At 35.4% G+C, this 104,838-nt stretch overlaps 3 protein-coding genes and 1 pseudogene across 4 annotated transcripts; 3 read left to right on the forward strand and 1 right to left on the reverse strand.

Annotated features, from left to right (window-relative positions):
* Nucleotides 1–5,565: 5,565 nt before the first annotated feature.
* On the reverse strand, nt 5,566–40,378 carry LOC121407536 (exocyst complex component 2-like). Its single transcript, XM_041598669.1, has 28 exons — nt 40,306–40,378; nt 38,519–38,664; nt 37,135–37,305; nt 36,516–36,651; nt 35,708–35,748; nt 35,131–35,200; nt 34,069–34,196; nt 33,276–33,464; nt 31,773–31,918; nt 31,045–31,126; nt 30,406–30,508; nt 29,504–29,616; nt 26,696–26,770; nt 26,393–26,431; nt 25,729–25,856; nt 25,303–25,353; nt 24,929–25,101; nt 23,762–23,883; nt 22,751–22,821; nt 20,842–20,925; nt 19,638–19,697; nt 17,304–17,368; nt 16,464–16,533; nt 15,629–15,745; nt 14,858–14,999; nt 7,114–7,357; nt 6,668–6,727; nt 5,566–5,794 (listed from the first exon to the last, which is right to left on the reverse strand). The coding sequence occupies exons 2-28, from the start codon at nt 38,640–38,642 to the stop codon at nt 5,719–5,721; spliced, it is 2,880 nt and encodes a 959-aa protein (XP_041454603.1). The 5' UTR covers nt 38,643–38,664; nt 40,306–40,378; the 3' UTR covers nt 5,566–5,718.
* A 2,650-nt stretch (nt 40,379–43,028) lies between these two features.
* LOC121409404 (tumor necrosis factor ligand superfamily member 6-like) lies at nt 43,029–44,865 on the forward strand. Its single transcript, XM_041601341.1, has 3 exons — nt 43,029–43,111; nt 43,697–43,938; nt 44,566–44,865. The coding sequence occupies exons 2-3, from the start codon at nt 43,713–43,715 to the stop codon at nt 44,826–44,828; spliced, it is 489 nt and encodes a 162-aa protein (XP_041457275.1). The 5' UTR covers nt 43,029–43,111; nt 43,697–43,712; the 3' UTR covers nt 44,829–44,865.
* A 9,644-nt stretch (nt 44,866–54,509) lies between these two features.
* On the forward strand, nt 54,510–73,959 carry LOC121407537 (annotated as a pseudogene).
* Nucleotides 73,960–81,484: 7,525 nt separating this feature from the next.
* LOC121407538 (soluble scavenger receptor cysteine-rich domain-containing protein SSC5D-like) lies at nt 81,485–95,099 on the forward strand. Of its 2 annotated transcripts, XM_041598670.1 has the most exons (8): nt 81,485–81,890; nt 82,893–82,900; nt 85,600–85,699; nt 88,558–88,670; nt 89,771–89,993; nt 91,275–91,384; nt 92,270–92,471; nt 94,217–95,099. In XM_041598670.1, the coding sequence occupies exons 3-8, from the start codon at nt 85,624–85,626 to the stop codon at nt 94,912–94,914; spliced, it is 1,422 nt and encodes a 473-aa protein (XP_041454604.1). In that variant the 5' UTR covers nt 81,485–81,890; nt 82,893–82,900; nt 85,600–85,623; the 3' UTR covers nt 94,915–95,099. The 2 variants fall into 2 exon arrangements, with proteins under 2 accessions (XP_041454604.1, XP_041454605.1); XM_041598671.1 differs by lacking the exons at nt 81,485–81,890; nt 82,893–82,900 and having other exon boundaries at nt 85,566–85,699.
* Nucleotides 95,100–104,838: the final 9,739 nt, after the last annotated feature.

Consider the following 104,838-nt stretch of genomic DNA (forward strand, 5'->3'; position numbering starts at 1 on the left):
TTTTTTTTTTTCAAGACATAGAAACTGTGTCACTTGAGAAAGATAAGCTGTAAGAATACTTAAGAGCAAATATGTATACTATATAAGTAGGATGGTTCATTTTGTAAACCAGAAGGCAGGCCCAAAAGAGGTCAAGGTTAACTGAATTATTTTTGTGATGCTTCTACGCACTGACTTCATTGCAACTCGCATAATAATGTGAAGCTCACATGTATTTGTTATGTAATATGATGAAGGGGTTATTAACCCTCTTTAAACTGTCTCTTTCAACTTTATTTCTCTAATTACTTTTTCTTCCAGATTATTACATGTAGATGCGAATTTGTTTGAATAGATTTGTTGTTGGTATCACACGTTAAGAAATGAATGGTGAATTCAATTTTGATGAGATATTTTGTATAATATGTATGTACAAGCATTGACTTAATCTGATTTCTACATTGCTCCGTGAAGATATTTAAGTAATATATATTTAAAGCTAATAAATGATATTGATCCAGTATAATTAAAGATATTTATATTTTCCTTCTAATTATTATTCTTCTTTTCTCCCTGTGATTTTGATTTCAAATTTAATTACTAAACAGTACATGTACATGTAAAATGATAAAAGTTGGATTTGAAGGAATTTAATTGTAAAAATAATGAAAAGTTTGGGAGAAAAGTGAAAACTAGTTGATTTATGAAATTTGTACATAGTGTAAATCATATAGTGTTACAGTCGACTCTGAGAGATAATATCAATAGTGTGTCTGTGAGTGAAAAATCTTTATTCTATCATTTATTTTATCATGTGCAACTTTGATGATGGGCCTTTCTAAGAGATGTGAACACATTTAAAATGTGTCACTTATGGCATTGCCAACAATTATTCACATGCATGTATTTTGTCAAAAAGTGCATATATGTGAATATTATTATATACATTGTGTAGTGTAATACAGTACACAATGAATGGACAAAATACACAATGGATCGAATTGCTTAGATGGGGATAATTATAAAAATGAAAAATAAATAAATAAAAAAAATGCTTTCTTTCATTGGAATTCGTTACTGAGAGCTCTGCGAAGATTTTTGCAAGCAATAAATATAAATAAAACATCCTTGTGATACATTTCATTAAAAAGTGTATTATAGTCACTGATCATTGATATGTCACCTAGGAAACATTAATACTTGAAAAAATATCATGTTTTGTACATGTATGTTCACTTGTTCCTAGCCATTTAAAGTATATTAGATATGTTGTGAATGTATAAATATTGAGAGAACCCCAACATTCATGCTTGTGTAATCTCTGTTGGGCAAGCCAATGGCCAGTTAATGACTGATGTACATGTATATCTTCTTTCTAACAATTCAACAAGCAAAGTGATATTGAAATATCAGAAGACATTTGAAAACTGTCATTGCTTCTCAATGTTTCAAACAGGATGATTTTCCCATGCTTGCATAAGAACATGAATTCCATGTTAAATGAGTGTAACATATTGCCCTTGTTGTACTTCCAATTGCTCAAATTTTTGTGTAACTTTCATGCTAAAAGAAAACTCTCAAGTGCCTTATTTTCCAAAGTCTTATTACATATTCTGTAAAGGAGCACAAGTTTGTCGCATCAGTTCAAAATTTGTTATTATTTTGAAATGCCGGTAGCTTTGATAGTTTTCTTGAGCTTGAAATGGTCTTATGTGCATATGAAAAGATTGTAGGTTCTTCACTGATATGAACTTTAAAAAAAAAATTCTGAAGGTATAATGCAGATTTTCTGTGTTTTTTCTCTTCATGATAATAATGGTTAGGGAATTCATGATGTGTTTCTTGATGACAGGATTGAAATCAAATACATGTAGACAGTGATCTACAGTATATTACTTGTATGCTTTACCTGTGGGGATATGAACGTGTTTGTTTTGGGGGTCATTTTCTTAAGAATGATAAATCAATAGTTTTCTGAATGATTAGGATACATCTATGTTGTCACCCTGGACGTCATCAAGGCCATTCGTGCACATTCACCCCTCCATGGAAATAGTCCTTACATGGCTAGAATGAGAGGATGTATAACATTTTACTATCAAAATATATTTCATATTTCACCTGGGGAGCATTTCATGGACATTTGGTGTCCGACCACTAGTCGGATCGGACAACTTTCCTTGAATTTGATTGGCTGAGAAGCACTATTACTATGGTAACTGTCAGATTAAACAAACTTGTTGGATAAAATGTCTGACTAATCCTTTCATGTAATGCTCCCAGCTGGCCATTCTTGCTTTGGACGTGGAGTGTCATAATGTAAAAATACACGTTTATAAATGCCTCGCATTAATACCAAGGTACACGTTCATGTACATGTACATTGATAGTTACGTATTTCAACTTTGACCTGTAATGAGTGCTCAGTATTGTTGAACCAGAGCCCTGTTCATGTACATGCTGTCAATTGAAAAGAAAGATGTAAAGCAAAATCAAAGGTTATTTTCTCTTAATTTTTTTGTTGTGTTATCATGCATACAAGCCATACATGTACCATTACCAATGTTCAGTGATTTGTAAGAGAACATATCTTTTCATCAAGCCATGCATGTAAACATATCTGCCATAACCTGGTAAATTGCATTCGCAGGGAGTAAGTGATATTTGTAGTGACACTATACTTTCAGTGAATTATGAGACTTCTTGTCCTGCTAGCGTATATTGCTTCAATTTTCTTTTTGTTTGCTTATTGTTTGACCCACAGCATTTACTAGCTATCTGTGGTGAACTATTACTTGTATTATGTTTCATTTAGCAAGCTATTGTGGTTGTCATTTGTTCTAATATTCATTTTTCTACAGAAAAAAAATCTTTGCCAGACTTGCTACGGTATGAGTGAGTTAATCAGGAAAATGTGAACTACAAGTTTGTTTCCTAATCTCAATTTCATTATCAGTTTGTTCTTTAAGATTTTGTTGATAAGACTTATAGTCTTAAGTTTTGAACAAAGGTATGAATACTCATGAATGAGATTATCATGTGGATTTCTAAAGTACAGTCAGAATGTACTTGTAATCATATTTGTCTTGAATAAAAGCTTTGAAGACAAAATGAATTAATGGTTTCTGATTTTCTTATGTACAATTTACCCCCTCCCCCATTCAAGATGACATCAATAAAAACAGCTCAAATAGAATTTCGAGGCAACATAATATTTATTTTCGTTTAATAGGCAACATAATATATTTTTAATTTAATAAAACAAATATTGCACATGGATAGATAGTATCTCATTTTCCCTACATGATAATAATGCATATAAACTTTGAAATTAGCCAAGTATATTGGGTTCTATTTACAAGCATTCCACTTTTATTTAGAATCTTTTTGAAGGAAATATTTTATATTTCCGCTTTCATCTAAACCACCTGATGTAAGGATGGACTTGCCAATGAAGTTGAACTTTGAAGAATCATGTAAAATAACAATGTATTGAGTTAGAGAATAAAACCCTTAGAACAAGTTTAATAGTTTGCATGAAAACAGAAAAAATCAAAGATACAAATATTGAGCATTTGAATGTGGACAAGCAAATGGGAGGCTGAATGTTAAACACATTCATACCGGTGCACACCTACCGTCCAAAATGTACCGTTGCACGGGTCAGGAAAACGTGACGTCACTAAAAATATTTTAACGCATTGCATGCGCTTATCAAATGCATGTACAGTACAATGTAGGGCTTACTGGCTGATTGCACATTGCTTTCAACATTTTCTTTATTTTCATAGATAAACGTAGGAAAAAATCAATAATTGTTTGTATTTTCGCTAACTTCCGAGGCGTTGTACAACACAAATAGTGGATGATCTTATTCATGCAATGGTGCAACATTTCACATTCGGTGAAAGGAAAGACACTATTCAACTCCGCTAATGCCTCGTTGAATAGAGCATCTTTCTTTCACCAGGATTATGCAAAATCTCACACCATTGCACTCATGCCTATTCGCTATTTGTATACCATCATAAGAATGTGTACAAAGAAAATATTTTCTTTTTAATCAGTGACATTACAAATCTTATCTCTTTTGTCTGTCCAATGGTTTTAAAAAATTGATCTTTGTCTGTTTTCATGTATGCTAAATTGATCCAAGGATTTCAATCTCCTTTAAGCATGAAAACAAATAATAATAATATTAATACAGGGCTATCAGAGGTTGTACTACTCTATTGGTTCCATCGTGTAGTCATGAATCCATATGTAGATTAACAACCTAATAAAGGGATAGTCTGGGCTGAAAGTATCTATAGCTTAATAAATTGAGTAGAATTCACTGAGCAAAATGCTGAACATTTCATCAAAATCGGATAACAAATATTAACAAAGTTATTGAATTTTAAAGTTAAGCAATATTTTGTGAAAACAGTCATGAATATTCCTTAGGTGGGCTGATGATGTCGCATCTCCACTTGTTCTTTTGTATTTTTTATATGAAATTAGGTTTATTCAATTTTTTCCTCCAAGAACTAGAAAAATTGGATTGACAACTAATTTAGTGCATTAGATATTTATTGCTGCAACTTATTTCATTATAAGGGACAAATATTCACACAAGTGTGAAATAATGAAAAAATTATGATTTTATGTAATAACATAAGAAAACAGAAAGTGGAGATGTGACATCATCAGCCAACCTAATGAATATTCATGACGATTGTTTTCACAAAATATTGCTGAACTTCAAACTTCAATAACTTTACTATTTGTTATCTGATTTCGATGAAATTTTTGGCATTTTGCTAAGTGAATTCAACTCTATGTATTAAGATATATTTTCAGCCCGGACCATCCCTTTGATAGCCATGAGCCATGGCAACATTAAATTGACAGATTTGCAGTCTGTTGATCGTGACAGAGACAACGGTGCGAATACATGTACGTATTGTTCCTCACTGACAATCAACATGCTTTTCATCCCATATATACATTCACATACAGGAAAAAATAATTCATAAAATATCATCAGTATTTTTAAAATCTTCATTTTAAGAGCCATAAAAAAAACTTGCAAAAAGGGAGAATTTGAATCTATACTCCAATACACCATAAATTTACTCAGGGGTATATCAGGAAAAAAAAGTCTATGCAACATGATTACTATCCAATTTCTAGTATACAGTAAAATTGAACCAACTTTTGAAAAGAGAATGACATATCCAACTTTTACGAAATTTGTCTCTATGCATTCCTGAACACAGACAGATTTTTGCTCAAGTGCACAACACAATGACACTTGAAAAAGACAATAATATTACACAGACATTGCCTACCTAGAGGTAGAATATAACATCTCCTTTCCCTGATGGAGTTATATTTTCCCCAAGGGATTATATATTGCCTGAAGCACACAGAGCTAAGGGCAAATATTGTCCTAAGGGGGAAATATAGCCGGGGGGGGAGGTGGAATGTTATCTACCGGGAATTGAATAGATAGGACAGACCAGGAAAAGTCTGTTATATTATTTGATCAGAGACTTCATTTTCTTTAAGATAACCTCACACTTCTTGCTGTTCAGCACCTACGTAATATAACAAAATACATAAATTGTGGCTTCGATTTTCATTCCTCTTCAAGACAACATGACAACGGACCTCCTAATGAAGCTGGACTGGATCTCAGTATGACCTGACCGTTTGATTATCCTTTGAAGAGGGGCCACCTTGCTTCCATGACGATTAGGAGTCTGTCGTGAAACAGGTCAAGAGGAATTGAAGGTCACGCTGGAAGCTGGCCTGAAGTTCTTGGAGAAGTCTGGTGATGAAAGAAAGAGAATACCAGTGAAGAACAAGAATAAAAACGACGACAACCACATTACTAAATAACAGGATTTATGTTATAAGAATACGATTTCTGTTGTGTGAATCATCTATTGTTATAAAAGAATTGAGATTAGGTCAGACTTGAAGATGAATAACAGGGGCCTGTTTTCATAAAACTTGTTTATATCACCCAATATGCAAAAACAGTTTAAAGCTACTGAAATCATTCAATTTTATTGGCTTATCGCAAACTTGTTATTGAGATTGTGCATTTGATAACAAGCCTTTATGAAATGCGCCACATGAAAGAAGACAAGGACCTATGGAAAAATAATCAATTCAATAAATTTACTTTTACAGGTTATCAACTACGAGATGATCTGTTCATTCTTTCATGCATCTTTTACTCGCAATCTCCATGAAGGATTTACATCAATAAAATTGATACAGCATATCATACAAAGATCTGGTCCAGTGTTCAGTTGAAAGTACTGATTTTGTACGTATTTTACTTTGCTAAGCAAATGCTTAAACTTGTATTCAGATCACATCTATGTATTTTATATCATCAAGCAAAATTTAAGTAGAAAACTTACTAATAACCATTGTGACCCCTTTAAGTTTGAGCCAGATAACGCGCAATGTATGCATCAATCAATGCGCAGAATGTATGCACTCTGCATATCAGTTTGTAAACTACACGCAAGCCATGTAGGCGGCTGACTTAGATTTAAGCCACAAAATGCAACTGACTACCAAAGATGGTTAAGTATTTTACTTCAGCAGAAGACTTAGTACAATACTTATAATAAGAATCGACCTGAAGACTGGTCATGGGTAATATTTTGATCACAGTTTTACTCACCTCTTGTGGGACTCTGTCCTGATTTGTGGTACAACTGACAACGCCTCTTTGAAGGATGCACTGGAATAGAAAAAAAATACAAACAAACAAGATTAATACATAATTGCATAATATGCTAACCACAATCAATATAATAATTATGAACAGTAATTTTCTAAATGTAGAGTGGTGTGTACAGCACTTTGTTGCCAAAGAGAAAATGTGCAATGATCTGAACAAGTCTGAGTTTACAGTTTGGTGAAAGAGAGCATCTTGCTTCCATTACTAAATAATTGATATTTCATCTGAAAAAATAATTCAAGACAAATTGCTGACTGCTAAATGATCAATGTTATGACAATACTTTTCCTTGGAGTATTATTTCTATATGTCAGTCACACCCATTTTGAATTGCGACATGCATCCATTCGAAGTTCACATTTTGAAAACTGTTACCATAAACTGACCTTGTTCCTGCATTCCTGTATGGCGACATGGCCTCTTCTAGCATACCAATATCTAGCCTTGCCTGAACAGCACCATTACTACAGAACGACCCAGTAACGCAGCTCATGATGCGTGACATCTCTTCCGCTACGGCTTCTAAGACACGCCCCATCACGCGAAGCATGAAGGCAGGAGCTATGGCATTGATCTCAGCGTGAATGGCTACAGCATTCATCAGTGCTTCCTTCACGTACGGACTTGCTCCTACATGTACATCATACAAGAATAAGAACACAGATTTTAATCAACAATGACTTGTATAGTGCTCAATACAATAGATTGACTCAAGAACTGCCTTTACTGAGTCTATAAGGGTGTAACTCCAGAAAAAAAAAGAAAAAAAAGAATTAGAGAGAGAAGGAAAAAAGGAATGGAAAAAAATATATCATAAGCTACTGAAAATGAACAAAAGCTGTGGTAAAAATAGTCAATCCTGACTGGTTGCCAACCAAGGAAAGAAGAAGAAGAATTGACCTCTTTATACAGACCAAGACCTCATCTTTGCTCAAAAAAACACTAATATATAATAATAATATTCCGCATTTATATAGCGCTTAATACATCGGATCAACGTCTCTAAGCGCTTTACAGACATATAGAAATGCATTGCAGATGTACTGGCAATGTACTATATGTACATGTATCATTTATTACCTCCATCATTAGATTCAGTGTATCATTTCATTAAGTGCGTTTTCAATTACAATTCTGAAATTCCATGACAAATTCATCATCACATCAGGAAATCAAACAGTTTTAATCTGGTTGCTTATAACACAGGTTTGTTGTCACTGATAAGTCTTGTGAAAGGATGCTCAAGATTACACCCCCCCCCCCTGACACACACACCCGCACACCCTCCCTCATTTTCCCCTCCTCTCTCTCTCTCTCCCTCTCCCTAGCCTACAAGACACTGTTAGTTTTGCAAAGTGCATAATGTAGAGTCTGACGTGGTAAGTCTAGATTCTGCTGCGGAAAATTTCGTGATAACCCCGTTTCATGTGCTTGTCAAATATCAGAAGCAAAATATGGAATGATTTACAGTTTCACCCAACCTCTCCCCGATAAACCCCCTTCTAGATATGGAATTTGGGTTTGGTATAACTCTTTCTGGTTCAGAATGATGTAAAGATAAGGATTAGGGTTTATATAGTTTTGGAGGTTAGTTCTATGTTTGGTTTAACATGCAGATTTTCCATTAGAGAAATTGTCGCCAAGCATGTCATGGTACATATTTAACAGTTCCTCTTGTGTGCATCGAACTAATGAGGGCAAAACATAAACTGAAATTTTTTATGGACTCACGCCCCTCCCCCCAACAAAATAAAATTATTAAAATAGCATTTTAAGGATTGTGAGAATTCATAAAAATACCCTATTCAGAATCTTACTTTAAAATAATTGATGCCAGTGCATTGAAATAAAATCATCTTGTTCACATAGAAAACAAAGGGGAAAATTTAAATTTCAGTAGTATTTGGAAAAAAAAAGATTCCTTGAATGATATTCAGTGTATTGGAAATCTTATTTCAAAAAATCAGAGAGAACACTGTCAGTTTCCGAAGTATGTGTTACTTGAGATTACCTTATTAGGATGAGTTTCATTCTAGTATTCATTTGAATTTCTAGATAACAAGTTTCACCAGCTAATGATTTACATTGCGTACTCTTCAAACCTCGTACCCTTGATTACTCTATCCATGAATATCATGATTCAACTAGAAAATATAATGTTGTGACTCGTTAAGTTTCTTCTTAGCTTTGGCCCCCTCCTGGATCCAATTATATTTGAAGGTATGTTGATCATTTTGACTAATCCTTTCAAAAGTGCATCAAATATGCATGATTGTGAAATAACAAGTGTGTGGATCACTTCTGCTCCTAGTATTCATGTTTTTTTTCATTCATTCATGTTTTTTTTCATTCATTCATTTTTTTTTCAAGAAAAAAGTTATGACCATCATGCCTATATACACCATATTAATCGTCACTACTATTATTATGATGATCTTCATCTTTTATCCTCCTCATCATCATGATAATTATCACATAAGAGATTTTACTGTAAATTATTGAAGGATGCTATTGTACAGGTCATCCGGATCCCCCATCTGAAATATACAGGGGGAGGATTTGTGTCTAAAAATATCTTCATCAAAATTATGCAATCTGTATGTAATTCATTAAGGTTAAAGGAACAATTATAATTCTTCTTTATTATCACAATTACATGATACAAAAAATATCTTTATCTCAATTTTCATTGATTTACCACAACTTAGAAACAATTAGTATTATCAGTATTTTTTTCTGTGGACTCACCAAAACTTTAAACAGCTGTAAAGACTGATATCAATAGGAATTTATTGTAGGAATCTACTGATTTAAAACTGAAAGTAGGCTTTAACAACCAGTAGGGCCTATTAGTGAGAATTATTGACCACAAGGTCTGTGCACTCCACACGAGATCTTAAATTGGGAGCTCCGTAGGTTTCGGTCACATGAATGAATTCTGTCCAATGACATTCTCATATTTTCTGAATGAATACTCAATATACACCTAAAACTTTCAAATAAAACAAGCTTTTCCTCCAATCCTGGTACCATTTTTACTTTGGAACGACAAGCAATCAAATAGGTCATCCAACTGATCACTACTGAACTCGATATTCTTTGCTCATTTTGGTAAGTTTTGACAGTAGTTTTATTAATTAATTCATTAGTAGCTCATTTTCTAATTCATTCATTCATGTTCATCTCCCTAATATTCACCGAAGCATTCAGATTCATTGGCGATACTATGACTGGTATGGTATTTACGTACTACTTTCACAAAATGTATATTAATACGGCAATGAATTTTGGTGTCCATGAAACTGCCCTTGACCTTTTATCTAGTTATCTTTCAAATTCACCAAATATATAACTGCGATTTGTCAAAATAAAGAACAATAATTATGTGTGGAACACCACAAGGGCCATATCATCTCTTCATTCTCTTTAGGCATATTCACACCACCTCAAAAATAAGAATACCAGGTATTTTCTGATCAGGAACTTTGCCCTGATCTACCCCGATCAGAAAATACCGGGTAAGTCTGCCAATGTGAAAGCAGAATTAATGCCAAAAGAAAATACAAGCTACAGTTATTTGTCAAAGTTACAAAAACTTTCATAGCGATTTTTTCGAAGGTCGCCAGTTTTCTTGCAGTGTGAAAGCAAATTACAAGAACTTTCTCAACCCAGGGAGTAGCTGGACACAGGCACCATATGGGGTGGCTGACATTAAGCTGACATTATTAAGGGAGATTTATGTTCACAATTACAACAAGTGCTTTATCAAGTCAATATAACAATAAATTATTTAACTTTAAACTTTATTTAAATTAAATAATTTAACTTGGTCTAATAAATAAGATAATGATGCTGGTGTACCCTTGTCCCGTTCTAATTTTAATTTCATGATTAATGACAGCATTATAAACATATCCCTTCACAATTTGAAAACTTATCAACAATTACAAGCCATAACAATGAAATGAAAACAAATAGCCCATTGCCTTTTTTAATCAATAATATGAAAGGAAAATCTAAAAACTGTCTTTTTACTTTGATCATCATACCACTTTATATACACCAAGGACTAGCGTCCTCTCCCCAACTTCCAAGTCGACTGTTGTTAATGTATCAAAAATTATTGTATGACATGCACCCTGTGCAACTTCTATATCATATATTTAATTCTTACGAAACTATTTTGGCACTGTTTTCTTAATTCAATAGTATTGAATTTTAAATAGTTATAAATATAATTGAGGTATTTGAGTTGGTAATTACATTATTTGAGGAAGTTAAGTTGACCAAGCAATTGAGTTTAGCTAATGTAATAAAGTTAAGTAGTTACGTTACGTAATGTAAAGCACTGAAAGTAAATTAAGGTATTGAAGTTGGTAATTAAGTTATTCAAGGTAATTAAGTTAGCTAAGTAATTGAGTTTATTAACATACTTAATTATGTTAAGTAGTTAGGATTTGTAATGTAAAGCATTCACAGATATTTTTTAATAGGTACTAAATTAATATTGAAATTATAATCATTTCACGTTCAATTGTCAATATTTGCACCATGTGAGTATTTCAATAAAAGACCACTTTCAACTTATTCAAATCCAGTTGTTTTGACTAAATATTTTGTTTCCAATTTGTTTAGACACTACCTCAAAAACATTTGATGGCAATTTAAAAATAATTTTAGAACCTTTTGAATTACACTTAAACAATTATAATTGATTAGGATTACAGGTGTCTTTAATTCTGATGTGCATGTACATCACATTGTACCAACTAAAAGGAAACAATGTGTGGATATTTATCCAAATATTTCTACTCATTTTAATCAGAATTTCTGGATGTGATGGGGGGACATGTTTATGAATTTACAAATAATCTTTCATATTTTATGTACACATATTCTGGTTTGAGAAGGATGGGTCTTTGGATCAATGAAAAGGTTGGAAGTATTGTTGTTTAAATGTATTTTCTGGATCATTTGCCAAAACATGAATGTTCCTGTATGAGGAGTGTGGTATGAATGTGAGTGTTTTCTAAAGTAATTGTCCAATGGCAAAAATAATGCATAGTTCCAGTCAATGTTAGCAGATCCTGCCTTTTTTTCTGTTCCCAACAGGGCAATGGTTTGAATAATCAATTCCATTGTTCCAGTTGAATGATGTGTTGTGGTGTGGTGGGTTTGATGATCAATGACTGTAGCTGTGTGTTGAATTTGACTGCTTGCTCCTCCCATGACTCCAACCTACTTTTTGTCACCTGCTTAAATCCTGTTACTTTTGTTTTTTAAATAAAGATGCTTTAAAATGCATCCTACCACCACAAATTTTCAGTCTTTACTTTTTACTTACCTTTTCCTATGCATGTTCACAGTCTATACTGAGTTGCATAATATTACTGTTATTATTTCAAGTTTGATGTTTTTATAACTAGTGCGCTATAAATGTAGACCTGTAAATTGTACACAATTCAGGCTATTGGTTACGAAGTGCAACATCGATAAAACCTTTTAAATCCATTCAATGATGAATTTGGTATCAAATGGAAGGATTCAAGTTCCACAATATTAGTGGTATTTTGAAAGTATAGAGGTACATTTAGACCAAAAGCTTCAGTGTCTGTAAAAGGTTGTTCCACTGAACTATTTTGGCTACATTCACTGGGAATTATAGTAAAATGTCAGAAATTGATAAATAAATCCCCAGAAAGAAAGTTATTGCTGTCTAGGGTACAATGAGACTTCAAAAAACACAAAAACACCACAAACAGGCTTTTTCTCACTCCAATTTGAAATACACAATGTAGCTTTATATCTTGCCCAAGTGGTGGAAAAATGACCATTAATGTTCAAATCATTTACTGCATTAAGCGTAACAAGTTCTCAAGTGGAGATAACTCAATGAAATGTTGACAAGATGTCCATGTGTTGAAGTTTTTATATACATTTCAATACACAACAGCATAATTGGCTACACTGTTTAATAGCAACATAACAAATATTGATACAGTTTGAATTCGGCTAAGCTAAAAAAAAATCAAGAAACGTTGTAAATGTAACTTGTCTAACAGTGCCATTTTAAAAAATTAAATTTCATAGAAGAACATGTCCTTTTTTTACTTTGTGATATTAAAAAAATATGTATATACAGTGCGTATCAAAAAAAAGTTTACACTTTGAAAAAGCCCTGGGAATTAAAAAATATACAACATGTGGGTAATTTTTTCACATATAATTATGGGTTTGGGTCTCATCTATCCAATGAAAGTAAAAGTTTTGACAGAATGTTACACTTGAGTGAGCGCTGTCCATTTTTGTAAAGCTCGCAGAAATCTGTTTGCGCAGAAACGCTTGTTTTCACGCTGTGTCAAGGGGAAAGGGCGAAATCAAACTAAACCTGCGAAGCATTTCTCATAAATTTCCCGAGCACTTTTAGCCAATTTAAATAAAATGGATACATTCAAGCATTTTGTAACAATTTTGCCGCCCAAATTTGAAATTTCAACACAACCTTTACCCCTTTTGTGCCAGCTAGATCTGAGGACATAACTGAATCTGAACAAAATTTTATATCAGACATCTCCAGCATTTTTTTACTAAGTTTTTATCATTTAAAGTTGGTTTACATTTCATTTTTCATTTAATACTTGTTTCTCCACACTTTTCCCAAGCTTGGCAATGATTAACAAAATGAAAATCAAGCCTAAGCCATTTCATGTAAATCACAGCTCAGTGTAAAGCAAATATCGTCACGATGGACTCGGTGTGTGGGGGAGTGGGGTGGGGCGCAATGCACTCTTCGAACTGTTTTGGGCAAGGAAACAAGTTTAAAAAGGTAAAAGATATCTTCAAATCAATTTTACTAGCTAATTTCCACGTGTTCTTCATGATTAAGGTCTACTTTTATTCGCATAACTATTTCAAAGTTCTGCGCAAATCATTTTTCACCAACTTTTCAAAAGTAAGTGGTGCTCACTCAAGCGGAAATATTTTTCGACAGTTATATCGCCACTTGCTTAAATGGATCTGTACCAATGCTAAAATGTGGAAACATCGTCAGGATATTACAAATATATGATTTTACACGATTTTTTTCTGAGTTAACTTTTTTTGATACGCACTGTATAGGGTACTTATCTAAATTCAAGACTGAGGGTCACAGTTCCTATAATAATAATATGTCCATTTATATAGCGCAGTTACTATGTGCATATACTCAACTGCGCTTTGATACTTGGTATCATATTATTACCCCGACTGTAGCTAAAAAGCAATATTAATAGGCGCTAAAGCGTTCAAGGAATGAATCCTACCGGGTACCCATTCACCTCACCTGGGTCGAGTGCAGCACAATGTGGATAAATTTCTTGCCGAAGGAAATTACGCCATGGCTGGGATTCGAACCCACGACCCTCTGTTTCAAAGCCCGAAGACTAATCCACTGGGCCACAACGCTCCACATTGACATTAGTTGAACCCTGCCTATAGGTAATTTTAGCCTTTGAGAGTTGAGGGTTTTGTGTTTAATTGGGAATGTTATATGCATGAGCATTCCATACTCCCTGTTGAGTTATCACAGTGAGCACAATTACATTCTTCTCGGCACTTGGTGGAGAGTGCAAATACAGATTTAAAATATTGATTTGGGCAATGGCAGGATAAGAATGCCTTTGGTTTCTTAATATGGGCAGTGTAAGTTACATACTACTGATATTGTATCATTTCATTTACTGATAGCAAACTTGTCATATATTTATATTTTTTGATGAACTTTTATGAAACAGAATGCTGAATATTGATACACCATAAGATCTTTATTTTGAAGGGAAAAAAAGAAGTCACACTGGTCACAATACTTTTAACCTTTTCCTAAATCGATGATATCATCTATTCATGGTCGAATGTTGAAAGATAAGATTTACTCTTTAAGATATGAACAATATTCATAGCTTTCAGCAAATAGAAGTCCAGGGAAATATTATTTGGTTCATAAAAGATTAATTGGAATATTCTAAAGAGTATCAGCCTCATCGACAGAATATAGTTGATGTTTATGTTTTCTTCATTCCCTGCATAAGGCCGTAAGAGCAGTTTTCATAGGTGTTAGTAGATTTGACTCGTAGGTTTTAGTAAACATACCTATAGGTTCAGGGCAGTTGCCCCAGTCATAGTTGCCAGCATAGACCCCTACTTCCAGAGCTCCAACCAATGGATCTATCTTCTGCTCACAGTAAGCTTCGAAGATCTTCTCGTCAAGTTCAGCATAGGCTTCTTGGGACATCTACAGAAGGTGTGTTTGAGCAATACATATTGCGTTGAAACATTTTATTTTGTTCATCATACTACTCTAGACTTGTATCAACCTTGGCATTTGTGAACAAATAAATGGAGAGTCCCATTGGTTCTTTATACTGAAGAATTTTTTTTTGAAGTCTTACAGACACCATCATGAATGAACTCAAGTTTACATACACAGGTTTAATAAAACAAGATTTGAATACTCGGAATTACTGAACTTATGAATTCTGCGTTCCCGATTCACAAAATATGTAGACGACAGATTGTGATGGTACTGTTAAAATCTACTGAAAATAACATATGACTGTCTGAAAGTATATTTGTCACAGAGTTCTATCATTCGCCATTGGGAAAAAATAAAATCAAACACAAATGGTAGAGTTGAGTGTCTAATTGACACCAAAGTTGACTCAATATCAAAAGCTTTAAACTTGACTCAATGCACCTTGGCCCTCATCTAAATTACGTATATCAGTTTATTGTTATGGTAACAGGGCTCAGCAGTAATTCAACATCAAGGTTTCCATGGTAGTTATGATAATGGTAAGGTTACCATAGTTGGAAGTCTTTATGAAACAAGCCCCGGGTTCTAATTTACAGCAAATTACTTACATTTTCTATCTCATGTGTGCTAGGATAGCCAAGTCTCTTGAACTGCTCAATCAGATTAGGAATGACATGTTGAGAAACGTGACTACAGTTACTCAGTACAATTACCAAACACTGTTCCTGTATTAAGAAAAACAATGAAAAACAGACATCAAAATAATCACCATGATATCAACATAAAAAAGTTACTATATAAAAAAAATTTGGGAAAGAGTTGGATTAATAAAAAAAGGTGTTTATTAAATTTGCAGACACAATAATACTATGAATGATCATAAAGCAAAGTTTGATAGTTAAAGAAATCTTTTCATGTCCAAGGGCAATAGAATTGTTTTTGAGTGGATGACCTACATTCAGATTTAAGCTGCATTTCAACACTTTTTTACCTTAACATCATGGTTTTCAAAGACATTCATTTCAAACCAGAGTAGCATATAATTAAATCTTTCACCATCATAATGCAAACACAAAACAATGAACAAAAAAAAGATGTGTATTAGGGGGATTTCGGCAAAACCAGACAAAAACTTGATGAAACGCAGCTGAGATCTGAATCGTGATTCTATCACGGGCATTCTTTAAATGGATGTGCATTGCACACTCTCCTTGGTTAACCTTTACTTTCCAAGAAAACAGTGCAATTAGTTGTGTTTGCATTTGCATCATCGATTTGTGATTTTCGTTTATGATTCTATTCCAAGAAATTTTATTAAGTGCATCCCCCCCAAAAAAAAAAGGATTCCAGTGACGAGGTACAACACAAGGGCCCTCACCAAACTCTTCTCTGTTCTACATTCTTTGTGGAATCATGAGTAGACATACATAGATCAAATCTTACCATGGATGGGATACTGTCCTCAGGAGACTGGAATAGAGATTCAGGAGTTCTCATTGCTGCCTCAGATAATCTAGAAAAAAAAAATCAAGTATGATATGAATCTTTGAAGTTAATCCACACAGTACACTACAAGTCAAGCACAGAACAATAGATTTGGTTCACTGAACCTATTGTTCTCTGCTCTTTTTAGTGTAATATAGTGTACAACAAATTCTGTCTTTCACCTACATCAATGTTTTTTTAACTTATTGAGGGCTGCCAATTCAAGAAAAATATGATTTGTGAAAAAGATGTAACAAAGTCTCTGGGGCCGTTGCAGAAAGAGTTGCAATCAAACGCAACTCTAAAAATCATGCGCAACTTGATTTTCAACCAATCAACAGCGCGTATTTTGGACTTGCGATTGATTTTTTGACTTGCGTTTAAACGCAACTCTTTCTGCAACGGGCCCCTGTTTCCTCTTTTCCTTCCAAGTCCCCTGGGATAGGCTTCTCTGACATTAATTACAATTTTTCATTCTAAACATGAATTAGACTCTACTGGTAAATGTATGTATACTATCTACTGGTGGGACCTCAAGAGTGGCTATTCATTAGCAAATTACAAATGCTTTTGTCTAACCTCTTGATAAATTAACTCAACCATGTCTCAATATGAAACAAAGAAGTTTCCTGCCTCCCTAATTCATGTTTACCCTCAACCATTTATTCAAGCATGCATTTTTTTTTCATAATGTCATCATAAGTTCTCTCCTCTTTGCTCTCTTCAGACATGTATATACCTAAGAAATTTCTAAATTTGAGATATTTATTCTTTTGTTTTAGTCATTTACAGGTTTACCTTAATTTCTGCATATCTCCATCATCTCCCAGAAAAGCTAACTGTTCAAGACATGATGCAAATGCCTACAATAGTTCAAAGAAAAAAACAAGTTAAAAAATAACATTGTTTAACATTAAATTATACATTTATATATGATAAATGAATAATAATAATTAAATATGTGATGGAAGTTGTCTGAATACTTGAAATGAAGGGTCAATGAAAATGTGATATAAAAGGCTTAAAATGGAATTTCCATAACACCAAATGCCATGGCATAATCTAATTGACAAAATAATACTTAAAAAAAAAACGTTAAAAAAGGATGACCAAATTCAAATGGTATTATTTGAGCACTCTTAAAAATGCAGGGCGCGAGAAACCCGCTTGCCCGGGGCAAGTGAAAATGACGTGCGGGCAAGCACTTCTCAAAGTCAATTGCCCGATCGGGCAAGTGGTTGTTGCGTCTTTTTTTTCTGTACTGTACCTCGTTTTTCCATAAATCATCCAAAATCCACACTCAAAATCATGTATAAGCCTTAAAAAATAGCGAATAGCGCAGTTTCAAATTCCGAAATTGCGTTATTTTTTCTGTACCACGTATTTCCATACACATGGTACCAGGTATGAAAAAAATCAACGCAATGGCCGGGAAACAGTTGAATGTAGTATAGGGGTCCATTATGACTACCACCATGTGCAATTTCTAATGCACATTTTCCCCCTTCCGATATCACGATTCTGTGATAAAAGAATTAGAATTACACAGGAAATAAATCACAGAGTCGAGTGACCTCGCGTTGGTGAGTTGTCATTCGGCTTTGCTTTTCAAAACGGCCTATTATTAATATCCAAAATAACTTGCCGTATTTGTTAATTATAACTTAAAATTCATTTGTTTCCCTTTTTGAGGGGATTAGGTAAATATCAGACAATAAATCATCAAACAAAGCTCCATCTATTTTACAAGGCCGGCGGGAGGCTCACGCACGTGCGCATACTAGCTAGCCAGTCTGAGCTCTGTCTCTCTGCCAGAGCTCTGGGGGACAATTCGCTCAGTAAAGGCCTCAAATATGGTGATTTTCTGTTTCAGACAGTTTACATTTCGGGTATATTATTCAAAACTTCCAATAAAGTTTGATGATTTCTTCATTGTCATGTATATTTAAGTTATTAATGAATACATTCTCACCGAATTTAGACTCCCCCATAGAGAAATGCAATTTTCGTAGAAGTCTGCGTTTTCAAAGAACTTCAGGAAAAGTTAGGGTATGTGGGCCTTTATTACATGGTCACGTACAGGTTATTGTACTGGAATAGGCGAAGTAGAAATTAGATATTGAATTCATTTATATCAAAGTTCAACTCACAGTCACACCCACACAAACACACGCACACACCCACACACACCCAAGATTCTAAGCATATAGTGAAAAAAATTACTTAAAAATCATACAATATTAAACAATGTTAGTAATAATTCATTAATAAGTGAACAGGTATTCCTCAAAATAGAAAAAAAAAGTAGCATGTGAAAACATGTAGATAAAAATTATTGACCGAGTGCAACATCATAAAATGATGAAGTAAAGACTTGATGGTTTCCAACTAATTAACAGCTGAACAATAAAGAGCTGAACAATTTTCACTGGCTTTCTTTATAGTTTCCAACTACGGTAAATGAAAGCAATTCTAAGGAAATATGGTAAGCAGGTAGCCATTTCGTGGATTTAAAGATGCAAAATATGAAATATTAGCAACTTTTGTTGAAGGGTTTTTTAAAACCTTAAATGCCCATAAAATATCGATTTTTTTTCTCCAAAATAAACGTTAAGACTCAGGCCTACGTTGCTGAAAATATCCTTTTCAATGTGTGTTCTTTTATTCTGAACATGATTCTCAATTGTTATTTTGTATACCTTAATAAAAATAAGAGTAGTGCCATCATAATGAAAAAATTATTAAAAAAATTGGGCAAGCAGTTTTTTCTATCGGGCAAGCAAATTTTTTCATCACTTGCCCAACAGGGCAAGTGACAAAAAAAATTTTTGTAGAGGCCTGAAATGTATAATCATTTGGTGCAAGACACAATAGTTCTTGAATAAAAGCAATTTAATTTAACTGAGGACACTGCAATTGGCCCAAATATCATTTTTTCCTTGTTTGATAAAACTCTATTGTATTATTTCAGTCAACTGCTCATAACAGTTGTAATAGGTATGAATAAACAGGGAAAGTACATGCATTTGTAAGGTTCGATGTACCTTTAATTTGCTCCAGAAATTTATCAAACAATTTAACAATGATCATATTCAAGAGCTAAATAACAAGATTTGAGAAGAAACCTCTTACCATGAGCATATCAGAAGATAAATCAACAGTCTGTCTCTCTACATGTCTGTTATCAAAGATCTGGAGAAACAAGTGAAAAAATGGAAAGATTCTCCAACAATTATCATACATCTTTGCACAGACTACACTTTTGCATTACCAAACTACAAAATGATTTGTTTGTCGATAAACTGAAGATACAATATTTGAAGAAAATGACATTAGATACAAGTAAAATTCAATACACGATATAAGAGGAAGTTGCTCCCGTAAGACATCACAAGTTTATAACTTAAAATTCTAATAGATCTTTTAAAATATTTGATGAATTTTCCTTAAACCTTTACAAATATTTCAATTATTTTTTCAATAAACTTTTTGTCAGCATGAACTTCTCCCTTACTCAACCTGCAACTTTGCATATCATTCACTAAAAATGCAAATGAAATAATTTTTTCAAGATACATATTTTCATCTCAATAGAAAAAGATCAAACAGTATTTGAATACTGTTATCTCATGCCATCCTCTTAGAAGGGTATGTTAAGAGGGGGGAAAATTACTCAATGGTTGGGGGTAATTTAACCCCAAAATGCTCAAAAGGGCCATGAAAACCAAAAATAAATAGCCCATCCCCATTAACTAAATGTTAAAGCTTATGGAATGTTGCAGCAAGATGTGGAAAGTAGCCCCCAAAAGGATACACAAAAAAATGTTGGCTAATGCATAACCATCATGTTCCCTTATTCTGACCTCTCTTCATAAAAACATGGCAATTAATACACTGCAACTGTTTGAAACACCTTTTGGCACTTCATACACTGCAACTATCAAGTATTTCCTTTTTAAAAAAGGCTTAGCAATTTTAATTTTAACGGAATAGAGAATAGAAAAACAGTGGGCGCGTCGTGGTCTGGTGATTCTGACTCTTGCCTTTCAAACAGAGGGACGTGGGTTCGAATCCTAGCCATGGGGTGTTTTCCTTCAGCAAGAACTTTATCCACACTGTGCTGCACTCGACCCAGGTGAGGTGAATAGGTTCCCGGCAGGATTAATTCCTTGAATACTTGAGCGCCTAGGCAGCCAAGCTAAGGCCGGGGTAATAATAGCAGGGCCCGCTGGGAGAACAGTTTTCGGAACTGAAGTGGCTACCCTGGGTAAATATACCTCTATTATTATCATTATTATTATTATTAATAATAATGATGTTCATCCTGCATACAAACCTTCTTTTCACTGGAGCTATTACAGCTGATCACTTCCTTGAGATGTTGTAATGTGTCTACTACTATACTCTCAAATAGAGTAGGCTGAAAGATAAAATAAGATCATCACATTTAATTCATTTCTATTCTTATCTCCTTCTGAGACTCTGTTTGACATGGTTGATAACATTAATAGGTCCAATACAATCTTAAAATGAGGTATCCAAATGCTCAAAAAGCGAAATTTCCACCAAAAAACACATCATGATACTTGATACAAGAGGAGAGCAGACTACTCAGTAAGCAACAAAAAACTTGAACTAAGGGAAGAGAAAATAAAAGAGTAAAATATAGGCATCTCAGAGCTGCCAACCAGAACAAGAACATTTCAGTACTTTAAAAGCTGAAAATCAGTATTTTAGTGGGAAAATAAAGAAATACTATGAGATAATACACAAAGCTGAAACTTTAGAAATCAGTATTTTGCATGAAGCCATCAGTATTCTTCTCATTTTTCAGTACTAAATACAAACAAGTGGAATGCCTCTGGCCGTCTCACCTGCATCACGCGATTTAACATAGCAGCAGTGCTGACTTTGAAAACTACTATAACTCGCACAAGATGTTCAGTGATACTTGGTTACTCTTATTTCCACGTTTTATGAACTAGACCAATATACTTTACAGAGATAGGATGGTAATTCAACAAATACCCCCAATGTGGCCAAAGTTCATTGACCTCACATGACCTTTGACCTTGATCATGTGACCTGAAACTTGCACAGGATATTCAGTGATACTTGATTACTCTTATGTCCAAGTTTCAAAATTCAGATCAATAAACTTGCGAAGTTATGATGGTAATTCAACAAATACCCCCATTATGGCCAAAGTTCATTGACCTTTGACCTTGGTCATGTGACCTAAAATGCGCACAGGATGTTCAGTGATACTTGATTTCTCTTATGTCCAAGTTTTATGAACTAGACCAACATACTTTTAAAGTTATGATGGTAATTCAACAAATACCCCAATTCGGCCAAAGTTCATTGACCCTAAATGACCTTTGACCTTGATCATGTGACCTGAAACTTGCACAGGATGTTCAGTGATACTTGATTACTATTATGTCCAAGTTTCATGAATCAGATCCAAAAACTTTTAAAGTTTTGATTGTAATTCAACAGATACCCCCAAATCGGCCAAAGTTCATTGACCCTAAATGACCTTTGACCTGTGACGTGAAACTCATGCAGGATGTTTGGTGATACTTGATTAACCTTATGTTCAAGTTTAATGAACTAGGTCCATATATTTTCTAAGTTATGATGACATTTCAAAAACTTAACCTCAGGTTAAGATTTTGATGTTGATTCCCCCAACATGGTCTAAGTTCATTGACCCTAAATGACCTTTGACCTTGGTCATGTGACATGAAACTCTAATAGGATGTTCAGTAATACTTGATTAACCTTATGGCCAAGTTTCATGAACTAGGTCCATATACTTGATGTTGACGCCGCCGCCGTCGCAGTTGCCGCCGTCGGAAAAGCGGGGCCTATAGTCTCACTCTGCTTCGCAGGTGAGACAAAAATCTGTACTACTTGGCAGCTCTGCCATCTGTTACTGAATGTTAAAAGCAGACTATCAAAAGCTTGTTAAAAGAATCAGAGTTGGGTCAAATGTCTAAAATACTTTTGAAATATGTTTTTACTAGTCTGCATTCTACTCAGATAACTTTTAAATTAAGTTCTTATAACATATTGCAATCTCAAATAAAATGAATAGAGCCTATATAAATGCTCAATAATTCAAATGGTAACTACATAGCAATCACGGGCTTGCTCCATAAAGATTCATGCACACTTGACTAGAAGCTCACTACGCTGCAATGTAAGATTTTAGGATGATTATAACATATTAAACTTACCAAAGTTGTGATGCCTCCATGTTCATCCATCTGTAGCACCCAGGTCTCACGGCCGTGAAGAGCTTTGATATCTAAGAGACGGCACACAAATACAGTAGGTCATACAACCAGTCATGTTATCATTGTCATCACCGTTCCACACATTCAGTGCATCATCTACACTCCATACACTATTTCACAAGCACATACGTGCCAATCCTATTACATTCATGATCGCATTCTATTGGTTACACAATTAATATGTGGGTGGAAAGTGGCATAGCTAGATAAGTGCCTTTATGAACAAACCACTACATCACTAATCCTAACTTCATACTTAGAATCATCTGTAAATATCTAGAAGGAAAAAAAATTAAGACAATTAAATAGGAAGGATTTGGTTGATGTTTGAAGGTTTGCGTGGTGGTTGGTGAGTCCTATGAGGACTAAGAAATGAGGATAGAGGTAGAAGTGAAATGGAAAGGTGAGAAAGTGGAAGGGTGGAAGACATACAGTCAATTTGTCTGAAAACCAGCTCTGTAACACCACTCACTGACTCGAGCAAGACGTCCCTCATTTCTCCAACTACAAAAGCCTCTAAACTAGTCTGGCTTGCTGTGGATTACACTTACTTCAAGAATGAATTCTCTACTTTCCAACCTTCCACTTTCTTGCCTCTCTATTTCACTTTTACCTCTTTTTACTTTTATTAGTCCTTCCAGGACTAACCACATGGTTTCCGTACGTCACTTCTATGATTGGTTAAGGATTTGTTTATGATTTGGAATCATCTACGAGTCAACGAAGCAATCAAATGTATATCTTAAGAACAGTCAACAAAGTTTTTTGAAGTGTTCTTATATTCATTGGCTTTCTCGATTCCCCGATATTAATTTGATTCCCCCCAAACTTTGCTGATATTGTCAATGATTGCATGGGAGCTGGATATGAAGAAAGGCTTAAATTTTGTTTGAACGTGCAGGGCATCGGTTAATTCTGACACCTAAGCAGGAATATGACAAATCTCCTTACCTTCTGTGGCCTCTTTGAAGAGAGTGACCATACAGTGGACTCTAAGTTCAGCCAGTAATGAGTGCAGGACTTCAAGAAGTGAGGTTGGTACTTCAAGATTCACCAAGGTACTAAGAACTGACCTGTAGGATTTAAACAGAAAGAGAGCAACCAAACAATGAACCTTAAAAGAAAAGCTAGTAATGAGTGCAGGGCTTAAAGATGTAATGTCAGAACTTCCGAGATTCATCAATGTACTTAGAACTGACCTGTAGGATGGAAAAGAGAGAAATAGAACAATGAACCCTCCGATAATCCAGTAATGGAGCGTTGTGGCCCAGTGGATTAGTCTCCGGACTGTGAAACAGAGGGTCGTGGGTTCAAATCCCAGCCATGGCGTAGTTTCCTTCAGCAAGAAATTTATCCACATTGTGCTGCACTCAACCCAGGTGAATGGGTACCTGGCAGGAATTTATTCCTTGAAATGCCCCAGCGCTGTAACAGGCTGCAGGGCTAAAGCCAGGGTAATAATATCCAAGTCCTTTGGAAGCGCATAGAGATGTTATTTATAATGTGTTATGCGCTATACAAGAACTGTCTATTATTATTATCAATAATGAATGCATTTCTAGAAGTGATTCATCAAGCAACTTAGAAAAGACCTGTGGGATTGAAAGAGAAATAGAATGACCAAACAATGTACCCTAAGATCAGCTAGTAATGAGTGCAGGATTCTGGGAAATTGGTTCTTCAAGCTTCATCAACATTCTTAGGAGGGACCTTTAAGATTTAAGTAACCATAGAGTTAACTCTCAGATCAGCTGGTAATGATTAAGGACTTCCATGGGGTAAGAGTCATACTCCGATTGAAAGAGAAATAACAAGACACAAACTCAACCTACTGTGAGTTACTGATAAATAATTTGGTAAAAAGAAGCACTTCAAAAACTAATCTAAAATAGTTGATCTCATAACAACTGAAAATTCATGATCAAATTTACATTTTGGAACATTAAAAAGTGACCAAACATGGTGAAACCTCATTATCTTTCAAGGCAATTCTATATAAACATTAATTTAAACAAATCAAGTCATACTGCACAGTTTTCATCATGAAACGTGGTAAGCTTTGCAATGACACACTGCATTCTTGAACTGAAAAAAAAATGCTAGAGTGAAATACCTTACCTGATGGATCGAACACACTGAGGAAGCCATGCACCTGCTCCTACTTCATTCTTGCTATCACCCCACTCTCCTAGTTTAGCTCTCTCTTTCTCATTCTTCTTCTCAAGTGATTCCGGAAGGAATGCCGCCCTCACAAGGTCCGCAAAGTAAGTAGTGATCTTCGTCATCATGGCCTGAAAGAAATGATGAACGACATATATTTAACTTGAAACTACTTGTTCATCATATTTAAAGAACTAATAAACTTCATCATTTTCAAACTAACCCCTCACATAAAATTCAGGGATGAATCAATGGATGGTCCAAATATCTACAATAAATTGATGTGAATCGTGTTAATTTTTTTAAAAGACAGAAATATAATTTATACTCACAGTGAATGAAGCTTCCTTCGATGAGTCCACAGTCATAGATTTGCCTCCAGCCTGTTATGTCAAATGAATAAATAAACATAAAATAACACTGTCACCAGAACAGAGTAAGATAGAAACCAAATTACACTTATATGGCAGTCTGGAATCAAAACTTATAACAATATTTTCTTAAACTGCATACATACACTTACCGGGTACATTATTTTAGTGTTCTAGAATAAAGTAGCATAATGATTCTAAGACAAGAAACAGCATTCAATTATTTACATAATAATAATAATAATAAGCCCTGCTATTTTTACCCCAGCTTGTACTTCTATAATCTACTTATGGTATGGTTACAATCAATATCATTTTACTTTCATAAGAAAATGAATCTATTTATTTTGGATGAAAATGACTGAACAAGTCCATGCTAGCAAGTACCTCTGATACAACAGATGCATTGAAATAGGATTGACCAAGCCTCCAGAGATTGGGGAAGGTTGATAGAAGGTTATCAGCTAGCTCTTCTAAGAACAGCACTTGCTGTGGGGGTGAAAACTTGCCATCCACTGAAAAATAAAAACAATTATACCTTAAATCAACTGAGACATGGACAGTGTTTGTTTCATCTGCCTTCTAATAAAAAATATCAAATAATTGGTACAGATGTTCTGCAGTTGAAACCTCCACTTTCAACCCCAAATATTGGTTCAAAAGCATTGTTAATTTCAGAAGCTAAAGAAAACTCTGTTGCACAGACCTTTTCTCTTTGCACTGTCACTTAAAAAATAAACAATTTTGGCCACTGCTTAAAGACAAGTTACACGGTGTTGAGATGCTATACCCATGTACCATAAATTTGGTCTATAAACGTGTGCAAGCATTCAAGATAAAATTAATAAAATTTTGCAGCGTTACCCTCGTGCATCTCAGAATGATTTTGTGAAGCATCATGGAGGGCATGATGTGTTAGTGTTTAAAAAAGTATCTTTTTAAACAAGTAAAGACAAATGCTGATATCAGCCACAGTCACACAACACTAGTTAAGCAATAACAATAAGTAAATATGAAAAGATAGTTAACATACAAAGTGAGGTTCACTTACTGTTTGCATCAGATGTAAATTTGACTTGAATACCAGACCCTGAAGAAGAAAAAACAAAATACAGTAAAAAAAAAAAACATGACTTGGTGTGATATAGGCAAATGTATGTGTTAATTCCAGATCTCGAATTATCATCCTTCCATTGCCAATTTTTTTTAATGACACAGCAAAACAAAGTTATCTTGTAATAATCATGATTTGGTTTATGAAAGTATTCAGTATAATTATCTTATACCTGATTTTGGTGTTTCAATTGTTTTTTTGTTTAAATTCTACTCTGTAATCTCAAATTGATTGTCTTACCAGAAAAGTTTCTCCGATGACCTCTGACCTTAGAGGCATGACTCGGTGGCTCAAGAATCTCACATCCTTTTTGATCTGAAATATAAGATGAAAACAGATATTTCTTTCCAGTTACACTTATGCTGTGACACTCATTCAATTGTGTAAAAAAGTTATATTGGAATGGAGATTTGTGTAAAAAAATAAAACTTTTTGAAAATTTTGATGATTATTTTCCTACAGTATAACTTTCATGGTGAATAATGATTTTGACAAGAAAAACTGTCAGTGATGAGAAAGGAAGGAATAGGGGCAAGGACAGAGCAAGGCACAGGTCTAGCCATAATGTGAATAAAGAGAGACAGTCAGCTTTACTCACTTGGACTGAAAAGAAGCTAGAACACTTTAAAGCTCATATACGCTGTATAATATAAAGGATGAAAAAGTAGAGCACCCTTGGCAGTCGAACCTGCATAATGTAGTTCAATATTGCAGCTGTGCCGACTACATGCAATTACTGAAATATTTTCTACGATTTATTCACCATCTTTACCCATCAATATAAATCATTTATGTTGTTTTTACTGAAAGACAAGCCTCGGCAGCACAGCAAATGGCATTTAATTGTGCAGGTGCATTCTATCCTGAGAAATCCAACACCAGCGCTGCCAACCCGGACAAGAACATTTGATTTTTTTTAAGCTGAAAATCAGTATTTTGGTGAGGAAATCAGTATTTTCTGAGAAATACCTCAGAACAACACATGAAACTGAAACTTTAGAAATCAGAATTTTGCATGAAATTATCAGTGTTCTCATTTTTCACTACCAATTAGTGAAAATCAGTACTAGTTGGTAGCTTTGGAAAAAATGATGCAGTCAATACAATGCAGAGCTGCCAAATAGTACAATTTTGTTGTATTCGTACGATTTTTCACTTAAAATACGACACTAGGATTTTCCAAATAAAATATGATTTTACAAAAATATAGCTATGGGCATCCGTGTATTATATGTGTGTATCTCTCATTGGCATTTTGGTACATGATTGCGTACGAACGTGCTCGTTGCTGGAGTGTATTTGAGTGTACGGTTGGCATGTTATGACGGAGATAGAGAGAGCATGTGTATTATGTTATACTGACTGGCATATCATATACCGTTCTCGCTATACATACCTTAAATGTGTGTGTGTGCACAACAGGCAAGTACGATGTGCCCAGCGCTAGCGCAGCCATGGCCAAGCCAGGTACTCAGGTGTGTGCGCGTGCATGCATATGCATGTACTAGCTGCACTCTACCATCTTTGGTGCGAATCTAAATTCACTAGCGCATTGGCGATATCGCTTCGACCCCATACTTGTCTTCTTGAGCACCGTCGTTGTGCATTGTCTGTGATCATTGTGTTGAATAAATTCTGTAATATACATCATGACATTGAAAGGATCTAGATTATCATGGAGACAAACATTTCTATCCGAATATACGACTAGGTGGCCACGCATAGTGGCCAGCAAGAACAGTTACACCACTCGATGTACGGCATGTGCATGTGAGTTCTTAATATTGCATAGCGGTGCGAAGGACATCACCTTGCATCCAGTGGGCAGTTGCGCTATGCTCATCTAGTTAAAGTCATGATGCTGATTCTGTCTATCTTCCACAGTAATGCATCTGACGAAAGGCTTTTCAGTATGGCAAGAAAGAATAAGACAGAGTTTAGGTCCATTCTGAGTACTGCAACATTAAGTGATATTCTAACTCAAAAGGCAACATGCCAATGTAATGGACAAAACTGCTTTGAAATGAAATTCAGCATAATCTATTAAGTAAGTGCAAAGGAGCAGTGACATCAGCAGCTGCATCAGGGTCCCACATGTAAATGAGGTAAACTATCAGTCATGCATGTAATTACGTTACTAAATGAAGATCCTATGACTTTAGCCCCCTAATGCTATTCATACCTGTCGTATACATTATACACATGTTAAAATTACAGTGAGCACAACAAAATAATGAGATGTATAGTAGGAAAGTACACAACGGGTATGAATATGATTTTTTTGTCTAAAAATATGATTTTTGGTCAAGTGTGGTTGGCAGCACTGGCAATGGTGTCCATGTACAATTATCACCCAAATTGATGTAAATATAAAAAGGTTCACATGAAAAGAATGGCTTCCTAAGCTATTTCAATATTATATGTAAATGCTTCGTTCTAGTGAATTTGGTAATTCCATTCACCATTGATCGATGAATAGGCTACAATAGTAAAAGCTAGAAAGCTTAACGAGCGATAGTTGATTACCATTATGTCCAAATTTCATGAAATAGACCCTACACTTGATAAAGTTATGATGACACTTCAAACACTTAACCCTGGTTAAGATTTTATGTTGCTGACGGTGCTGCTGTCATCAGAAAATCACCACCGATGTTTTGCTTCTGCTATACAAGCAAGAGAAAATGCATGAAATGGGAGGGTTTCAGAGCCTGAAATCAGGCAACTGCCTATGCCTGAAGACGGTTATATCTGGGCATCGTCTAACAAAGAGTTACGATTGATCTGATCAAGTATTTGCAAATCCATCAATGTCATAATTCTTTCTTTCAGAAATTTGCAAAATGTCCTTTGAAAACAGAGAAGCATACTGAAATGTCAAGAAAACAGTGAATATATGAATATACAATATATCATATCTAAAAGTCATTTTGAACAAACATGTATTTAAGATGATGACATTGCTGGCTTTCCATAGTTGTGATGATCAGAATAATCGCAATCCATGTAAGACTGAACATTCACTCAGGAACACTCAGGCATGCTCACCTATCTGGATATGTTGATCCTTGCATCCTGCTAGTATATCTTGGATCCACTTGTGTTCATTGACAATACACTCCCAGGCTGGATCTCCTGGACCACCTAGCTCTACTAGGTACCTGACAAGACAATCATATGGCAAAGTCACAGAACTTCAAGAATATGCAACTTACAGGAATTGTTTGAAATGCAGAATGAAACAAACTTTCCATCAACGTTAAGCCAGCAATTAAGTCATATCAGGGAATAATTTTGATTTACAAATTTGAATAGCATTTTTGGTCATGAATATTAAGCTTTCAACTTAGTAATGTACAGTCCTATGTAAAATATGCTATACAAAAGACTTTATGCATAGCAGTTTTTCAAAAAATGTGGAGCAAATTGCGATGCGAGACCAGGATAATTATTCCTGCATATGTTACAATAACAGCAATCAAAGATATATAAATCCTAGGCTTTTTTTCAAGGGGAATTTAGAGAAGTATCAGAAATCTGAAAATTGAAATCTGCAGCATTTTTGTATAAACTTGGAAAAACAAAGAACTAGCTATTGACTTGATTACATCATCTGATTTGGAGTATGTTGATGGCTTTGGACACAATGAACATGGTTCGAGTTTTATACATGCATATAGGCAATTAAATGTGGTCCACACATAATATATACACCCAAGCCATTCATTTAACTGGGCGTTGTGGCATGTGCCAGTAATCCGAGGGGGAAGTTCCAAATTGATGCAGAGGTTTACGGCCTGATCAAATCTTTCAGGTGATGACATTTAAGGCCATCCTAAACATAAATATTCACATCTGGTTGACACAAATTAAGAATATTACAGGAACATCAAATTTTCAAACTTCAAAAAGTTGTGCTATTCACAATACAGAAAGAAAGACAATATTACCTGATGAGCCTCTTTTGTTCGTCTAAAGGTGTTGGAAGTTCCATGAGTTTTTCATGCAGCTGGACCTGTAATTCACGTATCCTATTCTCAACTTCATCATACACTGTCAAACAAAGGGTAAACATTTCATTGAAGATGACTTATACATCATTGCAAAGTATTTTTTCAAGGATAAAATGGTATGTTGCTATAGGTTTGATTAATTGGCATGACATCCTTTGTTATATTGATGCATGTAGGGTAGTCTAGTAATTTCAATACTGAATAGGTATGAGATTTTGAACAATTCTAATTACAATGGTGGTAAGTTAGTTACTAATACTTTTAACTCTTCATGTATTGGATGTATCGTAAACCTGTTCATATGTTACTGATGATTTTATGCATGACTCAAAATGGACATAAATACAATACTGTAAGCACAAGATAAATAATTTCAACAATGCAGAGGCCAATTATCATAAGCAAAAGAATGCTTAATCAACTTATTAATGGGTGATGAAAATAGTAGATCTTTTAAAAAGTTGTATATAAGCATATAATAGCATCAGCACAGAATATACTCCATAATGTGGCTTGTGTATGAACAATATTTGAGCTCTATAATATACATAATCATTTCATGACCATGATACCCACCTTTCTTGAAAGTTGATACCTGTGTATTAGAGAATAGCTGTCGAGCTCTCTCATAATCATTGATAACTACTTCATAGTCTCCCTGCATTACATACAAAAAATGTCAAACCGAATAGGGTTATCAAGATGAAATTAAAGGAAATATTTTCGAATTGGTATAACTTGTCTTCTCAAGGAATCAACACAGGAACACCTACGCACATATCAGTTAAGTTCTAATAGGAACTGGATACAGTTTTTAATAAAAACTGAGTTAATGGTACAGGGACATTGTTTTTTAACCATTTTAAGAAAGAAGTATCTGCCTAGATTTAAAAAAGAAATTATGAAACAAATTAACCTTTCAACATCACTTACGATAAAGGCCTAGTAAAAAGTCTAGCAAACAAATGTTTTTATTCTTCTGTTTAGAAAATTGATTGCTTTAAATGAATTCTAAATAAGCCATTACTCTATATTATAGCATGAATTACCAAATAGTGGCCGGGGCTCCGTAAACAAAGGTTTGTAATGAATTGCAAATATGAAAGAATCACACTGATTGGTCCCTGGTCAGTATTTTAAACAAAATGTGCATGTAACGTTGATATTGATTGGTCAGTTCATTTAGCGATTGATCGCTAATCTTTGTGTTACAGAGCCCTGGTATTGACAAGCTAAGGTATTCATACTAGAAAGTGGAATTAATATCATGTATATGTCAACTATCGTTGATTAATCATTCCTACCTTCTTTATGTTTCTCTCAATTGTGATTGGAAGATGAAAGAGAAACTTGAATCTATTGAGAACGTTGAGGGCATTCCTGGTGGAGTCTGCTCTGTCTTTACGATGTAACACACTCTGAAATATCTTCTGAGCGTTCTCATTGCCCTCTGAATAGGAAAAAGGAAAGAAATAATTCATTTGCATAATTATGTACTCTCATTTCATGAGAATACGTAATTACAGTGAGAAGTACAATAAACATATGAGATGTACTATAAACAGAAGAGCAATCAGAACAATAGAGCCTAGGAATCACAAATGTGACCAGCCACCCCAAAATGTCCCAAAAAATGAATTTTGATAGTTTTTTATCGAGTTTGAAACAGCAAATCCTAAGCTTTGAAATAATATATAACATGTCAAAATTCATCAGGAATAACCCACACATGTACGTGATTGCATGCAGAAGAAACTAAGTGAGAGCTTCTAAGGAGAACACAACGTTTTAAATTTGGAGCTCACTCAAGCATGAGATGTGCACACTGTGTAATCTTGGTGAAACTTTCAAGCAAATCACAAAAATCTGTCTCAAAGAAGCTCTTGTATCTTAAATCTTGAGATTCTAACAGTGTGAAGAAGAATTACTCTTTCAGATAAGCTATTTATTTTAATTTTCACCTCTTGAAGACCAAATTACTATTTTAGCTATTTACAGAAAACCTTTCCTGGTAACTTATTGACTTATTGTTGTGGGGATGGCTGGTCACAAATATGTAGTTGTGTTAAATGGATTTAAAAAATTGCAGTTTTTCACATTCCACTTAAAAACATGCAATCAACAAGGTATTTCTATTTAATTAATATACATATCAAGTATCAACATTTCTTAATTTCATTGTGTAATCCAATTAGAATCCATATGTTATGATCACCAGCAGAAAATCATCAATAGTTTTCAGGGTTCCCAGCTTTTCAAGAAAAAAAATTCCCTGATTTTCCTTAACTTAAAAAGTTCCCTGATAACAATTTAAACCCATTCCCAGTTTCGCATGTTTTCTACGTTGTTGCAGTGAATTACATTTTCAGTATAAAAACTATAATGTAAAATAAATTAGTACCACCATAACCAGTCATTCAATGGATGTTGTTTTGATATGCAACAAAATATAACAGAGTCTGACTGACTACAGTGCTTTCGACTTTTGGGCCAATCAAAATTCCCTGCTTTCCCCCATTTGAGGCATTTTTCCCTGATTTTTCCCTGATTTTTCCCTGACTAGAAAAAAGTAAAATAATTTTCACTGATTTCCCTGATGGGCTGGAAACCCTGGTTTTACATCACAAAAGTTTTACAAAACAGGTCTTAATCCATTCAAATTGGATCATTTGGATTACAATGGCCAATAACTATTTTTTTTTAGAACAATTCATACATTTTCAAAACCACCTATTTTAATTTGAGCCATGAGGCTATCAATCTTTTTGAGGTAAATAGCGAAAAAGCTTTAGCACAAACAAACTCACTGATAAGCAAGTCCTCAATCTTCTGCAGAGTGACAGTCTTATCTTGGCCTCCATCTCCCTCTCCGTTCATCTCCATCTCATCTTCTTCCTTCCCTTCATCTCCTCCGTCTACCTCGATAGATTCCTCCCCGGGGGATGCTTTCAACCGATCGCCGATGTTCTCATGCCTACACAGGTCTCCATGAATAGCTGATTTAGAAGGAAATAGTACAATAGAGAAAAAAAATAACAATTTGACAGTACAGTATCGACATCTTGAATACTCTTTCACTTTCTTTAAAATAATTTTCAGTTTCTAATAAGTGCAGAAAATGGGATGATTTAATGGTACAAACCACAAGAACAATGTGCTGTTAAACATCATTACCGATCAATATTAAGTCTTCATTTAATTGTACAAACTTATCAAATGGAAAAAATGAGAGTTAACTTTGTAATTATTGTATCCAACTGCATTTTTAATCTTTGACTTGTCATATTAGGAGTACACTGTCTTGTGATTGTTTTGCACTGTGCAAAATTGTGCCCATGGCCCAGTGCATACGTCAAAAATGTGATATAAGTGAATTGTGTACCCTATTTATGACTGCAATGTAAGCTGAAATAGGTTGAAAGACAGTAATTTACAGAATACAACCTACACTCAGGAATTTATTCAACCAAGGTCCTTTGCAACTTTAATACGAAAAGCAAGGAAAAGATAAACAAAAACATTTTTTGTGTGTGCATCAGATAAAATACAAAGATTACTAAAAAAAATACATGTATGAGTTTAGGAAATAACATTTCTTACTTGCTAGAATGTCCTGACAATTCATGAAGGTACCCAGGTTTGATTTAATGAATGTCTGTGGTCCTTCGGTCTTCAGACCAGATGACTGTCTCTTCAAATGCTCCAAACCTTTCTTAAGATCTACAAAGCTACAGAGAAACAAGCAAAAATAATCATGATGTAGGCTAAACTGCACTCTGAAACTGTCATTCTATATTAGGAAAATACCTATCAATGTGACCAGAGTTAAACCAAGAGGCAATTACATCACAAAACCAGGGCCCAGTCTTATGAAGACTTGTGATCGATCCGATTAACCATAACTATGGAAAGCCAGCGACGTCAACATCTAAATCCATGTTTATTCAAAATATTTTCTAGAAATGCTGTATGTATTCAAACATCTATCGTTTTCTTGAAAATTCGGTGTGCTTTTCTTTGTTTACAAAGGACATTGTGCAAATTTCCTGTACAAAAAGTCATGACATTGATGGATATCCACATAGCTGAGGTTGATCAGATCAATCGCAACTCTTTGTAAGATGGGGCCAAGATAGCACTTTGTTTTCATTATCTTTGACCAGGGAAAAAATTAATAATTTATTTTCCGGGGCTATTTTTGAGCTCACTAGCCCAAATATCCTAATTTGTGTTAAAGTTTACATTGGACCCTATATGAATTTCAGGGGCTCCATTTTAGTTTTCCAGGGCTCTTTAGGGCATTTCGGGGGCAAAATCGCCCCGAGCCCCCGTGTATTTTTTCCCCTGTCTTTGACAGGAATGGTGGATGAGGAAGGAGGTATTAGAGCGATGAGGAAAATATTGAAGAAATTAGTTTCTGTACTTGTCCATTTGGTTTTCAAAGTCCAAAATTTTTTAAATAGTAAGATCCTAATGACGTCTGAATTTATCAGTCAAAATTATATGATGAATTGAAGTTGATCAATTCTAAATAATTTCAAACATTTTACATTCACATATACTATCACTTAAAATTGTAATTTTCATACTTTGGTATTCTTGCGATATTGCATTTGGAATTATATATCTGTTATACACACAGTAATTTATTTCAATACGTACCTGGTACTACTGTGACTTTCAATGAGAAATAGGGCAGGTTCAAAATTCCGGTGTGCTAAGTTGCTACTCCCTGTATTAATACAATTTAGTTTTTAAGAGAGACAAAAATTTATTTAGAATAAAAGCTTAGACTTAAGCCAGTAAGCTTTCTGTTCTGTCACAAACAACTGAAATATCTTTCATGTTTATCAAAAATTAAATGGTCAAAACAGAATCATACAACTACAATAAAAAAAGCAACGGAACGTTTACTGAATGTCTATATGTCGTAAACCTTCATTAGATATTTCCTTGTAACCAGAAAACCAAAAGCCTGAGGAATTTTCCATCTCTACTAGTGTTTGAACTTCTAGTAAGATAAGTATATATGAACTCAATATAACATGTACAAATGAAACATCACCTATTCTACTTAATAATCAAATTTGAAGTGACCATCACTGCCTCAAATTCATATCTTTTCGTTTATAAACTAAAGACTTAAAGAACGATTCAAGCCATTACTTATACATATGGGTTTGTTTTTAGGGTGAATTACATTGTCGATACGTCATCAGTTAAAAAATAAATAACATACCTTTAGGAAACATTTGGTGAGCTTCTTCATCAGAAAGTTGCCTGGTTCAAATAATTCAAACAACATGCATCAGTGTCAGTTATGAATAGATACTAAAGTGAAAACATCAATGTGCAAATGTGATCATCATGCCACACTTAATAAAAACTGTAAAGAACTTCAGGGATACCCAATCACTAGATTACCACTCTACCCCTACAAATGTTCCATCAAAAATAGAAATTCATATATGCATATGATCAAAAGGTGAAATAGTTTCTAAAAGCACACCAATGAACAAAAGGTAGAAAATTACAGGTATATCAGTATACATTACTTTAATGAGTAGAAAAATATCATTCACGTATCAAACAGTCACATTGGATCTAATACCTAGGTACTATTATATGGGAAAATTCAATTGGTTAAATGAAATACATAATCCAACAACTATCAAATATTTTTCTCTCTGCTATATAACTTTCATATGTACATACTGTTAGTTTTTGTTAAATTGTTAGGTAAATTGTAGGCATTGTTTATATATTTATTACAGAGTATATTTAGCAGACACACGATTGTTTATTCTTAACTAACAAGTTAAGAAACACATGTTTATTTTGCCTAAACTACAAGGGGCCAGACTTGACTAGCATTCATGTTATTTTCTGGTTCCTATTATCCTTGCTTTTCTATGAATTCATAACTGATTGGCTGCAAAATAGTTATTATCATTGCATTGGATAATTCATTCATTCATTCATTTATCCATCCATCCATCTGATATTAGTTCTCTCTGGCAGATTGAAAGATTGAAGAGTATGCTTACGGAGTGTGTTCCATGGGTAGACCCAGAGGATCTTCTCTTCCCGATTGAAGGGGTGATGACGGTCGACTGATGCTGTTTAATCTTCTCTCAAACAATGATGATTCATCAACCCAAATGGCTGAATCTTGAAGGGGATCTAAAGAAGGAACAGAGTCAGGAAAAACAGAATTACCATAAGTAAACACCAAAAGCCAATTATCATCCTTCTTTAACTTTTCTGTTCAATTCCTTCTGAAGAAATCAACAAAGAGCCAGCTAAATATACAAACTTGACCCATTCCCCAAAACCAAAAACATCTCGCCATTATAAGAGCCCAAGTATCTCAGTAGGACCAATTTTGATGGCAGTTTGTCATACAATTCCATATTTAATTTTTCTTTCTACTATTCAGGTGGGTGTTTCATAAAGCTGTTTGTAAGTTAGAGCGACTTTAAGAACAACTGGTGAACATTTCTTATGCACTAAGTACTCACCAATGAACATATCATTTACCACAAGAAAGGATCACCTGTCGTTCTTAAAGTCGCTCTTAACATACGAAACGGCCCCTGCTCAGACAAAGCATAGTCTGTCATTAGATGAATATGACAATGGTTAAATTTCCAATCTCTGACTTACTTGGTAAGAATTGGAGTCCTCTGAACTTGACCGTGGAAGTGCCGATACCTCCGGACTTGGTGGATACTATGACATCACCAGGGCCTTTACAATTGGTTGTTCTACAGATAATCTTACTGGGTGAGATCCATTCCGCTAGGAGTGTGATGTTGACTCCACATACTATGATACCTGAAAAAGATCACACCAAATGAATACATAAACTGAAAATGAAATCTCCATTATCACTGAACTATATATTCAGGTAATTAATGTGGTCCTGAACAATAAGCTGTCCCAACATTTGATTTTCTACATGTAATTCTATGAGATTCACTACACTAAAAAAATAACATTGACTCAGCAAACAGTACACAGGCAGACACATTAACATGAGAAAGGCTGAACAACAATACTAGTCCCCTGAAGTAATGTCTTAATTCACTTAACACTCATATACTAATTTTGTAACTAATCATACACCAGAGGTGACTGAATGGAAGATTCAACTATAAATTAAAACTTAAATCATTTATACATAAATGCTAATTGAGACAACAATCTCAAACAGCATCCATTAAAATGACCACCCAAATATATGTTTAATAAGAAAAATATGTGCCAAATAATAATAATAATATAGAATTACAGAGCACAGACATACTATTAAAAAAAATATTCTGGTAAAAATGTTTAAATGCTGAGATATTTGCAAAATATGCATGGCAATCCAACCAGATTTAATTTTTTTTCCAAGCAATAAAAATACACTGTCCCACACGTGCTTATCTGTGTTATCAATCTCCAGTGTAATAATTTTTCACCTTAGATTTTGCAGAGTTAGGTTTACATAACTGATCCTGGTGGGTGTTTCATAACGCTGATCGCAAGTTTAAGAGCGATTTTAAGAAGGACTGGTGGAACAACTTACTTAAGCGCAATATAATCACCAACAAACATTTATTGGTGAATATAATTTACCACAAAAAAGGTTCATCAGTCTATCTTAAGGTCACTCTTAACTTACGAACCACCTTATGTAACAGCCCCCTGATCTAGATCTACAATGATATGGTGAAAATTAACTTTCATTTGAAAGGCTTTCTCATGAAAACTTTTGTTTGCTGCAAATATATTCCTTCAGCTTTGAACACATGTTTACAATCACAACTAAACTTTATATTAAAAAATACATTGCTAAACACTCATACAAAGTTTTTTAACAAAGACATTCTCCTAAAAAAGCATGCTTAAAACAATTGCAGAGTTGGTGGTGATGCTTAATGAACAATTGAGAATTTTGTTGGGGAAATGCTGTACCGGTACTTCTAAAACAAGCCCCAATCAAAACGTTCTATTATCCCTGATCCAAGTCAGGGCAAATATAATGAAGAAATGAACTCACTGAAGACGTCCTTTTCATTGATCCCTAGGTTTTCACCTCTGATGGTGAGTTTGGTTCCTGGTGGGCCCTCCTTGGGGGATAGTCCTGTCACCTTAGGAGGGTCTCGAAATTTCCTAGACTGCATCCTTCTCACTGCCTACAGCAAACTGTATAAAGAAAAGCACATATTCTTCTTCTAAAGCAGCAGCGCTTAAGTTCACTATTTGTCTGTGGCTTACTGGTGGGCTGTGAATGCTCTCAGGTGGAGACTGTTCATATTTATCGGCTGATGCAAGTATTTTACGATTCATGATATTTATCGACCGATGCAAATATATTTTTTTCATTTAAGTTGGCACTGCTCGATATTGTTGCATACGTGTCTTTGCAGCTAGGCTATGAGATAACAAAGACGGCAAGATAGCAACAAAGATGGCAAGATGGCAACAATAATAGACTGTAAGTAAATGCTTCTCTACTTAAAATATTTTTCAATTGTTTCTGTTTAATTTGATCAAAATATTAGTGCCAAATGCTTACATAATGTATTTTAGCCATTACATAAGTTTTGGCTCAAAACCTTAAAGAAAACGACTATTTTGTAGCAACATTATTGTCATGATTGTTGCCCAATTCATCGGTATGTGTAAAGCAATGGCATACCGTCCCAGGCTCTGTGGAGAGTAAGCCTACCGGTATGTCAGTAAATGACTTTTTTTTCTCCAGGAATCTCCAGGCACCCCCCCCCCCGGCGAAATACAGTTGTTCATGATCGTGATATTCTGAAAAGTTCTCTCCTTCTACCCCCATCTCGATCGGCCATTTTGTTACGATTCATAACAAAAATGGCCGATCAAGACGGGGGTAGGAGATAACTTTTCGTTTTTTTGAGGTTCCAGTTTGTGCCCAGATGTCAGGAAACTGCCACTCGTTAGACCTTCATCCATATAATCGTGGTAAGTGCTTGATTTCTGTTTTAACTATTTATTCAGAGAATTATTTTGACCATACTTCACGTTTGTCAGGTGAGTATGCCTTACACGTAAGGTGATGCCCAGATGTCAGGAAACTGCCACTCGTTAGACCTTCATCCATATAATCAGGGTAAGTGCTTGATTTCTGTTTTAACTATTTATTCGGAGAATTATTTTGACCATACTTCACGTTTGTCAGGTGAGTATGCCTTACATGTAAGGTCCTGGGCTCCCTGGGTTAGATATTATTATGCTATAACATTAACAAACAATCACTGGTGGGGAAATTCTCTCAAAGACAAAATCAAACAAAAAATTTAAATAAAAACTCAGACTAGGCCGGTGCGAAAGTCGAAACTGCATTTGCTGGCAGAAATCAAATTAACAAATAAAAAGAAAAACAAGGCAAGGGATTGTTACACAGTGAATATTTGGGGCTAGTAAATTAAAGTTATATTTATAATTCATCACAGGTGGAGGTATAAATTAAAGGTCATCAGATCATGGACTTACTAGGTCCAGTGGCAATCTATAGTCATTCCTATTATATAGACTACGTAATTTCTTACGCACACATGCCAATACAAGATATCACGATTCCATGGTACATGTATTCGAATAGCACATACACGATATCACTAACGCGACTTAAGGCAACTACCGCTATCTGTGCGAGTCTCGCTTCGCAGAGTCGAACTCGACAAAGGAGACAAAAAACCTGTCAATGACTGTTGTCCATGAGCATGGATACATGAAATTCATTAAGAAAGAGTACTAAAAGACTATACAAACAATAGAGACTATGTAATGTAGGCCATCGACAAAATCACTTACAATATGAATTATGATTGTCCGCCTTTCAACTGAACTCGCCCCTTTCCCCGGAAGTACCGGTACCGTACAAATTATGTTTGTTTTGTTTAGCTCTAATTTGGTCCGATCCGAGCGAGCAGCGCAGGGGGGGGGGGTCGATAGCAAAATGATGTCCAAAGGCCTGTAAGTAGTTAGAACATTACATGCCATGTATACGTACATGCATATACTAATGTGTACATTATATAAAACCAGATCAGTTAATTGCCTATCATGAATTTGTTCGAAGGATTTGTAATAATTGATAAAAATCAGATGTACAGCAAATGCGTGCGCGCGAGGCGAGCGAGCAAATTTTCAGATATATGTAGTTGGAATAATGATGACCGAAATCGTATTTCATGGGATGTGTAATTATGGTCGAAATGCAGCAAGTGGGCGTATATTGGCGTGCATTTAAAATTGCTATAGTCGTTTAAAGTGATGCGCATACAGTATAAAATATGATAAAAGTAAATTATCAATAAATATGGAGAAGAAAGGAAAGAAAAATATAATTTGCTCACTGATTAAAGATGAGATGAGCATGATTTGGGGAATCATTACTATTGGGAATAAGGGTGCCTAAGACATGATTTTAGATCATCACAGCTAGACCACAGAATAAACTTCCAAAAAGGTGGTAATAGCACAGTGGTGCAAATATAAAGAAATAAATTGCGGAAAGGAACGATTTTGAATAATATTTAAGATTACATTGGGAGGTGATGCAATATTTGAAATATGTATTAGATTGTTATGGAATTAATGTGATATAAACGGATAAAATCGTAAAAAGTGTGTGGGAAATATGTCTGTCCCTTTTCTTGCCTCTGTGTTTATCTCCCTCTCACGTGAGTATCCCCCATTCCCCCCCCCCCCCCCCGGATTTACGCCCGTGCGTGGATGTGATAGGCCTAATGAAACTGAAAATCCATTGTTTCACAGGAGTTTTAAAACACTTTCTGATTTTAGTCTTGATGCTAAGAGGGGATGCCGTGGAGCCAGACGAAGTCTCAGCTAAGTGGAGCATATCCCTGATGACAGAAATAGAACGATTTTTCGGTCTAGCTTAATGATGAAAAATTATTAACTTAAAAAAAGACCTCGAACAAATTTTGCAACATTCACCATCGAATATTTTTGAAGAGCCAAAAGGGTAATTATTTCCCAAAACTGTGTACAAAAATATAAAGAAAAAAAATAACCATCTGATTGTGATTTTTATTGCACCTAGCTCCCCCCCCCCTTCCGCGGCCCCCAGTGGGGGATCCAGGACTTTCCAGATAAGAAGGGGCACATTTTCCCTCGGGAAATTTTACAAGCAATTAAAACCAAAACAAAACAAACAAGGTTTTCGATCACTAGACCAGGTTGCATTTTGTCCCACCGTAAAATTTGACAAGAAAAGTCACCTCTTGCGTATGACCGCCATATTCCCATAAAAAATATTTGCTGTCACTGTCTCTCAAAGGGGGGGGGAGGGGTGGGGGCATACGTACTATGAACGACATAATTTACATTGAAAATATTAGGCTATGGTCGACTAGCTGTCAAAAAGGGGGCACGGGCCAGAAGTGCATCCGGATCCACCATTGGCGACCCCTGATTTCTTGATCCCATGCAAGGGGTGAGAATAATAGGCCTACGAATATTACATAATATTTTCATATTGCCTTTAAAAAATCAGTCCCAGCCTCCAGCCCTCGACCCCCCCCCCCCCGGCACCTTCTCTTCCAATGAATCCGCTACTGGGACAGTCAAGAAGAAGTGGGGCAAAAACAACTAAAACTGTAGATTCAACTTCCTTTTTAGGGATAATTGCGATATAAAGGTAAATGCTTTAACTTGACGTAAATTTACCGTATGTGTAAAATATTGCACAAATCATTTTTGCGTTTTGTATTGTTACTCGGTTATATTTTGACTATAGTTTTTACGCAAAAAGAGAGGTATAGTATGAGCACGTATAGAATTAATCGTAGGTTCGGAATATGGCATTCATCGTGCTTCACTCGATCCATGTGAGGTATTTTTCTATTACTGTTTGTTTTTATAATAGCCTTATATAATTCGGTCGCTTGCAAATTACAAGTATTTGTAATCGTAGCAGGTTCTACATAATCATGTTTTTATCGAATATCGCAATGAAAAACTTCATTTAAATCCAAAGTATGAAGGTAGTATTTTAATCTACAGGGTGGCCTCATCGGTAATTGAGACATTACGTGGGGGACCTCCATAACATAAAAACTTGTATGTACAAATACTACACAAAAATCAATTCCAAGACCTGCTAGTAAAACTTAATTTTTAGCGTGCTCGCTAACAGATAGTTTCATTGTCAATTGAACCAGAATTCTTTAGAGATTTCTAAAAAAATATATGAAACCCAAACACAATACAAATCTGTCAATCGTTCTCTCTTTGAAAGTGCTGCTGCCTGTCTCGATCCCCCCCCCCCTATAAAATCCTAACGCCACCTCTCAGCATAAACAGAACATGGGTTTGAATCCACAATATTAACAAATTGATTATTTTTCTCTCCACTCTTGCCACACTGGGGATTATAAGAGCATATTAAGAGCTTAACTAGAGCTGTACTGGCTTATTAGCGGTTTACGTATAATCCAGTCCTCAATAACTATATTATGTTTTTAGAAAGACAACATATTCATTTCCTTTATCTTTTGCAGTATCATCATGATCATTATTAATCAATACACTTTAGACGCAGTATAACAAAAGGAGTCCATCTATACCATTTTCTTTAGGAAGCATCAAAGTGGTGAGTACTTATGTTCCCTTTTATTCTTTTAATGACTGATGTGAATTTTCTGTTGAAAAATATATGGTTTTAGGTGAGTTTGTCTTCTAAATAGTTATGTTAGGTTAAAGAGACTTATCGAAATTTCACCCAACGTGAGCATCCTTAGCCGGTGAACTAAATTTTACGCATTAATTGCCTGTATTCTCATTAAAATATGCATGACATCATTATATTGACTGGTAAATTTCATTTGATTTCACTGCATGGGGCTGCACCTATCTCAGGACAAAATAATCATTATAGTGTTTTTTACTTCGTGGCGTTATGAACTTGCATGCCACTTAGGTAAAAAAAAAAAAAAAAAAAAAATGAAATAAACAAACTAACAGCCAGTGTGCCGGTATACTGTTATTCGGGTTTATTTCAAGTTCAGTATGGCCACAAATTATGCCGTCGAGTATACAAAGGAAATTCAAAGTAATATTCTAAAAAGCTCAAAATAACAGATAGTCTGGCTGATGAGTTCTGTTCTATTATATTAGTGAATCTCTTAAATAAAATACTTTAATTGGACACATCTTATTTTCTCTGAAAATATTGGAGGGCATACAGGAAAATCATGTGGAGATGGATGCATCAGATGCCCCCATATTTCCATTGGAATCTACAAGACCCACCACTGCCACAACAAGCAACGCCAATGATAACATCAACGACAACATCACAACCTGCACTGTCTGCACAACCATCAGCTCCTCCGACTCCTCTTCTACCACCGCAACCCCCACCACCTCCCCCGCCACCGATTCCTTTGAAATTAGCAGCTGCAGATGGAGGTGACTCGGGTGAGAGTATTTTGATGTTTGAGGATTACCAGAAAATAATTCCCCACATTGCTCGTTTATTTCACATAATATAGGATCAAATAGGTATTTAATGATTTATATTGGTTAATGCATACAGATAGAGTTTCTCATCCCGGGATAAAAAAAGGCAAAGTTAATCAATTTGACATTTTCTTTTATACCACAGTGATTATCAAGATAATTATAGTGGATTGGCATTTTAAACAACACAATAATGATGATGGAGATGGCGATTGCTTCATGCTGATGATGCTAGTATAATGATGGTAGTCGTGATGGTGAAAATTGCGATGGTTCCAATGCTAAGAAGTGGTGGGTTTTCATGGCGGTGTAGTGAAGATGGTGTAGGGCTATAGATGATGATGATGATGATGATGATGGAGGTCCAATGATGATAATGATGATGGTGATGATGACGATGATGCCTATATGATAATGATGACGATGTTGACGAGGTGATGATGATGATGATGATAGATGATGTCGAGGATGATGATGATGACCTTCATGATAATGATGATGATCGCTGATATTCGATGACGATAATTAAAGGCCTATAGTGTTCAATCATATCAATTGAGTCAAAATAATAATTTCATTCGACAGAGGAGACGACTAGCATCTTCCAGCGACTGGAATTCATCATCTCGATATCTGTGATCTCTGCTGTGATCATCATCCTGGTCGTCATCGCTGTTATCCTTGCCGTCGTGGTACGGCGACGGAAGCTTGAGGCGGAGAGGCGCACCAAGAGACTGCAGATGAAGCGAGCTTCGTCTGCCCATCGTTCTTTTCACATGACATGTCTACACAATGATATGTACAGATTCAAACCAGATCCTGAAGAAATCAAATCCAATACAATATGATCTTTTATTCTGTTTTATTAATTTACTCATTAAAATTCTAGAATAGCCTTCTAAAGAATTCTCTTTCTTGAGAAAAAAAAACACAATTCAGATGATCAGATCGCATTTAAGAGTATAAAGTAAACCTTGTATCCTGAATTCACTGTTTAATTTAGATTTAAACGATTTATTAATTTGGCCTAAAAATGTATTTATGATTATGTTTCCACACGTAGTATACTTTGCGGGATAAAAACCTTGATTACTGAAAAAAATGAGTGATTTACATATAAGCGGAGTGTGAGCGAAATGCTTAACATTTTATCAAAATTTGATAGCAAATAACGAAATTATTGAACTTTTTATGTTTTAGCAATATTTTGTGAAAACAGTTATGTGCACGTCGTTATGAGTATTCATTAGTTTGGCTGATGATGTCACATCCCCCTTTACTTTTTTTCTCATATTATTTCATGAAATCATAACTTTCATTTTTCTACACTTCTCGCTTATAATGAAATAAGTTGTAGCAATGAATATCTAATGCATTAAATCAACTGTCAATTCCTTTTTTAGTTCTTGCAAAAACTTGCATAAACATAATTTCACATAATGAATAACAATAAATACAAAAAATGATACATTTCCTGTGAACGCAAATAATGCTTCAAATTTTTTCATTGTTGTCTATTTTCGTCTGTCATGAATTTTGATGAAAAATAAGAAAAATATATATATATCCTTTTTTGTTAGGGCAGCAGAGCCACATAATTTTTTTTTTACATGACCCCATGGAAAGAACATTTTTGGAGATGATGAATTGCAAGGAACTTCGGATTTGTTTATTGAATGTATCGTTTGTAAGGAAGTCATACATGGTTGGCGGAACGTATTTTCGTTTGGGGGCAACCCCCCTAAAAAAGAAAAGCTAGGGCACTTGTGTCAAAATGAGCATTTTGATGCAAACAGATATTTTCACCATGAGATTATCATCTGCGTGAAGCATGCAGCTGTGTTTTGTAATGATTAAGTTGAGCAAAGCCTTTTGAGGTTACTTCGCATTGATAAGATATATATTTAGCCTTTATTTTTCCGCTAGCGAGCGGCTCGCTCGCGAGTGGTTAAAAAAAAATCAATTCTGAAGTTGTGAAACTCGCTTTTTTTTCATTTATGTCAAATTATTGTTAACAAAGTGCATCCTTGCGAGATATTGCGAGCGCGAATCGCGAGTTCAAACTTCTGGACATTTCATGTAATAAAACCTGAAAATTAAACATTCCGAGCAGTTTTTCTATTATCTTGGATGATGACTTGTGTATATAACTAAAGAATTGATGCGAGCTGAAATTTTTTACATACTGACTAGAAAAGAAAGCTGGTTACGGTAAAGACTGCAATTAGTGGCTAATGAATAGGACTCTTATCTCACCAATCGAATAATGCGCGAGCTGAAATTTGTGATATAACAACCTGAAAACTGGACATTCAACATTTGTGTAACCAAAAACAGAATTGGCACTTAAAAACGGGTTCCCTCAGGTGAAAGGGACACAGTACACGTTCGTGAGGGGGAATTATATTGTGTAAAAAGGACACTTTTTCAGTGCTTCAAAAGTGTGGGGGCACTTTTTCTTGCTTTCTTGCTTTACACTGGCGTAAATCCCCGGGGGGATATATCCCCCCACTTTTCGAGGAGGGGGGATGGCCTGTACAAACATCTCCCCACCTTTTACGAAAGAAATGAAAAAAATCACAAAAGATAATATTGTTTTATTGGTGAAGATTCTTCCTGAAATACCGCTTTACAAATAAAACAATATTATTGAATCATAAAATGCAAATAAAGAGCCAGTTCACCATTTTCAAACGAAATATACTTATGTCCTTATTATAACATTGAAGAGAAACCCCCGTTTCCTCCAATTTATCAATGTTGGGGTCTTTGGGAAGGGATTAAGATGGAATGTCAAAAATTTTAAAAGTAATCTCTAATAAAACCATTAAACCATCATGGGGTGAAAAACATAATAATAATTATTGGAGGGGTATTTGCCATATGGACATACAGTGGCGTAACTACGGGGAGCATGGGGGGCACGTCCCCCCCAAATCGTCTGACAAAAAAAAGGGGGGGGGAGGAGAAAAGAGGGAGAAAGGAAGAGAAACGTAGTGGAAAAGAAAAAAAAATTATTATAATGTTATATTATAATCATGTTATGTTTCATTACATAAGAAACATTTTTATCATAATTTTATGAAACATAATTTGCCCAGGGCCTACGACTTCATTGTTCCTGGTGCTTGCATTGTCTGTTTAACGAGATATATAATCATGTTGTACTAAAACTTCCCGTTTTCAAGTCAATATAAACCAAATATATCAGTTCAGTTCAATCTATCTATTTTCTCAGCATAAAAATTTGATATATATACAATATGTACAGGAATGACAAATAGTATCAGAGAAAATTGGAAACTACAGAAAAGTTTATAAAAACTTGTGAGTAGTAGTTCCCAGTACATTGTATGACATTAATATTGAATAAAAAATGCACACACAGCATCAACAAACACCAGCAAACACACAGGGAGGGTGGGGCGGTAAATGTATGAGATTTCAGCAAGGAGAAAGGAAACAAATTATTTTGCATATACATTCATTTATATATATTTCCTAGCACTTGAGTTATCATTGTTTTACGTAGTGACATATTCTTCTTTTTCATAACTCAAAAAGTGATTGCCAAATGTGAAAGTTTTATATATATATGAAACATTTCTTGTCCGTGATTACGTTCGCATTAGTGGATTGGTGAGATATGTCTGCTCTTCATGAATTCCTAAAATCAGTCCTTAAAATGTCCCTTCTTCTGATCTGAATATAAAAAAAATTTCAGCTCGTGCTTCGCACTCGCATCATTTGGTTTATGAAATATGTATGGTCCTAGTTAATTCCTACAAAGAAACATGAGAATGCCCCACTTCAGGTGTGAAATATTTGAATTTTCAGCTCGCGCTTCGCGCTCGCAATATTTGATTAGTGAGATGCGTACGATAATCATGATTGCAATGACTAAAAAAAAGTGTTTCATGCGTTCAGATGTAATTCTCATAGGCGGATCCAGGGGGGGGCCCGAGGGGCCCGGGCCCCCCCTATTGGCGGAGCAAAAAAAAAAAAAGGGAAAAAGAAAAGGAAGGGAAAAGAGAGGAGAAGAGAAGAAATGCAAACATAAGAGGAGGAACATGATTGAATAAAATAACATGAGGGGAAGACTTTGAAAATAATTTTTTTGAAAAATTTATTTGTTAGGATATAAAATTTTCGCTCGCGCTTCGCGCTCTTATTGTCTTTTAGGGGATCTGCATATATTGCTCAATATGGAGCTTGAAATATCAAACTTTGAAGTCAATATACAAAACATATTTCAGCTGGGAAATTGAACTTTCATTATTTTGTTTGATTTACAAATTGATTTTAAAAAAGTGCTCTGTAAAAATGTCTGTGTTATGGTCTGAATATTATCATTTTCTGCTTGCGCTGCGCGCTTGCAAAATTTGATTTGTCAGGTACCTATTATTTTTCTGTATTCCATAAAAATCTCAAAAAGTTCCCTATTCAGGTCAGATTGTCAAAACGTATCAGCTAGCGCTGCACGCTAGCATTTTGATTAGTGAGTTATGTATATCCCAATATTAATTCTAAATCAAACTACTTTGATGACAGTTTATCAAAAATTTCGGCTCGCGATTTCCGCTCGCATTGATAGATATCGTGCATTTTATGCATAATTACAAAAGTGCTTTAAATGTCCAGTTTTCAGGCCATAATATTAACAGATTTCGCGCTCTCAGGCTTAGGAAGAGAAATAGGAAGATAGTCATCATTTTCTTATGATAACATAATGCCCTTATAGAATGTCCCGGTCCTATGTAAAAACTCAAAGTAATAATAATAAAATACATCAGCTCTTTTTTAACTGTCATCCAACACGATTCACAATTTTCCCACAAATTGTTTGCAATACAGAGCTTAAATTGACCCTTTGTTAGATCGGAATATCATATGTTTTTAGCTCGCGCTTTGCGCTCGCTTTATTGATTTTCATGATAAGAAGGATACTTAGAATACCCAAATTCTTGGTCGAAATCTAAAGCACACGTTAATTCATATACGCAGATTGTTCTCTATTTAAATCATTATCCAGTTTCAGATCACAATATCAAAAAGTGTTTGCTCGCGGATAAATAACTTATCCTTTTCATGATTTTCAAAACATGAATAGAGTGTCCAGAATTTTTCCGCTCGCGCTTCGTGCTCGCATTAATAAAGTTTAGTTTATATACTTAGAGTCCTTCCAAGATTACAAAAAGTGCTTAGCATTTCCATTATTCAGGTAAAAAAGGTCAAAATTTTTCAGCTCGCGCTTCGCGCTCGCAATATTTGAATGTTGAAATATGTAACGTCTTCATGGCTAAATGCAAGCAGTCCATAACAGGTACAATTTCGAGCAGTTCAAAACGTATACAAAAATTTTCTGCTCGCGCTCTGAGCTCGCATTATTAATGTAAGGAAGATCCCCACTTATCCTTTTCATGATTTACAAAACTAATTGAATAGAGTGTCTTGTTCAGTAGGTCTCAATCTCGAAATTTTTTGCTCACGCTTCGTGCTTGCATGTTTAATTATATACCTATTCTGTTAAACAAAAAGTGCTAAGAATTTTCATTCCTTAGGTAAAAATGTCAAAAAATTTCGGCTCGCGCTTCGCGCTCGCATTATTTGATTTTTAAAAATGTGTAACGTCTTGACGGCTAATTGCAAGCAAGTATTTAATAGTACCTTTTCCATCACTTCATTTCTGCTCACTCTTTACGTTCGTAGTAATTATTAACTTGCATACACATTTTTTTTTTCAGGAAGACAAACATTTCCCAGAATGTTCAAAATTTTAGGAAAAAGTACATAAGATTTCCAAAAAATTTAGCTCGCGTAATAAGGGTTATGGTATTACTCATTTATGTTTAATAAGAATAAAGCTAAAAAGTGACCATTAGGACTACCCCTTCAAAGAAACAAAAAATCCCGGCAAAAATCATATTCGAGCGGCCGATCGGGGAAATATGGCTGAAAAAAATTCCGGGCCCCCCCTATTGGCGAAGGCTGGATCCGCCCCTGCATGTTTATAAAATCAGCAAGCGCTTGGCACTCGCATTAGATGACTTTGGTGAGATATGCATACTCTTAATGGATTCCTAAAATATATTTCTTAAAATCTCGCTGTTTGGGGTCAAAATATAAGAAAACTTCAGCTCGCGCTTCGCACTCGCAATGTTAAGCGATACAGGTACCTATCATGATTACACAAATTTGATTATAATGTCCCTTTTTAGGTGTGAATATAAAAAAAATCAGCTCGCGCTTCGCGCTCGCATTATTTGATCAGTGAGATACATATCCGTTTAATGACATTGTCCTTAAAATGTCTCTCTAGATCAGTATAACTGGCAACTGAGCGCGCTTACTCAGTGATTCAAAAATTTTGCTGGTGCCCCCCATGATCTAAAAACATGATTGCAAAACTGAAAAAAAACCAAAATATTTCAGTCATCCCCCCACCCATCAACACGGATTTACGCCAGTGTTGCTTTACATCCCTCAAATTTTCACTCTCCCTGTTTTGCTACCCTCAACATGATAAAAGAATATCATTTTCAAATTAACAATATCATCATATATAGGCCGCCATCGAGGTTGCGAATCGAGCGAGGGGAGGGGAGGGGGAATACGTGCTTTAATTACGAAACTAGATAGTTTTTTTAATCGATGTTACTGTTTTGGTGGATTTCTTAAAAAAAATCTGCTATCATTATCATTCTTGTTATTATTATTATTATTATTATTATCTTCATCATTTACTATCATCATTCGGCGCCATAGCTGTGCCGAGGGGGGAGGACAGATTTTCTTTGACCCTCAGGTCTACAGTACAAATAAATGAAATTGATGGGGGCCGCAGGCCGTGGACCACGACTATAGGCTCCACGTAAAGGTTACTGAGAAAAAATGATTAGAGAGTGAGATATGCATGAGACAGAGAGAGATGGAAGGACGTCGGAAGGGCAGGAGGAGGGGAGGAAGGGAATGGGGAATCGAGTGTAAGAGGGATGGGTCGGGGACAGCGGGAGAAAGCGAGAGCGAGAGGGGGGGGGTATCCTCGAGCTACATGTACATTGATTATAGGGTGTCAAAAACGACCACGACTCTAGGCTCCACGTAAAGGTTACTGAGAAAAAATGATTAGAGAGTGAGATATGCATGAGACAGAGAGAGATGGAAGGACGTCGGAAGGGCAGGAGGAGGGGAGGAAGGGAATGGGGAATCGAGTGTAAGAGGGATGGGTCGGGGACAGCGGGAGAAAGCGAGAGCGAGAGGGGGGGGGGGTATCCTCGAGCTACATGTACATCCCGCCACAAGCCTCAGCTTTTAGGGTATACGCCTTCTTCCTTAAACCTAATATGTACATATTTATATATATATTTTTTTTATATAACAAATTGATTTATGTATGAATTTATGTTATGAAAAATGTACTAAAATGGAAGAAAATAAATGTTTTATTTGAATTTGAATTTGAATTAATTATAGGGTGTCAAAAACGCTAAATAATGAAAAAATTGTATAGGGCCTATAGACCAATTTCACAACGTGAGAGGGCAGCAGACTGGTCGCCATGCTGCGGTGGGCGAATCAACTTTTATACTACACAAGTCAATAGGGTATTTGGTACATTCGTTCGATTTTTTTTTATTTTGGACCAATTGAGCAGATTTCTTGTAAGATTCACAATGAGCATTAATCGGAGAAGTTCAGGTCGCAGCTGTGCTGTGTTCAATTGCCACAACAATTGGAGAAAGCTTCAGGATTGGAAGCAAAGTGAATGTGAAATTCACTCGCCTTGGACTCATGAAGCCTGTTTGTGTGTGAAGCCGTACTCCCTGCATAGGTTTCCAGGCCGTGATGAAGGAATGCGTCCCCTTCCTCCTTTCTCCTTCCTCTCTTTTTTATTCTCTTGCCTTGCCCCCTTCTTTTGGATACTTATAGGCCTGCATAAAATGTGGTGGTGGTGGTGGTTTTTTTTGTGGGGGGGGGAGGGGGGATTTATTTGATCATGCTTAGATGGAAATATCAGTCCCTCTCTCTCTCTCTCTCCCTCTCTATCTCACACTATTCCCCCCCCCCTCTCCCTCTCACTATCCCCTTCTCTGTATTACACTATCCCTCTCTTTACCTGCACACACTCTCTCGCTAGCCCCCCCCCCCTCTCTCTCACTATCCCCCCCTCTCTCACTACCCCCCCCCTTCTCACTATTCCCCTCTCACTATCCCCCTCCTCTCACACATACTCTCTCCCCCTCTCTCATCCTCTCTCTCACTCTATGTCTCCTTCACTCTCCCGCTACTCTAACACAATTTACTAGCAACAAGAAGTGAGCTCCCTGATGAAAACCAACAGCGATTCTTGGTCATCATCAACTCACTTTTACTGACAAAACTAAGGGGAAAAAGTAGCCAAAGTGCAAAAATTCATCATACCTTCATCGGTCAGATATGGCCATTGTCTTACATCGTCTACCCAGGTGTCCATGCTTTATTTTATTGATTTATGATGAAGTTAATGACACAATATCAGAGCTTATCTGTAATCTTTCATTGAATTTGTACACAGAGCCAATCGCGGTCAGCGCACTTGCACACCGCAGCAATGGCGTCGCCGATAGAGGGCCAAATACATAAACCGGCCGTGAAATTGGTCTATATTTCGCTAATATAGCTACGTGCATGTTTACGGCCTAATTTGCGACTAAAATAATCATAGATGCGGGGAAACGCTTTTCAAAGTTGGGGGTGGGGGTTATTCATGCAAAAATCACAATCATACGGTCATTTTTACGTTTTTGTACAGGGTTTTGGAAAAAAGTGGGGGTTGAAGCCCCCCCCCCCCCCCCCGCTCCCGTATAGATGTGTAACTTTTTGCACCAACACTATACGTCTATAAAGGTCCTATGGGAGATGGGGCGACCCGTCCCGGCAAACTTACAACTTACTTTTAAGTTATTTGTTTGCTTCTCTGATGTAACTCAATTAATGTTCATATATGATACACATACGAGAAAAAGGATTGGTGCTTATGCTGGGGCTGTTTTCGCCGTACTTGTGTAGGGGTCAAAGTAAGGGGAATAATTGTCAAGGCCAAGGGTACGTTTTGTTTCCTTTGAACTTTCTTGAAAGAAGGCCTTCAAGTTGGCCCGGCGGGGGCAAATAATTAAGGCTTAAACATGTTACATGTATACATAAAAAGGTTAACAATAACATGTTTACTAGCTATTATACAACATATTACAGGTGCTTTAGTTACTTCGAATGATTAACAACTAATATCAGCTGGCAGAAGGGGAAGTTAATTTGCAAGGATTCCATGACTGAGATGAAAGCGTTGAGTCCTATTAACGCCGGTTACAGAATGGTTGATACAAAAATAAAACATAATGTGAATGTTTGACTTAGAATGGTGCCCGGGGGGGGGGGCACTTCCATTGACGAGTGGATACCATGCGCGACCACGGGGTCTCGAAAAGCACCCTAAACACGTATTTTCCATGTTCTGAAAATGCACCCCTTACTATATTGGCGTCTGAAACCCTACCCTTAACAAGTATTGAAAACAAAACTATACTCTTGGCAAGTATTCCCTGAATTGGACCCATGAGTATACAGCGATATTTTATTGTTGTGTGACGGGTCCGTCGGTCGTCGGTTTTACCTAATGTACACACCATAGCGCCCCACCTTCCTCACCTCGCGCAAATCGGACTCTAAACACGTAGTGTTGGGGCAGAAAGGACATCCTTTATACAACATTTTAATTTTCATTTATCCCCGCAAATTTGACCCGAAACGAGTAGCTTTCCTAGCGAAATAGATACCCTTTTTTCATTATTTTTGTGTTTTTTACAACCTATTTTGAAAATCCCTTTTACGTGTTTTTTTTTTGGTCGCGCATGGTATCCACTCGTCAATGTAAGTGGCCCCCCGGGGGAATGGTGGCTTAGAGGATTTAATTCCACAATAATATAAACTTATAACAAGCCTAGCTGAAAAAGATTAATAACAAACAGCTTTTCTATTTTAAAAGTATTTGGTCTGTTAAATAATATATTGGCAATAGGCGTTGAGCTATAGCGTCCCATAGCTTGCTGCATCATGCATAGGTCCATGGTTCAGAGACTAAAATTCACCAACTTTATTTTGTCACTTTTTCTATAGTGTGCAATATCTTTCAGCGATATCTTCCTGCTACTATACTGGAAGCAGACTGGAAGATGAGTATTACCTGGTCTATATACATACTTGTCACGCGTGTGGTATCCACTCGCCATTGGAAGTGCCCCCCCGGCCCCCCCCCCCCCCCCGTTCCGGAATGACGCTGTGGTACTAAATCGGATCGGTCCATGACGTAATAATATATTTTTTTTATAAGTTTTTTTTTCAGTTTGTGCTTTTCTTTATTTTTTGTGATTCTAATGTATTTGTGATAACTTCAAAAATGTAACCTTTTTTCCGCGATTCAGCTCACTGAACAAGAATTGATTCAGCTATTATTACGTCATAGTGTATGACGTCGATATCGATCGCATCGACATATATATTTCATTTCAGACTGGTATTCACTGCACTGCCGATATATTTAGGTAAGTTTTATCCTTTTTTTTTCCAGTCTAACAAATGGTACGGTAATTTGTATTATTATATGAGTTAAGCTGCATTTACCGATTCGTGTGTGACTTAGATTAATTTCTAACGTGATTTTTATCGTTAAGGGGTGTAAATAAAAAGGGGAGATCTTAGTCTTACAAATAAATTTCGTATCGTAGCTGCATGCAGTGCAGTGTATCTTCTGTGTTGTTGGAACGTACCGGTATTGTTCCCGTACCCTACCGTACCGGGCCGTGCCAGCCCGTTGCGGTACGCGTACGGTATACCTAGCCTGGAGGTGTCTGGGGACTTAAATACTCCGTATATCACTCCCCTAACGCCTGGATTTGCTCACTCTAGGCGACACCGCAATACTTACCCGTGTTAAGAAACTGGGACTCCACTCACGCGCATTTGGGCCGCCCTAGCTTAGAACTAAGCTTTCTTTCCGTAAAAAAAATTATTCTTATGATTAAATAAATATTGATTAATACATGAATACTGTTAAATCGGTACTCACCGGTTCTCTTCTTGAATTTTCTGCCAATTTCCCACGCTGTTGGCTACAATTCCGCGTTAAATTTTGTCGCCATAGAGAGCTGTTCATGCAACTTTATTTATTAAGGGAGCGCCCTTTACGAGAGTTGTTAATGCCGTGGAGAAATCGTTAGGCATTTTGGCCTGTGTTCAAGGCGTAGCTGTTCTATTTTTTTATAAAATTATGTGTGAGATCGAAATCTCAGCGAGTAAACACTCTTCCATATGGAAGAGTGTATACTCGCTGTGATATGATCCCGATAGGGAGGCGCAACACCCCCACCCACATGGGCGCAAACCCCAGGGCCGGGGGACATGTCCCCTCACCCAAAATAGTAGGGGGCACATTATGAAATGTCCCCCTACTATTTTTGGTCATTTCGTTCCGAAAATCGAAATGTATTTTGGAAGAGACGATCTTACTTTTGGCATGCCCCCTTTTTTTTGCTTGTTTGCTTGTCAAATTTCTTTTGGTCAAGATGACCTTCTTTAGAGGGTGATAAACCTTCTTTTTTTGTTTGTTTTTTGCTTGTCAAATTTTCCAGCCCCTGGTCCCCCTACCTTTGGGGAGAGATTTCCGCCCTTGCAAGTAGACATACTCTTGATATTGTTTGCGAATCTGCACAGGCGTCGATCGAGGGCTGGGGATGAGGAAAAGCGGTGAGACGAGAAAAAAAATAGAACTTAGAAGGGAAAAGGCGACAGAAAAAAAGTGAACGAAAGAAAAATTAATGGAAAATAAAAGGGAAGAGAAAATAGGGAGAAATGTGATGGGTAAAATAAATTATGGGAAAAGAGGACAGAAAAAAAGTGAACGAAAGAAAAATTAATGGAAAATAAAAGGGAGGAGAAAATAGGGAGAAATGTGATGGGTAAACAAAATTATGGGGAAAAATTCTGGACGCACTATTCATGTTTTATCATGAAAAGGATAAGTTATTTATCCGCGAGCAGACACTTTTTGATATTGTGATCTGAAACTGGATAATGATTTAAATAGAGAACAATCTGCGTATCTGAATTAACGTGTGTTTTAGATTTCGACCTAGAATTTGGGTATTCTAAGTAACTTTCTTATCATGAAAATCAATAGAGCGCAAAGCGCGAGCTAAAAATATATGATATAACAAAGGGTGAATTTAAGCTCTGTAATGCAAACACTTTGTGGGAAAATTGTGAATTGTGATGGATCACAGTTAAAAAAGAGCTGATGTATTTTATTTTTATTACTTTGAGTTTTTACATAGGACCGGAACATGCTATGAGGGCATTATGTCATCATATGAAAATGATGACCATCTTCCTATTTCTCTTGCATGGGAGCGCGAAATGTGTTAATATTATGGCCTGAAAACTGGACATTTAAAGCACTTTGTAATTATGCATAAGAGGCATTATATATCTATCAATGCGAGCAGAAATCGCGAGTCGAATTTTTTGATAAACTGTCATCAAATTAGTTTGATTTAGAATTAATATTGGGATATACATAACCGACTAATCCAAATGCTATAGCGTGCGGCGCTAGCTGATACGTTTTAACAATCTGACCTGAATAGGGAACTTTTTGAGAACTTTATGGAATACAGGAAAATAATACGTACCTGAAAATTCAAATTTTGCGAGCGCGCAGCGCAAGCAGAAAATGATAATGTTCAGACGATAACACAGACATTTTTACAGAGCACTTTTTAAAAATCAATTTGTAAATGAAACAAAATAATGAAAGTTCAATTTCCCAGCTGAAATATGTTTTGTATAATGACTTCAAAGTTTGATTTTTCAAGCTCCATATTGAGCAAGATATGCAAATACCCTAAAAGACAATAAGGCGCCAAGCGCGAGCGAAAATTTTTTATCCTAACAAATAGATTTAAAAAAAAATTATTTTCAGAGTCTTCCCCTAATGTTATTTCATTTAATCATGTTCCTCCTCTTATGTTTGCCTTTCTTCTTTTTTCCTCTCTTTTCTCTTCCTTTTCTTTTTTCCTTTCTTTTTTTTTTCTTTTTTTGCTCCGCCAATAGGGGGGTCCGGGCCCCTCGGCCCCCCTGGATCCGCCTATGTTAGCGGTTGTAGGTATAAATCGCGCTCTAACGCTCTAAAACTGTGTTCTTTATCAAAAAGCTGTCTTTCATATTCATTTTGTTCGCAAAAGAATATAAAGTTAATTTCAATCATTGTATATAGTTATCCTGTTTATGATAAAAATACTTAGAAATTGGGTTAGGGTTATCAAATTATCAGGGCAGAAAATATATATTTTTTTCTCATTTTGCGCGTCGAGCTGGCACTATTTGATCTGTGAGATTATGTTTTTGATGACATTCATTGTATTCACAGCAATAATTATTAAACATTGCGCACGCGCCGTGCGCCGCATGAATTATGTAGATCAGGTGAATAACTTACCGCTACACACGAGCAGTTGCTCTATATATTCTATGTAATATAATATATAGAGCAACTGCCCATTTTTAATGGTCCATAATATACCCACTTTCTTCTTTTTTGGAACGAGTATGAATTTATCTACTGATATACTGAATGTACAATAAAAGTCATTATCATGTATTTCTTGGCATTTCATTTACTTTTTTTACCATGATTATATCACACAGCTGCTCGCATAGGCCTACGCCGTCACAAATAACAAAACAAAATCTCACTTTTTTTCTTTTTTGGTGGGGGATGGATTTTCCATACGCATACGTACAATTTTTCAAATTATTTTTTTCTGCTATTTTCATAATAAACTTTAAATGATTTCGCCTTTGCACTATTATTTTTTTAAAGACAAAATTACATCATCATCATATCATCGTCACCAACTTCATTCTCATCTTTATCACCACTACCACCATCATTATTATCATCATCATCATCATCATCACCGCCACCATCACCACCACTATCATCTTCACCAAGATAATTTTCATCATCATTATCATCATTGCCATCATCGTCTTTTTTTCTTATTTTTTCTCCTTCCTGCTTTTTTTCCTTCCTATTTTCCTCTTTTTAGAGGGCACACCACCACGCCCCCTTACTGGATATCCGCCTCTAACGTTTGTTGTTGTATATAAGTTGGCGGATGCCTCATGAAATGAAATAATATAAAATAAGGAAAGGGAAACTAATTAGAAAAAGGACTGAGGAGAAGAAAAAAGAAAGCCAAACAAACAAGAAAAAACAATATCAAAATTTTGTTGTAAAGTCTTCTACGTCAGTTTAATAATTATGTTTTCAATGAAATGAGAACATAAAAAAATGAAACAAGTAAGATGGGCTATACATCGTAGCAAAGAAATAGAGGGAAGCTCCGAGACAATAAAAAGGGTGAGAAAAAGAAAAGACTTTGAAATACTCACAACACGAGCATAATAAAAAAATATGGAATAAGCAAGGACAAGTAGCTGAGGGACACCCCCCCCCCCTCTCTCTCTCTAGTTATTTATGTATCAAACTCGCATACACAAGAATTTCTTACTAATCAAAATATTGCGAGCAAAAAGCACGAGCTGACATTTTTTTAAATATTCAAAACTGATAGAGAGACACATTTTAAACAATTCATGAATCATAATAATTATACAACTAGCTTACCAATCGAATCATTCGATTGCGACAAATGATCTGAGAATTAATGCTTTTAGGAATTCATTAAATTAAAGCAAAGTATCTCAACATTAAAATAATTAAGGCGGGCGCAAGGTATCAGCTAATACACCGATAATTTTTTTTTGGACATTTGAAGTATTTTCGGTAATCATGAAAAAGATTGATATTTCATGAAAGCTCAAATCCCGAAGAGCGGAATATTTTTATTAATTGACTTTTTAAAAAAATGTTCTAAGCCCCATTTAATATTTGATTATAAGTCGATGCATTAAAAGCTGAAAAAATAAAGTATTTTGTGTTCCTCTATCATAATTGTCTTTCTCTTTAACCCTGGTTCTTTTTTTTTGGGGGGGGAAGCATTTTGGTTAAAAAAAGAGAGAAAAAAGATAATTGCTGGCTTGTGGACGCCCGGTGTGGACGGTGGTAGGGACACCCCCCCCCCCCCCCCCCCCCGTAGTTACGCCAATATGGGACCAAATGATCCTAAATGTCCGAGGCGAAACTTGTGCAATCAAACGTTATTTCTGAATAAATTAAAGCTTGCGCTGTTCAACTTCAATCTCTTTCAGCTAAATTTGCGATGAACGCTGCGTTATGAAATATATAATTATCAACATCTGGCGAAAAGAATAACCGACCGATCACCTGACGAGAACGCGTATACGTGATCTGCATATCAGGCCCGATCGCGAGTCAGAAGTGAAGGACAACTGCCAAGAAAATCAGGAAAAAGTCGTCAAAATGTAAGTTCCCCTTCATTTCTTTCAATTTTTTGTTACTTATTCAAGCATAAATGTCTCATTAAAGCAAAATTTCAACAAAAGCCTCAAATTTAGCTAGTACTTTTGTTGAAATTACAATAAATTTAGATCCACATAAATCTCTAACCCAATTTTAGCACTGATGTCGCCTATGAGGTCCATACATGTAATGTTTGGACCTCATTGGTACTAGGAGTGGATTTGCTACATGCCTTTCCGTAGAGTCCAGGATTACCTGTGTGGAACCTAGACCTAAATCACCAATTTTATTTTTAGTTTTTCCCCCAAAGTTATGGGCAAGTTTTATGTTTACTCCCATTTTTTAATTCTTTTGTAATTTTCATTCACTAAAAAGTATTAAAATTGAAAGAAGTTAAGAGCAAGAGCGTTTACTTACCCCGTCTGTTTACTTCGCCATCTTTATTTCTTTTGTAATTGATACCTAGATACACACGCGGTAACACGCGTGTAGAGCTGCAAGTTCAACTTAGATTTAAAAATACTTGCATTTGCCAATTAAAATCACGATTCGTAAAATATTTGTTTCAGTTGATAAATATCATATTTATATGATATTTATTGATTAACTCTACTGCCAACTTGGATTATAAAAAATACTTGCATCTGCCGATAGATATCAGGAATCGCAAAATATTTGTTTTAATCAATAAATATATAAATTACTTTATGACCAATTCATACGCCATACGGTATATTGGATTTCTTGGTATGAACAGCTGTTTTGCAGTAGGGTTCGGGCAGCAGTCACCATTTTATACGGATTTATTTATTCCTGCATCTCATTTTATCCAGTATTTATAAACTTTTACTTTGTATTTCTTTTCTAGTATTTAAAATTTTAATTTGTATTTTTTTTAGTTTTAGGGATCAACTTTGATAGAATATAAATCATCATAGGCAGGCAGGACAGAAAGATGATTGGAGGATGGCAGATACGGTTATCTGACCTCTTTCTACCTGTATTCTTAGTAGTGCTTAGTGCGTCACAAGGGCTAGGTAAGTTCCATGCGTTACTTGTAGCCTATTTATGGCCAAGGGCAAGGCCATGGTGGGTTACAGGGGATGAACCCCTCCCCCATTAGTTTTCAAGTCTAAAGGAGGACAGACAAAGATATATAATAAAGAGTATGAAAAGTGATGACTTTGTGTGTGAGCACACAATCCCCTTATTTTGATAAAACAAATACATCCCCCTCAGTTTGAGGTCATGGTGGCCCTTATGCACAAAAGCTCAGCGAAATAGGAAGGTGTCCAGAAAATATGACAATAAGAAGGAAACGTGACAACACTGAAATTTAGTAAAGATGAATTTCCCCTTCAAAGAATGTAAGATTTCCCTGCTCTTTTATCACAGACAGAATGGTAGTCTCAATATTTTCTTGCAAAAGGCTGTCCATTAGACATGTTTGATATTTCATAGCAGTCTACATGTAGTTTATGGGAATTGGAGTTCTCAATGCCTTGTGAGAGATTGTGAAATGATTTTTGTTTAGTTCGCAATATTTGGTCCACATTCTTATCCTACATGATTTGGTTTTTGATAAGTTGTTATCCTTTTTTTTTAGGTGTTGTACGTCTACAGAATGGTGGTTCGAGTTATGGGAGACTGGAGGTCTATTACAATGGAACATGGGGGACTGTTTGTAACAATAACTTTGGAACAGCAGAGGCAAAGGTGAGAAGTCTATGCAGGGGAAAATAAAAATTTGACAATTATTTGGAATAGAAAATTAGATGATGACACGAATATTGATAATGATGCTGATTATGATTATCATTGTCATTTGAAATTAGAATCATTTTCATAAATCACAATAATATTTGATTATGTACATGTACTTAAATGATAGTCTGAAACAATATATTTTTGCAAGTCTTTTAAAAGGGGAATCTTGCAAGTCTTTTAATAGGGGAATCCAGCCTTGGTCATAAAATGTTGTGATGGAATTGGAAAGGAGACAAATAAATAAAACAGAACGGTCAAAGTTTGAAAGAAATCGCTCGCACAAGCAATAAGAAAGTTATGACTGCTTTGAGATCCCTAACACTGGAGATTTCAAATTGGCCACTGGGTAAGTAAATTATAGGCCATGAACTGTACTTATCAGGGATTTTCGGTTTTCTCTTGAAGCACCCATCCCCCTGGGGCATTAATCTAAATATAGCCCAGGTAGTATGTTTTATGTCCTCATGAAAGAAAAATATGATATGAAGTAGAACTTTGAAAAAAAAAACATTTAAGGTATTTTATGTATAAGATTAAAGGGGTGGTCCAGGCTGAAAGTATTTATAGCTTAATAAATAGAGTAGAATTCACTGACTACAATGCCAAAAAATTTCGTCAAAATCGGACAACAAATAGCAAAGTTATATACTTTTAAAGTTTAGTAATATTTTGTAGAAACAGTCGTAATGAATATTCATTAGGTGGGCTAATGATGTCACATCTCCACTTGTTCTTTTGTATTTTATTATATGAAATTAGCTTTATTCAAATTTTTTTCACCAAGAGCTAGAAAAATTGGATTGACAACTGATTTAGTGCATTATTGCTGTAACCAGTAGCGGACCGTGACCCCGAGGAGACAAAGCATTGGGGGGGGGCACGGCATTGTTCACAAACAATGCAGTGCCCCCCCAATGCTTTGTCTCCTCCGGGGTCACGGTCCGCTACTGCCTGTAACTTATTTCATTATAAGGGAGACATATTATATTATTCACACAAGTATGAAATAATGAAAAAAATATGATTTTATGTAATAACATAAGAAAACGGAAAGTGGAGATGTGACATCATCAGCTCGCCTAATGAATATTCATGACGAATGTTTTCACAAAATATTGCTAAACTTTAAACTTCAATAACTTTATTATTTGTTATCCGAATTTGATGGAATTTTTGGCGTTTTGCTCAGTAAATTCTACCCTGTGTATTAAGATATAAATATTTTCAGCCTGGACCACCCCTTTTAGAGTACATGGAAGAGTAATCCTTGCTTAACATTACTCTGACATCACATATGCGGCCAATTTGAATTCTCCATGGGTATACTGATAACCAATTTTTACAACTTTTGCAAATTTATAACTTTCTTATTATTTGTTCAAACCTTCACCTATCACATTGTTTGGTTCTTCTTTTACCTCTAAAAACTTTTTTTTTTGGGGGGGGGGGTTGGATTCCCCTGTATGGGTTGTATTGCAAACATACATCAAGGGCTTTTGTCTGAATCTCAGATTTATGTATGTTGCAGCCAGAAAATCTGTGTAGGGAATATAGGAGTCTTCAAGCACTCAATTTTCAGTTGGGAATGATTTCTCAAACTGTTGGGAAATTAGTCACTGCACGCCCTGAACTTCTTTGATTATTAATTGTAGAAATTAAAACAAATCTTCAAGAAACTAGGGTAAAATGTGAAAATTATACATGTCATTGACTTGTATACTAAAAAATCCTTAGTCCTTAAAGGGTTCATAACAAAAATGACCTTGCTTTAAGACTTAATTTTATATTTTAAACATATTTGACAACAATTTTTTATCAGGCTAGTAATAATATACATGTACACCAGATTCAGCTCAATAGGCATTCAGATAAGTAAATTAGGACTTTTCCCAATCTCAAAATATGATGACTCAGCATTTTTAAGCCACGCCATCTCAAAATCGTTTGTTAACCCACACTGTCCTTTTTTCTCCTGATTATCTTTAAGAGTTACTTCATCATAAAAAAAATGTTTATTGTAAAACGGCAGAAAAAAAATGATAAGAAATATGAAAGTTTAAAGAAAATCCATCAAAGAGTTCAAATGTTTTTAATTTATGACATACGTGGATGTGAGCAGCTTTCCCCATATCATGCTGTTAAAAGTCAATAAAATGTCATTTTCGAAAAAAAAATTAAACGCTTTTTACTTTACCTTCAGTAATCAACAGACAATAGTTTCACACTCATTCCTGAAAGAAAAAAAACTTAGTCATCATGAACCATTAATAAAATAGAATTCATGTATTTTATATTACATAACATATGAGGCAGCTGCTCGTTTATGATGTCAAAAGTCAAAAAGCTTAACATGCTAAAAACTTTTTTAATCTTTGTCAGATTTGCCTCAAACCTTCACAAATGTTTTTTTTTCTGGTATTTTTCCAACAATCTTTTCTTCAGGATGAATGCTTCCTCTAAAAATTGTGTCATATTGTTCAGGACAACAATCTGCTTCAAGTGAGATACACGTGTATATTTGTAAAACTATGTTTTGAAATATCACCCATTTATAGCCCACCTCTAATGATATTGTCCTCTAGGTTGCTTGCCGAGAACTTGGTCTTGACACGACCGAATATGAGGTTTTCGAGTCGTACCAATTTGGTGAAGGTAGCGGAACGATTTGGTTGGATGAAGTGAGCTGCATAGGATCTGAATCAAGCCTAGCTGACTGTACCCACAACAGCTATGGTGACCATGATTGTACCCACTCAATGGACGTTGGTATATCATGTGGAGAATACATAGAACCAGGTAAACAGCTTGGTTCAGGGGGCCTCAGAACCCCGGGGCAGATGGAACTTATTTTCTTTCAGTAAATGTGTTTAAAAACATACAATTTATCATCTTACTATGTTTTTTACGTGATGAGCCAGTCAGGACCCTCCCTCACTTTCAAAACTGTTCTGCAGCCCGTATTTACTTATCCACCACTCCCTCAAAGATACATTATGTGTGTAGGGCCTATGCTGAATCAGATAAGGGATTATTGCGCAGCAAAATGTGTGCATCAATCGGTTATGCAGTTGTCCCCGATTAAATTTCACACTATACATATTGAATAGATAGTCATTGATGTCATATTGACAATGTATTGTAGCTCATATATTTAAAAGTTGCTGAATGACTTCTATTTCCATTGAAGGTGCATTGCGTCTGGTGAATGGCGACGAAAGGTCTGGAAGACTGGAGGTCTATTACAATGAAACATGGGGAACGGTTTGCAGTGATTTCTTTGCCATAGAGGATGCCAGAGTAAGTGATGAATGTGGATGGTTTTCATTATTTACAGTGTGAGGTGGTCCTAAGCTGTGCTGTAAAAAAGTGTTGTACACCATCTGTGGAAATGCATGTATGTTGCATTTCAACAGGCACCCCAACACATAACCTGTATTTGCTTGAGTTTCTCACTGAAATGTTGATTCAAATCTGTTCACCAAATTAATTTTAAAATAGACCATTCTTCAGGTTATTATCATGGTGTTTAGGTCAAATTTGATCATTTATGGGTAGTCATTTGATAATTTCCTATAAAAAAAGGAAATGTAGAAGTAATACCCAATATATATGTAATGCTTTGAGTTGAACAAACAATGATTATAAACTGAATTTAGAAAGATGATATAGGAAGTTTTGATATGACATTGAGAATTTGAGTGAAGTAAAAACACATCCTTTAATCTTTTTCTAGGTTGCTTGTCGTCAGCTTTTCCCTTCTAGTGATACCTCATCTGTTGAGTACTTTGATAGCTCTAAATATGGTGAAGGCACTGGACACATTTGGTTGGATCAAGTCAACTGTATTGGATGGGAAGCTACCTTAGACAGCTGTATACACAATGCCTATGGCGATCATGATTGCACTCACTCCCAAGATGTTGGTATTTCATGCGAAACAGGTATGCCAATAGGCAGCGTCCAGAGATAATGAAATGACTTGGATTTGTTTATATTGTAATAGAATAAGATAAGGCTGAGTGATGTGATGATAATATTTATATGCATGTAACTTTGTCATAGTCAAATCTTTTTGGGATCAGAAAAATCTGTTCGACTTCTGAAAAAAATGACTTTAGAAGAAGTATAAACACATGATTTGCATTATGTAGCCTAGTAAAATGGGCAGGGCAAACATTTGACATGTAGGTTGACTTCTTATGCAAGTTTGCCTGTATTGTTACATTCAAACTTCAATCAGTAAACAAATGTAGCTCCAGAGTATTTTGATGGGGGGGGGGGGGTGGAAATTCAATTTAGATGTAAAGATGATGTTTTTTTTTCAATTGAATGGCCAGGGCAATGTGGAGTTACATGGCTAAGATGTCTCTTTGGATACTCTTCTCTCTTACTTCCTTTTTCTTCCTCTTTTTCCCCTTTTTGTCATCAGTTTTTTCGTGTGCATAACAGCAGTGAGACATATGGGCAATAGCGGCGGCTATGTCAACACTAAGTATTAAAAATGGTTAACAATTTGAAATGTCATTACTCTGAATGTATAAGTAATTATTTCATGAAACGTAGCTGTAAGGTAATCAAGTATCATTATTTGGCATGAGTTCAGGTCACATGATCAAGGGCAAAGGCTATTTAGGTCCATTGAACTTTGTGGTATCAAGATATTTCTAGATAATGCATGTATTGAACTTGTATAATTCTCTATTACATCAAACTGACATATGATTGTTATCAAGTATTGACAACTAGATATGCAATTTGTCACTGGATATAGGTCAAAAGTCCTGTTAGTCTGGTCTGTTAGCGTCAAAAATGCCCTACTTGTGGACACGGTGGACAAAAGCATGATTTTTTCTCCAGACCTTTGTTTATGTATAAGAATTAAGAATGGGGTATGCTCCAAAAAATCTGGCTGCAGGAACAGTGAAAAAATGGGTGAAAATGTCAGAATTTATGAGTTCAGATTTGTCTGATATATAGACTAGCGCTAGTGCAAAACTCAATAGCAGTGCATTATTTTGCATTGAATTAGTTCTTGAATTCAGACCCTTTTTGAACAGATCTTCTGTTTGTCCTCGTATCTCAATGCACCAAATATCTGAATGAAGATGCTAACCAAGCCGAAGGGTGACGATGGAGGGGGTTGAATGTTGGTGTGTGTGTACATATTTTGGTCTTGGGGTAAAGGTGTGCAAGACACATTTTTTGCATGTGTTGGAAATTGTGTTGCCATGGTAACAGTGTATTATTGCAAAAATAAGGTAAAAATCTTGCAGTTAGAACCACTTCCTCTGTTTTTAACCGATTCTCATGAAATTTGGCACACACATTGGTCTTGAGGTGAAGATGTCTAAGACACACTTTTGTGTGTCTTTCAGAAATCTTGTTGCCATGGTAACAACATATCTGGTGAAAATTGGGGAAAAAACCTTACAATTCAAACTGTTTCATCAGTTTTCAATCAATTTTCATGAAATTTGGCACACACATTGGTATTGAAGTAAAGATGTACAAGGCACTTTTTGTGTGTTTCCAAAATTGTGTTGCCATGGGAACAACATATTATATGGCAAAATTTAGGTAAAAACCTTGCAATTTGAACTACTTCATCAGTTTGTTGTTGTTGTTGTTTTGAACCAATTCTCATGAAAAAATTATGGCTCACACATTGGCCTTGGGGTAAAGATGTGCAAGAACCTTTTGTCAGAGAGTGCAATGCCTTGGTAACCACATTTAGCCAGAAATATGGGGGAAAACTCATTGTGGATCAGTCTACTTCTCAGTTTTCAGCCTGTGCTCATAAAAGTTGACACAAATATTCATTTTGGGTAAAGATTCATATTCAGTATTAAAAGGGAATCAAGCCTTGGTCATAATGTTGTGTGCATGGAAAAAGGAGAAAAATAAGAATGGTGAAAGTTTTAAAGAAATCGGACAAGCAAAATAAAGTTATGGCTGCTTTGAAATTAAGATCCCTAAGGCTACTAGTATGTAGAATTCAAATTGGCAACTGGGTAAGTAAATTATGACAAGGGGTGAGGCTGCAAGGACAACTTTCCCATAGTTATCAGGATTTTTGGTTTTCTCCTAAATCCCTATTCCATTGGGGCCGTAATATAAACCCGGTAGCATGTTTTATGTCCTCATGAAAGAAAGATATAATTTGAAGTAAAACTTTTGAAAAAAGAAATTTTAGCTAATTAATTATTCCAGTACATGGAAGAGTGGTCCTTGCCTTCTTAAATCACTGTGACATCACACATGCGGTCAATTTGAAGTCTTCATGGGTATATTGATTACCAATGTTTATAACTTTAATATGTTCACAACTTTGTTATGGTTTGTCCGATATTGTTCAAACTTTGACCTATAAACTTGTCTGATTTTTCATTTTCCTCTAAAAACAAGTGTTTATTTGGGTTTGATTCCCCTTTATAACGTCATATAATAGCGCAGGGTATTAATCATCTTCAATAATATTTATAGGCTTTTGGGGGAGGGGCGGAGAAGGTCCTTAAAAACTGACAACATAAAAATATAGAAGGTTAAAGGCCATGACCATGAGGAACTTAAACACTCTTAAAAAACACCCCTTACATTTTTTTGTTGGGGGGGCTTTAGAAAATTGCCACATAAAGATTAAAATGAAATTATAACAACTAGGAACTTACCCCCCCCCCCCAAAAAAAAAAAAAAAGGGAAATCCTTTACACTTCAGCATATTAATTTAAAGCCTCAAACATTCTGCTTTGAAAAAAAAAGTTTCCGGTGTCCAATTAATCAATGTTTTATTTGAAGCATGAAGCAGGGGCTGCCACAGAAATATACTGAAAAAATTAAATGAAAGAAAATATAAGGCTAAAATCTATTGTGCACATAGGTATATTTTTGATATGGTATGTTACTGAGTCATGGATTTGCAAGTGAAGTTCTAAAACAAGTGCAGATATTTTGATATATATTTATATTTCTATAATAATTAGTTGCATGATTAAAGGTACACTTTAAAATGTCAGAAAAAATATACTTAGAGAGAGACAGGAAACAGAAAGAGATGGCATGGTGAAGCTCAAAATCAAGAGTGATGTGAAAGTTAAAAAGAAAGAGTAGGAACGGAATATGAATATGAATAAAAGACTGAGTAGGAGAATATAAATAAACAATGGTTAATTGGGTACTGTAAACAAATTTTTTATCAAATCAGAATGCATTAAGCTTCAAATGAATGGTCTGAAGTGCAAAGGACTCTTCTTACCTTTGAAGGGGGGGGGGGGCATTTTCTGCTAAAAAGTATATCAGCCCCCTATTTTTTTCGGGGGGGGGGGGGTTAAGTTCCTAGTCATAATCCTTTAACTGTAATTTTAATGAGGTCATTTTCTAAAGACCCCACCCCCCCGCAGAAAAAGAGTAATGTCTAGCTTTAAAAATGCATTGACCCCTGAGGGACAAAGGTGCTGTCTGGTTTGAGCATGGGGAAATAGAACTAAAAGTGGTATGGGGAGGGGTGCACATCTTGGGGAGGTGGAACTAAGGTTTGGAAAATCAGCTGTTGAAAGTACAAGGGGTACACATTTTGTTTTGCTTGCCAGTGTTGGAACTCCTCTGCTTCAGCGGAAGGTTTCATATTCACCCAGTGTACCTCCAGCCTATATGCCCTTAAGGGGATGCGTTTTTTAAGAGTGTTTATCATTTTTATGTTTCTAATGGCCACTGCCTTTACCTTCTTTGATGTTAGATTTAAAGGACTAATCCTGCCCCTTCCCCCGAAACCCAGAAATATTAATGAAGGTGATTAATACCCCACATTTTAATGCAGAGAAGACATTTAGAATTTAATATGAATCTTTACCCTAAGATGAATATTTCTTCCAATTTTTATGAGCACTGACTAAAAACAGGGGAGGAAGTTTGATCCACAATAAGTTTTCCTACATTTCTGGCTATCATATGTGGCTACCCTGGTAATGCACTCTCTGACAAATGCAAAAAAAAGGTTCTTGCACATCTTTACCCCAAGGCCAATGTGTGAGCCAAATTTCATGAGAATTGGTTCAAAACTGATGAAGTAGTTCAAATTGCAAGTGTTTTACTAAATTTCGCCATATAATATGTTGTTCCCATGGCAACACAATTTTGAAAATGCACACAAAAAGTGCTATGTACATATTTACTTCAATACCAATGTGTGTGCCAAATTTCATGAAAATTGATTGAAAACTGATGAAACAGTTTTAATTGTAAGGTTTTTTCCCCAATTTTCACCAGATATGTTGTTACCATGGCAACAAGATTTCTGAAAGACACACAAAAGTGTGTCTTAGACATCTTCACCTCAAGACCAATGTGTGTGCCAAATTTCATGAGAATCGGTTAAAAACAGAGGAAGTGGTTCTAACTGCAAGATTTTTACCTTATTTTTGCAATAATACACTGTTACCATGGCAACACAATTTCCAACACATGCAGAAAATGTGTATTGCACACCTTTACCCCAAGACCAAAATATGTACACACACACCAACATTCAACCCCCTCCACCGTCACCCTTCGGCTTGGTTAGCATCTTCATTCAGATATTTGGTGCATTGAGATGCGAGGACAAACAGAAGATCTGTTCAAAAAGGGTCTGAATTCAAGAACTAATTCAATGCAAAATAATGCACTGCTATTGAGTTTTGCACTAGCGCTAGTCTATATATCAGACAAATCTGAACTCATAAATTCTGACATTTTCACCCATTTTTTCACTGTTCCTGCAGCCAGATTTTTTGGAGCATACCCCATTCTTAATTCTTATACATAAACAAAGGTCTGGAGAAAAAATCATGCTTTTGTCCACCGTGTCCACATAATTCCGCTAACTGACCAGACTATGTAGGGTCAATAAGCTATTATCCATAGTAAAGACAATTTTACTATATGTTAAGATAATGTGGAAACTATGTAATTTAGGAACAGTAATTTTTCAAACTAGGATAATGATAAGCTCGAATCAGAAATTAGGTCAGTTTGATTTCAGATTACTGGGTCTAGGTCATACGGTTATTTCAGATCAATGAGCTTGGATAAGAATAATAATTTAGCCTTTTGAATGAAACTTGTATGAGAAGATTGGATACGACAAATGAATAACATGTTTCTAAGTCAAGATTAACAAACTTTAATAGGATTTAGTTATTAAATAGGTTTTTTCTCTATTTCTCTCTGAAAATTATTCATCTTTTCAAAAACAGCACTGCTGCTTTATTGAATCAATTAATGTAGGTGAGATTGCCAGAGGCATTTCACTTATTCCACAAAATAATGATAAAAAGATATGATCCAAATCGGATTGGCATTCAATTTGGGCAGAATTTGTTTGATATTCATATGTTATCACTGGTATAATGGAAAGGCACTCATATTTGTTGTATCTTTTGCTTTTTCTATTGGAAAGGACTATCTGTTTTCCGTATTTCACCACATCAATCCACAAGATCCTATGTTGTATCATTCTATTGCTTTTCTATTTCTGCTTTCCTCAGCTAGAGGTGCTCACAGTTTCTCAGTATTTGCTTTTTGCCAAAGGCTATCGCATGTCTGCTGTCTGAAATGATTTAACTGAATCTCAGCTATAATGTTTGTGTCTATTAGGGTTTTTGTCTCACCTGCGTAGCAGAGTGAGACTATAGGTGCCGCTTTTCCGACGGCGGCGGCGTCAACATCAAATCTTAACTTGAGGTTAAGTTTTTGAAGTGACGTCATACCATAGAAAATATATGGACCTACTAAGTAGTTCATAAAACTTGGACATAAGGTTAATCAAGTATCACCGAACATCCTGCATGAGTTTCACATCACATGACCAAGGTCAAAGGTCATTTAGGGTCAATGAACTTTGGCCGATTTGGGGGTATCTGTTGAATTACCATCATCACTTTGAAAGTTTATGGATCTGATTCATGAAACTTGGACATAATAGTAACCAAGTGTCACTGAACATCCTGTGCAAGTTTCAGGTTACATGATCAAGGTCAAAGGTCATTTAGGGTCAATAACTTTGCCCAAATTGAGGGTATTTGTTGAATTACCATAATAACTTTGAAAGTATGTTGGTCTAGTTTATAAAACTTGGACATAAGAGTAATCAAGTATCACTGTACATCCTGTGCGCATATTTGGTCACATGACCAAGGTTAAAGGTTAATGAACTTTGGCCATAATGGGGGGTATCTGTTGAATTACCATCATAACTTTGAAAGTTTTTTTATCTGACTTTTGAAACTTGGACATAAGAGTAATCAAGTATCACTGAATATTCTGTGCGAGTTTCAGGTCACATGATGAAGGTCAAGGTCATGTAAGGTCAATGAACTTTGGCCACATTGGGGGTATTTGTTGAATTACCATCATATCTCTGCAAGTGCATTGGTCTAGTTCATAAAACGTGGAAATAAGAGTAACCAAGTATCGCTGACCATCTTGTGCGAGTTATAGTAGTTTTCAAAGTCAGCACTGCTGCTATGTTGAATCGCGTGATGCAGGTGAGACCGCAGAGGCATTCCATTTGTTTATTTTTTATTTATTTTTTTTTCTACTGAAAGGAGGGTCAGGATCAGGAGGTGGTTATAACTTCTGGAGCCAAAGTGGATCATGGACAGGTACTTGTGTAGGAGTCTTCATAGCTTTCATTGTTGGGGGTTCAGCATACAGAAGGAGGCAAATGCGACTGAGGCAAATGCAACACAATAATGGTGTTGTTCATCCCCCTTGTGGCGTCACCAGGGCCTGTGGTACTACTGGGGGCAACCCGGGACCCTTTACCATCCAAACACCACCCGCGCAATCGAGTGAGCCCCGCCCTTATCCAGTTCAGACCTATTCACCCGCTTACCCGCCTCCAGTGCAGGACCCGTCAGGAAACCCTACCCAGCTCCCTCCTGTTGAAAATACTGGACCCTACCCTCCACCATACCCAACCAATCAGCCTGGAGATGCACCACCATTCGATCAGCCGCAAAATGGTGTTGTACAAGAAGGTGACCTCCCCCCTCCGCCAAGCTACAATGATATTGTCAAGCAATAGAAGCCATATCTTCGGTTTACTATTCCATTGTAAGTCTATGTAAACAGAATCTTACGATTTGGTTTGCCTGCTTTCTTTAGAGATAAGTCACGAATCCATGGTGGCAGGGATAACATTTTGTAGTTGAATTGCAAAAGGGCCATGAACGCATCTAAAGCTTGTAGGTGTCCCCCCCTGGTTCATTTTAGGAGAAGCTCTGCCAAAGTGAGTAGTTGCTTCGGTAATGCAGATTGTGTCTTTTCTGTGAGAAATTTACCATAATTGAATAAACATTGGTTATTCTTTTGTGGTGCGGGTTTTGCAGTTTGGGATCATACTATCAGACAATCTCTTAATTTGCTCATTTTCAGGGTGGATCTGTTTATTTACTTGTGTGCCTGTGGACCCTTGAAATATCAGTTTCTCTGCTTGATGAAACTTGTGAACTTAAGGGAGGGAGCTTAGTCAATGAACACTATGCATTATAATTATCGTCCAATGAAACAAGCTTTTATGATGAACATAATACTTCAGATCCCATTTTTGGAATCCAGTATGCATGCATTATTGTTTTGTGAAACGAACCTTGAGCAAGCTGAATGCTGTTAGGAACAGCCTTTGCATCGTAGTATTGATCTATTTTTCAAAATATGTTTTGCTTGATTTAATGATGTGGTTTTCTGTTCTTCGGTTGTTAATGTGAATAGATAGAGCAGACTGGACAGGAATAAGTTGATCTCCTGGTTCGAATTGATTCCTTCTTTTATTCTTTTATATTGAAGCACATGATTGGTAAGAAAAGGCAGAATGTTTAACAGTATTGAAATTCAAGAAAAGACTGAAGAATGAGCTTTTTTTAAACTTATTGTTTTTGTTTAAAATTGCCTTTCCCTCATATTCCTGCTGTATCCAATCGAACCCCTTATACGATTACTTTTTTTTTTCTTTTAGGGACTCAAACTGCAGGTTCCTTCTGGCATGGGAGTGCAAAATGGATGGGCAGCATCATATTTGTAATTGTGATGAGTATTGCGTGTGCAGGTTCTGCATATAGACAGAGACAACTTTACTTGATGCGGCATCGGCAACAAAACAACGATGACACAAGCACAGTCCCTGCTGCTCCCGTAGGTAACCCAGGATCTATGCCATATACGACTCAACAACCCCCACAGCAACCGAGTGAGCCCCGCCCTTATCCAGTTCAGACTTACTCACCTGTTTACCCACCTGAATCTACAGGGGGTGCCCCACCAGGTAACCGTTACCCCACACAAGCTTACCCGCCTCCAGTACAGGATCCTTCGGAAGCCCCTACCCAGCTCCCTCCTGTAGAGAATACTGGACCCTACCCTCCACTGGGAGGCTCTGCACCATACCCAACCCATCAACCTGGAGACGCACCAACATTGAATCGGCCGCAAAGGGGTGATATACAAAAAGGTGACCTTCTCGCTCCACTAAGCTACAAAGATGTCTTCAAAAGATAGGAGCAAAGTCTCATGAGCCAAGTCTCAACGTAACTTTTCTATTGCCAGTGGAAGTAAAGTTTCTTTAAAGAGTTTATATGTTTGTTTTATCCATTTTAACATCATCATTCCTCTGTGATTGTCAGTTGGATGTGCTTCTGGGAAACCTCAGATGTCTAAACTTTTTACCCTGATGATTGACATTGAAATCCAAAGTTTTGCCACATTTGCGCAAAAGTTGGAATATTGAGAAATAGGTTGAATCTATTTTGAAGCAGATTTTGTTATTTTTTATTTCATTTTATTGTCCTGTTGCTTTTGGGTTTTTTTTTTTAGGTGTGGGGTTATCAGTACACATTTTTGGCAGTATATGATCTTATATAAAAACATGCATAACCTCACACGTACAGCATTATAAAACACCATTACCTGTAATTTTTCTTTATTCATGGAATGCATTCATGTTGCATCAATGATTTGAAAATGCTGGAGGTGCCATTATTAAAGAGATGGTCGAGGCTGAAAATATTTATACCTCGACAAATACAGCAAGATTCACAGAGCAAAATGCAGAAAATGTGATAAAAATTGGATAACAAAGTTATTGAAATTTCAAGATTTGCATTATTCCTTTAAAACAGTCCTAGGCATGTCTTTATGAATATTCATTAGGTGATCTGATGATGTCATATCCTCACTTGTCCTTTTGTATTATATTATATAAAATTAGGTTTATTCAAAAATTTTATACCAAGAACTAAAACAATTGGATTGACAACTGATAGCATATGTGCGTATGACTGTTTTCACAAAATATTGATAAACTTAAAAATTCATAACTTTTAACCAATTTTGATGAAATTTTCAGCATTTTGCTCTGTGAATTTTACTCTGTTTATGTATGTATGAATATTTTTAGCCTGGACCATCCCTTTAAATAAGCAACCCTCAGTATTATTTGCTATAAACCGGTCTGTTGATTTTGAATGACTAATGTGTTGAAGATTAATAGTGCCTTTGTATTCTACCACCATTCAATTGTAAATGTACAATGCTCTTTAATCAGTTTCAGTTTTATGTTCATTGTTTATAGCCAAGTGTATTGGAGAATAATGCTGACTTTATTGTCAGTTGTGCCAAGGTCAAGCTGTGGAGGCCAATTTTTCCATTACTTCATGTATCAAATGGGCTCTTAATTGATATGATCTTGCTGAGGGGGTAAATTCATTGCCATGTTTGTAGACTGGGAGGGTTCTGAACATCTGTCTTGTTCATGTTCATTTTCAATTTTTGGCAGCCTCCCTTTTTGCAACTTGCCATCTTATAAGTTGTTAGCATTGAAGAACTAAACTATTGGCCTTACTTTTCAATTCTGGAAGTAAATTTGTTGATTTGCCAAAGTAACGAGTTTTTTGTTGCCATATGCAAATTTTGTTGGCAGACACATCAACTATATAGGATAGTCCCAAATGCATCAAGACAATCAGCTTTAACACAGACAAGGGAAATCAAACCCTAATAGAATTTTTTTTTCCAAAAGAAAGATGGAAAATAAGAGTAGGAAAATGGTGATTTGAACAAAACCTGATAAACTAAGGAAAAAAAAGTTATGGAATTACATTGTGATGACTATAATGATCAGGGAATTTCATATTGTCTAAATAGGCAGGCTCTTTAATGTACACCTGGGTCAACTTGCTCATTTGCTTTAATAATTACACAGTATATTTCTGAAATGCTTTTCTCCCAAAATAAAAAAACCACAAAACAATTTGTTCTCATATGACGACCTCTTTGTCCTGAGGCGAAAGGGCAGATGCCTAAAGGAAAATGAAAAAAAAAAGTATTATCAACAAGGGTGAACTTGGACAGCAATATGAGTTTACACACATCTCTGGAAAAACAAAAAAAATATCCCTGTAACCATTTTTTTTGCCAATAATAATCATATAAGATGCTATGTGGCAGTACTTATTATATTATGGACATGAATATTATTGAAACAAAATAGAACCACATGAATAACTTTTTCAGAGGTATCCAAAGTCACTCATTCATGCATCCAAATTTTTTGTTGAATGGATAATCAGAATTCAGAAAGATGACCCACTGATTAATAATTGATCTACCAAATCGTCAATTTTATTCACGTGGCTTCGGTGATCTTACTTTTCAATCATCTATAATTCCATATTATTAGTTGACTTTCTTGCAAACTTTCACCGTTCTCGTTTCTTATTTCTAAACTTTCTTTCTTCGAAACTTTCTTTCAGTTGATTTTATTACTAAGGTCGCATTCTCATCAAATAGAATAATGAGTATGCAAGTGGTTTGATAACTGTATAACTAATTTTGTTGTGTTGGTGCAAGAACGCCTTTAGCAAAACATTTTTGTGCACCCCATTGGTGCAGAAATGCCTTTACACACTGCTCGTATGCACACTGCTATGTAAAAGGGTGGTGGGAAGGGCCTTCTTGCATTGACACAAAGATTTGTGCATTTGAGTGGTTCATTCATTATCATAGTGGAATAACATGTATTCACAAATTATATTTGATTGTACATTTTGCATGATACTCATATGCACTCATAAACATAACTATATTTTATTAATGTTGAAATATTACTTTTTATAGTAATGTGCCATATTTTACTGGAACCTTAATTTCGCCAGGAAAATCCCAATAGGGACATCATTTACATTCTATTCATACATGTATAGCATTCCAAACATGCATCATGTTGTCCTTGAATATGATATAAGGCTGAACATTCATAACAATTTTCTAACATAGAAATTAAAGAAATGCTTTAAAATCACTTCAGTACTATTCGGTTTGTTCTTAAGTATTCAAAAACATTTCCATCATAAATAAATTGTGCTATTAATATTGGCTGAAAGGTTCTTATTTGTATATATTGCAGTAAAGTATATTTACCATATTAAAGTATATTTATAGAAAAATTGTCTTTCACTTTTACTTCACATAGCTAATATCTTGATCAGGTAATGTAGCAAATAAGGTTGCTCTGTGAATATGCATTGCAACTTAAATTATCATTCTATATGTATGTAATCAGATTTGGGCTGAAAAGTGTTCTTAAATCCCAAGAGGCTTTCAACTTATAGCAGTTTTTCATGTACTTAGGGTTTGGGCTAAATTTGAGGAGTATTTTTCTTTCTGTTTGATGCTGATAGTATTATGCCAATCATGGAGTACACGCTTCAGTGCACACATTTTTAAAGTCTTATACTTACATCGGCTGGGAGAGTTTATATATTTTAAACAAAGGCCTTATACCGGTATATTTCAAATGCAAGTCTCAGAATCACAGCTATTGTTGTAATAGTGTAACAAGACAAGTTTTGTATTTGTGTCAATGTGTATGACATGCAATTTCTAAGAGTGCTCAAGTTGGTATTTAGATCTTAATAAACTCCAAATAGCTCCACTGATGTGTAGTTTTTGATAAGTATTACATCACAGTATGTACATGTAATGTAGTGGATATTTCTTGTCATAACTATCTTTGTAAGCCAACTGCAAGACACATGAGGAGACTTGCATATTGCGTGTTTGTTATAATTATGATATTGTAATGTCGGATATTTTCACTTTGATATTTTCTCTCAAAAGCAATTGTGTGTAAACATGGATTAGCCATAAATATACAGTCCTAGAAAAAGGGAAATCAGAATTCCCACATATTTTTTCTTCAAAGGCAAATTAGGATCTTTCATATATCATCATACAATTCAAGTATTCCTCTACATTTTGTTACCTAATGTGTGATGAACACTTCACACATTAGTGAGCTAGACGAGTTTGAAATTTTAATGCATAATTCAGGTTGCGCAGAAAAACTGGACAAGATTGGTTTGTGATACGACAGCCGTGCTTATGTAATGATTGATTGACTCATTAGAATTTCTTTTGTATTCTTTGTTAAGTTTCTCTCACTGACCCCTGAAATGAGAGTCGATTCAGATTCTTATGTGAATTTTTTGCACAAATCACTTCTGATAGGCCTCAATATTTTTTGTTTGCAATCCGCCATGTTTTAATGATTTCCTAAGCTGTTGGTTTCAAATTAAATATAAGATTCCACTATTACCATAAATATCAAATTCATTATATAAACATGTTTAAAGATAAATGAAAGTAGTTGCAGTAAACACTGATTTCATGAGAAAGTCTTTAAAACCAGGCTTAATTGTCACTATATCATCGAGGATCTAGATCTGATACAGTTACATAAACCAAAATTTGTGTACCGGTAATCTTGAAATCTACGCTGGAAATGTTCACACTGAAGATTACCAACACAGATAACCGTGCTTGGGACAGTGTATTATTATTGCTTTGAATGTCAGCCCAATGCTTGACCTGAATCCCGTGCTTATTTGCTAATTCCTCAGCAATTACACAATTTTTTCCAGAATCCTTTGGCACATATTTTTTATTTTATATACAGACACTTCGGTGATCATTTCATTGGATTCTGTACGAACTCATTTTGAAATCATTACCACAACTGGCATTTATCTTTAATAATTGTCAAATCTATCTCAGAAAATGGGTTTCCTTTTTTGTTGGATGCACTGCATATTTACTTATATTATTGTGATTTTATTTGAAATCAAATGTAAAGTATTCAGTTTGACAATGATATTCTTAAAATTATATTGTGATGTTGATTTTTGTGTAGTCACATCATTTGTTATACAGGGTATATATTTTTGTAGCGATTGTAATGTGTAAATATCTTGATGTACACACCTAGTGCCAACACTATCTCTTGTACTGCTGATGAAGGATAATACAGACATTGTCAATAATTTGAAGTGTGTTAGGTGTGGATTTAAAAATAGTGTGAAGAAAGCAGATTGATCCTACTACCCCTTTGATGTATTATTTACCATTTTGGATGGATTTGAGAGAATTTTAATTTTGTTAATATGATTTTCTTTCTTATGTTATTATCATTATTTTTTGGGGGGAGGGGGTGGATGAGATGATTTATATTAGTAATGCTGATCAAAATTTAGTTAAATCTCTACCAATGTAAGTATTTTCTGTCTAGCAGAATTGCAGTATTCTGGATTTGAATCACTCCATCAAGGGAGTATGTGGTATTATTGAACATTCCTGTAAACTATAATACTCTGAGAGCAGACAGAATCTATCACAGGTTAAAGCTGAATTACAAACAGCTAAAATTGTCATTAAGTAAGATTTAATAATTCTATGAAGTATAATTGATCCACAAATACTTGAAATTGAGTTTGGCCATTAAAATATTCACCCCAGAGGCAATACTTTCCAAGAAATCTCTAGAAGTATCTGATGTATTGAGAATGTTTTTTAATTTTGTTCCAAATACTGTATGAAAATATGAACCTTTATTAGTATATATTCATTTTTTATTTTTTTATTGGTATATAATTGACCAGCAGCACATGCTGAAAGGGTCAATTTACAAAAAAAATGTATATTGCAAGCAACAAGCAAATGAAAATTATTCTATATCAAAATTTAAGTCTTGATTTTGAGTACTTATTTATGTTCTATTCATTTTGATTTATTGTTTATAGTTGGGTGTATTTTTCTCGTTAAAATGAATTTATTTTCCCCTGATCTAACACTGAGTGTAAAAGCCATTTAGTTCCCTGCGTTCAAGCTTTGAGAACAATATTTATTCATTCTTGATAACCTATTGGCTCTTTGGGTGTCTTTCTATAAACTAAAATCATGAAACAAAATATATTACTATGTTTAAAGTTATCTTATATATAAATGTATATTGTGTGTGTGTTGTTTTTACAATTTGCAAATAAATATGTATCGATTCATTCACACAACATTATGTCTTTTGTTTGTTTTTTTTTGTTAATTTTTCTCTTTTTTAAAATTTGCTTCATTTATTACACCATTAAAGATATTTCTTATGGGTAACACCAAGGCGTTGTGGCGTGCGCCTGTAATCCAAGCTGTGGGGAAGTTACAAATTGATGCAGAGGTTCGAGCCCTGGACACATCTTTCGGATGGTGTCATTAAAGGTCGGTCAGACGTAAATAATCATTTCTGATTGATACACGTCTGACAAAACTCAAACACACACACACACACCAGGGTCCTGTTTCATAAAGACTTGGTGTGTAATAACAGATGCACAATTCCTCTAACAAGTTTACATTAGCCAATTAGATTGAAGGGTTTCAGTAGCTCTTAACTGTTGTGGTATATTTATTCTCACTTGGCAGTGCCATTAAATGATCAACCTTTATGTACAACAGACACCCACTTCTCTCAAGTCTTACGTCACTCCATAAACTGACCAAATCATGGTCGTTTGAGAACATTACAGACTGACAAAAGCCAGAAATTGGAGACAGAGAATTTCATGAAGGTTCCAGCTGTAGGGGGTCGAACTTACATATTTTATGGAATTGCCCTACTGCATAACAATGTTTATGAACAGGCCCCAAGGATATTTTGATGGTAGTGGTACAAGATGACACAATTTTAAAATACATGCTTTCATAATTGGCAATCGACTCAAAATGAATTCAGATTTAAGAAAGCACTGCTGTGACAAGGTATAGGTCTATTCCACAAAAAAAATGCTTTCATTTTTCCATTTTGCCGAATAATGGCGAATATCATGGAAAATTCAACTTTGACTAGCTGGGTGTTTCATAAAGCTGTTTGTAAATTTGCACACAGCTTTATGCATGACTGGAAAATGTTCTTGGGTGCTGAGCTACTTCATGTGTGTAAAATCATGCTAATGTTACAAACGGCTTTTAAAAGTCTGCCTGTTTTGTAACCCAGGGAGCTTTACCTGTTTTGGTACTTCCTTACCACATCTAATTACTTTCACCACAATTTTGAAATTGAGGGAGAGATATGAGGGAAGAAGCTAGCAAAATTTTGGTGGCAATAATAAATATTTAAGACAGCCAAAATTATTTAAGACAGCCAAAATTATTTAAGAATGAAAAGATTGTTAAAATTATTAGAAAATGCTTCCCTTTACTTTATAATACTTTGCAAGTGGGATTATGAATTTGCAGAAAGTGTATTAAAATGTGTTTTGAAGGAGGTCGGATGCTATCCACCAGATCAAAATAAATTTATTCTTTTGAATAAAAATACATATCAGACACTGTTTTCCATTAAAAAAAAAGATGCATTTTCAGTGAGTTTGGTGCACTGTCGGTGTGCCCTATCCACAATTCAAATATGACAATGACAATGAATTTTATTCTTGAATGGCCCCGCCAGGGGGCATGGAAGAATAACAAACAAGTAAGATATAAAGATAACACAGAAAGCATTTATACTATTTACAAATCATGAAATTCATAAGGCAAACAACTTCAATTAACTAACTAATGATCAAATACTATTACTAAATAATAGTTAAATAGCGGCTTAATGGCAAACAGTGGCAGTAGTATTTTTCAAAATATGTATACAATGTATTAAAAAGGAAAATAGTGTGAAGACATCAAAATCTGGACATTATGATTTGACAGCATCGTGATAATTTCTTTAATACATTTTTGTTTCTAGAATTAAAAAGCTGCTTCATTTTCAAAACATTCGGTCAAATATGATGAACATCTCTGTAAAATTCACTGATATACAATACGTTGCGCTATCCCTGATATCTATGGAATTTAGTGACGTGATCGCAATTGCGCTATCCTTGATATCTATGTAATTTACGTTAGTGCAGTGACGTAATCTGCCTGCAGCCACAACGCCTTGTTGACTGTTGAGTGTTTTGTTTAGCGTTTTTATTTTAGGACGAAAAGAATCATTTTTTTTTATCCTTGTAGACAGAAAATATTGACCAAGAAAAACGAAGACGAAAAATTTAAGAAATCTAATTGAATATCGAACGGTAGTGCACAAAAAACAACCATCCGAGTCTGAAAACCTGAATGTGTGAAGACAGTGTACTACATGTACCGGCAGCAGCGTAACACTAACAGCGAGAGCAACTCGACACAAAAGCAAGCCCAAACCAACGGCAGGCCAAGCAGGCCAGGTACCGTACCGTTAAACCGCGACTTGGCTGAGCTGAGCTGAGTGAGATCATCGATCAGAGAGCGAGACCCACACTGACACTGCACTGTAGGTAATGTAAAGGGTTCCCCATGTAAAGGGCTTTCCAGCCAAAATAAGTTTGAAACTCTTTTGTGCAACACATGTCATGCATGTAACACCGTACAGCTATACCTAGTCTTGAGGACGCAATGTCAATGATGATGATTTTTTTAGAGATGTCATATACTTATGATGAAGAAGTAGGCCTATATGACATCTCTAAAAAAATCATCATCATTGCGTCCTCAAGACTAAGCTATACCATGTATACAGACAGTTTATACGCATATACGGTACTAATACTGAAAGATTTTGTGAAATAAGAAGAAATTCATGTTAAATCATAACTCAAATTGTTACTGTTAAAAAGTGTTAGGTGCACGCAGACTTGGGGCCCACCGTCATATATCAAGGTGCGATAAAGTCTTGAGGACTCCATGATGATGTCTTTTTAAAAAACTTTGACATATACTTCATCATTGGAGTCTTGAGTTGAACCACCCTTCATATATGCATAAGAGAGACATGTAAACACAGACAGTGACAGACAGTGACAGATGGATTTCCCTAGGAAATCCATCTATTTTATTAAAAATCATGTAATAATCGTGATTTTATTAATCTCTACACCTTCCTACCCCTCATGTTTAGGAGGTTTAAAAAAATAGTCAATTAAAATGCGAGAAAATAAAGGTTTCTTACCAGACCAATGTCATGTAGATCCCTCGAACAAAATGTACACAACGCAAATACAAAAGGGGTCGTCCCTTGAACCGCTTACGTATGACGTACTTTCGGTTAGCGATGCCGTTTTTAAGAACAATTGATGGATAAAAATAATTATTTCACAAATAATAAAATTTATTACGTGATTATTTATAATTAGTAAAATACTGCTAATTATTTATAATCACGTAATGAATTTTATTATTTGGGAAATAATAATTGTTATCTATAAATTGTTCTTCAGAACGGCATCGTAACCGGATGTACGTCATACGTAAGAGGTTCAAGGGACGACCCTATTGTATTTGCGTTGTTTACATTTGGATTGAGGGATCTACACGACATCGGTCTGGTAAGAAACCTTTAATTTTGCGCATTTTGATTGACTATTTTTTAAAACCTTCCTACTCATTAGGGGTAGGAAGGTGTAGAGATTAATAAAATCATGATCATTTACGTGATTTTTAATAAAAAAGATGGATTTCCTAAGGAAATCCATCTGTGTTTACGTGTCTCTCTTATGCATATGTGAAGGGCGGTTCAAGACTCCAATGATGAATAAGTATATGTCAAAGTTTTTTAAAAAGACATGATCATGGAGTCCTCAACACTAGGTGCGATAGCTCAGTCGTAGAGCGGGGGTTTCTGATTCCGGTGACCTGGGTTCGATTCCCAAGTGGTGGGCTAGTGCCCTTTGTATAAAGGCATTTATCCTCATTACCAGGTCCCTCAAAGAGGACCTTAAGCCGTTGATCCCTTGGTTGCTTGCTCACAGGCATTCGTGCTTAGCAGTCGGGTAAAAAAACCTCAGTACAACATATCATGTATGCTGATTGGGTATTTGAAATAAATAGCATCATGTGACGGTTGTGACCGAACTGTCACATTCTCACTATTTTGAAAAATTGCTATTCTTCTGTGACGTCAATGATGGAATAGCCCACTATTCCTTCATTGACGTCACAGATTGTGACGGCGCAAGCACTAATAATATATGCCTTCCATGTAGGTCATTCAGCGCTTCGGGTTATTTTGGCTATTTTTGCAGTTTTTCCACTGATCCGAAACAAATTTCCCGAAATTCATAGTCATTTCCTGGAATTTTCAAGTTTGATTTAATAAAAATTAACAAATCTTAGCCTCGGACAATGTTACAGCAAGCTTGAAATAAAGTTTGAACTTGGTCCAAGTGGCCAAAATCAAGGAATCTAACCTTTTTTTCTTTACGCCCTTTATAAAAATAGAAACAAAATTATGAAATGCGAGCTGGAACATGAGCTGAAATCTATGAAACAAACAATTTCTTAACCCTGGAATTTTTTTCATTATCCGAAAAATTATCTGGATTTCCTGCGGAATGTGGGTAATTTCCTTCAAAGTGGAAACACTGCTATATGGCTATGCACTTTGACATCACAATGGATGAAAAGGTGATTTATCAGCTACATAGGTATCAGATGATTTCTTTAGCTGGAAAAAGCCCCCCTGTCCCCTCCCGAGCTAGAGAGGGTTAAGAGTGGTGTTCTGTAACTAATACTTGCAAGGGTAGCCTATGGTTGCACACCACTACTGGGTTGCATTTCAGATTTACTTGTTTAGGATGCTTTTTGAGAACACATACATGTATGATATCCACTGACCAATGGAAGTGCCCGCCCCCCCGTTTGTTTTTTTGCCAACCATAGTAGTGGTCATTTTGGGCTTAATGGGTATTTAAAAATATGTGAAGGACATATACAGTGTATATATTGGCAAAGCTTGTAATGAAATGAAATCAAAGAAAAACCCAGTTCCCTTATTTGTTTATAAATTTATAAATTTGTTATTAAAGAATAAAACTCTACACACAGGGTGTTACATAAGCACTTGCCCGGGGCAAGTAAAAGTTAGAGTCGGGCAAGTGTTTTGAAGTAAAGACCAAAACTACTTGCCCAAATTGGGAAAGCAAAATTCTCACAGTAGAATGACCAAAATTAGGGTCGATATGATATATTGACCCTAATTTTGGTCATGGCAGGCAACATAAAATCAATTTGGAAAAAGAAATGCAATACCAAGGTAGATCAGTTCATGTCAAAAGAGAAAAAAAGGTCAATGGTGTATAAAACTGCAAAACTTTCTTTTAAAGAGGTAAAACTATTTTTTCAAGGATTTTTTTCGGGCAAGTGAAATAGATTTTTGGGCAAGTATGTGTCAACTATTTAAAAATTTACTTGCCCGACTGGGCAAGTGCTTTTAAAAAGTTATGTAGCTACCTGACACAGACTTCAAATGGTTGGTCATTTCAGGATACATTCAAAGAAATATGATATGATTTCAATTACAATGTCTGTAATATTTGAGAATGTTAATGTAGTCAGGGGAGGGGGCACTCGACTATATGTTGCACACACACACATGGGGCCATTGGTTTTCAAAACCATCCTTAAATGCATTAATAATAATAATGATAATAATAAGCATTTATATGGCGCCATCTATCTAGAAATATTCTATTCCGAGGCGCGTTATCATTATTATTACCCCGGCTTTAGCTCGAGCTGCCTTTCAGCGCTCATGCATTAAAGGAATTTAACCTGCCGGGTACCCATTCACCTCACCTGGGTCGAGTGCAGCACGATGTGGATAAATTTCTTGCTGAAGAAAATTACGCCATGGCTGGGATTCGAACCCACGATCCTCTGTTTCAAAGTCAGAAGACTTATCCACTGGGCCACAACGCTCCACGTATTTTTTTACATTTTTTTTCAAGCTAATAAATGAATTTTTCGAGTTGCACCAAAATCCAACTCAAATCAGGAGAAAAGATACCTAATGTGATGTGACTCACTCAATTTGTATTTTTGTTTGAATTCTACATGTAGAAAGATACCTTAACAGCAATATAATTAAGTGCCCCCCCCCCTTTACTCCCCATGTCCAATGTGATTTCCATGTACATGTACATATGTAAATATATTATACCTAAACTATATATTCTTGCTTGAATTTATTTGCAGGTATCGTTTTTCATTCGTCATTGCCAAGACAGGACAGGAACATGATTGAATGGACAATGTTATCTGCCGCATTTCTTCCCTCTTTACTCTTCTTGCAAGTTGTGACAATTTCACAAGGTAAAACTTCTTATTTCCTTTAATTTACAAGTGTTCAAGATGATATTTCATCTGCTCTGATATCAAATGTCAAGTCGCCTCCTACAAAAGGTTGATTTGAAGAGTGATTACTATTGGAGGCAGGTGCACCCCCCCCCCCTCCCCATTCTGGGACTTTTTGCAAGAAATAAAAAATCAGCAGAAAGCTGTTTTTCAGTGCCATCAAACGTTGATGGAGCAACAACAACTGTCAGAAAAATATGTGAAAAATTTCATATTTCAAGCAGTAGTTACTAAGGTGCGTTCAATGTTAATTTTCAAATTTAAACAGCATTATGAGCCATGATTGGAAATGCAATGACAAAACAAGGATATAATGAGATTTATGAGAAGCAATGTCCTGCATTCGCGGTCATAAAAGCAAGAGTCTTTCAGATCCTTATAGGGAGGAAACTTTAAATGCCGAAAAGATATGCTTGAAAACGCAATCAGCTCAGGTTTTACCATTATCAGCATCGCGAAAACAACATTGAACACAATAGCACAATACGTTTCTATTGAAAATGTCCCTTTTTAGATGAAACATGTCTACATGAGACTGAGAGTGCCCTAAGGTTCTGTGTTAGGCCTGTTACTTAAAAAAATATTAATGATTTACAGCATGTTATTGTTAGTACATGTAATTATATAATTTTTACTCTACGTTTTGCAGATGATACAAATTTGTTTTTGTTTGTTAATAATTTTCTTTGGATTTACAACTGAAAAAAATACATGAGTGGTTTCTTGCCAATGAATTGAAATTTCAATCTAAAAATAAGAACATTTTATCTGATAACTTTGATATTTATATTCAAAATAGTAAAAATTTCTGACTTTTTTCCTTTAGTTAGTTCTTCTGCAATAAACCAATTAAAATAATAAATTCCATTAAACTCAGTCAATTGTCCTTACTTCAAATATTGTAATATTCTCTGGGTAACTGTGCAATGGTTCATCTAAACCAAACAATCGCTTTACAGAAATGTGCAATAAGAGTTATCCTCCCCCAAAACAAGTACACAACCATTGTTTAAAAAACTTAATTTACTCTATCAGTAAAATAAACACCTATCAAATTGCATGTACTTATTTTTTCTCCATAATTCTCTTTGTTCTTTCTATGATGATTTATTTGTAAAGAAAACAAATCTCTTAGTAGTTACATTACCAGACAGTCTGAAAAATTTCATTTGCCAAATTTCAATTTCTCACAAACTACAATTGAATATGCACAGTAATGTTGGACCCACTCTCTTGAATAGTTTACCTAATGATCTTCAATCTTACCCTTCACTCCACTCCTTCGAACAAAAATATTTTTAAAAAGCTCTTACTAATTCGTGAATTGTTTCTTCAGCTGTTTTGTGTTTTGCCTAGGTTTGTTCTGTTTTTAACACTTTTTTTTTGTTTACAACTGTTTGGGATTTGCCTTTGATAGTAATGCTGTAACCGATTTTTATTCCAATTCCCGATCCGATCCGATTTTCCCCTTTTTTCTACATTTTTCCGAACTCCGATTTTTGACCAGTGGGGAAAAAATCGGATCGGAAAAACCAAAACATAACAAGACAACAAAAAAAACATGTGGCGACATGTTTGCCGTCAAAATGCGCTGGTGATTTGTTTAGATCTCAGACAAAAGCGGTGGAAGGAAAAGAAGATAAAGGGGAAGAAAATTATGATTTGTTTTTATCTCCAATATTAGCGGAAAGGCAGGTGGAGAAGAAGATTATGATTTGTTTTGATCTCCGACATAATCGGGGAAGAACAAAACGATGATGATGATAATTGGTGATAATTTGTTTTGATCTCCGACAAAAATGGAGGAAGAAAAACAACGAAAAGACGATATGTTTTGATCTTAAGCGGAGGCAAATAAGATTTAGTTGAACACGCTGACATGCGCGGTAATATTTACGACTATCTGACTATACGTCCTCTAAGAGTTTACGATTACCTCCGCTATCACTACGATGTTGTAGAGAAGGTGAATATCATGGTGAACAACTCTTGATAATAATGCGTCTTTTTCGGGAGGTCATGCGACCTTTATGAGATTACGATTACCTCCGCCATCACTACGATGTTGTAGAGAAGGTGAATATCACGGTAAACAACTCTTGATAATAATGCGTCTTTTTCGGGAGGTCCTGCGACCTTTATGAGATTACGATTACCTCCGCCATCACTACGATGTTGTAGAGAAGGTGAATATCATGGTAAACAACCCTGGATAATAATGCGTCTTTTTCGGGAGGTCATGCGACCTTTAAGAGTTTACGATTACCTCCGCCATCACCACGATGTTGTAGAGAAGAGGCCTATCGTTGATCGGCGGTAGTGTCGCGTGCTGGAACATCATTATCTTATTTTCCTTCCTCCGATTATGTCGGAGATCAAAACAACTCATCATCTTCTTCCTCCGCTTTTGTCGGAGATCAAAACAAATTCTGCCATCAGTGTAGCGTGCCGCATTTGTCCACGCGCCGGCCACATACAAATTCTAATGTATTTTTTTGTTTTTGAATATCTTCCGATCCGATATCCGAACCGATTCCGATTTTAGGAGCAAAACTTCCGAACCGAACTCCGATCCCGTAATTGCTCTAACTTACAACATTATTTGATAGGCTGTTGGCCTTTGTTAAATTTCACACATTTGTATTTGTTTTCTCTGTGTTTTGTGTGATCCTATGTATTATATACCCATTTTATCTGTAATCATAATTATTGTCTTTTTATACAAATGTGAAATAAGTTAAATTGAATTGAATTATAGCAGGTTGCCTGAGTAAAAGTCTTTTTTGTGAATATTGTTTCTGTTTTGTTGTTGACAGGTCAGAATATACGTTTGCAAGATGGTGGTCCAACCTATGGAAGATTGGAGATTTACCACAATGGAGAATGGGGCACAGTTTGTGATGACAACTTTGGGATTCTGGATGCACAGGTAAAGACAAATCTAAAGTAATGCCAAATAGTCAGATTTTTAACCAAGAGTGTGCCACACAATAATATTGATCTTGATTGTCAGACACATGAGAAGATTTTGAACCATATACGTATATGTACATGGAGGTAACAGTTGGCAGGAAGAGTATTTGTGCTCTCCTACAGCGATTTCGAGCTACTAGTGCCAACTGAAACAGGGATGTGAGTTTTCTGATACAGAATTTGTTTTCCTCAGAACTTTCACTTTTCAAATATTTTTCCTTCCTTTGAAAATATTTTGGAAATTAGTTGATTGCTTTCTGCAATTTATGTCATCCATGCATCAAGAATGTTAAACCATTACATCATTGATAATCTATGATTAGAGACAGAACAGAAAGGTCAAAGTTCCTTTATATTGGTGCTGGCCCCTAACAAGGGTTAAAGGGACAAATGATATTGTCCAAAAAAGAAAATAGAATATTTATGACAGAATAAATGTTATACCATATCCTTCTCAAGTGTATAATTAACATTAATTGCAAACTTTTAGACCAAAAGGGATCAGTAAGTATCTTAAAAAGTGATAATAGAGATTTGCTGTTGACCATGCCATAACCCTATCTAGGCCGGGACAGACCTCAGAGACCCCCTCCCCCCTCAACGATTCGTGCAATATTTTTGCAGCACAAAATTTTTTGACCGCGTCGCTGGTGACTTTACTTTCACGTCTTGCTCAACTTTTCAGACTAATTTTGCGATGCCTGGGTACACGGCTCCGAAGTTTTGCAACATTTTGTAAGTGCATGTCATGCCAAAAATTGCTCAAAAATGTGGTTTAGTGTACAAAGTCAATGCAAATTGTGTTTTCAACCAAGAATTATAAGTGTATGATTTTTGGTTTTTCTGGTCTAGATGGATTTGTTTTATGCTGTTTATTTCAAGAGTCCTCGACAAAGTTCAAAGAAACATTGGAAAGCAAAAGGTAAAAAAAGAAAAAGTGCCTTCTTCATCAAAATCTAATTAGTGTGGTAAGCTTTCCTATCAATAAATTACTGTATTTTTAATTTGAATTGATTGATTGTTTGATAATTTTTCAATTTTTGTTATTTGGTGCAGGTGGCTTGCCGCGAGCTAGGGTTGGACTCGTTTTTGACGAGCGTTTACGGAGGCAGTAGGTACGGGCCAGGGACGGGACAAATCTGGTTGGATGAAGTGGATTGTACTGGTTCAGAGTCGAGTTTGGCTAGCTGTTCCCACAGTGGCTATGGTATCCATGATTGTTCTCATTCAGAGGATGTTGGCATCGTCTGTGGATCAACTACAGATTCCATGATTGGAGGTAAAAGAAAATCCAATCATTTGTTGATTTTGCTTTGGCAACAATTGCTCCTGCACATTAAAGACTTCTTTAGTGTTGGAGAATGCCCCAAAAGTGCATGTCACTGATCCATTTTATTACTAGATTAGATGTATATTAGTGCATGTGCCCCAATGTGAACCTTTGAAACTTTGAAACAGAGGGTCTTGGGTTCGAATCCCAACTATGGTGTAATTTCCTTCAGCAAGAAATTGATCACAATGTGCTGCACTCAACCCAGGTGAGGTAAATGGGTACCTGGCAGGAATTCCTTGAAACGCAGCGAGCGTAACAGCTGCACTGCTAAAGCCAGGGTAATTATGCTGCATATACTGTAGAGCACTTAGAGACTTCTGACAAGGTAAGTGTTAAGTGCTATATAAGCAAGTATAATTATTGGGTTTGAAGGATATAAACTAAAAAGTATTTTATTGGATAAATTACAGATTTTACGTCAAAATTTAAATTGATCGGATGCTTGATCAAAATAAAATATCTGTAGGCCTACTGTTTTTTTTTCTTGTTTTTATAAACACTTCCGCAAGCATGGAATGGGCTGACAATATCAGGATATTATCTTTTTCAGTAGTCTTCTCATATCCAAGTGCTAATTCAAATGCAGTTTTCATATTATTGTATTATTATTTAGCTAATGTTATGTATTGACTTGCATGTTTTTTAGCTCCAAAATGTTTTTAAAACCAGTTACAGTGTTCCTTTCTACATGTACATGTACTAGTGTGTATTGTTTGCCTCCAGATTGATATTTGAAGAAATAATGATAATAATAAATAACCAAACCAAAGGGGATCATTGTGAACTAGAAAGCACATGACTTTCAATACAATAATGACAACTAAATGAGAATCATTCAAACCTGATAGGTCCAAGAGAGGACTTCTGTTTGTGTTAATGCAAGGCTCCACACTAACTTTTTTTCTTGGTGGCCCAAACAATCTACCAAAATCATCAATTTCATATTTTTGGTGGCCCTAAAACAATAGAAAAAACATTACAATTTATCAAAACTTAGGTAGCCCAACCGGGCCACCAAGTGTTGGCTTTTACAAAATTTTGGTGGCCCGACTCTCTTTTTTGGTTGCCCGGGCCACTGCTAATGTCGAGCCCTGGTTAATGTTATGCTAAATTTTGCCATACCCAATTATATGGCAAAATTGTGCTATACCTCCCCCCCCCCACCTCAATGCATCTCAAAAAGCCCAGTCCTTTTTAATGTAATGATCTCTTAATCTCTTATTGCAGGGGAATTACGTCTGGTAAATGGAGGTTCTAATTACGGAAGACTGGAAATCTCTGTAAACGGTGTCTGGGGTACTGTCTGTGATGATAGCTTTGACAGCTCAGATGCAAGGGTAATTTGAAGAAATTTATCTTTGAGCTTTGCTTCTTTATGCATCAAACAGTAACACAATGGCAAATTTTTCATCATGTTAAGGACACTTGACAGTAATATTTGCGGCCGTTCTGATCTGCGCATGGTCAAGGTACCCTTATGGTGAAAACAATGCATATTAAAGGTCAAGTCCACCACACAAAAATGTTGATTTTGATCAATTGAGAAAAATCGAACAAGCATAACGCTGAAAATTTCATCAATATCAGTTGTAAAAAAGTTTCACTTACGGTATTTTTCACAAAATAGTTATATGCACAACTATGTAACATGCAAATGAGAGAGTCAATAATATCCCTCACTCACTATTTTTTTCATTGTTTGAATTATACAATATTTCAATTTTTACAGATTTTTCAATGAAGATTTTTTTAAAGACCAACTTGACGAACCCCCAAAAAAACAATAAAAAACAAAGAAATGAATACATAAGAAATTCTAAAAACAAAGAAATACATAGGAAAAAATTGGCTTTCGCAATGTTATTTTGTGGAAACCTTTAAATCAGATTACAAAGATGACATCCGGAAAAAAAAGACGAAAATTTGAAGTGAAATTGGGTGTTTAATATGCAAATTTTCACAAATTATAAATTTGCAGATTTTATTCATAATAAGAAATAATTATTTTCAGAATTTTTTTTACACTGCTAGTGCCAAATTTCGACGCGATCTCACGAACGGCGGCCGAGATCAGAAGGGGGGTCCTCAATACATCTTAAATAGCCCAGTCCTTTTTAATGTAATGATCTCTTAACCTAAATATTATAGATAGTATAGTGGGGTCGTAATAAGGGAGGAGATAATCCTGGTGAAACAACATTTATTTATCATAATATGAATAGGTTGCCTGCCGTCAGCTTGGCTTTGACACATCGATAGTAGACTACTATACAAGTGCAAGATTTGGTGAAGGAACTGGGTCTATTTGGTTGGATGAATTAGGTTGCATTGGTACAGAAACAACCCTGAACAGCTGTTATCACAGTGACTTTGGTGTTCATGATTGCACCCATGCAGAAGATGTTGGCATTTCGTGTGGAACAAGTAAGTATGAATTTCAGAACTTTGATGAATACTGGCTTTGAGGAAGATACTTCATGCATTTCCCAAAGCCATCTCACATTGCCCCTATATGGACAAGGGCACTATGGCCCGAATTCACAAAGGTGGTTTTGAAAACCCATGGTTTATGCAGATTTCCTGTATAAATTACCATATTTTTCGGAATATAAACCGTGTATTAACCGCACCCCTATAATCGGGAGGCTCTAAAAAAAAAAATTTGCAAACCGAGTTTGGTAGTCAATTGGATGAACAAACTTTACGAACTATCCTTGACAGACCAAAAGATATATTACTAATTTTTGTATTGTAATAAATGGTTACTTCATTCTTAACTTTATTTTTCAAAGAATATAAATTGTTTCTTTGTAGAATAAAGAAAAAATGACCATGAAATGGCAGTATTGTATATCAAACTTATAGTCTAAAAACGGAAAAAGAAAACAAAAATGATGAGAGAAAGTGAGGAGAAAAAATGAAGAATAGAGGACATTTTTTATTGCCTATTTTCAAACCGATTACGATTACATGCCTATTTTAAAGCATTTTCACTGCACTTTTAAAGGTGTAAATAAGATAAATATTCATTACAAAAACACAGGGTTTTTTAGGAAAAGGTGACCATAAAATGGCATTTTCAATATCAAAATTATGGTATCAAAAGGGAAAAAAATTTATATTGAGAGAAAAACAAGAGAAATTAAGAATAAAGGACATTATTATTGCCTTTTTTGATAACCGATTACGATCGATTATGATTACATGCCTATCAAAGAGCATTTCCAATGCAATTTTAGTTGAAAAAAAAGTTTTCATCACAAAACAATCAGGTTTTTTGGGAGATTTTTAAATTGATAGTACTTAAATAAATAATATAAACCAATCTTTACAAAGAAGATATTTTAAAGAAAACTTCGCAAAATATACTCCCTATTTTGAGTAACCAGCAAATAATTATACATGAAATATTCTATGTAATTGTTGGTTCATATCCATTTTATATTACCGACCAAACATAGTCAATTTTCTGACAAAATTTTGTTGTTTCTTTGTATAAACCGCACCCAATATTTCACGATTATAAAGCGGGAAAAAAGGCGCGGTTTATCCACCGGAAAATACGGTAGCTCAATTTAGCGTGTATTGGGTGAGTGTTTAAAAAATGTCCTATGCTGATGAGTGGTTTGTCACAGTGTGCCAAATTGATGTGTGTTACAATGGTTATCCATGCTATTTCATTCATGAGTCCACTGTCAAACATGATCACAGTCAAAGGTCATGTTAGGTCAATGGACATAGTATTTTTTTTATCATATGAGTTTTTCTTTTGTGAATAATTATTCAGTAGCTGCTTTCAAAGTCAGCACTGATGCTATATTGAATCACGTAATGCAGGCGGGACAGCAAAGGCATTCCACTTGTTTCATAAATTTAAGAGTGTAAAATAAATTGTAAAGATGTTTTTGTCATGAGGTCTGCATCTCTATGTAATTAAGTATTATTCCTTGTCCCTATTACTCTACACATAACATTTCTTGGTGATGTTAGTCCTTTACTTGTGCAGTACCACACCTTCAGTAGAACTGTGGAACCCCTTTTATTAACCTTGCACAAGATGTATTTGATATTTGAATGCTTAGAGTACATATTGCATGGTCCCAAGACAAAGAAATGTGAATTGTGTTTTCTTTGATAATAAAGGTTCGATTTCCTGATTTTTTTTATAGCAAATGTAGGAGGAAGTTCTGGAGGCTTGTCAGGTGTGGGAAGTTGGATAGGGGGTGCCATCTTTATCATTATTATATTTGTGGTCGCTATACTGTTCAGACGGAGACGAATTAACGCAATGCGCCAACGTCAAACTACAAGGTTCGTCCAGCCACCTGTTACCACCACAGTCCATGTCACCACCAACCCCAGTGCCCCGGGGAACACACCCATGCCTACCTACCACCACGCTCCAGCACCGCAGCAGCAACCTGGCGAACCACGCCCGTACCCCACACAGACCTTCACGCCTACTTACCCGTCGGCTGGAGGTGCTCCGCCGGCAAACCCGTACCCTGTTCAGGCTTTCCCGCCCGCCACACAGTATCCAGCACAGCCTCCATCAGATACCAATCCCTACCCTCCCCAGGGCGCCGGGACGGCCGGTTACCCTCCTCAGCCAACAGCACCTGCCTACCCACCCCCATCGGCGGCAAGTGCTCCAGCGTACCCGCCCCCATCAGCAGCTAGTGCTCCAGCCTACCCGCCCCCATCGGCAGCTAGTGCTCCAGCCTACCCACCCCCGTCTACAGGAGATGCATCGGCCTATCCTCCCCAGCTGACTCCTGATGCGTCAGCTGCATACCCCCCAAGCAGTAATACTCCCGTAGGAGACCTTCCCCCTCCGCCTTCCTATGATGACATTGTCAAGCAGTAACTTCCATGTTAACTAAAATTCTGCAATTTTCTTAGCTCTCCACTTTTTCATCCAGATGAATCGTGATATAATTTACATCAGAAATTTCAGGGTGAAGTGTATGATGTGACATTTTAAAATGCTTACTGTGTGCAAGAAAAATGTCAAAGCACGTGTATGCAGACAATATTGTATCTGGGTGATTCCATGGTCAGTCGCATTACAATTTTTTACGCGCCTTTTATTAAATACTTGGTGCTGACAGTTTTCCAGGGCTGAGTCTTTCTGTCATGTTAATGCTGATGATTCATTTTGACAATTGAGGCTTTAAAACAATACTTTCAGAATGTTTTGTGTTGATGTATATTGTGGATGCAATGATGTCCCCAAAATCGGTCAGTGACATTACACAAAAAGGACATGGAAAAAAGTGACTGATTACTGTTTGATAGTTCTTTCAAATCAAAACACTTTTATCAATTTCGATAGTTGCAAAACATTACTTACATATAGAAGTCTCAATTAAGACATTCAAATTTAAGAAGCCTCTTCCAGTTTCTCTCGTGGAAAAAAAGTCCGGTCAGTCACATTATGGTCAATTGCATTACACTTTTCCGGCACTAACATTTTTTAACCCTTCCTGCATTTTATATTTGAAAATTTTCTTATAATTTGATGTAAAATGATGACCTTCAGATCATCCAACTGAAAATTTTATAAAACAAATAATAGTTTTCTGTTAAGTTAAAAGTAAGTAAAATGAAATATATGTAGTCCCATGTATATCATCTTTTGAATGGTTTGGAGAATTCTCCTATAAGGAGATGCATTAGAAAACAAAAATTGAGGCTGATTACTATCACCCTTTGTATTTATGATCTTCCATATGAGTTTTATTTTTTAAAAATATTGATCCAGATTTGAAAAAGAGCCAATATAAATATTTGGAATATGGCCACATTTACCTGGAATCACCCATCTAATGGCATTAGTGTATGGCATTAACTCATTATCATTCTAGATGCTCTCATTTGCAATGCAATATCGACAAAAGAGGCATTTAAAAATCATTATAAAAAATAATATTGTCCAAAGAACCAACAAAATCTACAAGATCAGATGTGATATGATGTAATTGTTTGTAATCTTTAGGAGTACCTCAGGGAAACGTGTGTCCTTCCTTATGTCTTATCACTCTTTATACAGGTAATCACTAATACTTCAGTAGAAGAAGACATACATGTTTATTGTCAGGCAATCTCTATTTTAGTCATTAATATGGTTTCCTATGGGAAAGAAATCTTGAGGTAGAGGAATTTGAAAATGAAAAAAAGAATATTTTGATTGCGCTTTTAAAATGTACTAAACAAACTGGCACAGCCAACACTGGACATGGACTTCTACAAAAATGCTAACCACCTGTTCATGACATTTTTTTTTTTGTAATTCAATAAAAACAAAGGTACTTGTAATGAATCTAAAATTTCACTGAAAATTCTGTCCCAATAAATATGTTCTGCAATGTCCGATTCATTTTCTCTTCACAATGAAAAGATGATTTCTTCATTATTGGGGATTCATCACTGGTAATACATGGTTAAAAGTGTATTCATTCTGAAGATTGTTGAATAAACTGCCATCATCCATGTGGCTATGTCAAAGGATGATCAGAGAGTCTTTCCCAGAGTTGATGATACAGTTGATTCATTTCAATTTTTTAAACTGCCATTCTATGTACCATCAATTGAATCAGAAAAAGTTTCTATCAATGACTATGTCTTTGAAAAAACATAGATTTATCATTCTTGTTAATCATTTTTGTAGCAGTTACTTTAATGTTCATATTCATATTCATTTTTTAAAAATGTAAGTACTTTCATGATCAGGTAATGCCTTATATTACATTATATGTACATTTAGAATATTCTCAAACATATGTACTCTGTATTAGGTTTTACATTTGGATGATAATGAAAACATTTTTATAGGTTGCATGTTTGTGAATGTGTTACATCGGAAGGGGAGAGGGGCAGGGGTTGGTCAAAAAGATGTTTGTGGTGGCGTGTTTTCAATTTAAAAACCTGTACTGCGATATATTCATAAGATACAAAGCTGAGTTATTATATGCTGATTATACACGTAGGCCCAATATATTATCAGGTGATGTGTTTTTCAATTAAAGCACAATTTATTTATTTATTGAAATGTGGTACTAATCTCTGTCAGATGTATCTTACTTTGAAAGAATTATGACGTATTTTTTGATGAGCGTTAGTGATATATTTGTATATATTCTTTTTTAAAAATGCTACAATAGGGAATTTTCACAATTGCGAAAGGGGCAAATTCTACATAAGATAAAATATATTGTTAAAGCCCTTCACGACAAAGCAGTCTTTGCCAAAAACTGGTGAATCAAAACAAGGAGGTTCATACTGTACTGTGGACAAACCACATAATTTTTTTGTCAGCTGTCCGGGTTCACCAATTTTCGACAAGGAGCTTTCAGCTGTTCATTGCGATTTGATGGGCATTTTCAATAGATTTTCTATCTTGTAGAATCCATCTCTGTCGCGATTGCAAAAACTTGCTATTCTCTAAAATCAGATTAACTTGGAGCATGCAGTAGAGTAGAGTTTTTCAGAGAGTCACTCCTTCATGAAAGACGATCTCACTTATGAAAATATAAAGTAAATTATGCTGCTGAATGTTAAAGCTGAAGTTGAGGCTGAATTTCATTTGGACTGTTTGCTAGTCTCCAGTACTAAGTTGTATTTTATATTTATACATACTACAGTGTAGGTTTAATTGAAATGTGTATGTATAGATTGAGTATCATATTGATTGCATTATCTGTATCATAGAATGGTATTTAGTTTTATTGCAAATGGTAAAATGACCTTTTTTTGTGTGTATGAACAGATATATCTTTGTATGCGTATGTGTTGAAAGATGCATATATTCGTGTTGATTCTCCAATAAATACCAAATTAATGAAAAAATATATATATATATTGGTAGTAAAATGACAACTATTGTAATCTGAATTATCCATGGTGTATCTTTAAGTTATGCATGACTTATGAACGATTTGCAAATGAACAACAACAAAAAACAGATTGAAATTATGCTCATTTGTTTTTTATAGCATGAGGTAAAATTGCAATATGCATACATTATTTTGATCATTTTTTATAGTCCACCCAACATCAAATTTATTTGAATAAATATAAGAAAAATGTAACAAGCATAAACATTCTAACAGGATGTAACGTGACATATTTACATAACATGTTTATGCATCTAAGTGTTGATTTTATTTCAGAAAATAGTGATATGTAAAATGAATTTTTACATGAAATAAAGTCATGTATATTTTGTTATATTTTAGTTTGATCATTAGAAAAAAGGTTTCATTTGACTCATTAAAATAAGCATATTTACATATCATGAGAAGAGTCAACCATATTTTTCCTAATGGAAAAAATATTGTATGTGAAAAGTCACCCAAAATGAAGAATGAATCTTTACCCTCATGCATGAAGTTCATGGTTTTCATCAGACTTTGATGAAGATTCTTTCATCAGATTTTTATGAAGATTTTCTGTATCTTGCTTCTTTGACTTTAAAAAAATTTTATCCCAACATCATGCAAGTTTGAAATTACCATTTAACTCTTAACCTGCTAATGTAGATGCGAATAAAAGAAGGGCATTATCCTTGGTTACCAATGACAAGATAAAAGCTATTGGGCATTTTGATTGGGCAAATCGATTTGTGATTGATAACAAGGTCTACTGAATGAGATGATGAGTGTTACTCACTTTGGGGTAATATGATCACACTTTTAATGTTCACCTTACATTAAAAATAATGAGTTTATTCTCTCAAAACAAAGGCATCCTTTGGTGAAAATGTATTGAAAAATTTACTTTATTTCATCTATAACAAATATATTTACTCTCCAAATGAGTCGTTTTCCCAAGGTTTTTTAGCTTTTTTTTTCTTAGAATTCTCATGGCTAGAAATCAAAAGCTCAGAATAATTATGCTGAGGATTGTATGTCTCTTGATATGTGTATATGAAGATGTATAATATATCTATATTTGAATGTTAACACTAATTTTTCATTGAACAAAGTATATTTTCATTGTGTTTGTGTCTGTGTAATCGAGTTATCATGTTAAAGGTAAATAAGCTTGTAGTATAAGAGTGTATCAATCAAATTATGAAAACAGTGCGTGGTAATTTGTGCAGCTAGGGTAGATGTTTTCATCCTCAAACTAATTTTTTATATTTAATTTCCATATTTTATTGGTAGTAAAAGAGCAGAAGCAAAACAGAAGATAATGTAAATTGTTCATACAGCTGTACTCAAAAGTTAGTGAGCCCCACCACGAAACGCACTCTTCATGCTGAGTGTTGAATGTAGACAACAATACTACAATGTTCGGCGAGCCCAGAGAAAACAAATTTATTGAATACAATACTTTAACACCTGACTCCACAATTAAATATGTAAAGAAAGGCAGAACTTGGACACTTTAAGTATGTCATATTCTGGTGAAGTTCACTATCTTTTGAGCACCACTGTATATGACACAAGCAGAATCTCAGTCCCATTTAAAAAAGAACTCAAGATTATGAAAACTACCTTGAATTGGTCTTTATTGGCTGCTGAGCCCTGTTACCAAGTAGTTTTGATAATGTCAGAATTACCAAAGTTCTAAGTTCAAGAAGAATGTGTCCCAGTTCAGGCTAGTTCAACTGGTGTAGGTTAATGAATGTATTCGTATTGACTTATTTACTAGTCTCTTCAAATGTCTTCATATATATATATATATATATATAATTATATATTGATATGACACCTAGATAGATCCTTGTCAAATGATTTGGTTGTTTGATATTGATAATTCAGCCTTTTTTACAATGACATCATTCATACGATTCTATCCATTTTACATGCTTGCTGAGACAGACCATGCGTGCTTAGCGTACATCGCATGCTCTTTTGCAGCCGATTTCAATTCAATTATTTTATTTTCCACTTTCAATTTCATATTTACAATTATGATACAATTGACATAGTAACATATAATCACATTTGAAGTACATGCAAAAAATAAATAACATAAAATTACTATAGACAATTTCATAAATGTCAAAAGGCAAGGATCTATTGTAAGTGTCACAAATCATTTTTTTTGTCATTTGCGCAATGGACAAAATGCTTCATTTGGTGAAAGATGGATTGATTCATTGCATTCATGAATATTGATTAGTTGTATAATATACAAATATATATATGCAACAATGGAAATACACACCTGAGAGTGACCTCAAGTCAGGACACTTCAAGTCACCTGACCTGAAGTCATGTTCATGGACTGAAAATTTTTTGACCTCGGAGAGTACTACAAAGCGATTAGAATAGCCACTTTGTGTATGAGGGATGCAGGAATAAGGTGTACTGCCATGCCGGACGGCGATCCAAGCGGACCATTTCGGCTACCAAAGTGGCCTAATGAGTGATGATGGCATGCTAAGCATCTAGGCGCACAAATTGTTAAGGTAATTGTTCTACTTTTGTATTCAACTTGGGTATCACCACTCATTAGGCCAGTTTGGTAGCCGAATTTGCCCCCCGGATCGCCACCCGGCATGGCAGAACTGGCACTGGAAGCGTCGGAAGCGGCTTCACTACCACAAGCAACACCTTATCCCCGCATACACAAAATGGCTGTTCTATTAGGCAACTACCCTCCCCTACCATATTCGCTTTGGACGATAAGGTATATAATACACTATGAAGTCGAAAAAAACTTCGAAGTTCATGAACATGACCTCAGGTCAGGTGACTTGAGGTCAACTCTCAGGTGTGCGTTTCCATTGCTGCTATATGCAGATATATATATATCCATATTACCTTTTGTTGAAGGTCTGATTTTGAGTTGAGTCCAGTAAGTGCAAAACATCTATACCTATATTTCATTAATGCCAATTATGTGATTATGGCCAGTAACTATGAAGCAATAAAGATTTACAAAGGTTAAAACAGGATAAATGCTTAAAAAGCAGAGTTTAAATTGATGGAAAAAAAAATTACCCAAATGCCTAGGTTTTGGAAATGTTCTTTCAAATCTGTGGTTTATACATGTATTTATAAATTTATAGTAGATCTCTCAACCAGCATTCCCAGTACTTCAGAATTATGTAAATTTTTAGTACTTTAAGAAATTTGGGTATTCATTAAACATATATGTGCATCATATTTCTTTGTCCCAGACATACTTTGTATTCATGATATAGTACAATTACACAGAAGAACATTAATGACTATAAATATTTCATTTTCAGTGTGATAGAGTGGTTGCATTATCATACTTTTGTTTTTATTTTAAAATTACAAATGAACTTCATGAGTTTGATTGCTGTTTAACAGAGGATTGTAATCATTAATTTGCTTTTTGTTGCTTTGAACATAGGTACCCAAACACCTTTGCATATTTGACTTTGATAAGTTTGGTTTGTATTTCAATTAGAGGCATACTTTCACAATAATTTGTTTAATGCCATTGGCCAGTTTCAGCATTATGGTTCTATACCTAAGCCATTTTGTTCTCAGAGTTAGGCCTCTTCAACAATTTGAATTATTAAGAAAGAATTGATTGTGCACTGTGGTCAGGTTGACCATGAGATGGTGCTGTGCAATAAACAGTATGCTGGGGCTGAAACTCCGTAGTTGATGTGCTTTAAACCTGTTTTCATTAATGTGATTCAGGGATTTCTATTTTCAGTAGACTTTGATAAGAGCAATTTCAAGTTTTCAACTTTCAGATATCTTCTAATAGAGTTACAGAACTATGAAGGAAGCCACAATATAATACACCTTTAAATGCTTGTTCAGATATGACACGGTAAAGTTAGAAAACAAAGCTTGACATTTTTGTGTATAAAGTCTCTTATGGGGGTCAAAAATATGTTTCAGAGGCAAGCGAATTCTGTTGCAGGGTGAAAAAACTTTAAACCAATAAATGCTGAAATCATGACATCACATGAAATGAGGCTTTACATCATAATGTTATCATTATTATGGTAGTATGTGATGAGTTCTTTCATACAAGTTTGCACTTATAAGACTTAAAGTGCATAATACAGTTTTATTACCACCAAAAGTAAAGCAATTTGTATAACCACAGAGGTGAACACCTATATTATTTAGTTTTGCTGCATAATATCTTCACAAAAAATTTTAGGCATTGATTTACATGTATACCTCTAGATCTATTTATATATATATATTACTCATGTACTGTCAATCTTCAAGATTTAACTGTCAAGTATGCCCGAAAGATTTCTATATTTCATAATATTTAGCTCAAAGTTTGCAGTAACACACTTCAAAGAAAAAAACCTAACAATATAAGCATTTTAGATCAAGTTTTGTTTTGATGATGAATTATGTTTTCGTATATGTGTATGATACTCATGTAATTATCAAATTTTCCTAATTTTATCTTTTGTATCCTACGTGAATAAAGGTTTTATGATTCATATTTCAATTTATACTGCTGGTGAGTGTGTTAAATTCATTCTTCCATGAAACCAATAGGGGTTACATATGTATGGTTCATCAAAGCCAGGTACACTGCAAAAACTCTGGTGTTGATTTACCACCAGCCCAGAATCTATATTATGTTCACACCAGAGAAGTATTGAAACAACACAAGTTTGGAATCAAATCGATGCAGTTTTAATACTAATTGGTGGTGTATAAATACTTATCTGGTGTTAGACCAAAATGATACTGGTGTTGTTTAACACTTCTCTGGTGTGGACATATATAGATTCACTAGCGTACCTACAGGGGGGCAGTCTGCCCCCCCCCCCCCTGACGAGTCACAACCCGTGCAAGGTACAAAATCCTTTATTTGTGGTTGAAGACCTTTTTTCTTTTTTTTTTCTTTTTTTGCTTGTCAATTTTTTTTTTTATTTTTTTTGGGGGGGACGAATTTGCCCCCCTGTAGAAAATCCTAGGTACGCCACTGTATAGATTCCAGGCTGGTGTTCGATCAACACCTGAGTTTTTGCAGTGTAACTTAGGGAAAGTCAAAAAATTTAATTTAATACCTTTCCCAGAAGCAGAAACGAGAGCAGTTATTTCAATAGGTTGATTTCTTCTTGCAAGTCATGGAAATATTTGATTCAATATATTTCAATTTTTGTTCAGTTTACACTTGTGCTTGCCTTGCATTCCAAGCTGTCAGATCCTTAAATCGTGTTGCAAGTAAACACAACTTAAAGGACAAGTCCACCCAAACATAATCTTGATTTGAAAAAAAAGAGAAAAATTCAACAAGCATAACACTGAAAATTTCATCAAAATCGGATGTAAAATAAAGTTATGGCATTTTAAAGTTTCGCTTCATTTCACAAAACAGTTATATGCACATCTCGGTCGGTATGTAAATGAGGAACTGATGACATCACTATTTCTATTTTATTTATTTCAAATCTTTATCCAGAGTAGCCTGTTCAGCTTTATATAAACAAATATGTAAAATTACACAATATATAGGGGAAGGCGGGGTAAGTTGAGCATAGGGGCAAGTTGAGCCACCAGGCCAATAATGAATGAGTCAGACATTGTGGTGGTGTCATGTATTGATGACCCATAGCATAACCCCTAACCCCACCACATTGTTTTCCACTTTGAAACAAAAAGTTTTTTTTAGAGGGAAAAGTATGAATTTCAGCCAAAAAAGTAAAAAAGAGTGTGAAATAGATAAGTACTTTATTCACACACACGTCTTTAAATATAGTAAAGACATGATAACAACATTGTTAGTCCAGGTATGGATCTTCATTCTTGTCATAGTCTTTTATATGATGGATGCATAATAAATGTGTGGATACAAAATTATCGCACTAAGTTCGGACTGGGGTAAGTTGAGCCAAACAGCATGGGGCAAGTTGAGCCATGGTAATTCTTATGGTAATGTATCTTAAAAAACAAACCATAAAAATCGATTGAAATGCAGGCGGAAAGGAGCAAATTTACATGACTGCTCTTTTTAAAGGATGTTAGTATTTATAGGGAATTAGCAAATGAAAAGACTTTAAACAAAAAATTGACATGCTGGTTCTCCCCCTATACATTTTGTACGTAGTTTTTGTGGCTCAACTTACCCCCAGACGGTGGCACAACTTACCCCATATATGGGGCAAGTTGAGCCATTTGACATCGGTTTTTTCAAAGGTCACTTTCAGTGTGGGGGTAGAAAGTTATATGCAGGTGAAAAACATTTCCCAAGAATCAAAATTAAAGGCAAGGCACTTATTTCTACAATAGTACTAGTCATATCAATTCTAACATGCAAAATGCAGAAAGTGTCACAACTTACCCCGCCTTCCCCTACAATTAAAACGTTCATTAAAAATCGCTGGTCTTCCACAGGGCTCTGCATTAATACCAATAAACATATAATACATAAGTAAAGAAGACATATATACACATCAAAATAAGATTCAGAATGAGAAAGTAGGACATGGTAAGATAGGAAGAAAGAGAGAGAGAGAGAGAAAGGGGCAGAGGCAAACAGAGAGGTAGAGAGAAGGTAAGAAAATGTGAAAGAGGGAGAGAGAAAGTTCAGGAGCAAAGATAATTATGTAATATTTGACCAGTCAGGCATATTCTTATGAATAGCATAAGATAGCATAGGATAAAAACCAAATTGAGGAAGTGATCATGCACTTCTAATAAAAAACACAATACATGTAGCATGGGCTGTAAGTATGAGAAGTGATGTCATATTCTTATCTTTGATTGCATTATATCATTTTAGGAGTAATTTAAAGGAGGCTGGCCGCTTTTCTAGTCGCGTAGCGTCCGGAAGGTTGTTCCACTTTGTGGCACCTGAATAAAGGAAAGAATTTTTGATA

The sequence above is a fragment of the Lytechinus variegatus genome, chromosome 2, assembly GCF_018143015.1.
Source record: "Lytechinus variegatus isolate NC3 chromosome 2, Lvar_3.0, whole genome shotgun sequence".
NCBI lineage: Eukaryota > Metazoa > Echinodermata > Echinoidea > Temnopleuroida > Toxopneustidae > Lytechinus > Lytechinus variegatus.

Bases quoted from the DNA above. Each gene is read 5' to 3' on its own strand.
- LOC121407536 (XM_041598669.1), bottom strand. From the start codon at position 38,642: ATGCAGTCTAGGAAATTTCGAGACCCTCCTAAGGTGACAGGACTATCC. The intron at 35,749-36,515 runs GTAAGCATACTC...TATTTGAACCAG, and splicing joins CTACCCATGGAACACACTCC to GCAACTTTCTGATGAAGAAG. The intron at 19,698-20,841 runs GTTTGTATGCAG...TTGTTTCTCCAG, and splicing joins ATAGCTCCAGTGAAAAGAAG to ATCTTTGATAACAGACATGT.
- LOC121409404 (XM_041601341.1), top strand. From the start codon at position 43,713: ATGTGGAGATGGATGCATCAGATGCCCCCATATTTCCATTGGAATCTA. The intron at 43,939-44,565 runs GTGAGAGTATTT...TTCATTCGACAG, and splicing joins TGCAGATGGAGGTGACTCGG to AGGAGACGACTAGCATCTTC.
- LOC121407538 (XM_041598670.1), top strand. From the start codon at position 85,624: ATGATTGAATGGACAATGTTATCTGCCGCATTTCTTCCCTCTTTACTC. The intron at 85,700-88,557 runs GTAAAACTTCTT...TGTTGTTGACAG, and splicing joins AGTTGTGACAATTTCACAAG to GTCAGAATATACGTTTGCAA. The intron at 92,472-94,216 runs GTAAGTATGAAT...TTTTTTTTATAG, and splicing joins TGGCATTTCGTGTGGAACAA to CAAATGTAGGAGGAAGTTCT.